The sequence below is a fragment of the Alternaria novae-zelandiae genome (genome assembly GCF_023758075.1).
Source record: "Alternaria novae-zelandiae strain BMP 2774 chromosome Unknown scaffold_35, whole genome shotgun sequence".
NCBI classification, from domain to species: Eukaryota; Fungi; Ascomycota; class Dothideomycetes; order Pleosporales; family Pleosporaceae; genus Alternaria; species Alternaria novae-zelandiae.
In genome coordinates, this window is record NW_026056995.1 from 1 (window position 1) to 134,308 (window position 134,308).

Sequence of the window (134,308 nt, forward strand, 5' to 3'; positions counted from 1 at the left end):
TAAAGTAATTATAAAGTTTCTAATAGTTAAAGAGTAGTGTATATATCTAAAAGAGCTAACCTATTAGAGTCTAGAGGTAGAAAGCCTTTTATATATAGATTAGAAAATCTAACTTTATCTATTAAGTCTATTATAATAGACTCTAGTTCTATAAAAATAGATAAAAAACTAGCTTAACTAGAGTAAGCGCTAAAGAGACTAAGAGGTAGGCTATCTAAATTAGTAGCCTTCTCTTAATAATTAATATAGCTATAAAATTAGCTAATAGCTAAATTCTCTAAAACGCGCTATAGTAGAAGAGTTATAAATAAAGAGCCTAAGTACTCTCTTTTTATAAATGTCTATTAACTATTAAGACGCTCTAAGAGCATAGAAAAGTAGCCTACTTAGCCTAGTAATTAACTAGAGAGTAATAGCGCAAGTAGCGTAAATATAGTAATTATAGACTTAGTTAATAAGTAAGCCTAGATTAACTTTTATAAGACCTACCTCTCTAGTTTTTAAGAAGACTAGAATAATTAAGCTAGCTATAAAACTATAAACTCTATTATTATAGCTACTACGCTTAGTAAGTATAAGCTAAAAGCTACTTACTAATACTATAATAATCTCTAAGAGCTACCTAGATTATAGAAATAACTAATCTAGTATCTAATATATATACTCTTTAAAGATGCCTCTAAGAGAAAGATTAATTAGCTAAGTAAGAAGAGAATCTAGACAGAAATCTATAGGTTAAAAGCCTAAGATTAGCTACTTCTATTAAAATAGGTATAGACTTATAAGTATAATTAGAATAGCTATCTTCTTAAATATAAAGCTTAAATTATAGTTTATAGTAATCTCTAGAAGAAGAACTTAATTAATATAACTTATATAGTAATACTTACTATAAAGTTCTTCTACGCTATAATAGTAATTACTACCTAGAGTAATCTAGAGATTAAATAGTTTAATATTGTAGAAGTGTTTCTTAACGCAAAGATTATAGTAGAGAACTTAGTAATTTATAAGATACTAGATAGCTTTAGAAAGCTAAAATTATATATATAGCTTAACTACGCGCTCTATAGATTATAAGACTCTTTACTATTATAGTATAAGAAGTTCTTAGAAACGCTAAGAGCTATTAGTATAATAGCTTCTTAAGAAGAGCTCTATCTTTTCTTTAATTAAGAATATAAGATTCTTATTCTCTTCTACGTTAATAATATTCTATTACTCTATTATAAGAATATAAAGTAATAAGTAATAGCTATATAGGCCTAAATCTCTAGTAAGTATAAGATTTAAGATTAGAGAGATATAAAGTAGTTTCTAGGTATTTATATAATTAGAGACTAATATCTAAAGATAATTATACTTATTTATAATATATATATAGATAAGATACTTAAGAAGTTTAAGCTTAAGAATAAATCTTTCTCTCTAATACCTCTACTGTTAAAGAAGCTAATTAAGAATACTAGAGAAGTAACTAAGCCTAAGATTAAAAAATACTAGAAAATAGTTAGCTCTATACTTTATATAGTAATTATACTCTAACTAGATATAGCGTATACTATCTTAAAGCTCTTACACTTTCTTATAAACCTAAGTAATAAGTATAAGAAAGTTATAAAGTAAGTAATTATATATCTTTATTATACTTACTATAATATAATCTAGTATAGTAACTATAATAAATCTAATCTAATAATTACTAAAAACGCATTCTTTACTAATAATCTAGAGACTTACTAATTATCTTATAGCTATATTACTATATTATATAGAGGTGTAATCTTTTAGAAAGCTATAAGGTAAAGTATAGTTACTACCTCTACTATAGAAGTAGAGCTACTTACTCTTAAGTATACTACTAAGAAAGCTATAGTACTTAGGCGCTTTCTTAAGAAGCTAGCGCTTAATCTTAGAGAACTCTAGACTATCTAGTGTAATAATTAGTAGATAATTAGGCTAGTTATTAGAAAGAATAAGTATATTAATACTTAGCTTAGGTATATTAATATCTAGAATATATAGCTATAGTAGAAATATACTTAAGAATTATTTAAGGTTAAGTATTTAGAGACTATAATTATGCCTATAGATAGATTAACTAAATTACTTATTTAATAATAGTTTAAGAAGTTTAAATAGCTACTTAACTTATAAGATTTATAATCTTTAATTCTTAAGAAGTAGATAGAGTAGATAGATCTTTATTTAGGCTACTACTATAAAGATTAATTATACCTAAGCTAGATCTTAGTTACTCTAACTAGCGCCTAGTTATAAAGAAGTAATTACTAATAATTAACATAAGTATAAAGTAGATAAATTATAAAACTTTTCTACTAGACTAATTTATATAGCTACTAACTTACTAACTACTATAGCGCTAATTTCTCTAATTATAACTCTTATAGTTATTCTTATTAAAGGTAGACTTACTATTTTAGCTATTCTTAAAGTTCTTAACCTAAGCTTATAGATAAGTAGTCTTAGTAGCTTAAGTCTATATATAAATCTTAAGCTATATCTAATTATACTTAGTACGTAGTAGCGCTTTTACGTACTTAGCCTTAGCTAGCTAACACTAAGTATAGTAATAGAATCTATTACTTGTAATACTAGATATAGAGCTATTAGACTAGTAACTATATAGCTAGAGATTATAATAATAAGAATAATTATTACGTAGCTAAAACTAATAATTACGCTACTAAGACTAGTAGTTATACTACTAAGACTAATAATAACTATACTAATTCTACTACTAATTCTATAGTAGCTAGTTTCTAAATTAAGAAGCCTATATTTAGAAAGTTAGTAGTAGTAGCTACTAGAATAAGCTTTAATAATAATAGTCTAAGTATTATAGTATTAGATTAAAGGCTATAGGTAGATAACTCTAAGTAGAAATTATAGGTAAAGGTATCTAACTACTACCTATATTAATCTCTCTTATTCTCTTACTTAGTATTATAAACTTACTATAAGCACTATATTAATTAGAGTTCTAGAGAGTTATAGGTAAAGTACTCTTTAAGCTCTTCTTACCTAAAAACTTAGAAGTTCTATCTAATAATTTAGCTAGTATCTTAGAACTACTCTTAGCTTCTTTTTTCTACTTCTTATAAGTGTAGAGATCTTAGTAGAGCTACTTATAATACTTAATAGTGTTCTTAAAGCTCTAGCGCTATTATTAAGTTAGTAAAAGATTAAAAGAACTAAAGAAAAGAGAATTATAAACTTACTTTAGAACTATAGTAATCTACTAAGCTTATAAAGTAATTATATAGATCTTAATTAGTAGTATAGTAGTTATAAGAGTTATAGAATAAATAATACATAACCTAATAGAGTTACTTAAAATAATTAGCTTTCTAAATATTATTAAGAAGCTACTAATAAATATAACGCTTATACTTAAAAACTTAAAGAGCGTTATAGTTAGGTAATACTCTAACTTACTTACGCTAATAACTAGTATACGTTAGATATAGATAATCTAGAAGAGTTTTAGACGTAAAAGCCTTACTTTTAGACTTTTTATAAAAGTAACTATAACTATAACTATTACTTAGAGACGCTTACTTCTCTTAATCTTAAGTACCTTAGTTCTTAACGTAGTTAGATTACTAAAGGCCTAAATTCTAAGTCTAGAAAGTATTATTAGTAATAAAGATGCTACTCTTAGAAATAAGCTTAATAGTCTCTTAGACGTTCTAGTTATTAAGATTATTAAACTAAAGAGCCTTATAATCTAAGTAGGTACGCTTAGCGTATAACTTTAATTACTTATAATTCTTATAGAAGTTATTATTACTAAAGCTACTAGTTATCTTAAAGCTCTAACTTAGTTAAGTATTAGAATTTATAAAGCTCTAAGATAGTTAAGTATTAGAAGCCTAATTACTTTAGGTAAAGCTACTAGAGAATAGGCTATTAGCTACTATTATTCTAAAAGAGAAAAGTAGAATTTAAGTAGTAGTGTCTTTAAGTTAAGCGTAGTAGAGAGATTAAGCGCTTAACTATAAAGCGCTATTAAGTAGAGCGCTATTATACTAAGCGCTATTACACTAAGTGCTAGCTTATATATTATAATTACTACTACTAAAGATATTATAATTAGAGTGTAGAACGCTATTATAGTAAAAGCTAGAGCGCTAGCGCTTATAGCTAGAGTTAGAGTTAGAAGTTAGGTTATTAAACTAAATTATAATAGTTAGCTATTAATTTAAGTATAAAAGTAAGAACTTACTATAGTAATAGAGAAGATAGAGAAGTAAGTAGAGTAGAGAAGTAAGTAGAGTAGTATATTAAGTAGAGTAGAGAATTAAGCGCAGAGGCTTAAGAGCGCTAAGACTTAAAAGCTAAGAATCTTAAGTAGATAAGTTAATTAGATAGATAGCTTAATAGCTTATTAGCTTAAGTATCTTAATAATATAGAAGTAAATAATTATAGTAGAGAAGAGAAGAATTAGAAGACTTATTATTATAAAGTTTCTAATTCTAGCCTAAGCGCGCACCTATATAGAAAGCTAGCGTAGCTTATTAAGCTATTAATTATACTATAAACTTTACCTAGAAGAGATTAGAAGCCTAGATCTTACTATTAGAATTATCTCTTACTAGTTAGATACCTAGATTTTTATAGCTATTAGCTATATTCTAGGCTATTATAAAGTAATTTCTAAACTAATAGAGTTAATTTCTAGACTATTAGGCCTTATTTAAATAAGCAAGAGCTTACTACTATTAGTGTTAAGTATAATTAAACGCTTAGTTAGGCTGTAACCTACTACTATACTCTAGATTCTTAAGCCTAGACTCTACTAGAGTATACTAATTATAGTAGATTTAATAGAATTAGTTTTAGTAAAGTAGATTAATACTTTTACTACTTTAGAGAGTATATTAAAGTTAGAGAGTAGTTATAATTACTTAATTATAGACACGTAATTACTTAGCTCTTAGGTATATAGCTAGAGATTTTATTCTAACTTTCTTTTAGAGTAGATTAATTATAATATACTTAATTATCTTTAATTATTAATTGTCTCTAGCTCTAATAATAGCTAATAGAGCGTTTCTTCTAGTTAATAGAGAACTACTTTAGGCTTAGCTCTCTAATAAGTATTATAATACTTAGCTATATCTATTTAATAATAATCTTACTATAATATAATAATCTATAGTTTACGCTCTTATATTTAATATTAAAATAAGTATAGCTACTATTAGTTACTAGGTTTACGTCTTTTTTCTAATCTTAGTAAGCTACTAGAACTCTTAATATATAAATATTATACCTTAGAGCCTTAATTATATAAAAAGAATTAATAATATCTATATTATAGAAAGAGTATTTAAGGTTTCTATATATAATATTCTAGATATAATAAAATTACTTATACGTATCTTAGAAACGTTTTAAAATAAACTAAAATAGTACTATAATCTTTCTAATAAAGTTAAGTTCTATTAGTATATAGTTTCTATTACTTACTTAGACTTATTATTACTTCTTTTAATTTTAGCTAGTAGCTAAATTTCTAAGTTAGCTATCTATTAGTTAGTAGATTATCTTTAGTAGTATATATTCTACTTTTATATTAAAGAGAATCTCTTTAAACTTTTAGTTAGAGACTTTATTTTATATAATACTTTAATAAACTAGTACTATATTATTAAGTATAAGATATAGAAAAGTTACTTAGTAGATACTATAAAGTAAAGACTTATAGTTTATATAGTAAATTAGCACTTTATAATAATATATTAATAGTTATAAGTTACTATAATAGCCTAAACAACTATATATACTAATAAGAAAAGTAGTTAGAAAGGTAACTAATCTAGAGATAATTATTCTAATAAGTTTAAGCTATAACTTAATAATAATAAGAATAATATAACTATAAAAAATACTTAGCTAGTTAAATTTATTTAGTAGTAGAATAAAAAAATAAGAACTACTCTCTACTAGAAATAGAGAGCTTCTAAAAATAATTCTAGTCTTTATAACTATAAAGTCTCTAATTCTAATACTACTAGTTAGAAAATTAATATAAATATAGATATAGATATAAATATAGCTATAGATAGAGATAGAGATAGTAGTTTAGAATTTAGTATCTCTATACACAAAATTTATACTAGACTAAATACTTAATACTATATTTTTTAGAACTTAGTATAACTTTTTAATTAAATTACTATTAATAGTAAAGTTTAGAGATTAGTAGTTAACTTTAGAAGACTATAAAATAAAGATAAAATATATATATATAAAATATATTATATTTCTCTAGATTTATTTACTAATATAAGTATAACTATAATAAAAAACTATAGATATATATTTATATTATCTCTTTTTATTAAATAGAGAACTACTTTAGAAATACTCTAATATAAATTTAATATAAATATTATATAAAAATATATAGTATCTTATAGCTATATTAACTTTATTCTTATAGTAGATCTACGCTTTTCTACTAATAAAAATATTAGTATATTTAGTATTTATTACTAGCTAGTGCTAAATAGTTACTATAAAACTTATAATTTCTATAAAAATAATAGTATAGTAAGTAACTTAAAGTAGTATTTAAGTATTAAGAGAAAGCTTTTTTAGCTTACTAATACCTTTTCTAGCTAACTAAACTTTCTTAGTACTAGACTTCTTAAAAATTTTTAACTTAAAAGTTTTTTCTATATTAAGAATAAAAACTTTTAGTAATACTTTAAAGACGCTTTCTTTAAGCCTAGTATTACTATTTTATTTAAATTCTAGTAAGTAAAATAATATTATAAAAACTTATATAAAAGAATACTAATAGCTATAGCTTAGTATAATATCTAATAGTATTTATTTACTATATTTACTAATTTTTATAAGTATTATAAAAAATATCTAAAACTTTAAGCTTATTTTAATAAATAGTAGTATAATAATATTTTTTAAGTAATAAAGTAAGCTTATAGTTAAATCTTCTAAAGATAGTAGTACTTATAGTAAAAAGCTTTAAGTTCTTCTCTAAAATACTTAACTATATTATAACTACTATAGCTTAGTAAAGTAATACTAATTACTTATTTATAGTATAAGTTATATAAATCTTACTACTTAATTTATAGCTTATATAAGTTATTATAAATTTTATATAGTACACTACTTCTAGAACTTTTTTTATATTAGAACTCTACTTAAAATAATTACTAAAAAGTATAAAAAGTATTAATACTATATTTTATATAACTAATATATTAATAAAAGCTAAAAGTATAATACTTTTAGTAAAGAATATAAAACTTATTAAAAAGAAGGTATATAGTATACTTAATAAAGGTATATTTATTTTAATTATCTATATTAATATAATTAGTAAAATATATATATATAAGCTTATTATAATAATAAGTATAGTAATAGTTATTTAATAACTTTATAATATAAGTATAAGAAATAGAACTTACTTTGTGTTAATTTACTTACTATGTACCTCTATCTTAAGAGATCCTCGGTACTTGTCTTCTGTCTCCTGTTTCCACGGTTGTGTATCAAGCCAGGCCTTGATCATCTCTGGCGACATGGGCTTCGCGTCGTAGATCTCGTAGTTGCTTATCTGGTCCGGCGGTCCAGGTAGATAGTGTATGACCCTGTAGACCCCGTCTTTGCCGATGCAACCAATGCAGTAGCTATCTTCATGGTGTTTCGCTGATTTGAACATGGCGTTGAGCTGTTGTCTGCCAGTCTGAGCTTGCGCAGGTTGAGTAACACTATTACTGCTATTGGGGTTTCCGTCTTGAGTCACATTTTCTAGATGTGGGTGAGCTTGGCTTGGTTCTTCACTCTGAGGTGATCCGCCTTGGGGAAGCGGTAGTTGTGCACTTGGCGAGGACATGATCGTTTCGTTCTCAGTGCCGGAAGGATGCTGCGCCTACTGCTTCTCCGAATGTGCGTCAGTAATCAGTTTGGGTAAGAAGAAGAGCTTCAGATAAATCTCAACAAAAGTTTGTGTTGACAATGGAATTATGTGGTGGTGAGAGCTGTAGGCAGCATCTTATCCGCGTAATAAGCGACGTATGCGGCGTTGACCAATTGGTCCTCACATGACGTAGCATCCAACAAAGACAGCACGGCAGCCTATGCGGATATATATTGCGTTGTATTACATCGGTCTCCTATGAAAGAGTCGCTGGCGCTTTCGCATGTGACACTGTCCAAGTAAGATCAGAGAAGATGGGAACCTTCAGCAGTTTGCAAATGCAACGGGGAGGATGAACACGCGGAGTATAACTGTGTGGAACGGCTTTTATGCGGCCTGCAGCTGATACAAAGACGTAATTTCATCGTAATTGATCATCAAAGCAGACCTAGGTAGACCGTTACTCTCCACGAACCTAAGTGTAAAGCTCCTCAGTAAGCGCATTCAACCCCATACCCTCCTGCGCAATATCCTCTTCCTTCAAGAAAAGCAACGGCATCTCCACCAGATTCCCCTTGATCGTACTCAGCACCTCCTTAACCTCCCGGACACCCTGCTCGCCCTGAGGAAAGTTCTCCGCAACAACGTGACCCCACTTGTACAAACTCGGCTTCTTGTTCTCCTTGGCCTTTTGGTCCTGGCCGAAGAAGCGCGAGTAGTACTCGTCGTATTGCTTCCAGTTCTTGACTTCGTCGCTGGGGACCGGGTGGAAGATTTTGCCGAAGGCTTGCGTGTTGGTGTGGGCGCGCCAGTTCCAGAGGGCCTGGAAGTCGTCGGAGAGGGGGTCGGCGACTTGGAGGTCTTCGGGGGAACCCCAGTCGTATTGGTTGGGGACGCCAATGGGCTGGTAGTTGGCGTCTGGGCGTTCCATGTCTTGGGGCTTGAGGAGACCGAGGTGCTTCCTGAAAAGCTCTCTGCGGAGACTGGCTGCGAACTCGGACGCGCGGTAGGGTCGGCCATCCATGTATGAATCGACGGTCTTGGGGTCTTGGATGATGATTGCAATTTCGGAGTCGTGGTCGCCGAGCTGGGAGCGGTCGTTGAGGTTGGCAGAACCGCAGATGACGATCTGGTCGTCGGCGATGAGAAGCTTGCTGTGGATGTATAGCTCCTCAGATACGAAGGCGTCCATCTCATTTTCAGCAGAGCCCTCCCAAGGTACACGGCGGATGTCCTCTCCACCAAGCATGTAGCACTCGCTGACCGTGTCCCAGCGCCCATCACCAAGACCTTGTCGGCCACCGATCTTGACAGCTTCCTGCTGGTAGCGGTCGTAGTCACCGGGTCTGCCCTGACTCTGGGGGCCACCGTCATACTGCTGGTGTCCAGAGGGAGGACGACCGGAGCCATCCATCTCATAGACCCCATACTCCTGGGTGGGTGGTGGGCGGTAGGCTTCGTAGCCACGCGCGTTGTCATGCGCTGCATCGTAACCTTCTTGAGCCTGGTTGTAAGAGACACCACTACGTTGCTCCGCCTCCTTCATGACCGCGCTGGAGTTGATGCGATCGTAACTACGGAGGTTGTAGAATCGGATGTAATCCATTGGGTTGAATCCAGCCCTAGCGATCTCTTCATAGATGGAGTGACCGCCACGGTTGATGGAGTCGTACTGGACTGTGTGACATCATCGTCAGCATAGCAAATGCGGAAGAGACGAATCAAACTTACACTCCATGATGGCTCGAGTGCCCAATGCCTCGTCTAGCTTCAAGTCTCCAGCAAAGGCAGGCACTGCAGGAATCATAACGATCATCTTGTACTTCTCACCGTTTCGTGCAGCACGAACGATGCGCTCAACCATGGCTGCACCGATCTTGTTCTTGATCGGCTTCTGCTGATCTCCAGTGGCGGTGATGAAGAACTGGTTCTCAATGTAGATGAAGTGCTTGCTGTTTTTGATAATCTCACAGTAAGCATTTTGGATGGAGTGCTAAAGAAGTTGTCAGTTCGTGTTCGCACAATCAGAAGTACTACTGACCTCAGTAGTGACCAGGTTGTGGCTCCATTTGGCAGAACTGCGTGCAATCTGACAATCCACGCCGCCCCTCTGAGAGCTGTGTTCTGCATGCGATTGTTGCTGACCGTACTGTCCGTGCTCTTGGCCGCCATACTGTTCGAATTTGCTCTGCATCTTTTGGCGAAGATGCCCCCCAGCACCGTGTCCGAACAGTCCTCGCTCGCCCTCCTCTTCGCGACCAAATCCGCGTTCGCCCTCTTCTTCGCCTTCCAATCCTCGCTGTTGTATGGAAGGTGCCTGTTGAGCTCCGCTGCCGGTGTCCGGTAACCTGGTGTATCTGGAAGATTTGTGAGAATACTTCTCGTCATAGATGAAGTTCCAACGTTGGGCAAAGTGAGTACGAAGATCCTGTACTACAGGACCGGAGAGACACAGCGCTACATCAGACCATCCCATGCGAGAGCTTTGGGTCCTGTCGAGTTTGTTGTTCTCCCAGTGGGTCACGTCCTGGAAGTCTACTCAGTGTCAGCAAACATCACCGCCTCGTGTAGGAAGAGACCGCCTATCTGCCGTCTGACAGCCCTAGAGTACGACGATGACTTACCTAGCATACGAGCGTTGTTGAAGTCTTGACCTGGGAACACAATTCGGTCGATGTTGCCGGGATGCGCGTCAGCAATTGCGTGCTGGTTAGTGTCCCAACGACCGTAGCAAAGATCCAATCCTCCCATGAATGCGATGTGACCGTCAATCAGGCAAAGCTTCTCGTGATGAGCCCAGTACATGACAGTACCCTCGTGAGCACCATAGATCGCCTTTAAACCGTCTCCAGGAAGCTGGGCAAGTTTTGCAGGTGTGAAGGACATGTTCTTCATCGACGCAAAGAAGGATGACTGCAGTACCGCCGCATCTGGCAAATGGTCGGGGTGTCGGAAGACACCAATGTTGGGGTGGAGGTCCTCCAAGTGGTGTTTGGTATGCGACGAGGAGACTGTAATAGGAGGGGCAATCAGCGGATCTGTCTTTTCCCACTCTTCAAGACTTTTGAATATAACATCTAGGCCGACCCGCGTAAGGCCTTTGGTAAACCTATCCGTCGAACTCGGTAAAAGAGAATGAAGATAGTCTGGTAACGTTGGATTCAAAAACTTACGAGTCAGGGCTTGTGTAACCTCCTTGTACACAATGATGTTGACCTTGACGCCACGTTCTGCTGCCGCATGCAGCAGTCGGTCGACCCGGTACTGCTGGTTCTTGGCGGGCGGTCGGCGAAGATACAGCTCGGGAGAGAGCCACCAGTCGAGGATCCAGATGGACTCTTTAGCGCGCTCCAAAGCTATGGAGACGGCGTACATATAGCTACACATGTCAATTGTATTCGTGTATGATATGTGGAAATGGAAAACTCACCTGCATCCGTCAACATACCACTTGGTCTCGTTGCCATGTCGTTCAGGCGCGAAGCTCAAGAAGCGATGTTGTTGATGGTACTCTTGCCCAGGCTGTGGCTGTCCACCCTGCTGGCCTTGCTGTTGATATGTACCCGGCGGGGGCTTCTGCGCGTTATCATCGCCGGATATGGCATCCTTGAGGTCGGAAACGAAGCCGTGGAGAGGGTCGTGGATCTTCTTGAAGAACGACATACCGCCGCTGCCCTGGTTTGAGGATGAAGAAGCGGGCTGGTTGTTCTGCGGTGCTAAGGTTAGGAATTTGTAGATCCAAGACAAGCTTCTAGATACGCGTCCTGTCCCTGCAGCAAGCTAGGCGGTGTAGAATAGGAACGCAAGATACGCGAAGACAGTGAATGACGAGGCAGCCCGACGCTATGACTGTCGGGTAGTGGGGCAATTCCACTTCCTCAACGACGCGATACACAGGGAGCGTACAATGACAGCATGGCGTTTCAGAGGAATGTACTGACCTCTTTTCTGCCAAAGCCAAAACGCCGACCCATGTCGCCTATAAGGCCGCGATCTCCCTCGTCGCCCTCCTGCCCATGGTAGTCGCCATATGCCAGATCATCGTCTCGGCGAGACATTGTGCCGGATTGAGGCTTCTGGTGGTTTGCCACTCAGCGCGAAGGATGTAAAGTGGACGGGGTGTGCTGGAGCTTCAGAGTTGGAGCTTGAGGCCGAATTGACCCCGCGTCATCATCTCAGCGCGACGGACCACGCACATCCAATGCAGGGAAGCCCGAGCGTGCGAGCTGAGCATGTGAAACAGACACCAATGGAGTGCGCGCACCCTGATTTCCGTCTCTGCTGGCCAGGCGCGTACCGGCGCTAGGATGCAGCATGTAGCCCCTCATAGCCCTGGAGTACCCCACTATGTACGGAGCTTCCCCCTCTTGACAGCTTCGCCATGCTGCGCGACATGTGGTGGGAGCAGTTCAACCACAATATCGCATTGCAAACACCAAAGAGAACTGTAATAGAGCTTTCCTAGATGGTACAAAGCGCCCGCTCAAGAGTCCACACAACTTGTGGGCCGCATGGAGATGCGGCAGATGCACATGGATGACGTACCCTTGTATCATCGGCTGCTTGAGAGCGGTTCGGTAGCTGGAGAGCTCCTCCTCTTATCTGCCCACGTCGTTACACAACATCGTTGACATAGCCGTCTCCTCAATTTGCTATATCTTTCGCAATGGCTTTCTCATCTCGTCTTGCGCTTTCTGCCAGGTTGGCCTCTCGCACATTTGGATCTATACGACCTGCTGTCCCTCTCACAGCTACCCGCTGCTTCCACTCCACGCCTATCGCCATGGCGCAACACCCAATTGCTACTTTGAACGTAAGGAGAGAACGAATGTTTGTCGGGCGACGCTAACAGTCGCATAGGAAGAACTCATCCCTCGTTTGCCTCCCTCCTCCCCGACCCTCTTCGAAGCAAAGAAGAAGAAGAACCTATCTTTCGAAGCCATCGCAAAGCACGTCGGGCGCGATGAAGTAGCAATCGCCGCTCTCTTTTACGGTCAAGCCATGGCATCCGCCGAGGACATCAAGAAGCTGTCTGAAATTCTAGAGATTGACGCTGGGCTGATCGAATCGCTTGGAGGCTTCCCTAACCGAGGCAGCACGCTCGACATGCCACCAAAGGACCCGACCATCTACCGCCTATACGAGATTGTACAGAACTACGGACAGGCTTACAAGGCGGTCATGCACGAGAAGTTTGGTGACGGCATCATGAGTGCCATTTCCTTCAGCACCAAAGTAGAGAAGGAGACGGATGACAAAGGCGAATGGGCCAAGATTACGCTGAGGGGCAAATGGTATGTGATAGTCCATGTATCCTTAACGGCTACTGACAGACTTCTAGGCTCCCATACTCGCGATTCTAGTCGCATCGTAGTAGCAACCAAAGATGTGATCCATGCCAAGTATAGTCTCTTGTAATTGTGATTCTTCGTGTCAATACCTATAGTCATTGCTTCTTGTTCTATTTGAGTGTCGTATCGTGTTTGGAGTGCTGCGATTCTTGCCGTGGGATCCATGCTTGTTGTCCATTGTGGGGTTGTTGTTGATCTATGGTGCAGCTTCCTGGGTGAGAGCGCAAACCCACCGCTCTTGCCCATAATCTCCCTCACCTGCCATGCCTGCCTAACTCATCCTCACTCCGCTAGCTTTCCCCTGGCTACATAAACACCTCGAGCTAGAGGAATCCATCCTGCCAACACCACCATCTTTTCTGCATCCGCTCGGCCACGACCAATTTCTTCCTTCAGCACACAGTCGATCAAGACAAACGGCTCTCACTCCTGGGAAAAACGCTTAGTCAACACCCAATTCCCTACTGGTATCTCGCGGCACGCTGCTCGTCCTGACAGGAGAGAGGCTTTGACGGCTGCGCACATACGTCACCCTTACTGGTACTACTATACACCCAGGGCTGCCCATCAAACCAGCGTGACCAAGGCGACAACCCACATTGTTCGCACGCAGGTGAGCGCAGCTCTAATGCCGCGGTCTTTGATTGCCTTGAGACTAACTCCGCACATAGTAGAAACGAGTTAAGCTCGTACCTCCAAGAACCACCCCCACGAACTCACGAGAGTCGATCATAACCACGAAGCCAAGATGCCAGCAACACTTGAGCCAATCCGACGCGTCAAGTGTACTTACAAAGACTGCAACATGTCTTTCGAGACGGAGAAGATCATGAAGAATCATAAGAAGAACACTGATGAACACGAGTACTGTCACAAGTGTGACGAAGACTTCGATACCTTCGAGGACTACGCCATGCACAAGATCACGCGTCCAGAAGAGCACAACCTGGCATGCCGTGTCTGTGGTGATGAGTTCAAGAGCAAGTCAGGCCTGAAGCGCCACATCGAGCTCAACCACAAAGTCGACCAGAAGCTCACCTGCATCGGCTGCCAGAAGTCGTTCTACCGCGCATGCCTCTTCATCGAGCATCTTGAGTTCGGCCACTGCGACGTCATTCCAGCACAGCAGTTCCAAGGCCATATCGTCCACAAACATCTGATTGCGGATTTGCTGGACGGCGGCGAGCAGTACGTTCGCTTTCTGCAGAAGACATCCAAGTACGAGGCAGCCATCGACCATGATGATCCAACTGGAGTCGACCTCACTGATGATCATTTCGGCGACGAGTATGAGATTGGAGAAGTCAAGTACGAGGCGATCAAGCCGGATAAACCCGAACACGAGGATGTTCCAGTCTTCTACGGCCGGTATCCTCCTCTTCCCTCTCAAGCCAAATCCATTCCGGACGTAGATGCAGCAATCGCACCGATGATGGGCAGCATCTCTCTCAACGGAGCTGCTGATGACGACTCTGATGCTTCGACAGCCGTTGAATCCCCTGTCATAAGTGGCTTCCCACCAAGGTCCAGTTCTCATCCCGGACACTCTCATCAAGGCCAAAGTTGCTCTTCTGCACATGGCGAGTCCGCGGCTCAGAGCTCAAACACCCAGTCCTCCAGTCGCCAGACCAAGGTCTGGGGCTCTCGCAAGGGCAAGACAACGAGCTCAGTACTATTTCCCAACGCCAAGCCCAAGGCCCCTCCCAGCGACTTCTCCATCTCCGCCCACGACGAGATCATGGAAAAGGAACACGGTCGCAACATCTTCAGCTTTCGGTTCTGGGATCCCATGAGCGACGACTGGAATCCCGAACGCTTCTGGGACCCCATCGTCAACAAGTACTACTGTCCCTTCATCTGCGAGTAAGTCCATCATGCTATCCTTAGCCCTCTTCCCTCGCTAACCCTTCCCCAGACAGTCTTTCCCCATATCCAGCGACCTAAACACGCACATCCTCGGTGACCATCGCATAACCCGCATGAAATGCCCAAAGTGCCTCAAATACTTCAAGTCCGCCACCGCGCTAATGGCGCACTGCGAGTCGCGAGGAGCCCGTTGCAACATCAACCAGACGGACAACTTCAACAACTTCCTCGACCGCATGTCTGGCGGCTTCTTGGGTGTCAAGGAGAAGATTCGGCCTGATCACCTTAATACGCGTTCTGTTATGATACAGAACTCGGAGACGGGCCATATGGAGCTGTACAAGCCGCCGGTTGCGAGCTATCTCCAGTATGAGGTTACGACGCCCCCGGATTGGAAGAATCCGGTTAGGCAGGGTGTGACGATTGGGGGCATGGGCGGGGGATCGCGGTGGTGAAGTGAGGTGATGGTGGTGCGGTAGGGATGAGATGGAGTTTATGTGTGTGACTTTGGTGACGAAAACCCTGAGACGAGATTGATTAACTCAGGGACTAGTCGGTATCTGGTGGATTGCACATGGCAATATCACGGTGGCACTAGATTTCATTTCTCCTGATCGGAGTGCTTTTCTGTGCTCTCCCGGGTCGATCAATCATGATGGTATGTAGGGAAAAAAAGGTTACCAACTTAGCAGTGGAAAAATGCACTTCTCCAAAGCACCTCTTACAATAAAGAACCTGAACAGGTCTGGAGCCTACATCGACGCCAGGTCATCTAACTTGTATGCTTTCACGTTAATGTAGGCTGCAGCCCTGTTCAGTATTTCTCTTTGGTTTACGTGAAAGTTGAATACTTTGTATCTAATCTCCCGCTATCCCTGGACGCAAGAGGCCGTTGATGTGTAAACAACACAATTCACACACATCTCATCTTTTATCTCAGCTCCCCACTTCCGCATCTACATGATGCGTCCCACCGCCATCTCCGCCATCATATTGGGCAAATGACTTGGATTCAGACTCCTCTTACTCGGCGCGTCCGTCGTGGTAAGATTGAGGCTTCCCATGTCGCACCATGAGACTCCGTTTGTGGTAATGGGCTGTTCAGATTGTCGTTAGCAAATCATACTTTCTGCCAGATACGATCCAAGATGGGACATGGATAGAATGGGGATAGAACTTACCAAACAGCTCAAATGCTTACACCAACTACACGTATTCCGCCACTCGTAAAAGTTTCTCAACAGTAGAATAAATCCGATGAATACCGCTACCAGCCCGCCCGCACGGACAAGCCACCACGCCCACCAGAGCGGCTTCCTCCCCTTGAAGAAGCCAACGGGCTGTTTCGCAAACGCCGTGATCTTGCTATTGCTAGTCTTTGGTTTACTGCCCTCATCTCCGTCTGCACCGAGCGATGCAGAATGGGCTAGAGGAGCCGTATCCACCGTCGCATACGGGGGTTCACTCTGGCCCGTGCGTGCGCGCAGCGATTCGGGAGAGTGGATGATGCAGATACCCAGTACAATGCCCATGAGGAACCCGCCAATGTGGGAGAAATTGTCCAGGCCGGGGAGTAGACCGATGACGAAAGCGATGGCCATGTCGAGGAGGAGGAAGAGGAGGTCTTTGACGGGGCTGCGGCGTGTAGACCAATTGTACAGTAAATCCAGCATGGTGAGTGCGAGGACGCCGAAGAGGGATCCAGATGCGCCGACGGAGGTAATGCCGTCGGGGGCGTAGTTGCCGCCGAGCACGAAACCGAAGATACCAGCGGAGAAGTATACGAGTGCGAAGCGGAGGGGACCGATTTCCTTTTCCATGTCCCGGCCTAGTGTCCATTGGAGGAGCATATTGAAGCCGATGTGAATGAGTCCTGCGTGTAGGAAGATGGGCGTGATGAAGCGCCACCATTGGTTGGGTTCGTGGCTGCGGTCTTTGAAGTTTGTGACGGAGGTTTGGTCGGGGACGCCGCTGCCCATGCCGCAGAGTTCGGCGAGGGTGCATTTGTTGTCTGTGAGGGTCGTCGTGTTGGGGCAGGGCCAGTCTACGACGGGGCCTGGCTGCGCTTCGATGACGCGCTTGATGTTGTGCATGCAGGGTGTGAAGCGCGCGCCCATGTTGATGAGGACGTAGGGCGAGGGGCCGATCATGATGTTGAAGTTGGGTTTCGTTTGGATGGGGCTGCCTGTTAACATGCCTGGAGGTTGTTAGTCTGTTTCTATACTCTGACAGATGCCAGACGTACCATTCTTGATCAGTTCTCCCACGAATACACCAACTTGCACCGCCGTAAGGATATACACAACCCACGTCACCCTTCCACTAAACATGCCTTTCTTCTTTTTACTCTTTCTCCGCCTCGGTTCTACGCCCATGCCATAGTACTCTGGGTCACCGTTATATCGCGTCGAACTGCTGCCATCCATCTTCGGTTGGTTCTGAAGCGGTATTGCGTTCTGGTCGGCAAACGGGTCTGGCTGCCGCGCGTACGGGTCGTTGATGTGTGCCGTCGAGCTATATTGTGTGGGAGGTTGGTACGAGGTATTGGAATACGATGTATCGATGGGGTAGCCGCCGAGGGCTCCGCTGCTTGCGGTTTGGGTTGGGTAGGGCCGGTCGCCAAAGGGCGTGCTGACGGGCGAGATGGAATGCTGGGTGTGATTGCTGGGTATGGGTGGCAGAGGCCCATCGTTCCTGTCATGCGACTGCCCTTGGGTGTTGCCGTAGTAATCGTTGGCCGCCATGATGGGCAGGCACTTGTGGTGGTATTAGGAAGGCGCAAAGGTGCACAACGTGACGCGCAACAGTAGCAGGTGTACGTCGTGTCGAAGGGCGCAATACAGGTGAGGTCAACTCTGTCGAACAATGAAGTTGTGGGGTAGACGAAGGGTTTGGCCTTGCTTAAGCTGGGGGGCGTGCGACGACTCGTCGTCTCCGGAACAAGCCTCGCGCAAGCCTTGTGTAAGTCCAGGGGTTCCTTCGGCGTCTCGGAAACACGAAAGAGGAACAAGAAGAACACGTTAATCCAGAAACTCAGGCACCCGCTGTTATATGACCAACGCCAGCACACAATGCAGCAACGAAGCGAATGTAGGAAACGAGAGGCTGAGGGTTGCGGTTTGCGTATGCAGAGACCGACTGGGGCTCAGAAAGCGAGTGATGCGCAACTCAGCCCCAGCTGTGGAACCGGTAAAGGATGCTGTACCCTACAACCTAGCGTCTAAGCGGCGATCTGTGGCGTAGACGTGCTAATAATAACTGCCGCACACCTTGGAGTCACTGATATACACGGAATTGACGTAGAAAGTGGCGATGTGAATGTACGATGTATTTAGTTTTAGTTGTCACATTTTGGCGACTGCGCGCTGGCATGGAACCACGTGCAAACCCCTGGAGCTTGTGGCAGTTACCGTTGCGCTGCTGGTGCCACTGCGGAAAGTGGATCTGCCAGACGCACTAAAAGGTATAAGATCCACTTGTTTACGCGGACAGTGAGACATGCGTCACCTACATCATCAGGTATGCATGCTGATCCCAAGATCCTCTCCTGATGGTGCTGATGCAAAATCCGAAGAATATTACTGTATTCAAGCTATCTAGCCTATAACGGCGGTAAGCTCTCCCTACAATTCGGACACATAAGTCGATACCGCATCCACCCTTCCAGACACCCAGTGTGGAATATGTGCCGACAAGGCGTAACCATGTACTGCCTTCGCTGCAGAATCATACTCGTCCCGCCCATGCCAGCCACGCTGCTCTCATCAGCGCCTGCGGGTATGACGGGAACTTCGATGTCATTGGCGCAGATGCTGCAGTCGAAGACCTTTTTGCCTTTGGATTTGGATTCGCCGGAGGCTTTGGAAGATTCACCTTCAGGGGCAGAGGCGTCGATTGTGGTGGGTGAGTCTGTGGAGGTGGTGATGTTGAGAGGCATCGTTGCGCCTTCTTCGTCTTCGCGTAGAATGGGGTGGTAGTCGTATGCGGGGGGTGCCCATCCGTCTCTGATGAAGAAGCGTGGACCTAACATCTCCTGGCTCACCAACACTACCACTTGGAACCACACCCACCCGGCCAGGAAACCCATTGCTCTCCAGTCTGTTCTTGAAAACAGTACGTTGTCTTCTTTCATGTAAAAGTACGCTACAGGTGCGATGCGGGCCACGCTCGTTCCTACAACGTAGTCCCAGCGCAGTGCTCGCCGGCAGTTGCGCATGATGTTCCGGTAGATCTGCGGTGCCCAGAACGAGAGGTAGATGAAGGTGATGACGTCGAAGTAAATCGCGCGATACGTCGTGCGAGCCGTCCCGAAGTGTATAGTTACAAAGAACAGAACGATGAGCATAAGGCAAAAGCGGCTGTACAGTGCACCAAGCTCGGCCCGGGGATTCGCATTCGTTGTCGTAGCCCCGGCTGGAGTGGGCGTATTGTTTGGACTCGGAGTGAGGTCTTCGTCGGGGTCGTCCTGGTCTGGTGCGATGATGATGGGAGTAGGTGGACGTGGCGGTCGAGCGGCAGTAGCTGGCAAAGGTAAACCACCATCGGTGGGCGGTGTTGGAGCTGCAGGCTCAGGAGCCGGAGTTGGGGTCGCAGTAGTAGTTGCAGGACTTCGTTGTCGCTCTTGACGGGCTCTCTCCGCTGCTTGCACAGACCAGATATCCATCAAGAAGCGAAGATGGGTCAGTACAGAGAAAAGCGCTATGAACGCGATGCTGTACAGCGCCAACTGTGCCGTACCAAGAAAGAAGTACATGAAGATGAGAATCAAGAATGTGAAGCCATCTCCAAGGGCCATCATAGCAATTGTATAGAAGCTGACCCGGCTGCGCATGGACGGCGTTGCGGTCTCTTTCATCTGCTTAAGAGTGAAGGAAAGTTGGAACGCAAGACTGATGGCAAAAGCGAGGATGCCGTGTCTCGCGCGCACATTGAAATCTTCTGTCTTGGATCCAACCAGGTGCATGGCTTCTGATGGGGGGAAATCTGGAGGACCCTTTGACTCAATCACGAAACCACAATCTGGAGAGAAGCCCACCATGGACATGGCGTGAGGGATATCGTGTGGGATAGGAGCGCCAGTAGGAAAGCGGAGCTCGTGCTCAAGCCAGTCCATGTCGACGTTGGATTGACTTGGAAACTCTTGAAGATACAAGACGAACTCGCAGTGGTGCCCTTGGAACATGCCTTCATTGTTGCCCTCCGCAGCGGATGTCCAGGGGTTCCAGTTCGGGAAAGCTCTCTTCTCTTGCCGTTCTATAGCTTCGTGTATCGTCCAATTGAGGAACTCCTGGGACGTCGAGTAGAAGTATGGTGTAATTTGCAAATGAGGCAAAGCGAAGATGCCCGCGAACCGATCACTCGTAGTAGTCAGAACAGCAGTTCCACTCTTCATAAAGTGAACGCCGTGTGCCACAAACTCCCACCAGTTCCCCCCAAAGCTGTCTTTGTCTCCGATGACCACTTTCGCGCTGATCTCAGATATCGTCTTGTTCGCATTCCTCCGCATCCTGTCTTCCAGCTCTGTGACGTGTATCCGCAACGGTCCACCTGCACCAGTCAGGTTCCTGTCGTATACCGCCATGTTTCCAAAGGGATCGTCGGGTATGGCTGAGGCGTTGCCCATATCGCTGGGATGCCGTATGCGGCTCAGAGGCGAGCGCGTCCATTCTCCCTGCACGTAACCAGACAGGTTCTTGTATACCGGCATGCCAGCTTCCCCCTCCTGCAGCGGTCCATCCAGCATGCCCTTCCACCCATCTCCCAGTAGTCGCTCAGACTGCGCCTTTGCCTTCTGCCTCACTGGGTCCAGTAAGTCCCACGCAAAGCCATCCTCATCCCGCAGCCCAGTGACGTTGAGCCACCTGTCCTTCCTTGGGTTGAAATCGCCGTATCGCGTCCGATTTAGGATATCGAGTTGGTAGTATTCGCGCTCGATGAGCTCTCGGTAACGGGTGCGCGCATTGAAGGTTGGCTGTTGCTGTTCGGGCGAGTTGATGAGCAGCAGCAGGATTATAAAGAAGAGAAAGGATCGGGGGTCTCTTCTAGTTTCCATCAGGGCGGCTTCGGTCGTGCATGAGCCGCCATGGAGCGGGTGGATGCAGGCAGGCGGGAATGCAACGGTAGGTAGCGTTGGACGGATGACGTGCGCAGATCCGAGGTCTCGACTCACGCGTGTCTGCTATCAACGTACAGGGTCCACGCACGACAGCTTGGCAAAAGGTAGCTCTCATAATTATCATCATTTCACATGTTCAGAGTTTGGATGTATCTATCTATCGATTTCGGCCAAAGGGCAAGAGGGGTATTGGGTCAATTCTATGTACACCGAGAAAGCGGGCAAGATTACTTCATCATGGCCTATCCTAAACACCTGCAAACGCCTCCATGCTGAACCTTTTCGTCGTACGCGTAAGCCGTGACTCTTTCAAATAGCATAAGGACATAACATCTACTGCATCGGGCTGCTAATCGCTGGTGGCGCGGCCTCCAGGTCAACACGCTGGACCGTCTGGCGCAGGTCGTTGCTGCTGCGGACGAGGTTGCCGAAGTACTTGCGAGCGATTTCGGTTTCCGCCTTGAGCTTCGTTGTCTCCTCCTTCTGCAACTGGAGCTTCTCGACGTTCCTCTGCAGACCGATGCGGACATCGTTAGCAGGGCCCTTGAGTGCGCGGCGAACCTCGGAGCTGATGCGAAGGGCGTTGGAGTGTGTGTAGTCAATCGCCGAGAGCTGTTGAGATAGCTTTGCGCTGAGACGGTGGGGTAGCGACTTGGGCACGGAAGCCAGGACGTATGATACTCCGAGAGCAACTAGAGACGTTAGTATAGATCAGATAACAGCGAAGGGATGTGCTTACCACCAGCGATGAGACCGGGAATGATCAGTCTCCTCATGTTGCTCGTACCCATGACCTTTGCAGCACCAAGGGCACCGTCTAGCCAGCCGACGCCGCCGACTAACCTGCCACCTACTACACCGGCAACAGTCATGGCCATACCGGCACCGGCAGCCTTTTCTTGTCGTTCCCATAGGCTGGCAACGTCGAAGAAGTCCCATAGGTCGATGTCGATGTCCACTTGGCGTGCGAGAGCGTGCACTGACTTCCTAAACATCCTCTCTGGGCGGAACATGACATCGGCATACAGGTTGTTACCAAGATGTAAAACACCCAAGTTCTTAATGCCATTGTAGCCTTGTACCGCTTGGGTTCGTGCATGTTCTTCGCACAAGCGAACCGCTTCGGTGATCTCGTGGAGCATGGAGTCTCTAATATCCTCGGCGTACTGGTAGGCTGAGAAGAGGCCAGGGTATTCGATGCCAAGATCCTGCTCTGCCACCCTAGCGATAGAGTTGTTGAGCGTGTCCCGGGTGTGGCCATAGACGTCGGATGTTGTGTCTTCAACCATACGATCAACTGCCTCTCCGGCTTCTGTCCGCGACTTCTTTGACTCTTCGAACTCGGGCTCGAGCGCCTGGATCTCCTTGGTGACACGATCCAGTTCGCTCTGAGAGACATCTCGGTTGACAGTGGCAAGGTTGTTCATGTCTCCTAGCACGTTGAGGAGATAGGTCTTGGCGGGTGCCAGCTTGGATCGCGCCCTCTTCTCCAATACGAAACGTCGCAACGAGGCCTCGAGATCAGCAAAGTCGCGCTGCTTCTCTGCTTCCTTGCCCTTTCCTTTGTCAGAGGGGTCATCGTCGCCGTCGTCATCCGGGGGGCTCCCTCCTCCACCCATGGGAATGGCGTTACTGGAGACGAAATGCACCAGTTCGCTGGACTCCTTGAATGTGGCGGGACTGAGATTGGCGACTTGCTTCAGGATCATTTCCTGGCAACGGTTCTGATCGCGGATGGTGTCGAAGCCGTTGACCACCATGAACATGTATGCCTTCTCTCGCGCAGCGGTGAAGATGAAGTTCTTGGCGGACTCGGTGAAGTGGTTGGCGGCAGAAACGACGAAGACGACAACGTCAATCTCTTCTTGGCGAGCGAAAACGGCGGTTGTCTTCAGAGAGTCGGCGTTCAGACCCGGGGCGTCAATGAGAGCGATGTCGACGACTCCGTTGTTGAGGAGAGACTCATCCACGTCCCGGATGTCCTTGACGTAGATCTTGCATTGTGAGAAGTGGTCATTGTCGATGACGATCTTCTCAAGGTCCTTCAAGTCGAATACAACATAGGTGCTCTCGTCGTTGCGGTTGTATGTCGAGCCGATGGGAATCGCGTGGACCTCTTCTACTCCGCCGTTCTCTCTGAAGTCAAGCACCTCACAGAATATGCTTGTGCAGGGCTGCTGGTCTTCGGGAAGGACCTTGCGTCGGAGTAGGGCGTTGCAGAAGGTTGACTTTCCGGCGTTGAGATCTCCGGTGACCAGGACCTTGCTCGATGTGTCCTCGATACGCTCTTTGAGAGAGAAGAGGTGGCGTATGCTCTGCTGGATCTGTCCGTCGAGGAGAGAGGCAACCGAGTTCTTCTCGAGCGAGTGTACCAGGTCTGTCTGGTTCCGGCCTCCCATGCGCAGTTCCAACTTCAGGACGGAGAAGTCGTGGGCCAGCTGTGGCGTGACCAGTCTGGGCTCCTCCTTGCGTTTCTGTTCGGCGGCTGAGCTCGATTCGCCGAAGTCGTCTCCAATCGTCGTGCCCGCTCGGCGGGGTCCTCGCGGTCGTTCGGGGGAGCGCATGTCGGGGTCGAAGTTGCCCATGGCCGACTGTGTGTGCTGCAGGCCGGGCCGTGATTCGTTGCGGAGATGTGCTTTTTGCTTTTCAGCCACCTGGACCGAGGGGTAGTGGGCCGGCCATTTCAGGTTCATCTCTTGGAAACTCTTCAGCGTCTCGATGGTGCCAGCAATGGCGCGGCCGAGGGCGTTCTTGTTCTGGTTGTAGCGCAGTTGCAGGACGTGGCTGCGCTGGCGTTCGTGTTCGGCGTTCCCTGAGCCGGCAGACAGCATCGGTGATGGCCTGTCTTCGCCAATGTTAGACCGCCAATTCATGCCGCTGCCTTCGCCGTCTTGCATACTTCCGCCGTAGCCAGAGTCCTCGTCGAGCATCGAGACGAGGCGGGCGGCGGCGTCGCTCGTGGTGCTGCCGCCGCCGACCGTCATGTATCCGGGTCCAGCATTCCGGCGCGGGACGAAGTCGTCGGATTGGCCACGGCGGCCGCTGCTGGAGGACTCGCCGGGCGAGGAGGGGCGGCCGTTGCGTCGGTCGGGATTCATCGAGGTGGTTCGGGTGGTTGCGCTATGAGGAGGGGCGCATGTCGTGATAGATGCGGAGGGGCGGGTGTGAAGTTGTGGAGAGAGGCGGTGTCGAGAAAGAATATGCTGAGACAACGTCAGAGTTGGTGTGCACACGCCACCTTGCACCCAAGCAGGGATTGGCTGTCGTGACAGCTACACGCCCACCAGGGCACTGCCGCGGCATACACGTGTGCAGCTATTTCACGTCCGCCTTTGCACGTCTGGCTGGGCGCTGTGTAATGCGTGAATCATTTGAGTGAATTGGTGTACTAGAATTGCGCTTGCTCAAAGGCGGGCAAGTGGTAGATAATTCCCTCGAGGCTCGGCATCACCATACCTGCGTCTGCGTATCTTGCCCTCCACGCCTCAACCCGGCCGAACATCAAATGACATAATCGGGCAAGGCAGCCACTTTTGCAACTTGACGTCCCTGACCTCTTCCTGCACAAACACTCGCCTGTTCAGAGCTGGTCTCTTCCTCTAGTCTTGTAATCTGAACGAAGTGGTCGGTCGTATCGCGCTGCCCGCCGCGCCCACATCTCCAAGTCTACCCCAGGATCCTCCACAAACCTCGCACAGTCCAGTCGCAGCCATGAACGTATGCATACCTGCTCTTATACATAGCCCATGCTGATAGACCTGCAAGATCGTAGAATGGGCCTTCGGAAAGCGCATGACGCCGGCGGAACGGTTGCGGAAACACCAGCGCGCACTCGAGAAGACGCAGCGAGAGCTAGACCGCGAGCGCGTGAAGCTTGAGAACCAGGAGAAGAAGCTAGTCGCAGATATCAAGAAGAGCGCAAAGAATGGGCAGATGGGGCCTCTGCGCATCCAGGCAAAGGACCTGGTGCGCACACGGCGGTATGCTGAGTCGCTGTCGCATTGCCGATAGGACATGGCTAACGTACGCAAGATACATCCAGAAGTTCTACCAGATGCGCACACAACTGCAGGCGATTTCGCTCAGGATACAGGTATGGCGTATGGCTACTAGGAACGGACATGGCTAATGCGAGCAGACCGTACGCAGTAACGAGCAGATGATGCAGTCTATGAAGGGCGCGACAAGTGAGTACATCTACAACTTTTCGCTAGACTAGTCTAACATGCGCAGCACTGCTCGGAAGCATGAACAGGCAGATGAACCTGCCCGCGCTCCAACGCATTGCCATGGAGTTTGAGAAGGAGAACGACATCATGGACCAGCGGCAGGAGATGATGGACGACGCTATCGATGATGCCACTGGCATGGAAGATGAAGAAGAGAGCGAAGACGTCGTCAACCAGGTCTTGGATGAGATAGGCATCGATCTTGGCCAGGCTGTGAGTACTCTCTCACTATCAAGACCGCAATCGCTAACGTCGCATAGCTTGGCGAGACGCCCAGCGGACTGCAGAAGAACGCAGTACCTGAAGCTAGGGTGGCGCAGGCTGTTGGCGGCGGCGGAGCTGACCCTGATGACGACGACCTCCAGGCACGCTTGGACAGCCTGAGAAGGTGAGGTGAAGGGCTAGTACCAGAAGCAACTTCGCCATGCCCGCGCAGCATTCTTGGCTCGGTGTCAGCATGCATAGACATCAGGCCGACGGCTTGAATAGAGATTCTTTCTTGATCACGTCAAGAGACAGTGCAATATGCGTATGAAGATCTGAAGATCTCAAATTTCCGCTGTTCATGTTGCGGGATAGTCATGGCCGGCGGTTGTACATAGACATGTTAGTCAGTTCAAGCCGGCTCCACAGTACGCGCTGGTCTGCATGCGCGCGAGCCTAGATCGTGCTGATCCGCAGCCCAAAACCCTGGATTTGCTTTGGGTATGCTAGCCCTGGTTGATATAGCAGAGTCACAGGACCGTGTATTTGGCCTGCGCCGTTGCCTCCATTCACACCCGCGCAGTACCTAGCGGGGTCGCTTTCGTGAGTCGAGTACCTGCGCAATTGATCCCCGCACTTCCACAACAAGCAGTCGGGTTCCCATTGCTCGCGCTGTCTGCCACTCACTACCTATCCGCCCACGCTATCTCGACGATCGTCCAATCTCAACCCTGGAACGTGCCCGCGCCTTGTCATCTTTTCGCAGTGTCAAGCCTTCTCTTGCGCCAATTGATATTTCCGGCTGCTCGCCCCGCCATACACCCTCGACGTCATTACACCTAGCACCGACGACTCCCACGACTCCTCCCATTGCATCCGTCTACATCTTTCCTACATTCTTGTCCCTCGAGCCCCGCTTATCTCATCCGCGAATCCGCCGCCGCCTCGGCCGCCCCATCTGCATCGCCGCCACTACCCAGTCACCAAACGCCAGCGCCATCCTCCAAGCTGGCAGGTAACAGGCGTCGGAGCGCCCAGGGAGGCTTGCTCTCGAAAATGTTTGGCAATGCAAAGGACGACGAGAGTCCCGCCGTCGACACCCCTGCCAACCATGACGCGCCCAAACCCGCAGCCCCAGTGGCGGACAACGCAGCTGCTGCACCGACAAACACAACCAGCAACGGCTCCGCTTCCATAGATCGCAAGCCCAGTGACGCTTCCGCCCCCACCGAGAGAAAACGACGGAGTAGTGGCGTATCGCGTGCCCGCGACATGTTCTCGAGCGCGAAACAGTCGCTGCACCTGGGCGGCTCTTCTCCCACCAACACCACGAACAACACCATGACCGAAAAGGCCGCCCCCCAGACGCCCATGCAGAAGCTCGGCAAGTCGGATGCTGCCCTCAGTGTCCCCCAGGGCTCCCTCAACAACTCGGCTGGCGAGTCGGCGCCCGGCCCACGATCTACCTTCCGCGTCGGTGTCACAGAGGATAAGAACAAGAAGTGCAGACGAACGATGGAGGATACCCACGCATACCTGTACAACTTCCTGAGCACCCCAGCGCCCTCGTATGCCGCCGACAAGGCCCGCGCCATCTCCGACGCCAGCTCCACTCAGTCGGACCCTCTGTCGCAAGCCGTAGTTGAGACGGACAACGGATACTTCGCCATCTTCGACGGACACGCCGGAACCTTCGCTGCCGACTGGTGTGGAAAGAAGCTTCACCTGATCCTGGAAGAGACAATCCGGAAGAACCCCAACACCCCGATACCCGAGCTGCTCGACCAGACCTTCACCGTCGTCGACCAGCAGTTGGAGAAGCTTCCTCTGAAGAACAGTGGTTGTACCGCAGTCATTGCAGTTCTGAGGTGGGAGGACCGAGTACCTAACGCGCAATCGTCCACCGGCTCAGTGCTCTTCGCACCCGCGGCTGTATCGGCTATCAAGCATGCAGGCGAAGGCGGCGAGGCTACCGATTCCGCTGTGGAGCCCGCAGCTGAACAGCAAGTCGAGGCGAGATTACGCAACGAGGCCAGCCGACAGCGCGTGCTGTACACCGCCAACGTAGGTGATGCGCGTATTGTCCTCTGCCGCAATGGCCGAGCGCTGCGCCTCTCCTACGACCACAAGGGCAGCGACGAGAACGAGGGACGCCGTGTTGCTAGTGCCGGCGGCTTGATTCTCAACAACCGCGTTAACGGCGTCCTTGCTGTCACACGAGCACTGGGCGATGCCTATATGAAGGACTTGGTCACCGGACACCCGTACACTACCGAGACTGTGATTCAGGCCGAGCAGGACGAGTTTCTCATTCTCGCTTGCGATGGTGTAAGTAGTGCAGTCACAAATTCATGACATTTGCTAACAGCTGTAGCTCTGGGATGTCTGTTCCGACCAGGAAGCCGTCGACCTAGTCCGCCAAGTTCACGATCCGCAAGAAGCATCCAAGAAGCTCGTCGACTACGCCCTCGCACGCTTTTCGACCGACAACCTCTCCTGTATGGTCGTTCGCTTCGACAATAAGGCTCTTCGGCAGCGCAAGAACGACGCCGCGATGGGTGTGGACGGGGACCAGTCGACCATGAAGGGCGGAATCACCGAGGCAGACGCCATCGTAGCACAAGCGAAGAAGTCAATTGGCGAGCCTGAGATACCGGTCGAAGCAGCGGCACAGGAAATTATTATGGAGGAGGCCGAGGCTGAGCCCGGTCCTGAGCTCAACTTGGACGCCGCAAAGGCAGCCAGGAAACACGACGCATAGTGTGGATGGGTCACGACTTGGCATATGGATACTATGAATGGGGGAATATCTTGGAAGGGCAGGCGGCGTGCAATGTTCATGGACAGATGGCGGCAGTGTATGATTTCTAGCGTACCTGAGGATCCTTTGGGACCAGGTTTCTTTCGGGTGCATTCCCTAAGGTTAGCCGTATCTCAGAGCTGAGCGCTTCAATGTAATCAAAGCAAAGCAAGTAAAGATGAGCTTGTCACACGTGTATGTTTGCTGTCTGTTGTATGCTACGCATGTTTGCCCCGCGTGTTTGCGCATTGACATTCCAGGTCCACGATGCGCTAATGACGATCGTGGGGCCTCTACCTGCACCGACTTTCACCGCATTCAAGAAATCCTGCGTCTACTAGCCCCCATTCCCGCTGCATCTACCCCCGAAGCTTGGATCACTGGAGTCACGCTCATGCGGCTCCGAGGAGCAACGCGATAATCATGTCGGGCGTCGACACGGCAGACTCTACGACCAACGCCCTCCCGAGCGATGCGCGACCCGCCTTTGTGACGCCGAGGGACCTGCTCCAACAGTCCCGCGCGCCTTTACCCCCGAAAGAGCAGCCGCGCCAACTTTCAGCTGTTGACCGCGAGCAACTGGACGGCCTGGTATGAAGTCTGGATCGCGGACAGTCGCTGCGGTAGCTGACAAGAGCTAGAGAACCATCAGAGCTTTCCTCAAGGCCAGAACGAGCTACGATGTTCTTCCTATAAGCTATCGCCTAATCGTCTTCGACACGGCGCTGCTCGTGAAGAAGAGTCTGAACATACTGAACCAGAATGGTGAGCTTGGACATGGTGTATGGAAGCACGAGCTGACGCTGTATGTAGGAATCGTCTCAGCGCCGCTATGGGATTCCAAGTCATCTACCTTTGCCGGACTCCTCACGACATCGGACTATATAAACGTCATCCAGTACTACTGGCAAAACCCAGACGCTTTGGCGCGGGTCGACCAGTTCCGCCTGAACAGTCTGCGAGGTAAGCGCTCGGCTTCGCATACCGGACGCAAGCTCACACAGACAGACATCGAGAGATCTCTGGGCGTCAAACCCATAGAGACCATATCCATCCACCCCGACCGACCCGTATACGAAGCATGCCGCAAGATGCTCGAGTCGCGCGCCCGGCGTATACCCATTGTCGACAGCGATGACGAGACACGTAGAACCATGGTCGTTAGCGTCATCACCCAATACCGCATATTGAAGTTCATCGCCGTGAACGTCAAAGAGACGCAGAAGCTGCGGAAGCCGCTGAAGGAGCTGAATGTCGGTACATACGAGGATCTCGCGACTGCATCGATGGACACACCGGTCATGGACGTCATTCACATGCTTGTTAAGAAGAGCATATCAAGTGTGCCCATTTTGGACAGAGCCGGTAGGTGGCAGTGTTGGATTATGATGCGCTTGGCTAATATCAACAGGTACCGTGCTCAACGTCTTCGAAGCCGTCGACGTCATTGCACTTATCAAGGGCGGTGTATACGACGACCTGAACCTTACAGTCGGCGACGCGCTACTAAAGCGCTCAGACGTACGTCTCCATATCCTCATTATTTACACTCTTCTAACAACATCCAGGACTTTCCCGGCATCTTCACCTGTTCGCTCAACGACAACATGTCCACCCTATACGACACGATCCGCAGATCGCGCGTCCACCGTTTCGTCGTCATCGACGAAAACAGCAAGCTCAAGGGCATGGTGACGCTAAGCGACGTTCTCGAGCATACGCTACTAGAAGGCATGGAGGACGAGTAGAACGACGCTATCCTAGACCACTTGTCAGCGAGCCATGTTAAGAGTCTTAGACTGCATGAGCAGAGAATGAGGAGGTGCGATGATTGAGATGAGTGAACGTCTTGATGGGAGGGCTGAGAGTATGTTTTGGGAATGATTCAAGATATCATATAAGGCGTCCTGGGAGGAAACAAGTTCGCGAATTCGAGTCATGAAGGAGGTCTAGCGAGTCAATATTAACATATTATAAATTCTTTTCGAGTCTCTTAAGTATCTTCGCGTCCAGCGCCCACTTTCTAATGGTATCTTGAATAGCATAAACGCCGGGTATTCCCAAAACAACAAAAAACTAACTCTCCCCAGCCATACGCCTCGAATCAATCACAATACCTCGACTCTACACGCTCTCTTCCTCATTTTCTTCCCCATCCTCATCCCCATCCCCCACCCAACTAGTACTCGCCCCAACCAACTCCAATATCTGACACTTCCTGGTCTTACTAACCTCGCCCCTCTCCACCGCCCCTTGCACAAACGCCTCAAACTCCTCTTTCCCCATGACATCCTGCCCCTCCTCCGGAAACAGCTGCGCAGACACCTTTTCCGCAATGTCGGCTGGGATGCGACCCGCGGCACTTTGCACGGCGAGACCGAGGACGAGGCGCGCGGTCCGGATTAGGTGCGTGTCTGTTTGGCTGGTGGAGGTTGAGGTCGAGAGGGCGCGGTGGAGGAGCAGGATTGTTGTGCGGGAGTCGGGGGAGGAGGGCGGACTGGTGGTGGTGCTGGGGAGGTAGGAGTGCGTGGAAAGGGGGAAGTCGTCGATATTTGAAAGGGGGTTCTCGATTTCTGTTGTTGGTGTGGATAGGGGTGATGGGGAATGGCGGATGACGGTTGTTGTAGGCGAAGGTTGGGGTGTGATATCTGAAAGCGGGTTTTCGATCTCAGTCACCGGTGTGGATAGAGGCGATGGTGATGGGGAAGGCCGTGAGTGCGAACTTCGGATGAAGAGAGTGGGTGTCGGTGTATCCGCGAGTGGGTCTCCAATCTCAGTTACTGGAGTGGATAAAGGTGATGGTGATGGAGTAGTCTGAATAGCGGTGCCAGGTCTTGAAAGAGGTTGCCGGATGTGGATAGTAGTTGGCGAGGCCTGCAGCATTGCTACAGCGGTGGCGGGGATATTCTCGCCGATGACTGAGGTGCTGGGTGTGATTTCGGAGCTTCTTGGAGATATGTATCTCGTGAAGCCGGTGAAGCCGGATGGGACGCGGGCACGGGATGGTGTTGCTGGACTGGTTGGGCGGGACGGTCGGTAGTAGGGGATGGGAAGGGAGTAGTTTATTGGACTTGTTGACGGTGAGGGGCTCGCTGGGGTGTCTTGGGGGAGTGGCGTGGATTCGAAGAGGGATGGAGAGAAGGAGAAGCTGGAATGAGAGCTGGGTGTCGATGTTGATGCGCTGTCACTGCCGGTGTCAAGAGGATGAGGTCGGGTGGTGGAGATGGGGATGAAAGCGATTGGCTGTAGCAGAGATATGTCAGTGATACTGTAAGTTAAAAGGGAAGGTGTAGCAAGACTTACGTCAATCTGCGGTGCTTCATCCGAGATATCCAACGGTGAGGGTGCTCGCTCCGCCCAGTCTTCTTCCTGAACTGACATATGCTTATCACTACATTCTTCACATCCAAAATCTCTGCAATGGAAACCCGATGTTAGCAATCCGCCATCAATGTAGGGGAGTATAGCTTCGGGTAAATCGCACCTCTTGCACCGTCCGTGGTGGAACTTGTGACTGCAGCTCGTCCTCATCGAGGTCCTCGGGGTAGAGGCAGAAGACGAGGACTTGAGATCTAGGTGGAGAAGGTCGAGCAGAAATGTCTTGATGCGGCAATAACGACCGTGTGCTATGCAGTCTTGTAGTTCTAGGGGCGTCAGGGTGCAGTGAGATGCTGTCGCGTATGCCGGATGTGAAGCCTTGATTGGTGAAGGAGGGAGAGACGGTGAGTATAGGTCTAGGAAAGATTGCGAAGGCGATGTAGGGGTTGGCGGCTCCGAAGGTATCGAGCATAGTGTGTGTGCGCTTGCGACTGTGAAGACGCTGCTTCGATCCCGTCTATGTCGAGCATGTTTGCGGCGTGCGTCTTCTTTTGGCTCGAAGCCGTTGCCGAATCTGAAGTCGTATCGTAACTCGCCCTTCCTATGGTGTGGCCGGTATTTGGATTCTGGTGTAGTTGAGCCAGAAATTGTGCGACGAGGCCTCGTGGGTGTTGTGTTGATATGGTAGTTGTGATTCATAAAACTGTCTGAGCGTCGGAGTCGTTGTATGTCAACGTCAGACATACTCCGGATCTTAGGCTGCCGGCGATGGTAGTTAGTCTCTGAGGTAGGCAGGGGAATGAGGTGAGGATATGTTGACAGCTGGTGGGTTGTGGCCTCCATGACTGCGGGGGTAGAGGGTTCTGAGGTGGAAAGTAGCGTTAAGCTGGGAGTGTAGAGTGTAAGTACCTTTGTTCGCCCGAGATCGCAATTCTGGACTGAACTGATAGATGAATGAAGGCTCAGATGCCTTGTTTTGGTCCGGTTGCACATCTGCTGACCCAAAATTACGGTAGAAAGGGTCCGAAAGAGGTCGAGACATTCACTGCCTTCATCCTGCTCCAAAGAGCACACATTGTTACCCTCACTAGCGTGTGAAAGATGTCCGCGTCCTAAGAAAATCATTTCAAAGTCGCTACCGTCGATTGTCGTTGTGAGCATGATGTCAAAGCAATAGCGTCTTTGTTGAGATACATCGCCTAGCCCATGGCGGCGGGACAATGACTTTATGAAGCGTACGTCGTTATTAAACTCGGTTCTGTCTTACTACGGGAGCAGAATCTAAGGTTCGCGTCATTTTGCTGAAACCTGTCATCCTAAGAAGATTGATTGCGATCGTAACTTAGTTTGGGAGTAAGCTGAAGAGGCCGTGTTACAACACATTGCGCAGAGCCTTGAGTAAAGTTTACCGTTTGTTTCACCTCGTTCTGGAAGGCGGATGGAATCGGCGGCAAAGTTTGAACGTCGATGAAGCGATCGATTGCACCATTATGTGACGATAACCGTTGCTGTCACTGTCAAACTCAAGTGCTCGTTACTTCCTTGATGACCGGTTGGGTGGCTGGGTGGTTGAAACCCGACTGCCGCCTGCCGCCGGCAAACTGCCCGCCTCACTTCTCGAACACCCAACCACCGCTCCTCAAGCTTCACACGCTCAACCCTTATGTATACCTTGTATGTATACGCGTACAGTTCCCATCTTCTCTCATAGGCGAGATAAAAATGGAGATGGAGGGCGCGTTCTTTAGTGAGTGACGCCGCCCTTCGATGTGCGCGCGCCCTTCGCCTAGCAACTTCAACTCCTCACAGCCAACAATACCGACGGTGAATTTGCGCGAGCGGGATTGCTACGGTCAGTATCTAAAGTTCTTCGGGAAATTCTTGCTTCGAAACACACTACAATTCGTCGGCTTGTACTGCTCATCGATTAAACTTTACCGGTCGACACGTCGACAGCGCACGACAGCCACTAGACACACGCTTGGACGTCTTTTCACCACCTGTCCGCCCTCCTCATCGCGACGCTTCGAAACACCAACACCGCCTCACCAAAATGAACGAACAAAACGAATCCCTCCTCTTCCGTCTCCCGCGGGAGTTGCGCGATGAGGTCTACCACTACTATGTTCTTGAGGAAGACGGTTACCACCACGATGCCACGTCTGACAAGCTTCGACAGGCTAGCGGACGTCCGATCAATTTAAGTTTGCAGTACACTTGCAAGAAGACTGCGACCGAGATGGAGGGTCTGGCTCTGCAGGTGAACAGGGTTACATTCCGTACAAAGCTCGAAGTACCCGAACCTGACAGCGAATGCTCGAACGCGCTTTTATGGAATCATCTTCTCTGTGAACGAGAACGACCTCTCCGACGTATGTTCGAGTGGTCCTATACTCTGGTTACGCTCGAAGCTATACAACGCCTACGAGAGCTGCACCCGGATAGTACCGCGGCGGAGCAGATCGAGAAAGCGTTCATCAGGATGGGCGACAGGATTCACTGGCTCAGCCCCGGGACACTGTTTAATGAAGGCGTAGTTTGGAGTATAGACTATACAGCGCACACAACTCTACTACAAGACTTGTTGCAAATCCTATCCACCCACCCAGAGTTCTGGCGGTTGACTTCCAAAGAGTATACCAGAGAGTCTGAAGAAAACGACAGTAGGCATGCTTCGGCTAGTCAAATTGAGCTGTTCTCTGACTTTGCACAGACGGTAGGATTGTACACGAAGATTTGGAGTACCCAAATCAGACGATTCAGGCGTTGATGCTTGCATGGCGCCCGGACCCATGGCGAATGCCGGATCGAGCTGAGTTTGACACGATCTTCGAATTTCTTCCACGGCCTCCTGCAATAGTAGAGGACCTTGACCGAGGGTGGTATCTGGATGACACGTACTATTCGGCTACCGCGGTGACTATTCGATTCTTAGAGCGCTTGCCACCAGCCACTCGGACGCATCTACGCAATATTACCATCCAGGAAAACGAAATAAGCGAGGCACATAGGCAAACTCACGCTAGAGGCCTTATTCCTTTCTGCTGCGAAAACCTCAAGCTTCGGATTGAGAGGAGAGTAGACGTATTTCACCAGCACTTCTTGTCCGAGCGCATGGGTTTAGAAGACGGAATCGAGGAAATTGCGCCCTGGTTCGTTGAAACCAAGTTCCTCAAGAGGCTTGGGATGCCACCCGATTCCTTTCGCTTGGTTCTTCACGGGCCCACACCTCGAGCGAGCCAACGGCTGAGCGACCTTCTCATCAAGCTTGCCATTTGGGACGAGGGCTGCACTGTACTCGAGCATAGATTAGGTCCCAGCTCCGATTATGTCGTCTACCCGATGCGTAGAGGCTTTGCGGATGGTGTTAAGAAGATGGTTACAGGTGAGCTTCCTGCAAGAATTGAGGCCGATATGGGACATGTGTGGGATATCAACCAGCTCCTGGACGACCATGTTGGCGAATGGCCTGCACTCAGCGAAGACGTATATGTGAAGACTGCGACTAGGCATGCTGGACACGAATTGTCACTTGAAGAGGAGGACTAGACAGTACGAATGAAAGGCTGCAGTCTTTTCACCACAGATCCCTCTGCGACTAAAAAAACTCGGCTTTCGTCATACCGCTCTTGGGGTTCGTGGTACCATGGTACACCTCCGCCGTTGCGCCCTCGGTCGCGCCCTTGACAGCGCCCTTGACGAGTCTGACTAGTGCCGAATTTCGCGTTTCCCCATGTAAAAGGTCTTGGTTTCCCGGACCATCGCATTCTAATACCCATCCAAAACCTTTGCGACGCCGCTTCTGTGTCTTCTCTTTAAAGTCACATCACAATCGCTTAATCCAGAGAAAGCCCTCTCAGCCATGGCAATGGACCCGACACCACAGAACGCGTTGGATCTGCACCAGTCTCTCCTCTTCCGTCTTCCACGAGAGCTGCGAGATGAAATCTACTACTACTATTCCCAAGCGAACGGCTACTACTACGACTCCACTTCTGGGACACTTCGAATGCACGGCGGCGAGTGCATTGATCTCAGCCTCCAATATACCTGTAAAAGGACAGCGGCGGAGATGCAGGGTATTGCCTTGGGGATCAACACAATAACCTTCCGTACTATGCTCGATCTCCCCAGGCCTTCCGACCAACTCATGAAATCCCAAATCTTCGGTTATTACATCGATGAAGGAAGGGGTGCCATACTTAGTCGCATGCTCGAATGGACATACCCTCTAGTCACAGCCGAGACCATGCGTAAGTTGTGCGAACGCCATCCAGCGAACCTGGCAGTCAAGAAGATGAGGGAATTGCATCGAGAGGGAGACAGTGATGGACCCCTAGCGCGTGGACACCTATGGGGTGAGCTTGAAGATGTCGATACAGTCGATTATAACGAGTTCTCAGCGCAAACATTCGAAATCATCCGAGACTTGCTGGATATCATATCCACGGAGCCTGAATTCTGGCACATGACTGCAAGCGACTTCGATGTTAACGCGAGGAGGGCATTTTTCGTGGCAACTAATCACTGGGCCACCCGTTGGGAGGCATTCGAGGATTATCTTATGAAGAATGTTCCCGTATACACTTCCAAGGCAGAACAGCAGCGAGTACTACAGTGGCGACCTGACAGCTGGTCTATCCCCACAAATGATGACCTTGAGGCAGTGGCAGAGTTCCTACCTCACGACGATGATTCTGATCCTTTTGATATGGTACACATACGGGGAGGAAGGCGATCCTACTTCTCTGCAGCCGCCGTCGCAGTTCAATTCCTCTCACGCCTCAGCGAATCCGCACGTAGCCATCTCCGCCAGGTCACTATACTGGAAGACGAGCAAAGCGACCCCGAATCCTCCAGTCATGCAAGAGGCCTACTTCCGTTTTGTATCTCCAACACTCAATTGAAGATTGAGAGAAGAGTAGACATATGGCGTACCTCACTCATACGTACTTCGAGAGCGACCCATGATGCAGGGACCCAACTTATAATGAAGGAGATTGGGATGTGGATTAGTGAGACAAAAGCACTGTTTGTCTTGGGGATGCTGCCCGGCTCTTACAATCTGGTCTTACACGGCCCATCACCTCTTGCGAGCCAACAAATCTGCGATGCCACTGTCAGGGTAGCAATCTGGGAGGAAGGGTGTACATCGATCGCAAAAGCCGACACTTTCCAAGGGCACTACTTTGTTCACTTTCTTGGTGAAGGCTTCGTGGAGGCGATCAAGGGGGTTGTCGAAGGGAGCATTCCAGCTCGATTCGACGCAGACATGGGGAAGATATGGGATATCGACCAGCTGATGAAGGAAAAGGATGGCGATTGGCCTTCGGACCTGGAGGATGTTTTCGAAATTCGCGACCTCGAAGAGCCAGCGGAAGGCTGGTGCGCTGCACATGAAGAGCGATTTGGGGTGTGGGAGCACAGTGACTATATTCAAGTAGACTGGACAGAATACATGGAGGGGGTTGAGATGCTTTTTGAAGCAGAATGAGGTCAATGAATCCGACTAGGTAGAGAGGACGAATGGGTAGAATACACCAACATTGTCGGCGATGGCTTAACAACCTCATGGAAGGGGAAGTTGAGTGATCAGGAAGCTGTTTGGGCTGATGAATTCAGGACATCTCATCTTCGTTGTCCAGTTATCACACTCCACAATACTGTGTATCATCCATCTGAACTATATCATCTTCTTCTTCCAGATCTTCCTTGTGCAATTAAATCAGCCACCGAGGTACTGTTGACTCTTAGACTTAAATGTATTCATATTCGCTGCACCGCTTCTGTGTTCCAGATAATTCTGGTACGCCATCGCCCTTGCGCCCTTGGCAGCGCCCTTTCGCTACCATGGGAGACACACTCTCAGCTTAATGTCAAAAGCTTCGCGCGACACATTTCTCCAACATACACAAACTTTCTTGCGCCAAGATGCAGTCGAAAAAACCCATGATCATGGACCAGCATCAGTCGATATTCTTTCGTCTTCCTCGAGAACTACGCGACAAGGTCTATCATCATTACGTCTTGGAAGAAGGCGGATACATCCATGATGCTGCTTCGGCATTGCTTCGACCGAATGACGGGGGCCATGTCAATATCAGTCTGCAATACACATGCAAGCGAGTATCGAAAGAGATAAACGGGGTGGCACTAGCAACAAATATCGTCGGATTCCGCACGGCTTTCGCACCGTCACGTGCTGTAGGTCAGCCGTCGAACGCGTCCTTGTTTGAGCAGCTTCTCAGATACCATCGAAATCGGCTGCGACACATGTTGGAGTGGGCGTATACAACCGTGTCGGTCGAAGTAATGCTTACCCTAAAGTCATTATACCCGAACAGCCTTGCGGTAAAGAAGATGATGGAGGTGGTCCAAGAGGAGGGCAACACGGTTTTGCAAGATGGCTTCTTATTCACAGTGTGGTCACTGGATTACTACAACAGCGGATACATCTTGGCAGACCTTTCTAAAATCATGGCGACCCAACCCGATTTCTACTACCTCACATCGAAAGAGTACGACCTCGAATTACGAAGGGCGACGGAAAGCGACGATGATGACGACAGTTATGGTGACGACAGCAATGACGATGAGGCATTCAGTGATGACAGCGGTAACATGGTTTCTTCCTTGGATTCATCCACCTTTATCATGCCGCCTTCCTATTCGAAAGACACGCAAACAAAAATATTACAATGGAGGCCCCGGCTGTGGTCGATACCCAATCATGCCGAGCTCGAAGCGATATCGGAGTTTCTACCTCCATGGCCAACAGCGATTGCTAATCCAGTTCCTGATCACGAATACGCACCCAATATGTACTTTTCTGCTGCAGCAGTCGCAATCCGCTTTCTCGAAGAGCTTGCTCCAAAACCCCGGGAGCAGCTTCGCAAGATCGTAATCCAGGAAGACCATCCAAGTGTAGCATCTTCGAAAACACACGCGCAGGGCCTGATATCGTTCTGCCAGGCGAACCCAAAAGTCCGAATAGAGCGTAGGGTCAATGTGTGGCCTACCGAGTTCGTGTACCGGAGCAACTATTTCGCCCATCATACGAAAGTGATAGTAAAGATGATTGCGACTTGGATCAATGAGGTCAAGATCTTATATCAAATGGGTATGCCTGCCGGCTGCTTCACACTGGTTCTCCACGGTCCATCCGAAGAGGCAAGTCAGCAGCTCAGCGATGCCATCACTAGAGCAGCGATATGGCTAGAGGGCACTGTTGAACTTGCTCGGCGAGAGCAGCGTCAGTTCCACCCCTTTCAAGGTATAACCGAAGACTTCGTGGACGTGATCAAGGAGATGTTGCGCGGGGAGATACCAGCGAGGTTCGATGCAGAGATGGATGAGGTATGGGATATTGAGAAGATTCTAAGCGAGCATGTGGGAGACTGGCCCAGCAAGGTCAGCGATGTCTTTCATCTTCAGGATTTCGAGGAGCCGGAGGGTGGTTGGCACGCGGCGCGCGAAGCGTACAAGGAGAGGGAGGTTTAAGCGGACAGGATAAACGGGTGGAGACATTTGGGCGGGGAGGAGTCGCTGTAGTGTGGAACTACTGATGACGAATATACTGTGCCGTCATAGACACTACAGCCATTATGTAGACTGAGTAATGCAGTAATGTTGCAACTTTTGGTACGTCTGTTACTAAAAACCTGGCAACCTAGCAATAATCCGCCGGTTACAAGTTCGGCTATTAAACCAAACGAGCCAATGACCTGGTACACGAGTCGTGCTGTGCATACTCAACGGGATCATGCTACGCCGCCCTTGCATCCTCCGCGGCGCCCTTGATGGGCCTGACACGTACCAACTTCCGCGTGTCCTCACACCAGAAACAACCCCATTCTCCCAAACGATAGCGTTTTAACATGATCCGGAAGCCTTTGCGATATCGTTCGCTTGCCTTTATGCTCTCGACGCAGACTCCCAATATCGCAGACCCTCTTCGTCATGGTGACGGACCCAGCATGAACAATCAACATCAGTCTCTCCTCTTCCGGCTGCCACGAGAGCTGCGGGATAAAATCTATGAGTACTACACGCATCAAGAGCAAGGGTATACCTACGATCCATCGGCTCAAAAGTTTCGGCTACATAATGGACAAAAGATTGATGTCGCGTTGATCTACACCTGCAAAAGAGCGGCACAAGAGATAGACGGTTTGGCGTTTGAATCGAACACGCTCCGATTTAGCGTCCTTCCGCAGATTCCTGGCACTGAGACTTCAAGCTTTGCAGCCTTTTTCTACCGCAGTCTCCTGGAAGGTCGCAACATGTGTCTCCGGATTATGTTGTCATATGCATATCCCCTTGTCACACGAGAAGCCTTGAGAGAGCTGCGCTCGAGATATCCAGGTAACACGGCAGTGGAAGAGCTAGAGAAAACGATTATCAGGGAGGGTAGAGCGGGCTTGAAGGAAGGCCGCCTTTACCATGTGTGTAGATTGGATTATCTCATCAAAGACGCTATACTTCAGGATCTCATTCAGATCATTTCGAGGCATCCAGCGTTCGAGCGCCTCGTTTTGGGAGAGTACGATCCATCCGCCAAGACGAGTGCTCCATTGGACTATGACCCGGTTACGGATGACGAGGACGAATCCGAGGACGAGGATAATGACAACGACCAGGGCAGAAGTCGCTCTCGGCCATCGGTATACACGAGAGACACCCTATATCAGATTATCGAGTGGAGGCCCACGTATTGGTGGATTCCGGAGAAAAAGGACCTTGATAAGGTCGCGAAATATGTTCCACCAGCACCAGAACTCGGGACTCGCCATAATGGTCGCGTCAAGAGATTCAAAAGGTACTTCTCGGCAGCGGCAGCTGCCATCCAATTCCTTGAGCGCCTTACACCCAAAAAGCGCGCCCAAGTGCGCAAAATTGTTATTCAGGAAGATTACGCGAGCTTAGGAATCTCCCAGAACCACGCGAGCCACACGAACTTAGGACTCTCCCAGACCCACGCACGCGGGCTTGTTCCATATTTGCTCGAGAATCCTAGACTTCGGATAGAGCGACGCGTCGACATCTGGGGGACTGTGCTTATCCCTAATCGCGAGCGTTCCTACGGTGTCGAGCGCTGTCTCTGGGATGTTGCAACGTGGATACACGAAGCAAGTATGCCATGGATTATGGACCTGCCAACGGGTTCTTTCTCCTTGGTCTTACATGGCCCTGACGAGAGAGCCAGTGAGCTTCTCTGCAATGCCATGCGGCAGGCTGCAATGTGGCAGGACGGCGCTGAAGAACTGACACGCCGGGGGACCATGCAGAGGATGACTCCTATATCCGATGACTTCGTCGACGTTATAAAGGCGGTGGTGCGCGGCGATGTTCCGGTGCGTTTCGAGGCAGGTGTGCCCGAGCTATGGGATACAGACAAGATCTTGCGCGAGCAATCCGACCAGTGGCCATACGCAGTTGATAGGTTGAGATGCGTTACTGTTTTCCATTTCGGTATGCATGATGGAGGCTGGGACTCGGTTCGCTCAGAGCAGATGGAGGAGATTGAGTGGACGGATGGAATGGTCGTTCGGGGTCTATTTGAAACGGAAGATTAGCAGGACAGCACTACAATGGGGGCAAGATTGCGATGTCGGCTGGCAGTTCGTCTATTCGTGCTGAAATGTGTGGGCCTCAATGTGAAAATGTCGAAACTCTTGCGTAGAGAGTTGCATGCGAAGGGCGCCGGCCATGGTCGCGGCACACACGAAAACGCGCCAAGACCTACGTTTGACATGTTTGCAGTCAGCTATGACGTCAACCCAGCCGCGTCGCTTTCAACCAGCGCGGCCGAGACTCGAGCTTCCAGCATGGGCAGCAAGCTGATCACAATTACGAAGCCCAAGAACTAGGGAGGTACGCCTTGATCTAAATCCAGATACCCGCACATGCCAGCCATTGAAAGCGCCTGGACGCTGCTCCGGGCCGCTGTGGTGCATGAGATTGATTGGTATGCTGGCGGCATTGTCGAGCTTAATTGAGGTTAAATCAAGGTATACGCTTGAAATGAGCCCCACATCGTCACTCGTTGTAGATTACCCCGTTGGTGTTGATGTTGGCTGTGGCTTAATCCTGGGTAGAACAGGGACAAACGCAGGCACGGCAGGAACCTACGTCACTGCCCGCGTGCCTGCCTTCATAACGCGCCAACACGGACTCTTTGACTCCGCGCATACTCACGATACCCAGTTTCCCCCACTTCATTCTCTCTACTCTTACAATTGACCTTTGTAAACCACAGTCAGAATGGAGACCATCACCAACCTCGCAAGCAATGCTGCTGGCGCAGCCTCCAAGCTCATCTACGGCGACCAGACCAAGGCGGACGACGCAGTCGACCAGACCAAGAACAACGAAACTGCCGGCAAGGAGCCTGTCTCCGGTGAGCAGGGTCAAGGCACTGTCACTCAGCCCTACGATCAGGGCAATCTTGGTGAGCCTCCACTAACCCGCGCATTGGACGATATATGCTGACCCCGCTTCGTAGCAACCCCTCTAGCGACTGCTGATAAGGGAACTTTCCTCGACTACTCGAACAACGAGACTGCGGGCAAGAAGCCCGTATCGGGAGAGCTGGGCAAGGGTACTGTGACAGAACCCTTCGACCAAGGCAACGATGGTGAGTGTTCCGCGATTGGTGCGTAGTAGAACAACGTACTGATGTATCGCACAGCCAAGGCGACCGAGAAGGCAGCCGAAAAGACCTCTGGCACAGATGAGTTCCTGAAGCTCGACCCTACCACCAAGGGACCGACCGAGACCATGACCGAAACATCGACCGACCCCAAGATCTACTCGGATAGCAAGGACCCGTCCTACATTGGCATGCCCATCGTCCCCCTCAACCCCGACGCTGCTACGTCAAACACTGGCGCTACCTCCTCTACAACTCAGGCCACTGGCATCACGGACAAGGCTGGAGTAACGGATAAGCTTTGGAAGGACACTCCACTTGACGACATCAGCCGTTCAGGTGCGCCAGGTGCTGGTCCTACTGGTCCCAGCGATGTTACTCCTGCGGCTCCTGATTCCACGGCAACCACAACTACCAGCCCTGATCCCGCCATCAAGACCACTGCTCCCGACTCTGTAACCGGTGCTTCAAGCACATACGCGGGTGGCGCTGGTATCGACACTAAGACTGATGCCGAGAAGGCCTCTGCGAACCGCGATACTCCAGAGTGGACATCAACAGGCGTTCCTTCTGACAGCAGCAACTTCGAAGCGGCTGCTGCCAAACAGAACGCTGCCTCTGGTTTGTGGACACGGGAACCCGGACAAAGTCGGGGTAGTACTGACGGTGCCGCAGGTATGACTGGAGAGCACTCAGGTCGCAAGTCCGAGTCTGCCGATTTGACTACATCCCCAAGCGGCGAGGAGAAGGGTGGAAAGATGTCGCACTTGAAGGAGAAGATGAAGAACAAGCTTCACATCGGCTCCAAGGACAAATAGGGGCAAGGCGGAGGAATGGGTGATCTTAATGGATGATGGATGAGATATGATACCACGGCAATGATATGCCACCACGTACGAGGACAATACTCGTAGTGTACCCTTCGGATAGAAATCTACAGCGTTGAGCTCAAGTTTATCTTCCATTTTGTCCAATCATGTGCCTGGTTCGGCCTCGTGGCACTAACTAAAGTTAGCGTCGCGCCTGCCGTTCGCGATCTGACGTGCATGACAGCGTACAACAGCGATCTTATCACACGCCTCACTTCCAACATAATAGCATCACGTTGGCATTGCTTAGACAACATATTGGCTTTTGAAACCGTCACAAGACCGATTTTGACGAGCCGCTTCCTCTTGCAGCCTGGACAAGATCCCAAGGTACGTGAACGGCTATCCGCGCTTAAAGGTACTGTGCCACCCAGTCTACCTTTTCTATAGTGGCCTTCTCGCCAACAAAAACACCTCTTCCAAACTTTCTCCCTATCCTCTCTCTAGTACTATCAGTTTGCAGCCAGCATCATACACTCTGCAGCACGATCTTCGCATTGCCACTAGCGCGGCAACCACATTGTACTTTCATTGTCGGAACAACGTTGCGCTGGAACTCTATTGGCAGCCTTGCTTGTGAAGATAGCCGTGGCTACTCCAAATCGCTTCATTCTTGGTCCCGTTCATCCTTCCTAAATACAATCGTCTTATGATTCTTGATCGCACACCATCAACATGGGAAACATTGGCAACGAGAATGCAGTTCGTAAGGCTGACATCGCGATTGATAGAACAACGCCTGAGAGACACACTCGAATTTCGAAAGACCTGTCTACTTCGCCGCACAATCACGGCTACATGGATGAGGCGAACATGATACGGAGGGCGGCGGGCAAGATACCGCATGTTTGCGTTGTGGGCGCTGGTGTCGCTGGACTAAGATGTGCGGATTTGTTGCTGAAGCAGGGCGTTAAGGTGACAATACTGGAAGGCCGGAATCGGGTTGGTGGGAGGGTACGTCCAATCAGCTGTGTAAGTTTTGACGCACACTAACTAGCTGTCAGCTATGCCAAAGCGATGAGCTCGGCCACAGGGTTGACCTGTAAGTTCGCAATTCTTGATGTAGCTTGTATGAACTGACCGTGCTGGCAGTGGGCCAAACTGGATACACGGGACTGACGACAACCCTATACTGGATTTGGCCAAAGAGACCAAAACTACTACCATGAACTGGGATGGTCGTCAATCAGTCTTCGACAGTCAGGGGAACCACATGTCGGATAAAGACGCGGCAAAGAACACCGAGCGCGTGTGGGCCATCATCGAGCAAGCGATGAAGCTATCGAACGAGACTTCGGCGACGATACCAGCGGAGAGAAGCTTGTATGACTACTTTCAAGAACAGGTCGTAGAAATGTTCCCCAAGAAGAATGATGAAGCAAAGAAGCAGCAGCAAACAATCCTCCAAATGGCGGAGATGTGGGGCGCCTTCGTTGGATCGCCTATTCAGAGGCAAAGCCTAAAGTTCTTCTGGCTTGAAGAGTGCATTGATGGCGAGAATCTTTTCGTCGCATCTACGTACGACAAGGTACTGAAGAAGATCGCTGAGCCGGCGCTGAAGGACGCAACGACGCTGTTTGAGCATAAAGTGCAGCGGATCATATCAGGAGAGAAGACCGAGGATGCACGCGTCACCGTCGAAGTTGAAGGTCGACAAAGCATGACCTTTGACGAGGTCATCATGACAGCTCCACTGGGCTGGTTAAAGCGTAATCTCGGGGCTTTCGTTCCAGAATTACCGAAACGACTGACAGAGGCTGTTGAAAGTCTAGGGTACGGGCATCTAGACAAGGTGTACATCAGCTTCCCAAAAGCCTTCTGGAATGAGCCCATCACCAATGACTCAACTTCGCCATCCGCGTCCCGCGATCTCAGCAAACCAAACGTAACAGCAACGACGGCGCCCATCCACCAAGCCACAGACTCACCAGTCAACCCAGCGCACTACCCAGGCTTCACACACTGGACACATCCAACCTATGCATCTGAAACAAACCCCGAATCCTGGGACCAAGAAGCCGTCAACCTGGCCGCCTTACCAGAAGGCTCAGCACACCCAACCCTCCTCTTCTACACCTTTGGCCCGACCAGCCTGCACATCGCGCAACTCCTCGCCTCTAATCCCCAAACAAAGCACACCACCCTCCTAGACTCCTTCTTCGCACCCTACTACACCAAACTCCCCAACTACAATCCCAAAGACCCCTCCTGCACCCCTACAGCCATCCTAGCAACAGCCTGGGCAAATGACGAACTCGCCGGGTACGGCTCCTACTGCAATTTCCAGGTAGGGCTTGAGAAGGGTGACGAAGATGTGGAGACGTTACGAAGAGGCATGCCTGAACGCGGTGTTTGGTTGGCGGGAGAACATTGCGCGCCGTTTGTTGCATTGGGGACGGTGACGGGGGCGTATTGGAGTGGGGAGGGCGTCGCGAAACGCGTATTGCAAGCTTATGGGCTTGGTGGGAATTGAGATGGCAATCGATGGGGTTGCGTCAGGGTACTGTAGCCTCATTTTCTCGACCTGCCTGCGATGGACGTACTGGACCGTTTTTGTCTTTACTCGAGGCTATCACAACTTTCCTGCATACCAGATCTCTGTACATCTCCAACGATCAGCGCAAACCAAGATCAGACTCAGATCTGAGTTTAAGGCGTACTCTTTCCTTCAATAATACGACGACCTCACCCAAAGTGCAAAGATTTCCCCGACCAAGAATTATGCCGGTGGGTCATCTGCACGAGTCGTCGCAAACCTCGCGCATCGCGCAACAACCCAACGCATCACCAAAGATCCTGATGATTAACTTCCGCTTCCGCGGACAGTTCTATCCCCACTATTCCTCACCAGCTATTTCTCCATCCAGACAGACCTGCATATCCCCACTCTCGCATTCTGCAAATGTACGCAAGCTAAACCGCGTTGTGGTCCTCGCACCGAATCCGAACTACAGACGGGGTAGGCCGTTGGCGCGCCATGCTCCGCGTTTCAGAATTGCTCGGCTTGAGGTGCTGGCCCTGGCCCCATCTGCATGTCCGTCTTTGCTTTTTCGTTCGCGTGGAGGCGGAAAGGCGCGAAATACGGTTTCTAGCGGGTGATGCCGTTGGCGCGTTGGATGGATGTCGCGGTCGCGATTGGGTGGGTTGCTGACCCGAGGGTTGGAATAGAGTTTAAGGTTCAGAGAAATTTTGGTGCTGGTGGGTTGTAGATTGGTATCGCGACACGATAGGTGAGGATCGGCGCGGTCTGGGAGAGGCGATCAACCAAACTTGATGGCGAGTTGGGCTGAAGGTTTGGGTAGGTACTTGAGTATATATTCTGGGTTTGCGCTGTCAAGTTGAGGGAGTATCATCAAGTCATTCCTTCTTATACCACCCTCCTTACTGCTGGACATACAGAGTCGTCTTTCCTTTTTTTGACCGTTTCAAATACATACGTACGAATATACATACGTACGAATATACACACGCGCATACTTAGTCGCCACACACAAGATGGAACGCACATCATCTCACGGTTCATCAACCTTCGGCTCATCGGCCTTCTCATCAACATCGTCAAACAAGTCACGAATCTCGATAAGAGAACGCATGGGCAAGCCAAGCAAGGTATGTGAACTCGAAAATACGATGGTGATAGGGTACTGACATTGAGCAGTATCTGTGGCAGACATTGCTGCAGTGCAAGATCCTATGATGGTTTGGCTGGACTGAACCGTGGGAATATTGCACGTATAAAGCTGAAGTGCGAGAGGGATGCGATGGAGGAGAAAGAATGTACATAACAGCTGCTGGGCGGTCGGGCTATCAGCAGGCTGCTAGCCAAAACAGAACAAGTCCTGTCGTTACAGGAAGAACCAAAGGCTGTAAAATCCTTTGCCACTCTACCCACATTATCGTCTTGATCTCTTTACTCTACTTCCATGACCACATCACCCGTCGCAAACCTCCATCCACTGAACGGGCTATCGGCGTAAGCATACAACTCTTCCTTCGTCACTTCATCACCATACTTCCCCCAAACACCCTTCCATATTCCCTTCGCTTGGACTTTGTACTTCGCCGGCTTACGCTCAGGCATCCACGGCTTGTCAAATACAACCTCGACCTCTTCTTCCGTCCCAGGCGCAATCGTAACAAGTGACCCCTGCGGCGGCGGCATCTTGCGATTAACCTGCAAAACAGTCTGCTCCACCTCCTCACCACTAACCGAATCGGTAACCGTGAAAACGCCAGTGTTGAGTGCGGAGGCGTCAAGTGGTGTATTCCATTTCAAGATCGTGTACGGAGTATCTGGACTGATGTTTTTGAGCGTAACGAGCAGCGTAGGCGGAGATCGGGATATTTGGCTTAGTGTAAACTCCAACCCGGGTATGCTGTTGACAGTGGAACTTGGATGCGGCATGCTGAAGTTGAGTGGGGTGGGAGACTGGTAGATGTAGAAGGCGCCGAGGAGGGATATGACAAGGCCGGTTAGAAGAACTGTACGGGTTGTCCAGATGTTTGCCATGTTAGCTTCTCATGTGGCTGGTTTGAGCAACGCGACACCAGTAAGGGGGGTTGGATGTATAAGGTTGCTGTCGCAGGGACAGATAACCGCAAGTCTGCACCCGCGACATCGCATTATGTTTACAGGCTGTCGCGTGACGACTGTGTTACGAGCGAATCATCTTGCCAGAGACAATATAAAGTGCTATCAGCCTTTGTACCTCCTTGCTCGGTACCTGCCCTGCTGGGGAGCGGGGTGCGCGGCGCTATACCCAATCTAGCTATGTGCCGGCGAGAACTCAATATATACTTCATTGCGTATCCGGGGTGAGACCGCCTATCGCTCAGAAGGATATCTTCATGTTATATCGTAGAACGATGGAGGTTACTTGCAGCTTGATGACTTTCACGTCTCTCTGGTGGGTACTGTGCTGTTAGTGCCTTGGCGCGAGGGTGCGGCTTCCAGGTGGGTGGGCCATGAGACTTGATTAGTATTCTATCACGACACTCACGAACAAGAACTTGTACGCCCGTCCTCATCTGCTAGGTAGGAACAGACTCTGTATTTATAGACTTCGGTACATGTCTTCATACAACCGAGCATCCTCACTCTATGGTGAACGCATGGTTGCAGATGCCGCTGCCGCCGGCCCTGCAACTCTACCAACCAACCCTATGACACACTCACCCAAGTACTGCAACGACTCGATAATGGAGACACACCGTTAGCTATTCGGCGCTCTTATGAAGCACAGTTGTTTTCGTTGGTAGAGATCTGGCCCCCAAATGCGGGCGCTGCGCCTTGCGCAAATCCCCGGACTGGCAGGACGCCTGAAAATACGCCCGATCTGCAAGTCGTCTCAGATAAGGCTGATGTCGCCGCGTCCGCTCGTGATTTGTTTCCTTGGTATGCATCGCGCACTGCTTCGCTTCAGGGATGAAATCTACGACGCAATTTTCCGCCGTTCGCCAGGACGCTGATGACGATGCACGAAGGAGCGCCGAAATGCTCGCAATGACCGACCACCACAGCGACGCCAAGTCCGAATCGCCCCACGAATGGCCTCAAAAAGATCCCAGGACGACATTCTTCGAGAAGTGGTCACCTTTCCCTTGGCGAGTAACTATGATCTTGTTTGCACTCCCTCTTGCGCTCGCCTGCATTGTCGGCCTCGCTGCGGCGGCGGAAACGGTTTCGCAGGGCTACATCATGGGACGAGACTGTTACCCGAACGGCCTTTGGAAAGAAGCCACCGGGGCAACATGGCGCATCATGGATTCTTCCTACTTCTTTACACCCAACCTGAGCTTCGGTGCTCTCACATTTACGCAGGTAAAGGTGATCGATGTCGCATGGGACCTGATCATTGGAAGAGGCGGACAACTCTTGTTGGCATGGGTGAACTACCGCGTCTTCAACGAGTGGCTGGTATATCACATGGAGATGCATCACACGTCCTACAAACTTTACGCCGCTGTAGCCTTCGAGACAACAACAATGGCTACGCTCGGTGTTCTAGGGAAGGAATTCCTGGCTTACGGAGCGTGCACCTGGAAGCGCTTGTTTCGTTGGCTAGCAATCTTCTCGATGCTGCTTTCTACCCTCTATGTGATCGCGTTCCCAACGCTGATGGCGGCCATGACTGGTTATATCACGACCTATCAGCCCTATATCGAGGATTTCGATGGCAATCTCATGGAGTGGAGCAAAGCTAAGGACGTGGTATACATCATCGAGGACGCGGATAGGGTGGGTTTGGAAGCACCGCTTATTGTCACAGCGGATGATCAGCCGCTTATTGATGCTGTTCACCATCGTAAGTATGCTAGGAGTATGTCCAGATCTCAACTGACGTGTCTTAGACATGGGGCAGTTCAGCAATTGGGGTTACACATTCCTCTTTGTAGGAGATTTAGACACTAAAGTACCATCTGTTGAGATTAAATTCCCCGGCGGTTTCAATATGACCAATGGAATTCGGAACCCCAATATCACGGCTGACTGGGTGTTCGACGGCAACGCGACATCGACGTTTCGCAGCCTCCGCATCGCAAGCTTCTCCACCGATGATTATGGATTAGACTCCGTCAAAAGTCTCAACAAAGATCCCAGACTTCAATACGCTTTTGAGAAACGGCCAGATGCCAATCACTCCTACACCGGGTATTACCTGCTGGACCACGGATCTTGCAAACCGAGCGAGACGTACCAATGGGGTTTCTCGTACATATTCCTCTTCATGGTATCGATATTCAACTTCGTCTGGGTCTGTATCATGGTCGGTATGTGGCTCGATACACGACGCGGATCTATGATGTATAGAAATGGAAGGAGACCGGGGCTTTTGCGCAGCATTATGGATTACTCGGCTGCGATTCGGGAGGAGTTGGGTGCGGAGGCGAATTACCTAGAGGAGGATGAGCTGAGGAAACGGTTGACGCAGAGTAGGGGCGCGCTCGTTGTGGAGAAGAGGGAGCTTAGGGTGACCAGGACGAGTACGGGGGAGATGACCAAGAGAGGTTGGAAGCGCGGTTTGACTAGTGGGAGCACGTTTTGAGAAGCGAATATAATAAGATTGCTATGAAGGCTTCGTGGTATCATAAGAGATGTAACTAACTAACCCTCCATCTGCGGCGTTGCTCAGCCCCATTGATATCTCTCCTCGTCAATCATGGTGCTCTCTTTCCAGCACTTTTCAACCCAGGCGACGCCAACGATTCTGGCAAGTCCTGTGATTTTGTTCCTCGCGTCCCTCGTCGGAGATTGCTCATCCAGCACAACGACATGTGTGACGCCTTCCGCGTTTATGTCGTCAGTTACCACGCCGCCCCCGAATTGGATGTAGTTCTTCGCCAGCTGTACTCTCAGCATACCATCTGGTCGTTCCTGATCGTTTCGGACGGCCGCTTTCACCGTACCAAACATATGTGTCTTAAGATGCGCAAACGACTCCCCATGATCTTCCAGTTGACCCAGAAACCCCTCTCGTTCAAATGCCGCGTCATCCTCCGGCACCGAAACACCCTCCAGCAACTTCCTCATCTCATCCGCATCCGCTACATCACGCGCATACGAATCTCCATGCTCATCAACATTATTCTCATAATCCAGTTGATCGTCGTCATGGAGATAAAACATGTGCCTGTTCGGTTCAAACGGAAGCAGGTATGGCATGGGAGTAGCGTCTAACTCGTTCTGCCTGATGCAATCCTGGACCCAGACGGGCTTGACGATGTTGTTCGTTGCGCGTTTCTCCAGCGAGGCCACTTTAATTAGTCGCTTGTCTGCGACGATGATGAGGTTCTTGTCCATGGAATCGCGCTGCACGATTTTGCCGCCGTTGGCTTTGACTAGGGCTTCGAGATCTGCTTTTGACTTTTTTGTTGGGGAGATTTGCTCGGTCATGATGAAGAAGCTGAGGCCTTCGAAGACTTTGGATGCTGGGCCTGCGTATGGTGTTGTGACGGTATCGTTGCCGACGACAGTCAGTGGCTTCTTTGTTGTCCTGACTTTCTTCCTTCGTGATTGCTCGATCTTGAACTCTTTTTCCTTCTCATTCACCTCTGTCTCTGCTCGGCTCTTTACTTCCAACCACTCTTGTGTTGAGAGCGCCTGGTCCCATCGCTTATCTTTCTTGAGTTTTTGGAAGCGGGGAAAGCGAAGCGTGTATCCCATGCGGAATTTGTCACTATTCTCGACACTTGCTGCTTTGCACCCCAGGACGACAGAATCGCAAGGGTGGATAAATTCATCTGGCCGCTCGTGTTGCTTATAGTCGTAGCCGCCCAGTTCGATGAATGGAGGCGGTTGTCGACGATCCCATTTATGCCACTTACCTTCCGTGCGCCTCCTTATTTCAGCGTACTCGTCCTTAGTGAAACCACCACCGACCTTGAAAAAGGATTTACACAGTGGATGCTTCGCCACTATCTTGTCCTTCTCTAGCAATGCACAAAGGAAGGATGAGTGGGCGCCACCGCGATGCCCAGTGCCAAAGTATCCGCCAACAACAATGCAGTCGAGCGACTCGCCGTACTCTGACATGTATTCGGGCTTCACTTTCATCCAGTCGTTGTTCCGTTGATTGAGACGGTACATGGAGCGCGGATTCTTTAGCACCAGACCCTCGGATGACTCTGCAACGACCTTCCGTAACTCCGGTTCAATCTCGGTATGCGAGCGCGCCTCAATGTAAGGATGGATCTCCAGACGACGTTTTATGCCCTTGACGGCACTCTCAAGGGCGCGACGTCGATCGCGTAGCGTGTACTGTGTGAGTGATTTGTCGTTCAGATAGACGCAATCAAACACCCTAAACAGTGGCCGCTGACCAGTATCCTTGTCGGTTTTATTCTCTTTCTCAGATATAGCTGCCGTCTTGAGTGTACCGAAGTCCACGATGTGGTCCCTCGCCATATCCCAGGTAATCATTTCCCCATCAAGGATAATGTTCCGTACATTCTTTCCGAAGGCGTCCTCGATAAAACGTGTGAGTGCACCGGCCTCGTCGCCTTCGAAGTGTCTGCCGTAGAGGTATGCGTAGTCTTTGGCTTTACGTGACCAGAACCCAAAGGTCCTTCCGCCGGGTGCATCGGGATCTTCAATCATATGGAGCTGCATGCGCTCCCCGTCGAGCTTCTCTTCAATCCAAAACGTGTCATCGTCCGCATTAGTTTGGAAACGACTCACCAGTTTCTCAAAGTTGCCTACTTTGTCCTGAAACTGAGCTAGCTGTGGCTGGAAGCATTGCATCAAGCTCAGCTCAGTGCTCTCGCCCTCCAAACGAATCTCCGGGTCGAAGAGCTCCCAGCACACTCGCCGCAGGTTTGACGAGATATTGAACAGTGTCTCCGCGTCCGGATGCCAGATGTCGAGGAGTGTCTTCTCGGTAGCGCCGATCTTCATCTGACGGAGGATCATACGGATGAGCCAGGTCATTTCTTCCGCATTCATCCTTCGGTAGAACCGTTTGAAGATCTTGACTTGCTCCTCTTCGGCGCCAACCTGCGACAGCTTATCCAGAGCATTGTTGACTTCGGCGATGCTCATGTCGCTGTACTCGGTCTTCATCTGCCGCATTGACAAGACATCGTAACATCGTCCAGGAAAGTCGCCCGCAGATGCATTCGAAGCTGAGCTGAGCTGACTAGGTAGCTTCCACTCCGTTATGTGGTCGGCATCAATAGATTTGGGCTTCATGCTGGTGCACTTGATCAAGATCTTGGCAATTGCTTTCTCTTTCAGACCGTACATGGCTCGATCTCTGTCTTTTTCGGGAATCATGAGACGCATTGCGGGGTAGAAGTCGTTACCAACTTCATTTCGCCAATTTGCAATATATCTTTCGATGATGTTGCGTTTCGCTTCATGGGGTGACAGGTTGGAGTGTCCGTGAGGCCCGACTCTTCGACGAGCTCCCACAGGCTGCTTCCTCTTCTGTGTTTCCACGAGTGGGTTGAAAAGGTCCGTGAACAGGGTATGGAAGCGGGGCGTCTTGTGGAGGTTCAGCGGCCGGGTAGGGTACTTGTCGTCGAGCTCATCGTCATGACCATACATGAGCGTGTTCTCCCTAACCGCCTGCTCATCCGGCATTGGTATATCTTCAGCCATTTTGGGTGCATTGGAGGAGTGAGATTGATGGGTGTAGCGGTTGTTTGTATATGGAGGCAGAGTCGTGGTTGCCTGGAAGCGGTGACACGCGTGATCACGTGGCTGTCAGGCTGCAACGAGCTAGCGCATCTCCCAAGGCGTCACCCATGCCAGTGGGTACCTACGCCGTGATTCACAAGGCTGACGATACTAATCTTGGAAACTGGGGGAATTGCGACTCCACAACACTCGTTTTCCCTTTAGTCCTTCGTTTCTTTGCTTTCATGTCGCGCCAAAACACCTTTTCCAACCGCACTACTGTCCCCTAATTGTCCGTCTACGTCATTATTACCTACCATCCAATGGACCGTAAATGAGCGCTGCACGTAAGCAGGGCTGGGTCCCGCAGTCGACCGGCGATACCCAACACAACGTACGAGATGCTGCGCTACAAGGTGCCGCTCGAGCTTTCTCCAAACCTCCCGCGAAACCGAAGCCTTTGGTGAACACGTATACTGGAGGAGACAATGGGGCTTTGCTCGCTGCAACCAAAGTCGGCACAGGCAATCCGGCATCCTTGCGGAGGGACCATACCGGTGGTTCCGTAGGCGTCGGTAGGCCGAACCTATCCCATTCGAACAGCACGACGTCGCTGAGCGTGCCTGACGATCACCCCGACCGCGTCTCGTCGCCTTCGAATATCGCGGCACGGCTTGCGGCAGCTCGACACAGCCCTCTGAGGCCTATACCCCAGGCCAAGGCCGTTGTTCCGCCCGCCATGAGCGAACAGCAGCCACACGAGCGGGATGCACTGCCTCCCTCGGGCAGCGTAGGGAATGTGCTTGCGAGACTCGAGTCTCAGAAGCCCACGCAACAGTCGCGGAAGAGGAGAGACAGCCTAGAGTCACCTGCAGCGGCGCGCAATGCCCGACGACCAGAGCCACAACACAAGGCTACTGACGAGACGCCCATACCGCCAACAAACTCGCTCGTGAAGATGTTCGAGCAGGCGCGACCCAGCACACCCACGAAGCAGCCTTCCGCACCGATACGCGTTGCGCAGAATTCACCACCCCCTGTGAAATCGCCCAAGCCACAACGTGCGTTCAAACTGCCTCCCGAGCCGAAAGATGATGCACCGCTGCAGAGAGTCAGAACGCAGACACCGCCGCCCGTCAAGCCGAAACCGAAGCACAAGATCCAGCTGCCCCCACAATATGCTGATGGCAGCAGCGATCAGGCATACTTCAATACACCCAAGAAAGACCCTCTGAAGTCTCCCCCAATCAAACAGAAGCCGGTGCAGTTGGCAGCAATCAACACATCCACGTCCCCACCCTCAAAGCCGCAGCGGAGAGGTTCGCGGCAAACACGGCCCAAGTCGGAGGACACAACGCAGTCATCGTCCTTACAGCGCCGCAGAGTGTCTGCATCTGTAGAAAGCTATCAGTCACCGTCGACTCCCACATCTTTCAAGTCAGCCAAAGAAGACCAGGAGGAGGAAGAGAAGCCTCGACCTGCTTTACCTCCGCCGCGACGATCGACCGCACGGAAAACCGACCCTGCGCCGCCTGCGAACAAACTCCAACCTTCAGCCCCGATACAAATCAAGCCTCGCACCCAGAGCCAGAACCCAGCCTCGATGGCTCCACTACAGAAGCTCTCGCCTCCGCGTCGACCAATGTCAGCTAACAGAACTGGGTCGCCTTCAGTGTACCATAACAACTACCAGCGAGAATCTGTCAAGCAGATCACGCAGCACATGACTGGCGAGTCTCTGTCGAGCGCCATAATGGGCGCCGCCCTAGCCTCCCATTCTCGCAACGTCTCGCCGGCCCCTCGACCTATGTCAGTCGAGCCCCTTTTCCCGCCGCGCAAACAGCATCATCACCACTCGCCCTTCCACCGATCGCCCTCGCCGCCCAAACAATCCCCTCCGAAGAGCGCCGGCAAGCTGCGAACTACAATGCGCAAAGAACCGTCATCCTCCGACGAGGAAGACAACAAGGTCGACAAGTACAAGAAGAAGGGCACACGCATTATGGGCATCAAGGGGCGGAAACACCCGAACAAGCATCATGAGGGGACACGAAAGCGATGGCGCGACCAGATAACCGAACGGGAGCGGAAACGATATGAAGGTGTATGGGCTGCCAACAAGGGTCGTCACATACCCTCACCGGACAACGCACCAGCTGACGACGACCCGTCAGCCGATGTGTTGAATCTCCTTGTCAAAGAGATCTGGACGAGAAGTCGACTACCCACACACGTGTTGGAAGAAGTCTGGGACCTGGTAGACAGTAGAGGTGTCGGAAGACTGAGCAGATACGAGTTCGTCGTGGGCCTGTGGTTGATAGACCAGAGACTCAAAGGACGGAAGTTGCCCGTCAAGGTTAGCGACAGTGTATGGCAGAGCGCCAGGGGCGTAGGGATTAAAGTCAAGATCAAGCATTGACAGTAGACAAAGATGAGATTTAGAGAAGCATCGGCATGGCGTTGGACTTGATTGTCACTGTAGATCCTAGAGATACCCCTAATCGTAGTACAGTTTGTTTCTTTTGTTGATATACACACTATGATCATCTCTCGTCTTGTCCCTGTACTGCAGTTTTGTCTCCCATGCTCAGTAGCCCGGCGCTCCGAACGAAATTCGCAGTACTCCAAAACCCGCCGCTGAAGTCGAGATCGTACCAGTAGTTTACTGCGCAACAGATCCCTTCTTCGTTGCAGCTCTGGCTTACTTTGTGGTACCATAGTGCAGGTAGGTATAGCATGTCGCCTTCTTCGAGCGTTACGATGAGCGGCTGCGAGTATTGGGAATAAGGTGTAGTGTTCGTGGTAGGCTGATCCGGATCCCATGTCGCGAAAGGAACATATTCTTCTGGCTCATCGACCTTGATAATCAGATCGCCCTTCTCTAGCGCACTAGAAGCTGAACCATCCTCATGTTTCGGAGTATAAGTCGCAGCTAACACGCTCTTCTCATTAACACAACCCGCCTCTACAGGCGGCAAGAGAACAAAATGCTTCCGCCCCAGTATCTGCACGTAAATGTTCTCATAATTATCTTTGTGCAGAGCAGTCGCGGAATACGAGTTTCCGAGCCAGAAATTGATGGCGTCCGGTTCTTGCTCAAGGGCTATACGCGCGAACGGTATGCTCTTGGGTACATCGGCGAAGAGCGTGGAGTATTCGTTGCGTAGATTGTCGTTTTGGGTTTGCGCGTAGCGTGTTGGACCGGTGTAGTCGTTTTCTTGCTCTTGGCGTTGGATCTTGTTGAGGACGTCTTCAAAGGGCTCTTCGGTCTCATACGGTTTGACGAATATCGCGCCATCTGACGGGAGGGAGACGACTGAGTCGGCGTTTCCGTGCGGGGTGATTGCTACGTTGACGTTTTGGCCTTGCATCACGGTTTTTAGGTACGAGGCATTCCATGCTTTTCTGGCTTTGAAGTCTTTGGCTCCGTTTCGTATTACGAAGGGTCGGTTGCGGGCGACGTGGCGCATGAATTGTAGGGGTGAGGGTTCAGTGGTGAGGATGTCGATTGTTGAGGGGTTGAGATCGTGGTAGGATGTTATCAGGTCTGATTGAGATGAGTATTAGTGGCGATGCAAGATCGTAAGATACATCGAAACGCTCCATGTTCAGTATGACGTCTGTGGCATATGATATGAGAATGAGAAATCGCCAGAGGAACTAGCCGCGCGATTTGCATCGTGCTTTTAAGCACTCAGACAATAGAATGATATGGGGTTGATAGTATGAAGAGGAAAAGGAAGCACCTCTTACAGCATCTTGCAATGTTCCTTCCGCATCGAGACCAGTTGGTGCAGGCCTTCACACACGATCAGTAAGAGAGAGCACAATGATCTCATCCATGACACACTCACCGCAAAGCAGCCTGCTCTGGACTATTCAGTCCCATCACTTCATCTCCAGTCTGACCCATGTTTGCGCGTTCACAAAGTCGCGCAAAGTTCGTGAAGTGGGATGCGTTATCGGGGTTAAGGTCTTACTAGCAACGGACCTTGCTCTTTTGGGACTAGCTTTTGTGTTGTACTCAGATCTTGGTGTTTTGCACAAAGTGCGCGCTTTTGGAGTATAATTTACGTACTATAAAGTTATACGATAAGAATAGGATAATATTTTCGCACCGCGGTTGACGATGTGGCCGAGTTGAGGCACTCAAAAACTTGGAGAAGAGGTACTTAGTTCCCAACCGCCTGTGGATTCCAAAATACCTCATTTGGATCTACCACTTTCTTAATCGCACTTAGCTTTCCATAAGTCGCATCACCATAGTACAATCGATGCGCCTCCGCTGGTGTCAGCTCTGGATCCAGATAATTCGGGTATGCCAAAAAGTCGCCATCGGGCTGTGCGTCTGTCAAAGCGGTATTGAGGCCTTGCACGAACGCTATGATACCATACTCAAAAGGCGGAAGCATATTGGCCGAGGAACCGATATTCTATCAATAACCGATATTAGCTAGCTGCTTAGAGGATACTGACCAATAAGTGTTGTCTGAAGGGAGGGGAGAGGAGTTTACCTGAAAGACCCAAAGCGAATCGCGATGCGAATACGCCGCACTATCAGGCGATGGAACATTGATCTGGCTATCCCTCCCGCCATACAGCGAGATATACGTCTCCCACGGGGATTCTGCGCTCAATCCCTTACTAATGACATACCCAGCAAAGCTCTCCAGTGCGCGCCGTGTAAGTGGCTTTGCCTCTCTCGTAACAATGGACTTGGTGTAGAAGGTCTGGTGGTTGTTATAGCCAGTTAAAGGCTCAACAAGAGGCTCGCCTTCTGCGATATCCTGCAGCGCATCTAGCCAGTTTCTGGTCACGATCGTTGTATTGTCGGCCTTGGGCAAACCCTCAAGCATGGCGGGGAGTACGGCGCTGGAGAAGTGTGTGCGGTCGCCAAAGTACCAGCCTCGGACTTCGAAGGTACCGAATATGTTCATGTAGATCTCAAGGGTGATATTACGGTCCATGAGAGGAGAAGATTGGGCGAACTTCTGCAACTGGAGAAGGACGTCGGCGACGGAAGATGAAGACTTCAGCGCGGAAGTGAAGTTCACGGAGTAGCTGACGATCTGTGCCGGGGCGGGCTGGGTCTGCAGGTAGAAGGTAGTCACGATACCGATGCTATCTGCAGCTCCACGCAGAGCGTAGTAGAGTTCGGGATGGGTAGTGCGTGTGACGTGAAGCTGAGTTCCATCGGCCAGTACGACGTCCATTGCCACGATCGTGTCGAGTGCAAGCCCTAAACAACATCACGGTCAGCTAGAGTCGTTACATATATTTGCAAAACAGCGGTACTTACCCCAGCGACGAGAAGAGTATCCGAAGCCTCCATGCGTATAGTGCCCTCCGATGCCAACGCCCGGGTATGTGCCATGAGGCAGTGCGGCCTGACCTTGTTTGTATACACCCAGTCCGAGGTTTCCGAGACGCACGCCGCCTCCCGCTCGAACGATACCACTACCTTGTGATCTGTTAGTAAAGATCATGAAGAAACGAGTAAGCTACCTGCCTTTGTCCAGAGATACCTCATTAAACTTCTGTAGATCGATCGTCAAGCTACCATTCGTGCCGCCGAGAGAGTAGCTCCCGTACGAATGTCCTCCAGACCGGGGCTGAACTCTGATGCCAGCTGCAGCTGCGCATGTTATTGAATCGGAAACTTGCTGCGGAGTCTCTGGTATTGTCACGGCCACTGGGGTGTACTGGAGACGCAGGTTGAATGCAGTGGTGAGAGAAGTCCAATCTGAGGAGGAATTGAGAGTAGTAGGGACGGCTTTTGCATGGAGGCAGTCCTGCAAGGCTTGGTGTTGTCGATTGACCAGATGGTCTCGCGGATCAACGAAATCAGCGATGGCGTTCGATACGAACAGAAATAGTAGAGATGCTGAAACCATTTTTTCAGTCAGTTGCTCTTTTGCGACTAACCCTCCTGCTTCCTTGCATTGCATTTTATACAACCACTCCGCCAGCACTACATGCCAAGTCTACCGAACTCCGGAAACATAATATTATACCAATACTACTCGGTCCTCATACTTGCGAAGCAACCGAGCAAGCAATTGCCCGTACCAATCTCGTGATGATTTCCGGATGGAGCTCTTTGCTAGGTTTGGTCAAGTCATGAACTTCTAACGAGAGCTGGCTAGAGCAATACGTAAGACGATCGGTGAAATGCAGTGGCTTTGCCTGGGGCATTGCGACGCAAAATCCCTGTTATGACGCGGAATCGGTACTGACGATGAAGGGATGTCGGCTGATACGACCTCCAGCCGATGCCAAGTCCTCCGACGGGAACTTCCGAAAACCCGATAGCTCTTTCCCATGCAAGAAGGCCACCACAAGTCAGCATTTTTGACCTCGATGATGGTCTAACAACAACACCGCGCCAGCATTGTGGACCGCCGCGGGCACGCCATCACAGACAAAAGATGCTAGAGCGATAGTAAAGCTCAGGATCCGATTGTAATGCCGCCACCATGGAGCACCCTCAACCGCTCCGGCTTTGTCCAAACCCTAGGCCGCAAGTATTTGCAAAACTATGCTCCGAATCGATTTGCTAATACACCAATAGGTAGCGCGCTCACCGTCGCAAAAGGCTTTGTCTTCCTCCACGTATGCTCTTCCTACATTGGCGGCATATCCTCCACCAGCGGCATCTCTATGGTGCCTACGATCCCCCATCATTATAAGGGCCACCCATGGATACTATACTCGTCGCTTCATCGTCGCGGTCGCAACCTCCGCGTTGGTGACATCATAACCTATAATCATCCCATATTCCCCAAACAGAGCGGGTGTAAGCGCATCATTGGGATGCCGGGCGACTTTGTCAGTATTGTCACGCCGGGGCGCGGGGAAGATGATGTACACGCGGTGGATCATGAGGGAAAATGGGCGAGCGTAAGGGAGGAGGTCATAAGAGTTCCAGAAGGACATTGTTGGGTACAAGGCGATAATCTGGAATGGAGTAGGGATAGTAGACTGTTTGGACCGCTGCCGTTGGCGTTGGTCAAGGCGAAGGTATTGGCTGTTGTGCGGCCGTTCGGGGAGGCGAAGTGGATTAAAAACGAACGCGATGTCGCGGATGTGAAGGAGGGGGAAAGAGAGTGGGTGTTGAAGTAGAAGGGAGTATCACGGGAGGAACAAAACAATACTGGGGGGTAGTATACAAGGGAAAGAGTTATTCAGTCGAGGCAAGCTATATACCCAAGGATCCATATAAAGAGCAAAAGAAAACCGACAACGCATCAATACGTCGAACAAGCCACCTCATCAATTATTGTCATTGGCTTGCCTTCCAGGCCAAAACAAGTTTCGAATCTCATCATCCTGTTCATTCATCATTTCCACAGTGGCCAGCTCAGCAGCAGCTTGAGCGCGAACGCGCAATTGCGCCAGGTTCGACATGCGTGCAAAAGTGGGTTCATCGTGCAGCTGAGCCAGACCAGGAAAGCCATAATACTCGGCGATCTCTTCTTCTGGGACATCGTCGCCACGACCGGCCAGCAATGCGACGCGGCGGGCTCGTGCTAATCTACTCGGCGCGATATCGCGTGTTGGGGCGATAGGTTCGGTGGTGTTTCGCGGCGGATCCGGGTATATGGTTCTCCCATTTGAGAGACCTCGAGCCGCAGACTGCGTAGGTTGTGGAGGAATGTTGTTGGTTGCTGAGGATTCTGGCGTCTGGCTGGTGTGTCCCCTTGAGGCTCCATCTAGCAGTGTCTGGATGTCTTGCTCTATTCGTGCTGTCCTCGCTCTGCTTAAATCCAAATCCGCAGCGGCACCAGCAAGTCGGCTGCTGAGGTTCGAATTATGTGGAGATCTGGCTTCTTCAGCGGCTCGTAGGTTCGCCATAGTTTCAATGCGTGTCATCCTGATACTGGGGACATCTGACGAGCTGTCTTCTCCAGTAGCCTGTCTAGCTGACATGCGTCGGCGTCGGCGTGTCTCGATACTAGAACTCGAATCATCTGAGGAACTGTCTTCTCCGGCAGCCCGTCTAGCTGCCATGCGTCGGCGTTGGCGTGTCCAGATACTGGGACTTGAATCATCTGACGAGCTGTCTTCTCCAGCAGCCCGTCTAGCTGCCATGCGTCGGCGTTGGCGTGTCCTGATACTAGGAATCGAATTATCTGACGAGCTGCGTTGGCGTCTACGTGTCCTGGTACTGGGAATCGGATCATCTGACGAACGGTCTTCCTCTGCGGCTCGTCTATCAAACTGTTGAAGTTGCTGTATGCTGTCGCGCCTGATTCGATTCAGATCTGCCAAGTTTCGCTCGAGTGCTACTGCTTCGACACTGTCGTGTAGGAGCCCATCTTGAAGACGCGCTGCTTCCAGTTGTCTCATTTCAGCCACCGCTAAGTCATGCGTGGATTGCAGTGTAGCCCTTGCTTCTGCTCTTGCCGATGCCGTTGTCTGATCGGCAGAGTTGGCTACACCCGCACCACCTAAGGCGTGGTAAGCCGGTTGCCTACGAATTAGCTCTTCGATTTCTGGGGCTTCTCCATCCGCAACCATCTGTGACATTCTTTGCATAGTGTTCCTCCTATTTTCTGTGGGACGCTCAGGGTCCCCATCTTCAAGTGCCTCCTCCATACTACTTCTCCAGGTTGGTGTGCCCACAGACCGGAATAACATACGATCTGCACCGGGCGGAAGCCTATCAAACGCTGCGCGGACCTCTTCATCCTCCCATTCCTGCTCTCGCTCCTGAGCAGTCTGTCTCAGCCTTCGCATGAGTTCCCTATCTTCCGGAGTCATCTGTCTAGACATCTCAGCTTGGGTTCGCCTTGCCCATCCCCTGATGGACTCTGGTGTATTTGCAGAACGGATGTTGCGACGATCGAAGTTTACCGGTTCCGTATGAACCGATGTGCGGGTCGCGGCAGTCTGTCGTCCCAAAGCGAGCTGAGCCAATCTTAGGTCACCTTCCTCAACTCTTCCTGCACGCCTGAAGGCCTGGCGTTCTGCCTGCATTCTCCGCTCCATGATACCTTCTCGGGTGCGAGCATAGCTCGATGGTGCTGGAGCTGGCGCCGCATATAGCTCACAGCGGCAGTTAGGACAAGTGCGGTTTCGTCGTCCATCGCCTTGGAGCCAGGTGAGAAGGCAGACAGCGTGAAACATGTGGCCACATGGGCGAGCTATTTGTACCACATCCTCGGCGAGGTGTTCGGCGCAGATTGAGCAGTCTGACTCTTCGGGCTGGGGACCTGCTGGTACGATGCCGGTCATGAAGAACTCTCCTTGGCTGCGGAGAGCGGGCATGTTGGACGGCGGTGTGGTGTTGGTCTGTGGGACAGCACGCTCGTTAGAAGACGATGATGTGTCGCTAGGCTCGGGAATTCTACGCCCGACGTAGGAGTCCATGTTCACGGCTGTGCTGGTAGAAACTATCGGGTGGGACTGGAGAGTCGAGTGTGGGTTGAGGAGATTATCTGTTCAAACCCGGCGGGGATCACACAATATAGGTTCCTCTTTGTTAGACTGTGAACAGCATTGGACTGTGGCTGTACAACAGTGTGGCGAGATGGATATTCACAACGTAAGATCCTATGGGCAAGATCTATGACCTACTACTTTCATTACTTCTCCTGTGGTCTTGGGTGAAATACCTGTCACAATGATCTGGGCTTTCGCGTCCTCAGGCCTTCACTCCCGACGTTAATGGGGAACCGGGGCTGACAAACAAGACATTTGATCAATGATTTCTATTGTATTTGTTCGATGTCTATATCAAACCGTTGATGGCCCCGTTGAGGTAAGCCCAACATTGATAGCCGACGACCCATCATTAACACTAGCTGCATCATGAACGTTCTCTTTTCACCCCACTCCAAAGCTCAAGGGGTCTTATGCATTGTCTCTTCGAACGCGCTCAAGCTTCAATCGTACCCAAATCGCCCAAACCGCGCTCATCATTCTCCTCTTTCTATCATGCCTGATATCTCAACGTAAAAAGTCTAGCTTGATGCCTCGGGGACATCGGTGCTATTGTCATCTTCTTGGGGCGATTCAGACCGTGCTTCACGAGAACGAAAGCGCTGTGTATCTGATGCAGCGGCCTCTTGTGCTCGCTGAAGAATAGAGGATGGCCTAGGACGCCCCGGGGGATGTTGCCTGAACGCAGTAGGATCTGTTGATGCGGCCCTGAAGGGTAGTGAGTCATCATGCATGTGTCTCACGACGGTGCTAGATACGCGACGTGGATGTTGTACTGACCTTGTGTCTTCCGCGGCTGCATTCTGGTTACCTTCAGAAGCAGGCTGAGCAGCGGCTACGGTATCAGAGCGCGGAATCAAAGCGGGCAACTCAGGCAACGTAAATCGTTCATCGTTGAAGTTTCCTCCGTGAACCATGTTGCTGTTCGTGGCGGTGCGGGGACCGTCTGGAGAGAAAGGAAAGAGTGGGCTATGGACTCTTGAGACGTCGCGGTGGAAACCTGGAGGGGAAGGATATACATAATCTGATGACCCTAACGATCCATCCGAAGCCGGATAGCGGTTGAGTATATACCGCATATCTGACGGTGGCGGATAGTCCGTCGACCATATAGAACTATCCGTCGACCATACAGTATTTCCTGTGCCTATAGCTCTTGGATCAGGAGGCTCGCGAGATGACCGTAGGTCAGTAACCGATGGGTCGGCAAGTCGAGGAATCGCGATTGGCGGTGGCCGATGCGCAGTGTTATCCTGCGGCCCAGGCGCCGGCCCACCGTATAGATGTGCAGTTTGTGGGTTATTCCAGCCCATCGCTCGTATCTGTTCCCTTCGCTCAGCGGCGTTCATTGCACGCTCTCCAGATGCTTCTAGATTTCGGCCTATCTGTGTTTGTACCGCACGGAGACGATCCAACAACATGACCTGCTCGTCTCGGAGTTGATCAGTAGTGCGCGTAGCTAGATCAAGCCCTGACCCTGGTAACTCGCGGATTCTGACAAGTCGTGCAGCCTCTTGTGGCGAAAGAGGTGGGATAGCTGCAAATCCGGTGTTGAGGCCTGGTACTTCTGACAGGGGGCGACGTTCCGCGATAGCACGTGCTGCTAGATCGGCTCGAGACTCGCGTGGTTGATCCGAGAGTCCGTTAGATTGAAATGTTGATGTTGGAGGTCGTTCCGGGATGAATGTTGGAAAGGGAATATCATCGGCATCAGAATCTTCGTCCGGCTCCGCTACATCTGACGGTCTATGTCCAGTTTCTGGTTCTCTAGCGGATGTAGTAGGCCGGCGCAATGCATCAGTCATTGCTATACTGGCCGCTGAACGACCAAGTGTTTGGAATCGCGAGTTGTTGGATGCATTCTGTCGCTGTTGATTTAACATCTGCTGATATTCAAGCATTTGGTTCTGACTAATTGGCTGCCGACTACCATATGCCGCGTTAGGAAAGTTAGGGTAATCTCGTTCCATCGTACCGCCTCGGGGGCTCTCCGATGACTCAATGCGATGAGGCGCGTATCCAGGTAAGTGAGATCCGGGAGCGACATGAGGTACTCGAGTGACGCTTACAAACCTTCGATCTAGAGCTGGGGCTGGAGCATTGCCAGCCTGCTGCTCTTGCTGGTCATGCGCCCTCACACGTTCTCGGTGATCAGCCACGAACTGCGCGAGACGGGATTCACGTTCGGAACTAACAGGAAGTCGGGGAGCATCCGTCGGTGGAGTCACTCCAGTGCGAGGTAGCGCCGGATGCATCACATCCACTACGTCCCCTGTAGTAAGACGTAGTGGCGCAGGCATATGTGGATGCGCCGGCTCTGCACGAGGAGTTCGCTGCGCATGTGAACGTCGAAATTGCGGATCTGGCTCGTACAACTCATGTCGACAGTTCGGGCAAGTACCTCGCTTCCCACCCGTACGCGGAGCGCTCTGATCGAACCAGCTCTGTACACAGACGGTATGAAACATGTGGCCGCAAGCGTGGAACTTGACCACGTCGTCTGAGAGAGGTTCAAGACAAATCGTACATTCCGCGTTGTCGGGGAGAGGCTCTGCGGTAGTGTCGACGGCTATGACTCCGGTCATGTAGAACTCTGGTTGAGACCGCAGAGTGGGCATATGGCTTTTAGGCCGGGGAGTCTCAGCTGGCTCAGGGTTCAATATGTTCTGAATACGACCGACTGACGCTAGACGCGATTCCAAGGTTGGGTCTGACCATCTAGTTCGCTCTGTGGCAGGTCGATTCTGAGGAACGTGTAGCTCATTGGCGTCCTCGGTTTGACCTACCGGCCTGTATCGTGGGGCAGGTCGAGGTGAATCTGGGCGCGGTGTAGTGGCGGCTCCTTGACCCTCTGCTTCAGTGACGGTCGGATTACTGGGAGCGACGCGCGCAGTCTGACTACCGAGAGCACGGCGAGCCTCGTAAGCGTCCCTTGCACGGATCAGGCGCGAGCTATTCCGAAGCCTAGTATCTTGTTGTGATCGTTGCTGTATCTCGCCGGCATCTGCTTCCGAAAGCGACAATTCCCCACGACGGTCAAGACCAGCCATAGCAGGCTGCAGATGTAGAGGTACGAAGTCAGTATATGTCTCACATGCACTTCGTACAGTCAGAACTTACCATTCTAGCCCGAAGGTCCTCCCTTATCCGATCGTTTCGCTCCTCCTCGGTTTCATCTCGCGAATCACCCTGATCTTGCGGTGGAGTTGGCGACGCCATAGTCGCGGTGCAGTCAAGTCGAGTTGAACCGTGATAACGATAGTTTTTGGTGCGTTCGTTCGCTCGTCAGTATTTAGTGGTAGAACTCTCTGCCAAAGAGGGTAAAGAGTAGATAGTGATGTGGTCGTTTGTCAATATTTTGTGGGGAGGTAAACAATCAAAGATCGACGAAGGTGGTGCAAGAGCAAGTGAGATACAGCCTAGCGCCTTGTAGCACAAACCGCCAAGCCACGAATGAAAGAGGGAGAAGGTGGGAGAGAGGTCGGCTGGAGCGTTTGTCGAAGTGCGCGCTACTTCCTGAACTGGCGATACTTCTCATTTGATGGAGCTGACCGCACGGGTTGAAGTACGCGCTGCTTCCAGGGTTCTATGCAGAAGTGTCAGCTACGCAAGGGGGGCGGATTGTAAGGCACGAAAAGCAACACGTACCATAGCGCAATCGCGCAGTCCCACAATCTCAAGATCCAATATTCGCCACGAGCCATACTACCAATACAGATACTCCACGGTATGCAGCACTTATAAATTCGTAGAAAGGAGGTTACTTTACTCACAAAATTCCCAAGATGAAACCCATTCCCCATAACCTAAACGCCATTGGATGCATCCTGCCCTCTATCAACCCCCCAAACCCTCATCTAATCCCAACTCTTCTTCTCCACAGACGGCGTCCCCAACACACCCACACCATCACCCCTCCTCCTCCTCTTCCCCATAACCTCACTCGCCCAATCAAACATCTGCCACGCCCAACTCCCCGCAACCATAACACCACTGACAACATTCACCAGCCTAACAATCAGCCTCCAGAAGCCACCCCACTCCTCCACCACTGCCAGCAGAATAGGCTCGATATCGAACTTGACGAAGATACCCGGTACGTAGGTTTCAGCGACCTTGTGGGACTGCGATGTAACGGCGTATTGGTTGGTCTTGATTGCGTGGGTGGTGTGGAACATGTTTGAGAAGGGCGTGTCTTCTTCGGATGTGCTGGATGTGAGGTAGGGGATCATGGATGCGTCGTCGGTGTAGATGGTGGGGACGATGGAGACGTAGTATTGGAATTTGTAGAATTTGTCTTGGGGTGTGGGTGTTACGGCGATGGTGTTGTCGAGCGGGTTCACGAGGGATGGGTAGTATGGGCCGAAGGACATTTCGCGGATGATGTGCGAGAAGTTGAATGCTGGTGGATGTTAGCAGATGTTATCTTCGTGGTTCTTGATTCTTTGGACTTACTGGAATGGTCCAGATGCTCTCCAAACTCCATGTATCCGTGGCCCCTAGCCGTGATGTGGAAGTCGCCCTGTACCTTGTTTCCAATGATACTGCCGTAGATACGGCAGCTGTCAGTCTGTCCGCGCACGCGCGGTGTCTTGCTGAACTTGCTCTTCCGCGCCTTCCCCAACTGCTCATGTACGTCCTCGATATCGTCCCATCCGGCTTTTTTATCTTTGCCCAGTTCGTGTGTCCCACTCTCGGCGTTCTTGCCGGTCCATTGCGCCCATGATGTTGGGTCTTTGCGCAGAAGTTCGCCAGCTAGGGTGCGGTCACCGGCAGCATCTTGCATGTTGACGTGAAGATCGGCGCAGCGCATAGCAACTATCAGGTCGAGGTTTATCCGCATGCCGTGGGCCACGCCCTTCTCGACGGCGAACGATTGTGTGGTTGTGCCGGCGAACCAGCGCGCGATCTCGGACCAGGCGAGATAGATGCATGTTATGATGAGCGTCACTGTCCACGCGGAGGAGTTGCGGCCTTGTACGAGATACGTCTTCTTAGTTTTAGCTGTGGATATCCGTTAGCATTGGGTTCATCTTGGATCGATCGCGGTGTCGCATGTGGCTGGGAAGTCGCATCACGACATGTATTGACCAGTCGAGACCTTGAAACTGCCTACTACTCCTCCCTCCATCTCGACACCCGCGCAAAGACAACACTTACGAAAAGCATCGAAACTGGACACAATGCCGCCCTTGGCTGGACCAAATGGATCCTCGTCGTGCCCGTTATCCCCGTAGCCGTTCATGGTGGGCAGTCAAACGAACAATCGGGGTGCTGCAGACCCAATTTCGATTCGGTCAACGGTTAGGTGAAAGAAAGAAGCGTGGGTGGGATAATGAGCGACATTGATAGTTGAGGTTCATGCCGCGTCGCGAAAGGCCACCTTGAACTGCTGCAACGGCCCGCGTCCGTGCCCGCGGAAGAGGCCCGATTCGGATGGCCCCGCCACGTGCTGCTTTCACCCCTCGAGTTTGTCGCTTTCATGATAAGAACATCGATAACAGCTTGCAGGTCATTATTTGTTTCATTCATTAGGCTCGTTACTCTACGGTATAATTATATCGCCATGCATCATCAACACTTAAGCGTTGGTATCACCCAGGTTGCTGAACTTGGAGTCGCCGCCTTGAGCCAGGTCCCTGTTCTCAACCGCAGCACTCGCCGCAGCCTGCTTCGCCAACTTAAGCTCCGCTTGCCTAGAAGGGTCATCCTTTGTACCGATCTCTCCAAACTTGGTGTTACCGCTCATGTTAGGGTCTTCTGTCAAGTTGGCACCCTTGGGCTGGAGAACGCTGGGGTCAATGTTCTTTCCAGCAGCAACACCGGTAGGTGCTGTGCCAGCGCTGGCAGCGCCTCCTGATGAAGCACCGCCACCAGCAACTGCGTATGTAGGACCGACACCGGCCTCCTTACCCAGACCCTTGCCTGAGTTCATGATCTTCTCCTCGTTCCATCCTTCTTGCGCGTCGCGTGCCTCGGCGTTGACGGCGGCATCGAGCTTGGTGGCGTTTGATGTGTCGTGGGTGTTTGTGGTGGTTGATGCTGATGGCTGCTTGCTTGCTGCCGCCTTGGGGTTGCCCTCGCCGAATGAACCGTTGCCCTTCAGGGACTCGCCTGCTAGAGAGTCTGATGTGACGGTGCCGACACCCTCGTGGACGGGGATCTTAGACGCGGGGTCCGTGGTTACCTATGAGTAGTAAGTTAGTGAGTGTTTCTGCGATTCCGTCATGACGAATGAGGTCATGATTCAGCGATAAAGAATGAAGTATGAGAGCTCCAGACGGAAAACATACCTTCTGTCCGTGTGAAGCCGACATGTTGTTGTTAGGTATAGTTCTTTTGTGTTGTGATTTTCGAGATTTGGAGTAAATCGATTGATTGGATTTGAAAAGTTGTGGTAGTTCAAGTGGTATGAGTACCTAAAGTCAAGTGCAAACTTGACCTATGTATACCGTCAGACTTCAAGCCCCGATGTACTTGCGTCATGACGTCGTCACATTGAGACATCCCACCTTACTTCAGCCTTACCTAGGTGCTCAAAACAACCCCGCCTTTAGTCGAACGGCCGTAGCAGTGGTAGCTCGGAAAGCGGCAATGGGCCCACCCATACATATGCTAGAGTCGGGCATACGTGCATACTGCGGCTGACATGGCGTCAGGAACGGGCCATCCGGGCAGGTGCTGTTGGTGCGGCTGTCGCATGCGCAGTTTAGTCCGAAACGCGTGAGGCGTTGGCACGAAGTCTAGCATGGGGCAATGGGATTCATTCATACATCATCGTCTTCATCACGACATCACAATTCGACAGGGAGATGACATATTTGCTTGTTCATTCATTTCATTCATTGATCATCGTAAGACTGCTCTTGCAGTCTGCTACTAAGCGCAGTGATAGTAGCCATAATCATACAATCCCATGATGCTTCGGGTATCTCATTATTCTTCCTCCTGCAGTACTCTACTGCTTGGCGCCCGAGCTGGGGTCGTTCTTCTGTGGGTATCCGTAGTCCTTGTTGGTGGTGTCGGCAAGACCAGCCTTGTCCTTAGCCTCGCGCGAGACAGCGTCGTTGGGGATGCCACCAAGGCCATCCTTGGCCTCACGTCCGGAAACGCCGCCAGCGCCGACAGCGGGTTCGCGGATGGCACCACCACCGGAGGCGAAAGAGGCTTCTTGGCGACCGGAGCCAACGTTTACGGTGCTGGCATCGGCAGAGTTGAAGTCGGAGGCGACAGGGGGCTGCTCGGGGAGAGGAAGGTTGGACTGAACCTCGTTGACAGCTTGGGGGTTACCCTTCATGTCCACGGTGGTGGGAGCGTAGCCTTGCTGAGAAGAAACCATTTTGAATGTATTTGTGCTGAGGATATGTTAGCAACATGAACAGACGCGTGCTTGTGGATGGCATGGGAACGTCGCGCCAGGAACGGCAAACTTAACCCGTCCACCACACCACCTCTTGGAATGAAACTTACGTTGTGGGTATAGGATGAAAGATAAAGTTTTCGAGAATGTGAATTTGGTCGTGAAGATGTAATTGAAGTTGTGGTTGTGATACTGAAAAGAAAAGAGTGTCCAGGCGCGTCGTGGTTTTATTATGGCAGTGGGGAGCGGTTGCCCCACCGGTGACGTCGACCTGATGTAATTCCCCATCGAAGATTGCCATCAAACTCTGACAAGACCCTTCCTCACATCATCGCAGATCGGGTATGCTTCTGCAGAAATAGTTAGCGTTAATTGTGCTTCGCAACGAGCGAGCCGCTACGTGTCGCGTGCGGTGTTGGCAGTGGAGGCGTTCCAGGTAGTGTCTCAGGCGTAAGCGACACAACCTTGATCAAAACTTCACAGCTGCCAAACCTTTGTAAAATTGCAACGACTTGGGGATTGCAGACTTGATAACATTACGAATATAATTGCATTGTAAGCTGCAAGAGCATCCCATCGTCAACGCCTCGGAGCTTTATTGCGACCCACAGACCTTAGTTCAACCGCCAACTCGATATTAGTACATAGAAGCAGTCTGAGAACGAGATCGAATCAGTATGTAAGTGGAGAAGACGGAGCATGGAGCCCCATGAAATGTTGTCAAAATCCTAGGAACCGAACCCTTGTGCACGATCCAAGTATGACCAGTCCCGTGCGGATATTCTTCGGTCCCAGAAGTATCGTCATAGTACCGGATGATACTCCACAATGATATTGGTTCACGGTATCGAGGCCCAGTTGCGCAGGAACCAGTCTTGGAAACGAGTGACCTGCACGTCTGGGTAGACTGAGTTAAGGTAGGCGGGTACCGCAAAATCATAGCGCCCCTCCGCTGTCGCGAGGAGCGGTGCGAGCCGCCTCTGTCCGGCTGTGTCTCCTCCTAGTTGAGCCATCGTCATTTGGTACTCGAGATCTGCGTAGTCGGTCAGCCACTGCATGGATGGTGTAGAGGATACCTGCATACTGGCGGGGGCTTGGTAATCAATGCTAGCCCATGGTCGGTCTAAGGACATGTTAGCAAAGCTCATTCATCAGACAAACGATGATGATACTTACTTCGGCACGCCCTGATAGCCTCGACCAAGGCGTGGACAGTCATACGCTCACCACACATGCTCATCTCGGAAGGCCAAGTTGGCATGTCGAGGGCACGAACGACGAACTGTGCCACGTCGTATGCGGATGTCAGGCAGATACAGGAGAGGTTTTGGTTTGCGTCGTAAATCGGTGCCATCGAAGTCATCTGCCGTGGGTCGGCGATGAAGTCTCCCTCGTTGCCATAGCCGCTATGAGTCCCAAGACGATGAGACATCATCCCGTTCACCGAGAAGCGCTCATAAAGTATGCCACAAACAAAGACCGTATACTGTATATTGGCACGGTAGTGGTGCAGTAAGGCCAACGCAGAGTTGCGACCACGATCGAGCAGCGCGTTTTGGCCTCGCTGAATTGGCAGACCTTCAAATTCTGCAGGTGCAAAGCGACGAACCCGGCACTGTACGGCAGCTTCTATTAGACGGAGTTGGGGATTGCCCAGTACAGTCGAGATGACAGTATCGACACCCATCAATGCATGCTGCAGAGATGTGGGGCTGTTGTAGTCAACGACTTGACAGTTGTAACCAGAAGCGATCAGGCTCGTTTGATGCTGGTGATCGTTAGTTCATCACTTGGTACTCGGTAGATGAACGATGTTCTCCCAAGGGGTACTTACGGTTCGCGAAAGAATGATCAGCTGGTGGCTCGTCGAGTTGTTGATCTCTTGTGCTATTAGAAGCGCTAGACCAGAAGTGCCTAACAGTGTAAGAAGGTTGCCCGAGCGTAGTTTGCTTGGCCCTTGATGGCTGCCTTACCTGCTATTGCGACGCGCATGTTGCCAGACATTGCTTTGCTTGAGCTTGTTAAGTTAAAAGAGGATGCTGGGGCGTATGAACTTATAAGTTCAATCCTGTGTCTTGTGTAGCACAAAGCCGGACGTGAGTTGGGCTTTAAGACTGCCTCCGTCAACACCATCACATCGCTATGAAGGCCCGTGACTCACAAGGGTGGCACTGTATCGGTGAAAAGGGTGAATGTAACGCACAGGTTATCGTGGTCGGCCTGAAATATTGCAGCAACAGGGGAAAGCTGCACATATGGGAACATCGCTTACAGTACAGAGTTATGTGGAAGTGACGCTGCCAATGAGATTGACTTGTAGCGTAAAGAAACACAAACAAAGCCTGTTACATCAAGGAATTCATAAAGCCCGGTCTAGTGCTAGGACGGAGGTAGAACGACTGCCACCGTCTTCTGCAACGTGCATGGGTGTTCGGAGGTTGGCGTGACAAGATATGATGAAGGGCTAACGGCGGACCTCTTCGCCTCTTGGGTACAGTTGCCTGCTTTCGACGCCTTTCCCGCTGGGTCAAATGTTCCCTAGTCAACAATCAGGGGCCGATTCGCTGGAGTGTTGTCCACGACAGCTCCCGTGACTCTTGGCTCAACATGTGATACAGTGGAAGGGATAGCACACTTGTTGCGGACGGCGGACAGAGACCGGGAAGAGAGGAATAGAGGCCTAAGCCCTGCATCCGACCAGAGGACTAGAGATGAAATCAACGGAAGAAACACCTGGCCCTGGCGAATCAAAGCTGAACGAGCATCGAGACCGTGCATAGTCATGTCCTGCGACAATAGCACTAGCCAGTGAGCTCCAACCAATTGAAGTGCTAGCTGAACGTTCAGTCACGGTCCGCGTTCCACTGGTAGAGTGGCGGTTATATCGTGCGAGAGGATCTCAGACTCCAGAATCTTCGCGGCGGAAGCGGAGTCTGCGTACGAAAGTGGACCCATAGGGCTAGCCCTATACCACGATGCGACCGTATCTCTGACCGAAGTGTAGATTCTCGGGTGTGAAACCCTCATCCGAGGCTCGATGCAGTAGCTCGCCTACGCGAACAGGAACCTAGCGGGCGGGTTTTCTTGTTTCGTAGGGCTGTCAGAACAGCACACCGTTGGTAGCTGTGATTTGGGCAAGGGTTCCATCCGCCAATCATCCATCGTAATGGCTGGTTAGGAGGTAACTGGTGATGACGAGATAGGAAAATGGGGCCAAAACCGGTGAGGCTCAAGGATTGCACGAACGCTAAAAAGCCACAGGCACTCGGTTGTGATCTCGACGGCCAATACGCGAGTGTTGAAACTCCAGAAGTGCCGCATGCAGCACGTGGTTGCGGGATAGTAAGCTGTCTTACGAATATCTTCTGTCGGCTTCGGTCCGAGCAGTGCAACTCTCCTTAGCTCCTGAACAGACATCGTCAGAGTGTACTGTACAAGGCAGAAAGACACCGATCAGTCTTGACGCGAAAGATCTGTATAACCAGGCCACGGAACCCTCCGACTCTTGCTCCAAAACCTTCTGCCTTGTATGGTTGTCTTCACCGGTGGATGTGGGGTAGGAAGGGATGGAACAATGAGACCGCGACTAGACCATAGTGCATGCAAAAGGTCAGATGCTAAGGAGGACAAGTGAGTATGCGCATCTGCGGGAACAGAGATGGAATGGTGGTTGAGCATCGTGCAAGCCCATCTGACGGTGAGAGTTACCGCCAAGAGAGTTAGACTGCAGGCCGGACTGGATAGTCGTTGAGTAGCGTGTCGCTGCCTAGATTGCAGTCGCAATGATGCGTACAGGCAGGGTAGGTCATCGGAGGATACCGATGGTAGAGAGTTTGTGTCAGAACGTTGTGATGAGCAGAACCGTGCATTGTTTGACTCGTGTTTCGCGGATGTGGCGGGGTGATTGGAAGGGTTAGCGCGTCACGTGCGGACGTGTTTCACCACTATCCTTTTTGAGTACTAGCTTTGTCAGTGCTACGCGTGTGGAAACAGAAGCATGGTTTTCGTCGCGACTCCTACGCGTCTTGATCCCGCGTGGAAGCAGATGATGTCGAGAGAGGGGCGGTAATATACAGAGGGCCAATGCTGTTGGACGAATCTGCTGTGCAATGGGCTCTGCTCACGCGCGTTCTTGGACGTGTTCCGAAATAGGGCTGAGAACCTTGGAAAAGCAAAACAGATAATTGTCGTCCCGCGTTCGCGTAGTTCCTTGCAAGACGCCGAGATGAACCACGAAAGGCTATCGAAGTGATGGGATGCACGCGTTTTCGTCAGCGATGCTTAGATTGGGCGTGATAGAATGTGACAATTTCTCAGCCTCATCATGCTCGTGCATGCGTGACCGTCTGCCGCATGGATAATACAGGATATGAGGCTGGAGTGGTCGTGTGCACGGGCGGCAAGTTCAGTCAAGTGGTATGCACGACATAGGCAAGCGCTCGGCTCGGACCAATCTGATACGTACGCGACTGAAGACGCGCCTCGCACACTACTTTCCTGCCACCATATTGAACGCGTTATTCTTTCTACTATAACACTCTTCCATGGTAGCTCTTCTCTGATCACACCAAGTCCAATTACCAACATTCGTTGTTGTCATCCCATCATGTCCGCCTCATCGCCCTTGCCGTCGTTTTCCTCGCCTGCGTCATCGCGTCTTCCCACCGTCAGACGCGCCAGTTTTAGTGGTCAATTGGCCTTCCTCGTGCACTCGCAGGAAACTGTCGCAAACCACATGCCACCGGATGTCGACAACAAAGCTCTTGCTCGCCAGAAGAGAAGACGCACCAGGTATGCTCCCATTCCATCCAAGTTCTGCCTTTCCATCTCGACCGTGTCGACCCATGTTCAACGCGTTGGTTCGTGCGCAACCTACCATCGGGAGCTACTTCGGCCTACCCCGCGGGCACGACTCTCCATCACCCCATCAGCGCTGACCACGACATCTTGCAGCAAGGAAGACGAAGACGTGTTGAAGTCGGAATATCTCAAGAACCCGAAGCCAGACAAGGCTGCACGACTAGAGATCGTCCGCAAAGTCGCGCTTGGCGAGAAGGAAGTTCAGGTAAGCGCCAATTTCTCCACGTCACGAGTGTGCGCGCCTTGCTAACATCGCGTCCTAGATTTGGTTTCAAAGTAAGTCAATCCATCTGTTGTGCGCGTCGCTGGTGCTTGCTTTTCAATCGACCCGATTGAATCGCTCCGAAGTGTTGCGCGTGGCTTGGTTGTGCGCATGATTTTCGAAACACGTCCTGATCACGCTCTGCTTTAGATAAACGCCAAAACGACCGCCGTCGCTCACGGCCTCTCGAACCATCTTCCACGGCATCGCTGATGTCTTCTTCTTCCACCATGTCGGACCCGCCCACCGAGGACGAGACGGTAGCCATTCCGCGCAATATCGATAACGCGCCGGGGCCGAAAGACGCGGACGAGTGTCCGAGGTCTGACCCACCCGAGCAGCCCGCAACGCCAGAACTCACTTCCGACGAAACGATCCCAGAGCCACGCACCATCGACACTGCCTTTTCTGCCAACGAACCAGAAAACGCGAATGAAGTTGTCGCAGAGCCATCTACCGAAACTCAAAATACCGAAAATGCCTCCGCTGAAATAAGCAACTCGCAGCAGGCTGCACCATCTTCACAGGGCGCCGCGCAACAACGCACATCATGGATCTCCAACCGTCGCAGCGCGTCGTTCGTCCGCTATCTCGACGATTACACGCCCGAAGTCATCACCTTTCCGAACGCCCCTCCGAAGCCTTCAGTATCACCTGACCGTGCAACCAAGACCCCTTCCCGGCCACTGAAGCGCAAGCACTCTTTCGTGCGGATAGCGACCAATGAGGACGGCACTGCGCGTATCGTCACCGACCTCGACAAGACGCCATCACCGCCAAAGTCGAAGAAGACTCCATCTTCCTTCTCCCGTGCCGCTGCTGGCCTGCGACGAAGCTACAGTGCAGCTGGCTTGAACGACCGCCTAGCCGCCGCCGCGCGAGGCGAGCCCAGCCCCAAGGTACCAAGGACAACATCGAATATCGGAAGGAGCAGGGATTCGCGTGCATGGGAGTTCTGGTGTGATCCCGAGAGCCGATCAACAACCAGCCTGACAACGCGTGCCGAACAAGAGGAGAGTGGCAGTGCAGCTGACGCGATTGGCATACTACGCGCGAACCGAAGGATATTAGCACAGAACCAGGCCCGCCAAAACAGCAGCCCGCTGATGGCACGCCACAGCTCACACAAAGTACAAAGCAGTCCACTCAAGAAGGCTCGCGGCTCCATGCAACGCGCGTCCACCATCAGCGGCCGCTTCTCCAGCAAGGACTATGCCGACTACAAGAAGGGCGGTGAAAGCACCGAGTCGGACGAGTTCCCGCAAACGGAGAGCGATAAGGAGAACTGGGAGCCTAACGCGTCCAAGTCTGTACGAAGAGACCGCCAAGTCGCCGCTACGCCTCCTGCTTCACGAGCAGCTCGCAAGATACTGGGAGAGAACACAGATCTGATGTCGCAGACGTCAAGTCTCGGTGCCATGCTGGCCAAGGACAAGCGGAAAGCTGGCAAGGGTGTTGTCGACCCCGAGCAAGACGATGAGCTGCGACAGTTCATGCACGGTGACGACGCGAGTGGTCGCTCGAGTATAAACTCAGCAGAAGAGGCTGGGTGCGTAGAGGGCCTGCTCAAGCTGAGCCAGGGTCAGTGGAAATGATCTTCCAAGCGCTGCATACATTCTTAACGTATTCTGACGACGGGTTGGCGCAATTTTGGTTCCTGGCTCTTCATCTTCATCGTTGCATTCTAGCGCTACGGCGTTTGTATTTGGTGTGGTTTAGATTAGGGAAGGCCTGCAATATGGCTAGAGGTGTTGGTGTAAGGGTCATCTAGTGTTGCATGTCAACGCTTCAGTACTTTTTAGTCAAGCTTCCGCAAGGTTAAGCGACTTGTTTCAATAGAAGTCATATCATTCTTCAGCTCTTGTCTCGATTTAGTGATGCTTCAGTGAGCGTTGACTAGAGTTTGAACGGGTTTGAGGGTTGAACAGTCTATTGAGTATGGAAATCTATGAGCGGAAAACACAGTCTATGACATGAAGGAAATAAAGCAGACGACTACAATAGTAGCAACAGAACGCAGCAGTACATGTGAAATGGGAAAGACATAACAACGATCTAAGGAAACGCGACCGATCAGCAGACAAAAGTAAAGAAGGGAAATCCACCAAAGAGGGGAAGATGAAGGAAAAGAGACATTGAACGAAAGTGCCGTAACAAACCTTTGCGCAGCCAGGCTCCGGAGACAAGCCCGGCGCATCCCCCGTGAGCCACGATCTCACATCCAGTACATCGTCTTCAAGAGCTGATTCCGCTTCTGTTGATCGTAGTGCCGATCGTTGACATCGTCACGGAACGACGCTACCGCCTTATCGAAGACGTATTTCTTGAGCGCCTCTTCCACTGCCTCTTTCTTCTTGTTCAGCTCCTCTCGCTCCTTCGTCCGCTCCGCTCGCGTCTTGTTCTTCTCAACTTCTTTGTCGTATTTCTTAGGAGTCAGGAGACCGCGGACCCGCTCTTCTCGCTTGCGGCGATCATCGATGTCTTTACGATCCTCTTCGGAGGGGACGAGGAACTCGCGGATGTAGCAGCGGGCTCGTTCGCATAGTCTGTCTGCGTAGTAGGCTGGTGCGGCGTAGGAGACTCCCATGGTAGCGCGGACGTAGGTGTGGCAGAGGTTGTGGGTCTGGGTTGTTCATGTTAGCGCTGTCTTTGTTCCGAAGGTGTGTAGTCAAAAGGGTCACTCTCTCTTACCAGATACTGGAGGTCCATGCTGTTCATCTTCATGTCGTTCTGCAACAGCCAGTAGTGTGCTGGTTTTGCGGTACCTTTGATGCCGTTGTGTGACTGCAAGTAGAAGTCGGCGAAGTAGGGTGAGGTAACACCACGCTCTACAAGTGTTCCCGGCTTGCAGTTGTGGTTGTCGTCTTGTCTGTCTTTGGCATCTTGCGGGTAAAAGCGTGTATGGTGCCGCTTGGTGACGACTAACGCAGTGATCTTCACCTTCGGAGGGTCAACTGCCTTGCCTTTGCCTTTACCCTGGTCCTTGAACTGCTTGACGAAGGCGTTGAAGCCCTTGACTATGCAGGGCACCTCTTCATCCTTGACGGTCTTGAATTGAGAGTCCGAGACTCCATCGCGATAGTAGAGAATGTTCTTGGGGTAGGTGTTCTGGTTCTCGTAGTACCAGTCGGATACTCTCTCGGCTACCATATCTGCGAGCTTCTCAGGGTCGATCATCTGTCCTCGTTAGCAACATTCTAGCGACGTCGTCCTTCGGTACTCACTTCCTTATTTGCCTCTCCCTGTAGCCTGATGGATCCGAGGAATTTGCCTCCTGTACTCTCAACAGAGCCCACGACCGCAGCAATTGAAGGGCATCCTGGTAAAGCTCCGCCACTCGGATGGGTGACATCTGCACCTAGGACCAGGGTGTCCTTCAAAGTTTTGGTGATGTTGCCGAAGTTCGGACTGCTGGACTCCACGGTATGGTTGATGCCCTCAAACTTGAGGTTGGCCTTCATCATAATGTTCCCAACATACTGGTCGAGACCCGACTCGTTCCAATGGCCCTTCCTGAAGTTGCTCTTCTCAACGAAAACCATCGTATGAAACCCGAAGATTCTGTCGGCCAGGTACTTGAAGGAGGAGTAGACGTCCTGATCTCGATTTTGAAGGATGAGAATGACTAGATCAGCATGGATTTTTCTGGATTCATTAAGCTCTTGTCGCAAAATGTCTGGAACGCGGGCCTTGTTCCTGAGATCGATCGCGCCTGTCCACAGGTTCTGAGCTTGGCCGACATTTCTTCCGCTCATTTGTTCCTCGAAGTTGTTCTTGATTTGTGTAACCCTGTCGACGGGCACCCACTGTTCGTGTATGATCACATACTTTCTGATGACGGGCTTTTTCGCGGAGGAACTCGTGTGAAGAAACTCTTTGCCCGCAAGGTCCCACTGAGCAGAAGCGTCCATGATGAAGCTTTGGTTACTGCCGTAATTGATCTTCGGGTTCTTCAGTGTGGTCGATGGTACAACGAACATCTTCGAGCTGACCGTGATGGGTATTGATTGAAGCTGGTTCGAATGGTTAGTAGAACACTCCGAAAAGATAGTATAAACTCACCTCAGGCGGTACCGGGCTAGCATTGATCTGCAGCTTACTCATGCCTTCGCCTTCGATCAGTCCACGATTGATCTCCGGCATCCTACAAGCAACTGCATGCATGCCTCCCATCAGGTTCCCTGGTACTGTGCGCGAGTAAATCTGGTATGGCATGACAACCAACTTCTCGGGTGCAAACCAGGTCTCCCTTTGGCGACTACCTAGGTTGACCGCGGGCAACTCTGGGTATTCTAAGTCCATACCGTATCCTAAAATCCGTTAGAAAGCTTTACGAAGCTGCAGGCAAGCACTCACTGTCATCCAGATATTTTGCGACATCTGTCTCCTCCTCCCTCTCGACTTGGCCCTCGGCATCTCTGATCTTGCGATTGAATTTTTGCTCGTTGCAAGGCTTACCCAATCCACATATCTTCTTTATCCTCGACTCATCCTTGTTCATGTCGGAATTCTGGGCTTTCTTAGTATCGCCGCGGGTGTAGTCGATGTAAACACGGAGCCCAGTAAGGAAACTAGGGTAGTCTTTCCCAAACAGCTTCTGGTTTGTTGTGCTCATGAGTACATCGAGGGTTACAGGCTGCAAAAAAGCACTCGTACAGGCGTTGACATTCAGAAGGATATGACCCATGCCAGGGCGTATGGAGTAGAAGTAACCGCGGATAGTGGAAAGAGGACTACCGACCAAAGGCTCATTACCAGCTTCGATGAAGAACTTGTTTGCGCCCAACCGAAAAACGCCACCTTCAAAGCACTTGGAGATGACGATGTTGAGAGCGTTGATGACAGTGTCTTTGTTGGGGCTGTTGTCGTCTGCTTGTTGATTCCAAGTAAGGGGGTTCCAGCCATCATCGCCTGTATCTGATTTGACGTATCGCTCTAGCGTTCCGGTATCCACGACGCGTATGTGCTTGAGGTAGAGCGACAGCATATGGTATTCACCATCTTTGATATCGACAAGGTGCCATCCGCTGTGTTTCTTACTCCACTTGGTTCCTTCGTTGAGTTCTGTCCGAAGGTCCTTCCAAGTAATGATGGTTTTGTTGTAATCCGTTGCGAAGTAGTCCTTGTTGTTCTGGAGTATGGTTGACTTGTCGATTGCTGTATCGACGTAGAACTTCTTCATTCTACGCGATACTCCGGAAGGCATACCGACGATCTCGAACTCATGGAGGACTACTTTGGGCTTAATGTCGACACGGAAGCGGTTTGTGAATACGTTTGGTCCACGCGGTTGAAAATCTGATCGAATGGGAAATGGAGTTTCCTTATCGCTTTCGGTGAGCTCCTGGAACTTGACCACCATGTCCCAATCGTCGACAGCCCAGTTTGCGCCTTCACTGTTCAGTGTTTCAGCTGCGCTCGCATCCGGCATTCGTCGATCAGTGTTGACTTTGATAACGAGGCTTTGAGCATTGGTTCTATCTGATGCAATCTCTTCGTCAGAGTCTTCGGTCTCGGAAGCATTTCCTCCGTCGCCAGTAGATATGATAGGACCATGGGGGGCGGCTGCTACATTAGTTCCAGATACAGGTAGAGAAGCACTGGGACCTCCGGTCGTAGCAGCTGGTCCGCTCGCTCCAGCAGACGCCGCTCTAGTGGAATCATTAGGGTCACCGGGATAGTCGACGCTACGGATCAACTCCTCGTAGAGTTTATTAGCAGCTGGTTTCTTGGGTTCAGCTAATGTGGCCCAGTGCTTGGTCTTCGAAGACGGGTCTTTGACGAACTCCGCCATGCTGTTCTTGATCTTCTGTATCTCTTTGTTGCTGAGCGCTTGGTCCGCGACTTTGCCTTTCTTCTTGCCGGCCATGCTGAGATAACTTGTCGTTCTTGTTGATGCGAGAGTAGAATGTAAGTTTCCAAGGTTCGATGGAAGATGAGGAAGCTTGTGTGTGTGCTGCGTAGTCTAGAGACTGATCCTGTTTTGTCTCCAAGAGTCAGACAGCTGGTGCCGATTCTAATGCTGTTCTCCAGCATCTTCATATACCCATCTTTGTGTATGTCTTATCGCTTGCTACCGTCGTGAGACAAGCCACCACAATCATGTTTGGGTGGCAGTTTTCGAACAACAAAGAGCGCCCCTAACCAATCTACAAAGTCTCATCGTGTCGCAAACCTACTAATTCAATGTTAGACGTTAGTAAAGCGACTTCAGAATGGTCACGGTAAGACAGTTCCGATGCACAAGCTCATTGCCGGGTATCTCAATCTCACAATTAGTTCTTGCTCAATGACGAACGTTCGGCTTGTCGAGAACTTGACTCACCTCGATGCAAGCAATGCATGAAGGCTTGCTTGTGTAGTGTGCTCCAACGCGCACACATTCCGTTGAGTGCAGCAAGCGCCGGTGATCGCGAAGGAACTCGAGTGAGCTGTGATCGTAACGTGTAAATGCTAAAGGCGTATGTCAGAGAAGGAAAAGTAGTGAGGTTGAGAGATCCATAGTTGAAGAGGGCTGGGAAAGGAAGTCGCAAAGACGAATCCGGAAGGAGCCTCAGAGAAGGTAGTTGCGGCCAACCTAGATATTAGACGTCAAAAAACCCCACATCACCATCCACATCACCATCTACACCACCACCTCAAAACACACAGAGAGATAATATCAGTATCGCTTGCTTATAGACAGCCCAACCAGCCAACCAACCAGTCAGCCCAGCCAGGCACCCATCTTCGGACCACAACAGGAAAAAGATCTACACACAAGACAAAGAAAGATTTGTACATATCTAATGTACAAGTCCCAATTAAGAAGATTACAAGACGATAAGAGTAAGTGCGACATTAAGTAAAGAGGACAAAACCGGGTATATGCAGGGAAGAGCATGCAAGTCGTTCAGGTATCGCGGACAGTGTGTGAGAGAGGGACGGGGATGCGCGGATCGCGGTAGGTGGGAAGACGTCTATTTGGCGCCGGGTGGTAGCTTGACGTTGTTGGAGAGCCAGGCCTGTGGAGGTGTTAGTTGATGAAGGCGCAAATGGTTTATGCTGGGGATATCTCGACGTACCAGTCCCTCAAAGATACCCTCTCCTGTTGTCGCGCAGCTGGGCTCCACCTTCCATACGTGGTCTTTGGCGATCTTGTCTAATTGCAGACGGTCCGAGACTTCCTTTGGTCGCATAGCTATATCGTGTCAGCCCAATATCCCTCACATTGTACATTATTGTCTACGCACCTCCGCTGAGATCCTGCTTGTTCGCAAACACCAGCAACAGCGCATCCTTCATTTCTCGATCCTGGATAATCCTTGTGAGTTCCTGCTTGGCCTCGTCGATGCGGGTGCGGTCGTTGGAGTCGATGACGAAGATGAGACCTTGGGTGCCTGCGATTGCGATTAGCCACGTCGTTCAATGGATGGATATCATAGGAGGCCGGGCAAGGTAGGAGCCATGCGCATGCAGTCGCGTGCATGTCGACTCGCCTACCCGGAACCGTGCCTCCGCGGCCCAACATACCAGAAAAGTAGTGTCTCCAGAGGGGACGGATCTTGTCCTGGCCGCCGACGTCCCAGACGTTGAATTTGGTGTTCTTGTATGTGACAGTCTCGACGTTGAAGCCGACGGTGGGGATGGTGGTGACGTCCTGGTCGAGCTTGAGCTTGTAGAGAATGGCTGGGGGAGTTAGCGATAGCATATGTGGTGTGATGGTGGTGCGTACTGGTCTTTCCGGCGGCGTCGAGGCCCAGCATCAGCAGGCGCATCTCCTTGGAGCCGAAGACCTTGGCCATCATCTTGGATATTGAGCCCCCCATGGTGCTGATTTACGCGTTATGGACTTGGTGGTGGTGTCGAGTGGGCGGTATATCGGCGAAAGCGAGCTATAGCTAGTGCGCGCGACGGAGGACGGTAGACGGCAGGCGGTCGGGCGTGATAAGGCGCGGAGGTGAGATTCAATGGCGGTCGTGTGTGGGAGAAGACGTCAAGATGTAGACGGCACAGGAGATGCAAATGTGTAGCGACTCGGGACAGGGTCTCGCGTGGGCGCTGGCGCTGTTCATGAAATGAGGTTTCACGCTGCTCAGGAGTGAAACCGCAGCAGGCGCGTTGCAGATCGCAGCTGCCAAACGTCTGTGCTCCGCCCAACGGCTTGATCGTGACGGGTTCATCCTACACGCCAACCACACACCTCCATCACCGCCTCTCCTGCTTTTGCCTCAGTCGGCGAAAAGGGGCTCACAGCTCGACGACGCCCTTTGATTGCGAATCTTGGCTAAGATGAAGCAAAGGGTCTCCGCATGCGTTACTCGCTGCATCTGCATGCGCGTTGGCTGCACGATAGCTGCAGCTAGCCATATAGTTTCCAGCAGCCTTTCCTGCCGTGTGACTTTGCCGCCGCCGTTCGATTCACCGAATGCCGGCAAACGCAGGTACGCGGCGCTACACCTGAGATTGATGAAGCCGTGGGGTCTGCGCCGTTCGCGTGGGAACTGGCAGCAGTTCACTCACTGCATCTTGCCTGTACACACGGCGTTACCGTGACGTATTCCGATCTTCCCGTTTGGCTAGCCCTCCTTCGGGATTTAGTCTCTGCTATAGCCGGCTCAAATATCGTCGAGGCCTGATATCTCGGGCGAAATAAGCCGATGCAAGAAGTTTTCTGCGACTGGTTGCTCGAATCGTCCCTCCAACTGCCCGAGCATGACTGCTACAGTCAAATGTTGGTCCGCGTTACGAATAGTTCTTCACAAGGCCTGTACATTGGCCATGCAGGGTTAGTACCGTCCACCATGACGTGGTACACCGTGCGGACCATGTGTTGAAAGAAGCATAACTACCGAGCTTGAGGGATTACTGAATCGGGGAGGAACCCTGGCGCCAAGCCTAAAGGAAACTTGAAAAACATCGTGTAGAAAGCCGTGCTACCGAAAAGGAAGGTGTTCGCAAGCAATAGGTGAGCCGCTCAATAATCAGAACGCAGTCTTCATTGGATGGAATGTATTCTTCCTTCATGGCTGCCAAATACTTTTTATGCAGGGCATTATTCTCCCTACCCCACCACTATGCAACGCCTCCAGGGCTTCTCGTAAGATGCTCGCCCAATCTCTCGTACTACTCTACACCTCTACGCCGACCACTATGCAACAACCCCACGGAATCGTGAGAGCTTAAAATCCATCATCAATCCCCCTACTCTTCTCCTCTTTCCTCCTCTCATTATTAACATCCCACCACCACTGATGCGTCTCCCACGTTGACTTCCCATCTTCCTCTTCCCAAGGCTTCGGACTAAGAATATAGTGTATATTCTTGACATTCTCGTCCCTCCAGATCACATCATGCACGCCCTTATTCCTCAGCGTCTTGAGCGCATTGTAGGTGTACGGCAGCGTGACCCAGCGGCCGTTGAACAAATCGCCCAGCAGCGATTGGTCAGCGAAGTCGTAGTCGCCGGATGCCTCGTTGGAGAGCTGCTCAAGAATCAGGTTGTAGGTCGCGAGCGAGGGGTTTACGACTTGGAGGCCGCCGTTGGGCATGCGGAGGCCGGCGGTTGAGGGGGCGCCTGTGTGTTGGGCGGTGGTGGGGTCGGCGTGTTGGGTTGTGAAGGCGCAGTTCTCTGGTATCCTGGAGTTGTGTTAGTCTATGTATCATATGTCTGTATAAGGGAAGAGACATACCAGTCCTTGGGGTAGTGCGGCTTCTTGAGCGGATTGCACACGCACGCGTGGCTTGCTGCAAACACTCTATTACCCTTGCCACCTGTACTCGGTGCATCCAGCTCCAAGTCCATGAGCTCGTCCATGTTCTGCAAGACCAACATGTCGCTGTCTAGCTGTACCACCCTGTCATACTCCTCGAGCGAGAAGGGCGTAAGCTTGCTCCAGCAATCGTAGAAGCGCGGGTCCGCGGTGAAGTCCTTGGACTTGATTGGCAGCAGGTATTTGACATGCTGCTTCGGTATGCCGCGCTCATCGAGCGCCTTGTGGCCTTCTTCGGGGAAGGTATCCGTGTACAAAGCGATGAGCGGGTACTTTGTGCCGTGCTTCTTGAGCGAGTAGTCGAGCGTGAGGAGACCGGTGAGGTATGCCGTGTTGGTGATGAGAGTCGTCCATACTGCGCCGATGTCAGTATCTGGGTCTTCCAAACGCGCCCCGCCAAACATCCCACATACCTTTCTTCGACTCTACACCCGCAGCGGGCGCTGTAGTCGCACTCGTAGTCGCCGACATGGTTACCTAGAACACGTGTATCGAATGCGCGCGCGCCAGCAAAGTTATCAGAAGGTATACAGAGTAGTTAGTGAAAGCAACGTTAGTAGTTGATTAGCAACAGAAAGATCAAACCGCGCCATCCTCGGTCGCACACGATCGCAAGTGCATGTGGAGGGGCAGCCGCTAACCTTGGAAGTCTATGAAGGAACCATCGTACCAATCTGGCAAGCCAATCTCAAGGGTCCAGCCCTGGAGAGACAGCCTTGGAAGGCACTAAAACGCGACTTTCGGGGGTCCGAACACCGATCTCTCGGCCCTGTCGACATCGTCACCACATCGCGGGCGCTTGTACGTTTCCGATATGCGGAACCTGTAAGTTGCCTACTGTACTGACCGCTGCTGACAATTCCACCGAGAATAATGGGTTGAGTTGTTCGACGGCCCTGCTTCTCCCTACCTTCGCTTCTTCGTGATATTTTTGACGTGTTGGGTGCCTTTTGTGCTTTTTCTTGGAAGGGAGGCATGATTCCGATATTGTACCGGAGAACAGCGACGCGACAATGGCTACCTCAGCCCTGAACCTGAAAACTAGCGACTCACAGCCGGCGGCCACCGCGCTGATAGCTACGTCTGATGAGCCGAAGAAGTCGCCCAAGCACTACCGCGGCTTTGTCGCTGGGGTGTTCAGTGGGATTGCGAAGTTGTCTGGTAAATTATTCCTTCCAGGCACATGCGTTGACATTGCTAACAAGACACAGTGGGCCACCCCTTCGACACGGTGAAAGTACGCCTCCAGACGACCGAGAAAAGCCATTTCCGTGGCCCGGTAGATTGTCTGATGCAAACACTCCGCAAAGAAGGGTTCGCGGGGTTGTACAAGGGCGCTACACCACCGCTTGTAGGATGGATGTTCATGGACTCCATGTACGCAGACACATACCCCCAAACAACTCAACATACTAACACCACAAAGTATGCTAGGCTCCCTAAGCGTCTACCGCCGCGTCCTCAACGACCGCGTCTTCAACCCCCCCTCACACCTCCAATTCGGCGAACAACAGCGTAAACTGCCCGTATACGGCCACGCGTTAGCAGGCACAATGGCAGGATGGTCAGTCTCATTCATCGCCGCGCCGGTGGAACACATCAAGGCACGTCTGCAAGTACAATACGCCGCGGATAAGAAGTCGCGACTGTACTCCGGGCCGATCGACTGCCTCAAGAAGATATACACCGGTCATGGAATGAGGGGTGTGTACCATGGTCTCAGCGCTACACTGCTCTTCCGCACATTCTTCTGCTTCTGGTGGGGAACGTACGACCTTTTTACGCGTCAATTGCAACAACGTACTTCGCTGTCTGCTCCCGCTGTCAATTTCTGGGCGGGAGGTTTGTCGGCGCAGGTTTTTTGGTTGACGAGCTATCCGAGCGATGTGATTAAGCAGCGTATCATGACGGATCCGCTGGCACAAAGAAAGTTTCCGAGGTGGAGAGATGCCGCGAAAGCGGTGTACAGGGAGCAAGGTTGGAAAGGGTACTGGCGGGGTTTTGTGCCATGCTTCCTGAGGGCGTTCCCGGCGAATGCCATGGCATTGGTAGCGTTTGAGGGTGTCATGAGGAGTTTGCCGGAGTAAGGCGACACTTCACTCCCCTTGTTGTTCTAGACTTAGCGACTCATAGCATTGTGATACCACTCATAGATGATAGATGTATTATGTAGCCAAATACAATATAGCAAGAAGACGTTTCTCTTGTCGTCATATCATCAAGTCGTTGTCGTACCTTTTTGTTCATATCTCATGTCTTATAGCTTGCCTTTGCCGTCTTCGAGCTCGCAGAATGCCTTGAATGTTACCAGGCCCTCTGCGCCCTCCTCGTCCTCGGCATCAACATCGCTCTTGATGACGACCTCAGCAGTGGCACCAACGAAGTAGACGTAGCCCTCCTTGATCTCCTCCTCCTTTGGTCCCACGCTAATCGTTCCCTTGCCCTTGGTGCACAGGATGATGCTTGGTCCATCAATTGGATCGAATGTCGCCTTTCCACCTACCCGGTTAAGAGCGGTCCTTACTACGGCGAATTCGGGGATCGGTGGGTTGTACAGCTTGTTGCTGCTGTTGGAGCTATACGCCGGTGCATTCAGTCTGACCTGTGAGTAGTCTCTGGGCTCCATCTTCTGCTCGCTAATCGGCGCATAGCTGTACGTCAACATTTTCGTCAGGTTGTCCACGTCCTTGAACTTGGGTGTGAAGCCTGCGCGGACAACGTTGTCAGAGCTCGCCATGCACTCGATGATGTCGCCGGAGAGGTAGGCGTGAATGTCATCAGCCTTGAGGAACATGGCTTCCCCAATGTCGAGCTTGACGTAGTTGAGGAAGAACTGGACGAAGAGACCGATGTCACCAGGGAATTGGGAGTTGAGGCGAACAACGAGGTCAGCGAGCTCTTTGCCGTCGTTGGAGGGTGGACCGCCGTCCGCGAACTTGTCGCCCTCAGACTCCGCTGCCTTGACAAGCTCTTCACTGGCAGATGATAGCGCGTCCTTGTCCGTGTTCATGAGCTTTGTAAAGGCAGATTGCAGAGCTTTTTTGTTCTCCTGCATATCCTCTTCCTTGTCCGATGTCTGCTTGCCACTGATGGTGTCTTCAAACTTCTTTGCCTCTTCTTCGCCTACTAAATTTCGCAATGAAGGAACGGTCTTGAGGAAATGGGCGATTTCGGCGAGGGGTCGGAAGCCGCAGAGGCCGTCGAAGGGGGTGACCGCAATGGTCATTTCGGGCTTGTGGTTGTCATCTAGTGAGGTCAGTATTTCTGTTGGAAATTTCCGTAATTATGCTGACCTGGGTAGTTCTTAGGGTCGCTTGCATGCAACTGTTCGGCAAGCTTCTTGTTCGGGTGTGCCTGGATGCTCAGGGCCTTGTTGATGGAGAGGACCTTGAACAGGAAGGGAAGCTTGTTCTCATAGCGCTCGGCAATATCTGTTGATAACAGGGCTTGGTTCTCTTCGAAGAGGTCGAGAAGCGTTCGCTGGGTTTCCTTGTCTTTGGAAGGGAGCGACGGGTGTGTGCCCATCCATAGCTAACCGTGTCAACGACGCGTCAATCGCAAGCTGGAATTTCATACCTCGGCATATGGCTTCTCCTCTTCAATCGAGAAGTCTGAAGCGTTTGCAGCGTGGAACTTGGCGGCTGCAGACTCTTTGCCGACTTTGCCTGGGTTGGTTCAGCATACTGCTGGGGCGAAGGTGAGTGATGACGCGGGGCACGCACCCCAGTCGTAGCTGTTCACACCTGGAAATAGTTAGACAATGCTGGCTCAAATCAATTTCACCATCTTGACCTACCGCATTCTAGTCTGATAAGAGGGTTCCGCATCTTGAATATGGGTTCGGTCGAGTGTGGAGGTTGCGTATGTATTGCGATGCCGCGAATTGGCGGAGGAGCTCTGGGCGGGGTCCACTTGTTTGGTCCCGCACAATCGTCACCCTGCCGTTGGTTTAGGCTCGTCCCCTCTCCCATGACTAGCGTACCCTACCCTGCATCCCGCCGACTACATGCCCCGACGTTGATCATCTGCAGCTACTTCCCTTCCTCCACCTCAGTCTGTCGCTTCCACACCACCACATGAACTACCTGCAGCGCCTTAGGTAACACGAAAAGAGCTGGGGAGTTGACGGGCCACAACTTCCTCAACATGGCAGCCCGCAGCAGGCCCCGTGGTCAGTTGAAGGAGGAGTTCGACGAGGAAAGAGCCCTCTGGAACTCGATCAAAGCTGACGGACGTCGCGTTGATCAACTCATGGTACGAATATACTTTCTCCATTAACACCAGCATTACGATCTGCATCTCTATATCTATCGCCAGCATCCCTTACCATGAGCGAAATACCGCGTGATCTTCGCGATTCTGACGGCTACTTGGGCCATAGACGAAATGACTATGGACGTGGAACTCAAGAAGAGCGAGACCTCTGGAAACAGATCAAGACAGATGCCAGACGCGTCGACAAATGCATGGTATTACACAGACCGTGCCTTGTCGCATGCATCATTTCAATCATCTACACATGAATCCGCTCCCTTACTGACATGCCGCAGAAAGAGTCGGATGCCTTGCAAGAGAAAATCACCGCCCTCGTCGCAGAACAGTCTGCTCGTCAGCGTTCGTTGCCCAACTGACTACTACATATTCGTCCCACTGTGCTAACCCGGCTAGACCGCGGCGAGGAAACCTCAGCCCGTATTGATGACGAGCTTGAAGACCTTCTGCGCGAAAACATACGTAATCTAAACGAGGCACAGACCCTTCTCCAGCAGGTCGAAGGCGGCAACGATGTCTCCACTCAGATAGAACTCCTGGCTGCCCTCCGTCAGTCGGAAGAGGCCCCGCCCTCAGCATCACGAGCCACCAGCGTTGGGCACGGAAAGTCTGGACGCGACCGCCAAGGCAAGCGAAAGCATAACGACAACATCGACGACCGCGACAGCATGGCTGCGGACAGTCCTGGAGGTCCCAGTCCGAAGGTCGTTATCAGCAGTCAGAAAGATCGACTGGTAGCCAAGTCGGGCAGTAGCAGAGCAGGATCGGTACCTGTTGCGAGAGAGGGCAGTGTGAAGATGGACGAAGACGACTCGGGTAAGGGTAAGATGGTTCTTCCTCCTTCCAAAACCAAGCCCACAATCAAGTACAAGACCAAGCGTTGAGCTGTACTTTGCTATCGGCGTTCACCTTAGACGGCAGACGATACCCACTGGCATTTTTCCTTTCGGCTTGTTCGAGGTTTGTAGTCGGATAGGCAAGCTCATAATCTCACCTCATCTGATCTCATACTTCTTTTCATGTGCTCATGCCACCATGTACCATCTCTTCTATCACAGCGCCATTTTTACACATCGTCCCATGTCTCTTCAGACACCACGTCAGCTGACGACATTACTACAGAAATCCGACCACGTCTTTCGCCACAGACCGAGGTCCTCTACCGAAATAACGCGAAGAATCGCTCTTCGGCGTCCTCCATGTCGTTCGAGGGCGAGGGCATCTTATGCCGCGTGACATCCGTTATCGGCGAAGGAAAGCAACGTCGGTACGAAATCATTGATGCTGATCCGGACCCACCGACACCATCAGTTCCATACCGTGCTTCCGTCAATCACCTCATACCCATCCCACCACCCTCATCAAACACCACATTACCAGACCTAAGCAAAGGAAAGAACGTACTTGCTCTCTACCCAGGCACCACTACTTTCTACAAAGCGGAAGTGGTGGCTGTCTGGAAGCAAAGTGATGGCAAGGTCAAGAAAGAAGACGGTGGCAAAGAAGGAGATGGTGTGGACAATCTCGTTAGGTTGAGGTTTGAAGGTGAAGATGAGGCAGATCGTGAGATGAGTGTAGAAAGGAGGTATGTGCTGCCTGATAGATGAGCGGGTAGCACTTCAGCTCCCCAGGGAGAGATGGACTTTGGGCCATAGTAGGCTCGCATCGAGTCTCATTGTGGAGTGTTGGATACCATTGGGGGAGGTCGTTCTTTGGCATGGGTTGGCTGCGGATACCTCTTGTGGTGTATTTTTGCTTCTTACCCTCGCATACTCTAGTCACGCTTTCTTTACTTAGTACTATCGATACCTTATCACTAAAAAGTCATACTCATCTGCAATGGTTCGCTGTCTACCTAGGTAGTCAACCTTGGAAGCCATAGAGTGTGGCCAAGCCGCTAGCACCAAAGCAAGCAAGCGCCATCTGGACACGTCCCAGAGCGCATCGCCAACAAGCCTCAAGACTCCGCAACGCGAACCAACCTGACCCCGCACAAGACGCAGAAAAGCATTCTATACCCCGATCTAGTGTCGCGTCACTGAGAAGATCTTGGTAGGCGCCTACGATCCCACCATCAGACTTCCAATCCAATCACAAGCCCGACTACCGAAGCCATCAAGCCCGCGCCGCACGCCAACTCCACCAATATCCGCAGCTACCTAATCTCCACCACCCACCCACACTATTGTCGCCATGAACAACTTCTCTTTCCTCGAGTCCTCCCAACAACAACAAGCCCAGCAACAGCACAATCAAAATCGCCCTCCGCCCTCTCCCTCACATTCACAAGCCGGCAGCATTGCAGGATCGCAAGTTAACGGCGGCGGCCAAAACGGCGTTCCAATGGTTAATGGCCTACCCAGCGGCGGCCAGCAGACGGACATGAACCATCTGTGGGCGGTGGTGCAGCAGCTGAGTCAATTGCTAGAGGAGAACAAGGCGCAAACGAGGGGCATAGTTGAGGGTGTCGCTGCGATACAAGGGAGGGCTGCACAAGAAGAGGGAGGCGAGGTCGGTGGGCTCAATCCGAGAAGTGCGAGTGGTATGGGCATGAGGGAGGTTAATGGAGAGATCAATGGTATGTTAAGTCTGCATTGAGAGGGTCTGGACGGCGACAACCGTCTGGACTCGGATGAACACATACTAACACACATTACAGCAGCGACAGTAGCACATCTACAATCACAGCTCTCGAGCGCGCAAACAACCATCGCATCCCTAACCTCAACCAATACATCGCTCTCCGCCCTCCTCACCGACTACGAATCCGCTTTGACCCTTCTCCTCGATAAACTTCGTCCGTACGCTTATTCGCAAACCTCGGCCATGCTCGCTCTGCACAAACACTACCAAGGGCTTCTTGACCAAGAACGCTCGACATCTATGGCGCTGCGGCTTGAACACGCAGACTGGCAGGCTGGGCTGAGTCGCGTCGCGGAGAACGCAAGGAGCGCATTAAGATGCCAGAGCGAAGTCGAACAAGGATTGAGGGGCAGATGTAAAGAGTTGGGTGAGGAGAATCGCGTGTTGAGACGGATGGTGGGGTGGGAAGAGAGGGAAAGCAGCGATGATGAGGCCGAGGACAAGGCATAGTTGGGCTCCTGTGAGATGTCATAGGAGGTCCATCTTTCACGCATTTTTGTTATGCATAGCGTTGGCGTTTGGGGATATCACAAGTCGGTCACGCTTTAGGAGGCGCATACCCACGGCTGGCGTATTCTTTCACCAATGGACGACACTGGAAGACAAAAACGTCAAAACATACTCAATTCCAAGCTTCCACGTCACTTTGAAGCAAACAAAACCCTGGATACATTTCCACACGAAAGTTGTAACATTCGCCGGATCTTTCATTCGAAGCCGCTCCCCATATCGTGCACAGGAAGTTTAACTATACAGGACGCAGCACCCGTCCCCTGGAGCCACCAACATCTCCACCATTCTCTCCATAACGATAGAAAATCGCAATCCACCCCACGACATGATACGCATCCGCATCCCTCACAACTCCCAAAAAATCTCCTTCAAAACCATGCACGTCATAAGTACCATCGTCTTGATACACAACCGAGGCTACGTTGTGCATCTCGCAAAGGATGGTGTGGCCCTCTGATCGAAGCCAGGAGCGCGTGTCGGCCACGTCTTGTTGCGAGACTGTGGGATGGGCGGGAGGTAGGTCGGCTAGTGAGGCGGGTGAGGGGAGGGGAAAGAGGGAGTCTGTTGATGGAGATGGTGAAGGTGGAGATGGTGAAGATGGGGATGGAGATTGGGAGCGCGAATGACGGCGCTGTACTTCTCCATAGGGTAATATTTCAGCGCTCCTGAAATCGTGTAATTCGTGCAAGGCTCCTACGACAATCTCTGCGTTTAGTTCTTCCCGGAAACGTTGATGGATAGCATCGTTGCGTGCTATGATGGCTTGCTCGATTGTACCGCTGTTCATTGGACTTGGTTCAGGATCGGAAAGTTCGAAGCTTTCGGGATGGGGAAGTTCAGAGGGGTCTTGACTGGTTGCGTCCTCGAGGATTTCGCCTTCCTCTAAACCCTCCTCGTCCTCTTGGGAATGGCCAGATGCCCATCGCTCGTGAGTTTCTGAATCTTCGTCAGGCTGACGGTCGTCGTCGTGTTGCTCTTGCTGGTGATCCTCATTGTCCTCTGCATTCTCCGCCGCCCTCGCTTCGAATTCTTGCATATTCTGCGGGACCCAGACCTCGCCAATGAAGTTGGAACCCCTAATCATCCAGTTCACACAGTTCACTAGCCCACTGCGTCTCGTCTCAAGCTCTTGGCTTTTCCTAGAGCCAGCAAGACCGTCCTCGCTGAGCCTGTTCCGGATATGATTCGCTACGATAAGCTCAAGCCAGTTGTCCCCGATCTCTTCATGCCAGTCGCATATGAACTCGTGCGCTTGGGGATGATGTTCACGATGCCAATGCCTCCTCACTTCGCATACAATGTACACAAAATCCAGGTCATCATTCCGGATTTCTGCATCGTACCATGAGTCAGCGTAAGCCATAAGCCAGTAGAAAGCCTCGCGGTTGTATACACCCTCGTTGTGCTCTTCTTCGTTATCGCGTATTTGTTCGGGTGCCAGAGCATTAAGGAGACAGAAGACCGTCCGGCACATGGGACAGGCGTTGCGGTTCTCACTGGCTGATTTCATCCAGTGGAGACAACATTTATTGTGGAAGATGTGGCCGCATGGAAGGCGCACTGCAACGCCATTGTCCCAGTTGAAGTCTTCCCAGCATATACTGCAGGAGTCGGGAAGCTGCTCGGAGTACTGAACGGATCCGTCCATGGTAGCTATGAATTGCCCCATTCCGGGCAAGTCTGGCATGACACCATCTTGCTGGTCAGGAACTGGAGCGGTAGTTTGCATCGACATGGTTGAGTTGAGTTAGGGGTGTTGCTTGCTTGACAGTTGGGAGCAAACGAGTGGCAGCTTATATACAGACTCCTTGGGGTTCATCGGGTCTTTCCCACAGGGAAAGCGATGCTCAGTACAGCTTGCGGGTAGGGTATTTCACTTCGCGCATCGCCACGACTATATACCCCACATATACTGCTACCTATAGCCATTCACTATGAAGGCAATCACATGGCCATACATGAAAAACCAGAAGCGGAATTACCCACCGCTGCAATCCACACTAAGAGCACACTCGCACCACACACTCAACCAGCTCACACACCCTCCGCTGACATGGCGTCCAACAACCTCCCCAGCCTCGAGCACTTCCTCGGCGAGCGAATTCATCAACAAGCCCAAGACTTCGGGACCATCCGCGACTCGAACTGCGCGATATGTCTGGAGCTCCTGCAGGTAGACTCCCAAGAACCGAGTACCCGCCTCGCTCAACTCCCCTGTCAACATACACTGCACCTCCACTGTCTACGAAACATGACAGAAGGTTACACCGAGAACCGCAACAAGTGCCCGAGCTGTCGACAAGAGCTCTTCGAGCTAAACTTGCTACCACCAGCAAGAGAAGCGCTGGCGCGGAAAGAAAAGGAAACGTATTACGACCGTGATGCGTCTTTTGACACCAAGCGCTATACCGAGCTATTGACGATCACCGACAACCTTTTCGACGAGCAACGCAGACTCCATGGAACTGGTGCGGAATGCTATGTCGGGATTCCAAAACGTGTATGCGCATCGCGGATCCAGGCAGGGCTTCAATGGGTTATGATATGTGAGATGCATGCTGCGGCTGAATCCGCATGGTTGGAGCTTGAGGTTGCTCGGCGTGTGGAGGACCAACTTAGACATGCTAATATGTTGGAGAGTTGGTCCGGCCGTATCTTCATGGGTGCGTTGGAGGTCATGCAGGATATGTTCGATGAACAGTTCCAGTGTTCGGATGATGAACGCGAGCCTGAGGACCGTGTTTCGGTAATGGACGAGGATGAGGAGGAGGAGGAGGACGATGAAGGAAGTGAAGAGGAACGTGAACGACCGAACCCGCAGCCCTTAAGAGGATCTATGAACGAGATTTTCGGCGGAGCTCTTGCAGCGCCGTGGACTCCTACATCTCGAGATTATCGTCCGACCGAACAGTCTCCAAGCCCTCCGAGGGTTACACCACGGCGGTGGTCAACCCAGAGTCTCCCACTACCAAGCCCGGACACGACATTGATGGTTGAAGACTGGCGCAGAGAGACGCAGTCAGCACCGTCAGCTGCAAGTTCACCTACGTTTTCACATACATCATCAGACGACGTATTTGCAGCCCACGTATTGAATAACGTCGGCCAACAAAACCAAAGCGCTCAGCAGCGGTTCCTCCAAACCCGCGAGAGACTTCGGCGAGATCGAGTCATTGTCCTTGAGCTACGTAATATGGCCTCGGCGGAAATATATGGTGACCGGGCGCGACGGATCAAAATGCTTTCTGGAGTTGAGATTGGGGTTGTGAGGGATGTTGACGGATATGACGTCGTGGGTAGTATGGCCATATTTTGGCGTTGGCAAGCACAGGGTTGATGTGATTCGAGTGCGTTTGGACGTCAGACTGCCGGGTGATAGGTTGGTTTGCAGGCTACAAACGCTGTTGGTGTGTTCGAGTGGAGGGATATCGATTGGTTTGTTGGCTACGATCGTTTGAGGTTCGTGGCGCCTGACCTTCGCGCTACCTCGTCGGGACGACATGGTGTTTTGATAGAGGTGATGGCGTCATGACGAACGGCGTTCACGCCGACGTCGCATGTTGGACTTCACGCTGATGAAGAGTTCGTCTCATGTACTCGCCCTTTAGCGCCATCTCAGATGTATAAGTACCTCTCCAATTCCCCCAACTTCTTCTTTCCTCATCACTCAGACATGGTCTGACCAAAAATGACTACCCTCACATGGGATGTCTGTCCAAAAACACGATTCCTACCCTGTCATGGGTTTTGCTGGAGTTGAGAAGAAGATTGCGATGTCGATCGATATGACTTGAGATGGTCTGTTGACATGGCGCACTAAATTTTGATTTGAGCTGTAACTCTGAACATGACTTTCAGAACAGTTTTTGGTACCTAAGCATAAAAGACGACATGAATAAAAATAGGAGTTTTTTGAATAAGCAATGATTAGAATAACGGACGAATAATCGCAGCTCGCAACTCGCATGCCCAGACGTCCGCTCGCTAACCCCCGTCCTTACCCCAGACTTCTACCTCGGCACAACTAGCAATCCCCCGCTTATCGCACCTCAGCACTTTCACTTCCGTCCCCCGTCTGAGCCCACTTCTAACGCAATCGAGCTACCCGACGTGCTGTCTTAGACTAGTTGCCCCGTTTATGCAGCGGCGTCAGCAGAGATGCCTCGGGGCAGAGTAGAACCGGTGGATGGGTGCGCTGGGTTACACCATGCATGTATCGCGACTTCCCACCTCGAAAAGTGTCGCTGTTATATTTCAGACATTTGGATCACTAAGCAGAGGGAGGAATCGGTAGAACGTAAGTTACTATTCCTGTGTGTACGTGTACTTGATTGAGTGGTTGCTGATAGATGCCGAGTAGGATTTCGCTGACGTCTATATCGCCGGGCGTCTGACTCTGCAAGCCATCAACAAGGGCTACGGCACGGAGCACATCGTGGATACCAATAGTGGGCCAAGAACCAAGAGTGATAAGAGTGGACCCCGTCATTACAAGTTGATTCTCCTCCTCGACATCTTTGCGACGTTTCCTCAGCTAGCACATTGAACCGCCACCATGGTGATCAAATCCCAGTACTCGGTCCCTATACCCCAGGTCTCACTACCAACGTATATCTTCGACTCGCCTACTGTGGAACTACCGAAAGAACCGTTTTATCTTTCTGCAAGCGAACCTGAAAAGTACAACATCTCCTTACACGATCTTCGTCTCTATGCGAAACGTTTCGCTTCCGGTCTGCGGCGCGCAGGCCTACAGCCCGGAGACCGCGTGTTGCTCTACTCAGGAAACACGCTTTTCTTCCCAGCAGTAGTGATGGGTATCGTCATGGCAGAGGGTGTCTTTACTGGCGCAAATCCTACCTACATTGCCCGAGAGCTAGCGTACCAATTGAAAGACAGCGGAGCGCGCTTCATGGTATGCGCAGAGGGCAGTTTGGACACAGGAATCGCAGCTGCGAAAGAGATTGGCATGGGTCCTGAGCGCATCTTTGTCTTCGACGATGGTGTTGCGACGTTCGAGGGTCGTAAAGTGGAGAAGAAGACGGAACTCGGAAATGTGCGCCACTGGACTGAACTCCTCGATACGCCAGAATGCGGCGACGCATATTCATGGCCCGACTTGAAGACCCCAGAAGAGCTCGATCGCATAGTTGCTCTCAACTATTCCTCGGGTACAACTGGTGTCGCAAAGGGTGTCATGATAACGCACAGGAACTATGTCGCAAACTGCAGCCAACAGATCCACATCCAGACCACCAGCCCCGACTACCATGAGAAGCTAAAGACGAAGAAGTATCTCTGCTTCCTACCCATGTACCACGCTATGGCGCAAGCTATCTTCTGTTTCGGCGCAGTAAAACAACGCGTCCCGGTTTACATGATGCCCAAGTTCGACTTTGTCGAGATGCTACAGAACGTATCAAAGTACCGCATTACGGACATGGTTCTGGTACCTCCGGTCATCGTGGCCATGGCAAAGCACCCTGCGACGAAGAAATTCGATTTGAGCTCTGTAACGGGCGTCTCTTCCGGTGCTGCCCCACTCGGTCGGGAAGTCATTGAGGAATTCGAGCGACTGTGGCCGAACGGCCAAGTCAACGTCAAGCAAGGCTACGGCATGACGGAAGTCACCTGCGCAGCAACGACGTTCCCACCTTCAGCCTACTCGTCCAGCTTCTCTGTCGGCGAAGTCCTAGCAAACTGCGAAGCCAAGATCGTAACAGATGATGATGGCAAGGTCGAAGCGCCGCAAGGCGAGAGAGGCGAGATCTGGGTTCGCGGACCCAACATCATGAAGGGGTACTGGAACAAGCCCGACGCGACCAAGGAGACTCTCACAGAAGATGGATGGTTGAAGACGGGAGATGTGGCATATGTGGATGAACAGAACCACTTCTTCATAGTTGATAGGAAGAAGGAATTGATTAAGGTCAAGGGTTTACAGGTTGCACCGGCGGAGTTGGAGGCGCTGCTGCTGGACCACCCAGATGTGCAGGACGCTGCTGTTATTGGCGTCAAAGCGTAAGTTTGCCCGCATTCTCTACTATCTGTATCACCTGCTAACCTTTGTCAGTAATGGCGATGAATTGCCTCGAGCGTACATTATGCCTCAGTCGCCCGACAAGGCGACGCCTGAGACGGCTGAGAATATCAAGAAGTGGCTGGCTGAGCGTGTGTCTAGACATAAGCGCTTGGAAGGTGGTGTGCATTTCATTGACGCGATTCCGAAGAATCCTTCTGGCAAGATTCTGAGGAAGGAGTTGAGGGAGAAGGCTGCGCTGGAAGATACCAAGGCGAGGTTGTAGATTTGATAGAGGCGTTTATAGAGAGGTAGATCTTTTAGTAAGACAGCGATTAAGCGTTCCGAGTAAGTCATCGTCTGATCGGGTACGGGATCTAAATCAAAGTCGAGGTTCCTCGCTTCAACGCCTTTCGTCCAGAATGTCAATTGGCCCCGAAACATGGATTTGATGTCTTCGTGATTCTTGCTGCTTTGATATATACATGCAGCATGCTCCGCCTGTGACCGTCCTGGATCATACCCGCATTCTGACTCTAGTTGCTTCGCTGTCCGTTCTTGGCCGCCCTCAGCTCGTCCATCTTCTTGACCCGCTCCTTGAACTCGTCGTACTGGCACTTTTCATATGAATGCCTCTCGTTCTAGAATTCCTGTCAGCCGCCCGCTCTGGCCCTTCTTCATCCATGCTCGCGTACCTCGCACTTCCATGGTAGGTAGTACTCCTCGTACCGACACCGGTTCAAGGGGATAAGAAGATGTGCGCATGAGTCTCGGTAGGGGAGCGGTAGTTTGGCGGCGCTCATTTCCTCGCGGGTAGCCTCTGCGGTCCCGTCAGTTTCTATTACTTGAATGCGTAGGATGCGTGGGCCGGCGTACTCCTCGGCTCGCCGTCAAGGCCGACGGCATGCTTGATGGTTTCTGTGACAGTCATACTGGCGGCCCGGGGTGTTGTTTATCGTCAATGGCGCGCGGGGGGCTGGTGGGCGGAGGGTCGTCGGCGGGCGAGCTTGGTGAGGTTCACTCGGTGTCGGCAAAGGCAGCTGATGACCCCGACGCTTGGCAGGGCAGTCGCGAACGCGGACTCCAACGCGCCTTCCCCCAGGTCTGACGCGAACCGCAGACACGCCTTCACGAAATCACTTGACACGCCCCGAGACACCTTCTACAGCTAATCGAATGGTGAAGATGCCCCCCGCGCCCGATGGCAAGATTTACTCGGCAACATACAGTAATGTGCGCACTCCCCGCTGCTTGCGACACCTCACCTTTGCGACGATGCACTGACAAAGCCCGCCTGCAGGTCCCCGTCTACGAGTGCAATGTCAACGGCAACCATGTCATGCGCCGCCGCGCCGACGACTGGATCAACGCGACCCACATCCTCAAGGTAGCCGACTACGACAAGCCTGCGCGAACCCGCATCCTCGAGCGCGAAGTCCAGAAGGGCGTGCATGAAAAGGTCCAGGGTGGTTATGGCAAATACCAGGGCACATGGATACCGCTGGAGGAGGGACGCCATCTGGCAGAGCGCAACGGCGTCCTTGACAAGATGCGCGCCATCTTCGACTATGTCCCTGGCGACCGCAGCCCTCCTCCTGCGCCCAAGCATGCGACTGCTGCGTCGAATCGCATGAAGCCGCCCAAGCAAACTGCGGCTGCGGCTGCTCGGAATGGTAAAAACGTCTATTCGCTTGAGTCTATGCAGTGTAGGAGGTCACTCTCATTGGTCGTTGTCAGGCATGGATACGGGAGATTGGGCTGACTGATATCGCAGCATTCGTAACCACCAGCGCGCAGTCGCAAGTTAGCGAAGAGCCGTACGAGGCCTCTCAGATCAGGTCGCAGATCTTCCGCGAGGAGACACCGGACAACGAGACTGTCATTTCAGAGTCGATGCTGGGCGACGCAGACATGCTGGATTCATACTCGACGGGCGGCAACAGGAAGCGCAAGAGGGGGATGGATCAAATGTCCCTGCTCGACCAGCAACACCAAATATGGGCAGATCAGCTGCTGGACTACTTCATGCTGTTAGACCACGAATCTGCCGTCTCATGGCCTGAACCACCGCAGAGCATAAATCTGGACCGCCCGATCGACGAGAAGGGACATGCGGCCATGCATTGGGCGGCGGCAATGGGCGACGTAGGGGTTGTGAAGGAGTTGATACATCGGGGAGCGCGTATTGATTGTCTGTCAAACAACCTAGAGACACCCCTCATGCGCGCCGTCATGTTCACCAACAACTTTGACAAGGAGACTATGCCCAGCATGGTCAAGATTTTTCAGCAGACAGTTCACCGGACAGATTGGTTTGGAAGCACTGTGTTCCACCACATCGCAGCGACAACGAGCAGCTCAAACAAGTACGTTTGCGCGAGGTGGTATCTCGACTGCATCATCAACAAGCTGTCGGAAACATGGATACCAGACGAGGTCACACGGTTACTGAACGCAGTAGACCAGAATGGCGACACGGCGATCATGATTGCTGCGCGGAACGGGGCGAGGAAATGCGTGCGAAGTTTGCTAGGACGTAATGTCTCCGTAGACATAATGAACAAAAAGGGCGAAACGGCAGACGACCTGATCAGGGAGCTCAACAGTCGACGACGAACGCATGGACGCCCACGGCAAGCTTCATCGTCACCTTTCGCGCCACCACCAGAACACCGACTCAACGGACACGTCCCACATCTAGATGGCGGACCGCTAATCCCGGTGCCATTCCCCAGCATGGCTGTCCGAGAACCTATTCAGTACCGCTCACAGACCGCTTCGAATCTCATGAACAAAGTCGCGCCAACGCTGCTGGAAAAGTGCAAAGAGCTAGCCGAGGCATACGAATCCGAACTGCAAGAGAAGGAGGCGGAATCATTCGACGCAGAACGTGTAGTCAAGCGACGCCAAGCCGAACTGGAAGCCGTACGAAAACAAGTCGCCGAGCTCCAGCTCATGTCGAATGGCATACACATCGACCTCAACGACGACGAAGCAGATCGGCAGCAAGAAGAAGAACTGCGGTTACTTGTGGAAGAAGCCGAGTCCCTACTTGAAATTGAACAAAAAGCCGAGCTCCGTCGACTATGCAGTAGCATGCCACAGCAAAACGCCGACACATCGCCTGTGGACGTTACAGAGAAGATGCGACTAGCCCTCCTCCTACACCGCGCGCAACTCGAGCGGCGGGAACTTGTCCGAGAAGTCGTGAGTAATCTCAGTGTGGCAGGCATGAGTGAGAAGCAAGGCACGTATAAGAAGCTCATCGCGAAAGCGCTGGGCGAGCGCGAGGAAGACGTCGAGTCCATGTTACCGGAGATTCTGCAGGAGTTGGAGGAGGCGGAGACACAGGAACGGGCTGAGGGGTTGGATGGGAGTCCGTTGTAGGGCTTTTTGGGGTGAAGTTTTGGACTGGGTTGGTTTGGTGGATTAACGAGTATTTATGATCAAGATAGCGAGACATCTATCTCTTAATGTATACATGTATTCAAGTCTGGTCTACTGTTTGGCGATATGTCTTTCTCGTAAGCTACTCGCCTCCATCAACATTGCCAAGAGGATGTCGTGCGCCAAGTTGGATCAACTTTCACGTGTCGCAAGCATGCCATGTGGGTACGCACCTGTCGGGGTGCATACGGCGGGAGTATTAAGACGTTTCCAAGTTTTATAACGCAACTTGTACAAGGAAGGAACTAAACAGATGCGCTGAAGTTTACAATGGTACAACAAACAGGTCTGTAGTTATCCGAAGACGATATAGACAAAGGCGGGCTGGACTGTAAGAGCATCACTCATGTCTTATCTCTACAAGTCTTGTGCGCCTTCTATTCTTTTAGTTTTCAAGGCGCAACCACCACGTCTCTCCCCTCGACCAACGACGGCGCCCAGTTTCCAACCCAAAGTACCTAGGTTACCGCGTGTATCTCGAAAACATCCGGCCGCGCTCATGGTTCGTGAGTGTGCCGCTAATGCGAGACACATGCTGGCACATGGGTGCCCAGGTGGTGTGCGTGGGGTTATTATCTCTCACATGACCCTAGATGCAAGGCGGCTCGCTCTCACGCATGAGGCTAAGCTATGACGTGCTCAGGCGGAACTGCGGTCGACACCCAACCTTGGTGACGGACGTGATGGAGCTGCAGAGGGTGTTTTTGGAGGATGGAGATGAAAGGGGGAGCGTCTAAGTTTGTGGGCATGCTGGGACGCGTGGGCACGGAGGTAGCTGGCGCGCGATTGGACACTGGGCTCTTGGAGCGGAGTTCTCGCGGAGGTTACGGCACCTGGGGATGCAGGGGCCGCATCGCATTGTGAACACCTGGATATCGCCAGCTGCTTACCACGATCCAAGACAGCATAGTGTCCTGCCGCCCAAGACTATCACACGCGTGCAGCGGTCCCACTCACCTACCATCCGGTACTGTCATTCGCTTGCGCCTCCACTCGCCTTATGCCTGCTGAGTCCATTCCGCTGAGGAAGAAGCCTCCGCCGCATCCTCGCAAGACCCTCGTCCACACCCTCTCCGAGGACTTCACCCTCGAGCCCCCAAATAGAAGTACCTCGCCCGTCGTCGCTTCCGGGTCGAGTTCGCGCCAACTCTCTCGCACACGCTCTTCGTCGCGCCAACATCGCAAAGCCAACGGCAAGTCAGCGCTCCGAGAACCAGATAGCCCTGGCAATTCAGAACTCGAGTTCGACGACTGGGATGAACACGACGCGGCCATGCCGTCAGATCTGAGACCCTCATTGGACCACGCCGAGTATGGGCGCGCGAATGCGCCCCTGCTCGGGCGCAAGACGGAGGACGACAACATGGACGACGGGTTGTTGGGAAGGAGCACACATCACTTCCACGAGCGGGACCCCGAGATGCAGGCCAAGCACGAGACGCGGAAGAAGTACACGTACGCCGCCTTTCTGCTTGCGCTGAGTCTGGTGAGCTTCACAGTCCAGACCGAGACGGCGGTATACATCCAGCATCAGTTGAAATGGGAGAAGCCGTACTGCATGCTGTACATGACGCACGGCTCGTGGATAGTACTCTGGCCCGCAACCCTCTTCCTGCTGCGACTCCAGCACTGGAACGAGCCGTGGCCGACCTTCTGGCGGCGCCACGTCCAGCTGCTGCGCCAAACCGCCCTCATGGTCCAGCACCAGAACCTACACCCCACGCCGCGCCAATCCCAAGTCTCGCCCGTCCGCTACATGCTCAAGATGACATCCTTCATCACATGCGCTCTCACGCTCGCCGGAGGAAGTTGGTACGTAGCCGTCAACCAGACGACAGCCAGCGACTTGACCGCCATCTACAACTGCTCCGCCTTCTTCGCCTACGCCTTCAGCATCCCCATCCTCCACGAGAAAGTACGCGCGAGCAAGGTTGTTGCCGTCGCCATCGCCATTGTGGGCGTCTTCGTCGTCGCATACGGCGACCAGTCCCCCGCGAAACACGGCTCTAAATCCGGGGGCGGGGCCGGCGGCGACAAGGCGCCCCCGTCGCACGAAGCTGAGAACCGCGCTTTTGGCAACCTCGTCATTGGCATTGGCAGTGTGTTGTATGGCCTGTACGAAGTGCTGTACAAGAGGCTGGCGTGCCCACCAGAAGGCGCAGCACCGAACAAAGGTGTTATTTTCGCGAACTTGTTTGGTAGTTTGATTGGCGCATTTACGCTGAGCGTGCTATGGATTCCACTGCCGTTTTTGCATTACATGGGGTGGGAATTGTTTGAGCTGCCGCATGGAGAGCAGGCGTGGATGATGGCAATCAGTGTTTTGGCCAATGCTAGTATGTTCATCCCTTCGCTCCTTCCCCAAAACACCGTCATACTAACGTTCTACGCAGCCTTCTCAGGAGCCTTCCTCGCACTCATCTCCCTCACCTCGCCCGTCCTCTCCTCCGTCGCCGCCCTCCTCACCATCTTCATCGTTGCGCTCGTCGACCAGCTTTTCCCCCCGCCGCTCAATTCGCCGCTTACACCCGCGGCTATTGTTGGAGGACTGCTCATCATCGGCGCGTTTAGTCTGCTGTCTTGGGCAAGTTACAAGGAGATGGATGAGGAGAGGAGACACAAGCTTGAAGAGGCGCCTAGTGAATTGGATGATTAGATGGGCGCGTCCAACCAACGACGATCCCGATTTCAAGCCTGTTTTCCAAGCCAAACGTACTACTGGAATTCCTCAATCTTTCTTGAAGGAAGTTGAAAAGCCAGTCGACGAAGAGGCTGCAAAGGGCATCATGTTGAACGCCGACGGAGAGTATGTTCAGGTCATGGCATGCTGGTGTTTTGTCGGCTTCGGCTGGGTAGAACTTCTTTTGTTCTTCTTTCTGGGAGAGTGCTTCGCACTTGCATATTTTGGGTGGTTCATCTGGGATGATACATTTCGGACTTCGTTACGCGCCGCAGATGAGGCATCAATATTGGGTTAGAATCTTTGGCATTGCCTGTCGTACTTTGGTTTGGCCATATTAGTATAGCATGCATAGATGGGCGTTTAGTTAGGCGTTGCAGAGGGTAGACTATGTCGTCACCCCGGATGTTAGAATGGAATTTTGGTTCAGTTTACTACGTTTGTTCTGTGGTGTTCACTTGTTTGTCCGAAGGAAACGGCATGACGGGTGCACTGTTTGGGTCGGAAGGGAATGATATCAGTATTATTACGAGTAGAAAGATGAAGAAGTAAAGGTGATGCAATGATAAGGGTGTCGTTGTAATATCGCTATTGGGATGTTGGGTGCGGCATTGGTTGACCCTTGACGTGAACCTAGGTAGTGGAGACTGGATGAGGAGAAAGGGTCTCTTTGGATAAGGACTTACGAGGGCAGAAGATGGTATATCAGTAAGTGTTCAGCCACTTTCTTGTCTTTTGAAAGCATTTTTTTGATATTTCAGCCAGTCCGTTGTGGTGGCCTGCGCTTACACCGTCGATTGCTGTTTCTTGTAAAGACGAGGCATGCGTCGTCCCTGAATTCCAAGGTTACGTGAACTTTTGTGATCACGGACCGCCACTGTCGGACGCATTGAGATGACTCAAAAGACTGCTTTCACATGCAAATGCATAGCATGGTCGACCCTGAGTCTCAACAGTACCAAATACATCAACACTGGAAACGCAGAGCTGCTAACCCTCCGGAGCTCAAAGACGATGCGATAGAGCATACACCTGCATCATGACTTGCTCGCCATTACAGCACGAGAACACCCTGGAGTATGTAAGCAACTCAGTACAAGAGGGCCGGTGGACCTAGTACCTCAATTCCCCAAGATTCTCCTCTTTTGCCAGTTACCCAGACGATTTTTTTGTCAACGACTCTCTCAACATCTTCTCTCCTCCATTTGCGTGCGTTCAGCGACTTGATACCCATCTCCTCGTTCTAGCCATGCCGCTTCTACAGTCAGTACCAGATGCGAAGGATGTCGACGTACCCAGGCCGTTGCGTATCGACAGGTCAAGGTCAAGACGTTCGCCTCCTTCTTCGCCGTTGCCGGCGGCTCAGCAGCAGTCTCGTCGGTTTGGGACGTATATCCCGCTGGGTGTTCCCCTTTCTCCATCACCACTGCCTCGTCCAGTATCAGAAGTTTTTGGCTCGCCGAGAGTAGCTCACAGTCCATCGCCACGAGTCCAGCCAGTGCCAGATCGCTCGCCGCCGCCTTCTTCGATTCCGTCGCCGGTGGCTCAGCAGCAGCACCGCCGGGTAGAAGGCTCTGGCTCGCTGAGAATTTCTCACACTCCATCATCGCGGGCTTCGTCTTCTTCGAGTCAGCAGCAGCATCGTCTTGTCGAAGACCCAGCTTCGCTGAGAGCTCGTCAATATCCGTCACCACAAGCTCAGCGGGTGCCAGTCCGTCAAGATGGTGAAGTACAGAACCGGTTGCTTGTGACCAACTCTGCAGTTACTACGCCTTTGTCATCACCAGCTCCGCAACAACCTCGCCGATTAGAGCTATCTACTCCGATACCCTCTCGCACAAACTCAACACCGTCACCACTTCTACAGGCAGTAGATACTCCTCATCGTGACTCCGACATGAAGACTCCACTGTAAGTCCCCCTATACATCCTCCTCTTTCCCCACTACTGCTTTTCTCTTCCGCCTTGACTCTAACAACATTACTCCCCAGCAACACCCTAAACATCAGACGCAGACTCACAAGTCTCTCATTCAACGACCCAACCACGCCCTCCACACCCCTAGGAAACTCCGTACCAGTACCCACCGTCGACACACCCAAACCCTCCACCTCAGCCTCCACCTCATCCACCTCAACAGCCCAATCCGCCTTTCCACCCGACAGCAAACAGCCCCCATCACCAGCAACACCAACAATAACCCTCACCCTCCCCGCCCCCCTAACAACCACACTCGCCAGCCCCCAAACCAGCACGCCCATCCCCCCCGACACCACCACCCCACCACCCGGACCCGGACCCAAACCGCGGCACCGCACCCCCCTCCAACTAACCCGCTCCCTAACGACCAAGCTAAAAAAACCGCTCGCCGCCCTCTCCCTCCTCACCGCCCGCCGCTCCCCACCGGGTACCACAACCGTAAGCCGCGTAGCAGCCGCCACACAAAACTGGCTGTGCACCGCAACGGCCATGTCGCGGACTGGCGGCGGGTTTGGCATACAGTTTGAGAGTAGTACGAGGAGTGCGTTGGGGGAGGTGTTGGAGGAGAATGGGTATGTGGGACGGAGGGTGGAGAGTCCGGTTGGGGATAGAGTTGGGGAGGATGGTGGGGAGGAGGAGGAGGAGGGGGAGGATGAGGAGACGGTTGTGCAGAGGGCGGTGCTGTTGGAGAGGTTTGCGCTGTTGAATTTGGAGGCGGGGACGAGGAGGAGGAGGGCTGCGACGGTTAGTCGGGTGGAATGATAGGCGTGGGGTGATAGGGTAGAGATGGTGGATGGTGGGGGTGGGATTGTTGGGGGAGTCTTGGATGGTATCTTTGGTTTGGGTTGGAGGTGTCGATTTGTTGATTGTTAGACTACCTAGGTATACCCGACACCAGCAATGGAGTCTTATACCCATTTCTTCTTCTCGGATCTATAGTTTCTTAATGGAGTCTTTTCTTTTCTTTTTCTTTTAAAAACACCCATCTACACCCTTCATGGTCTTTTTAAGTCTTAATCAAAAGGTACCCTCCTCAACCCCCTCGCACCACCTTTCCTCGCCTCCCCCTCCGCGCCAACCGCAGCCGGCACGCGAATACCACAGCAATCACCCCAACCCGCACTCGCATGCACATGTCTCTTCCCCGTCTCATCGTCAAACACCTTGACCTCCCCACCCTCTTCCTCTTCTTCCTCCTTCTCGACACCCGCCTCTTCTTCCGTGCTCATACCCTCAACAGGGGGGACCAAGCTGCCAAAAAGGAAATGTTGCATAACGGGTAGCTTCTCCAGAATCTCCTTGCGGAACATTTTCCGCATTCCAGATTCGATCTTCGCCCAGGACTTTGCAGAGGATATATCGTCGAGCATGGGTGAATGCCAACGCAGACCCTCGACGTTCTTGACGGAGTTGACGAAAGATATTTGGTCGAGGTAGAGATATTCCTTGCTCTCCTCTTCCAGTACCAACGCGTTGTGTATGCTCTTCGGTGTGATGTAGGGGTGATGAAGCAATTGCGCTGCGCCGAACAGGAAGGGCAGGAACTGGTAGTCGTCCAATCCCCACACACCATGTGAACCCGCTGGCTCGAGGTAGTATGACTCCTGGACGCGACGCATGAGGCGGAGGTATGCGGGGAGGACGACGAGGGCGAGCGCAGGGAAGGTAGTGTCGGGGAGTATGCCGATGCGATTCAGACAGAGTAGCCAGAGGAAGAAGTTGAGTTCGTGGCCAGATCCGTAGTCTATTCTTCGCTTGTTGCCGAAGGAGTTGTGGAGGTATGTCGCTATCTCATCCACCTGCGCCTTGTCGCTCAACCCGAGCTTCTCGTGCCAAAGCGGTAACACGGCTTCAACTTCATCGAGGAAGGTGCGGAAGACTGGGTTGCCGAAGCGCGAGCCTGTGTCTTCTGGTGGACATCTATCTAGCACTTTCTCCGCTTCTGCTAGTATCTGCACGACGGTCTTGACTGTGTCTGTGACTTCTTCATCTTTGATGCTCGAGATGCTGCGGTCGCGTACAGAGTCGGCGATGCCGAACACGAATGCTTCGACTAGCGTGCATGTCTTGCTCTTGAGGAATAACTGGTGATCCTCTGGGCTCAATATGCGCCTCGAGGGTCGCGTGTACGTATGTCTCTCTAGATTCGGCGGCGCGGGTAACGAGGGCGTCGGTGGGGGAGGGGCAGACGGCGGTTCTCGCGATGTGGGGGCGCGTTTGCGGGGGATGAGCTTGGGGAGTTTGGCGCTGAGGTCTGGCGGAGGCGACGGGATGGCTGGCGGTTGCGTCTGTGTCATCATGTTGTGTACTTTATGTGTTGGTTGTTTAGGTGTGGATTGTTAGGGTGCTCAGCGTCCGAGGCGCATGGAAAGTGGAGGAACGGGCCGCGGCTCCGTGAACGTCATTCGCGGCTTTCGTCGAATATGTTCGTTACACCAGACTAATCTATCGAAGCTTCTGTTGCATTCAAAGAACGGGAGATCAGACAGGATGAGATGACATCGCTGTATCACTACACACCCTCGCCATTTTCTCTGTTCAGATGAGATGCATATGCAGCCTTGTGAAGACCATGGATCTCACATCTTGAATCCGTCTCTACAGCACACAAGACGTCACTCATTACACAAAGTCTCGCACAAACGTCGTTACATGCGTCTTCGGAAGCAAGGGAACGCCTCCGTCGTACCAGCCTCATCGGCAGGGTGCAGCATGATGTCAGGTCGTTGCAATCGACTCCATTGTGCAAAATATACGATGCACGTCTCGGCTTGATTGAGCATTATACAGGCTGCAGTGAGCATGCTCTCATCATCATCGGGAGCACTTCTAGTTTTAAAGCGAAAGACGATGTCATGTGGGGCTTACATGTCTGAGTTCAAATGAGCTTGAAGTCCTTGCTAGGATTTCTCGGTGCGTTCGATCGCGCCGTCTCTTTCTTTAATCGAAGTGAATCTCTGTCACTTCACAGCAGCCTTTTGATTACATCATCCGTTCCTGATGATGCTACTGTGTCTTTCTGTTTCCTTGGAGAAGTCCGCACGGCTTTTGTGTCTACATGGTGGATCTCTTTCTTATACAAAGGAGGTTCAATCGGTGAGAAGGCATGCGCAAGGGAACGCGGTATCGAAGCAGGGTGGACTGTACTCGTATCAATTCGCGATATCCAAATATATACCTTCTATATACATCGAAATTGTGCCTATCCAAACTCATCCCATCATCCAATCCACGGGTATCAAACGTCTTTTGAAGGTCTCTTCAGTCCTCCGTGTCACCCTCTGCAACCCACACAAGAGTAGATCAATGACAGCCTTACATAACCGTACAGCACCCAAGCTTCTTGAGCAACCTAGACAAGCCCTTCTTGGCCATCTGCTCAATCTCATCGTTCTGACCCTGCTGTTGTCCATGATGCTGCTGGCCACCATGTTGTTGACCACCATGCTGCTGGTGACCTCCATGTTGCTGGCCGCCATGTTGACCACCGTGCTGACCACCATGTTGTCCGCCATGTTGTCCAGGATATCCTCCATAGCTCGGAGCCTGAGGAGGCGGCGGCATCTCATGCACATCACCACCCTGCAGATTCACAAAGATCCTACCCTCGTTCTCCTCAGTGCGATACTGCAATCCCAATTCACGGCACACCTGCTCGACTCGCGGCTTGATCTTCTGGACATGGTTCCTGCTGTGGTTGCCCTTGCCCACAATAACGTGTAGATGGCCTTCTCCTCTCTGTCTCGCAACTCTGATCCTCTCTTCCAGAACATCCTCGGCCTCTTCGACGAACAAGCCGTGGAGATCGATGGTGTCGCCTGCGACTCTGCCCTCGGCGTTGTTCTCCCGGAAGATGTAGTCGCGCGCTTGACGGTTGTATTGGTCCATCTTCGCGGCGTGGGCTTTGCCTTCTTCAGAAAGCTCGTGGGCGCGCGCTCCATCGCCGGATTCGTACGCTTGGTGGGCTTTGTCGAAGCAGGAGGAGCGTTTTGCGGCTTCTTGGCGCGCGAGGTCGCGGAGACGGTCGTACTCGGCTTCTGTATCGGCGGACGCGTGGTTTAGTGCTGGAGATTGGTGTCAGGCAATGCGCATTGTAGGTTGTGAGCGGTAGTGATTGTCCGTCACGGCGTGTCAGGCTTCGAGTACGTACAGCGCGCGCCCAATGAGTGCATTTCCATGGCGGCCATCTTGTCGCGACACCAATTATAACAATATAAATCGCGTGAGAAGCGTGGGTGGTGCTGTGTTATGTTGTTGTCGAGCGACAGCACACATTAAGATGAAGCTCGGAGCCGCTAAGCGGGTACATGCAGATGCGCAGGGTCCAGATTTGACGTGGCTCAGCCGTGAAGATCGGGCAGCCCCATCGTGGAGTATCCAAGATTGAACCATCTGAACGGTAACAATGCGCTGTACTGTATGTAGAGCGGTGTAAATGTGGACTGAATTGAATGGGTATACTATCGTACGATGCTGTTTGTGATGCTGACAGTCGAGCAGAGCTTGCGCCGTGATTCTGCCAACATATTCTAACCCCTGCAATGCGTATACGACTGTTCAAGGCTGATGGCTGCGACATGGATGGGCAGGATCGAGAGTCGCCCTAGAAACGAATCTTCGGCCCAACGAAGACGATCAGGAAGGCGATCACCCATAGCCCAGCGATCATGCCGTACAGCTTGATCCTGTCCCACCAACCCTTGCCTTCAGTCATCCGCCGCAGGGCACCCATTCTCCTGCTAGCAGCATCCATGTTCAACGTGTTCTTGTCTAGCCCTGCAAGTGCGCGATCCACCACGCCTTTGTCCCCTTCGAGCGTGTTTCCAAAGTGTATTGACTGCTCTTTCAACTGTCTTGCCATATCTAGCAAGTCCGTCGTGAGCTCTTCTTGTTCGTTGCGTTCGTGGGAGAGGAGCGCCTCTGTTTTTGCGAGCGAAGGGTCGGCTGTATTTGAGGTAGATTTGGACGGAAACAAAGAATTGCCGGATGCAGATTGAGTCCCTGCTGCGTTCGCCTCCGGCTTGCCTCGTCGGCGCAGCTCTGACGCGATGCCTTGTGCTGCATTCTGAAATGCTTCGTTGCCTTCTGTAGATGTCGACACATCGCGCCCGGCTTCCGTCTTCACTCTCGGTGCATACGAGGGGAACTGATCCGCGTCTTCTTCATCGGAGTCTACCGATCCCTCTGACTCCGTGTCATCTAGCTGATTAAGCTCGTATATCCGTTGGTTGAGTTGCTTTATGAGTTCTCGTTTCTGTTGTAGGTCGTTTTGTAGTTCGGCTTTCTTCGACTTGGAGGGTATCGTAGAGGCAGAGTGTTCGAGGCTGAGGAGTAGGGTGCGGGCATGTTCAATGTTCTATGATACCATCAGTGTATGCAATAGAATGTATAACTGTGTGAAGCTTACCGCGCTCACACGTGCGCGCTCGTAGGTGGACTTTCGCAACTGCGGTGACGGGTCGACCAGTACTAAACGGTCTAATCTGGACAACAAGCGATTTAGGTTGATGCTCGTGGTGTCGCCGAAGCCCGGAGAGCGAGTTCTTGTAGTCATCGTAAGGGTTGTGGTGGTGCGCTTCTAGGTGGATGCGGTTGAAAGCAGGCAAGAGTAATGAAGAGGTGACGTTGGCGGGGTAGGAACTGATACACGTTGTTTCTTAGGTCAAGGCGTGTGTATACAGCTTGTGTTTCTTCGAGGTTCTTGTTTCGTCACGATAGTGTAGACTGGTAGCGCGTAATTGGCGAAAGGTCGGGTTGTTCATGTGAATTTACGTGTTCTCTCCGACGTCACCGACGCGAACACCAATCGTGACATGGTGGGTCACCCCCACACAAGCCTAAGCTTTTGCTAAGACAACATCACAACATCTGGTACAAGTCTCATGAGAACAATTGTTCATAATATGATACATCCTCTTGGTATAGTACAAGTCATGTGGTCGTCTAAAAACTGACCAATTCCATCGCTACGCTGTTTTTGCGCAAATGCGGCAATGCATGCTTCATCAAACTCCAGTCATCGCTATAACATGCTGAATGGATACACTTAAAGAAACAACAGAATGCTAATCAAGCTACTTCTGAGAAGGAGTAATGGGACCACGAGTGAAGCTACAAATTGTTAGCAAGGTGTCATGGTTCATGGGAAAAGAGGCATGACGTACTTGTTCCAGAGAGTTCCAAGGAAACCTGGCTTTCCGTATGCGTCGTGGAATGACTGCCTGCGAGCCATGCTCTCTTCATCTTGACGACGCTTGAGGGCCTCTAGGTTGCCAAATCGCTGAGCTGCGGAAGACTGAGAGATGTTAGCAACTGTTGATATAATAATCCTGAGTATGAACCCATAGAGAATAACATACCCTACGACGGCCATCGTAGTATGAAGAGCCAACTGAAGACTCTGAAGAACGACGGTCGGCCTCCTGCTTGGGTGCTTCGGGCATGGCTGGGGTGGTGTTGTCGCCAAAGACCTTGTGGTTCTGGGAAGAGTACTTCTGCTGGAATGGGGAAGGCATTATGTGGTATAATTGGATTGACTGAAGTTTTTGAGAAGGTTGGAGCTGGTTTAATTTGTTGATTGAGGCTGAGTGTATGTTTGAGTTGTAATACCATCTTCTTAACGGACAGCAGCAGCTTCATATAGCCGTTGTTCAGCTGAATGCCTTCGAAGGTACGATCGCTCGTGGCCTGACCATTACGCAGACGATATGTGATCGTACCAATCAGACGATGGTGGACTTCCCCCGCATTCCAAACGTGCAGCTTGGACCCTGATTTCTGTAACAATGACATGGAAAGAGCAGTTGCTGAACGCCAACCTGCTTACGAGCTCACTGATCAGAGCAAAGGGTCCTTATCCAGCGAATCAGGTCTTGATGATTCATACGCGTCATGTACGGCTCGGGGCTTCATGGGATGAACCCCCGCTATCATGTCCTCCACAACGTGACTTCGATCCAGGCTGACAGTCGTGGTCTCGAAGATAGTCTGGGAGATTCCAGAACCGGTTGGATTGTCGGCGGACCCTTGGGGGGGCTGAGTCACGTGCTAGTACCATTCATAGTATATCGATCGCGCTAGCCTTTGGAAGTAGATCGGTCTTGTCCCGATCACTGCTTGATCCCGGGGTAAACTGGAACCATGACGGCGTGGTGGACGGTGTGTTTGAGAACAAGACCTAAAGCAGCCACGCGCGTTGCCCTGCTTCACATCGAGCTCGACCAGCTCGACCAGACGGCTAACTCCGTTCAGCTGCAGAGCGCTGAAGCTGCCAAACCCTTATCGCCAGGTGGTACCTTGACATCTTGTGCATACTCCGGAGTACCCCATCGACCAGGTCATCGTTGTTTCTTTTTCTGCGAACGCTGTTGATGTCGTCAGAGGACGTTGCTCGAACTACTCACCTTGCTTTGTGTTGCGTTCCACGGACCCTGTAAATCGTCCAGTTCACGGTCAACGGGCAGACGCGATCAAATCTCGCGGGCAGAGTCACGTGTATGACGTCAATGGCTTACTTGATGGCTGACTAAACACGACGCGTTACCCGATTCGATAAGCGAAGCTGGAAGAAAATGTCTTCCGCTCTTGCACTGCAGAACTTCTCCTCACCTACCAAGGTCACTCGCCTCTCCGATGCAGGCATCCACCAATCTTTTCGCGACACCGATGGCGACCGGCGCATCTTGAGTCAAAGAAACCGAGGTAGAAGCGACACGCGTCCTGAGCCGTGTCTTTAGAGTTTGAGGCTCCCCGCCGTTGGGTATCAGACTGGTTCTTACAGGTGAAGATTGGCAGGTACTGATGCAGATCTCTCGGCCACAGAAGAGCCGGGCCGATGAGAGAAAATCTCCCTCGTATCCAAGCTGTCCGAGTTTTGTCGCACAACACTCTCCTTTTCAATGCAGCCGCACACACATACACTCACACATGGCGCAAACTCAGTGCGTGTCATCGACTGCACTGCCTTGCCTCGACGTCCGCCTTGCCGTCGCCGGCCGAGGACCCTGACAACTGACAGGTCCACGAGGACGCCACCATGTACCTAGGTACCAAAGGTATGTTACATTCGCTCGTTCGCCTCCCCCTTTCCTGATGATACCACAATTTTCAAAGCATAGTTCATCTTAGTCTTCGGACAATGAGGAACGAAATCAGCAATGTCTTTCGCTCCTATCTGACACAAAAAACCCACAATTATTCACGTCTACCTTCTGGTCGAACACTTTCTAACAATGAATAGACTTTGCAGTATTCCCGCATCGCAGTGAGCATGCGCCACCAAGTAGGCCACGACCTGAGGCGCCTGCCAGACACCCGTCACCGGGTAAGCGATGTGTCGCCTGGTAACGTCTCAAGGCTAAATGCTGTGCGTGGTTTCTCAAAGCAGCCGCCGACGATGCCTGTGCCACAGCGCACGCTTGATAAGGCAATCTCAGTGGGTTGTATCACTGTGATGTATGCAGGTGCCGCCATGTCTGTCGTGAAGCCATGTCAGATCCGATTCAGAAGTCCGATTCAGAAGCAGCTCCCATCGCCGCATGTGTGCGCGCGCGCATCTCCTTCTCCTATGAATAAATAAGATTTCAAGGGGACAGTCAGTGCGGAACGTTGCGGGTGAGCCGGCTGAAGGGAGGGAGGGACACCGTTGTCCCATACACCACATGTTATCAATCAAACGCTATTGCTATTGCGCGTTCGCCGGGAGGTGCGCAACGCTCAGCCTCTCCATTTGCATTGTTGCCATGATTTGAGAGGATTATCCCCGGGGTAAAGTTTATTCATGTTGATCGCGGGACTACACGAGAATCACAACGATCTTGTGTACCTCCGGTGCAACAGGCCCTGATTTTGCAGGTTTGGCGGCGTTATCGAGCCGCCATCCGGCCTCGCGGTTGGTGGTTGGCAGCGGCGATCGCTTCCCACTATGCAAGCCCGGCAATCCCCCGGCAACAATTCAGTTTAGATTCCCACAATTCGTACCCATGAGCGACATCGATATTTCGCCGACTCGGAACGCTGTCCTTCCAATGTAAGTCGCGAGACGTGCAGGATAACTGGAGAACCGAGCGCCGTCTCTGTGACGTTAGCGTTTGACACAAATTGATAAGAAAGCCGCCTTCCCAGCCCGACCGCCGAAGGATTTTGGCCCATTGGTTTTTGTACCGCCGAAGCACCGCAACAAGATTTTACTCGTGGGATATGCTTGTGGGGCTGTCTCCTATGCGTTGGCACTCGAACTAAGCCACCAACCGGTCAGCACGCACGCCCTCCCACACATTATTGTCCCGCTCGTTTCCTCCCTCTCTTCTCAACTCAACATCACACACCTACCTACACACGACATCAGCAATCGCCTCTGCAAACCAGCACATTCGAGCGATTTTTCTGGCATAATTTGCTAGCAACGACCATCAAAGACGACACTCTCAAACAAGAGCCCTTGCTCAGGATGACAATTCGGAGCCCAGACGGAGCCCTATCCAGGTACTTACTGCCCAACGGTTTCCCCCCAACTCATGTTCTGCTTTACGCGTTTCTTACCTTTGACTACGACATCCTGTGTTGCTAGACTCATGTATTTCTTTCCTACTGTTTGTTTTTGTTTGCCGCCATTACAGCCCGCATGGATGCCCAAAGGATGCCACAGGATACCTTCCACTGGATGTGCCGCCCTGGTACAGGATCTCCACTTGGCCACTTTTCTTCAGTAAACCAATGCCGGATGCTTCCCAGGACAGCCTTGGATTCGAGAGACGTAGCGCACTGCCCTTGCAGTGTTTGTAGACACGACAATCACGAGGCCTCGCTGCCCCGACTTCAAAGCTATCATGCAGAGCTCTTGAATCGGCGGTCAACAGTCACGAGTGGATCCTCGCGCTAGTCACATGCGCTACGACGCACTATCTGGAAGATGACCAACAACAACGGTATGCAACCCTGCACCGCCCCCAGGACAACGTAGGCAACTCTCAGCAATGTCGTTCATTTATGTTATGTTCGACTGCGCTCAGCGACACACGACTGGTAGTATCAATGTACGCAATCCACACCTATGGAGCCCACAAGGATGAAGCCATCATGGACCTGCCTTCAGCACCTCAAGCCACATGGACTTCTCATGGACCCTGCCACGGTTCTCCACTGGACGCTAACGAGGACCACCATGGTCATGGACTGATTTGGAAACATTTGGAGATACGAAGTACGTACAGTAGGCTGAAGCTTCAGCCTATCCACATCGACCTATTGATCCGAGACTAACTTGACTGTTGTTGAAGGAACATAAGATGTTCTGGATGATTTGCTCCGCAATCATCTTTCCTGGCCTCATTGGACATTACTGGATCTAACTGGATTATACACTGGATCGCCAACTTCTCGCCAAAGGACTCGTGGATGTTTCAGCTTACCCACAATGCCGTCCCTCCCTCCCCAGGAACCAGGTCGCTACCTCGCAGACAATCCCAATCTTACTGGCTTCCTAAGGTGCGTGCTAACCACTGACGCCTATGCGCTGCTCTGACTGACTCCTCTATAGGCATCCTCGGATATACTAACATGGCGTTTTCCTTTGTACATCTTCACGAACATGTTAGGTTTGCGCGTTTGGATACTAACTTTGGTGTCCAGCGACTCTTTCTTCGACTCACCACCGGAGAGTGCTTTCTACATCTCAAACATCACTGAGTGGAGGAAGGAAATCCCAGCCCCGGTCGTTTCCGCACCGGACTTTCCTTTCTCTTCAGACTTCCAGGACATGCACACAGCAGAATTCTTTGAAATCAAGGATACTGCTTCGGAGTGCAGCATGGACAGCGCATACCAGAGCCAGAGCGGCGCCAGCCGGCGCGGAGCCCAGAAGCCGGAGCTACACCACCAGGATAGCCGGATCAGCAGCCAGTTTGTTGGCAGCGACATCTACTCGCCGACAATGAGCTCGGAGAACTACAGCACATTCCCGGAGACCCTGGACATGAGCCACATGCAACCAGCCACATCCGGATCATGGAATGCCACAGAGGGACCCCTCACATATGCTAATTACTCTACAGCTCAGGACTACACACACTACTCGCCAGCGAACATGCCTCGCTTCGCACCTTCCACCATCGCCGACTCTCCACAGTGGGCTACATCCGAGACCACCTTCCAGAACAACCCTTTCACCTTCACATCATGGCCGACAAACAACACCATGTTCAACTCGCCTCAGCGATGGCACAGCGCCTCCTACGACGCCTCAGAGCGTCCCGCCACCCTACGCAACTCATCGTCATACTCTCTCCAAGAGGAGTCACGGCGAGCTTCAGCACAAGATGCTGGCTTCGGCGCTTTCGTCGGCACCCCGACCAGCACCGCCAGTGTTCACTTCCCTCAGACAGTCAATGTTCTCGAGGACACCAAGCCCGCATCTGTCGCCCACTCAGTGGAAGACAACGAAGACAGCCTCTCCCAGTCTGAGGCAGCTGAGACCAAGCTCGAAGAAGAGCGCACCAAGGTCGCCCGCAGCCACCCTCTCTACCAGCAGACACCAGACAAGGATGGAAAGTACCACTGCCCTGAGGAGGGCAAGGCCGGATGCACCCACAAGCCCACCGCTTTGAAGTGCAACTACGAGTATGTATCATTCTTACACAACCCAACATGCACTGACACCTACAACAGCAAGTACGTTGACTCTCACCTAAAGCCTTTCCGGTGCAACAAGAAGACCTGCGTCGGTGTGCAGTTCTCCTCTACTGCATGCCTCCTCCGTCACGAACGTGAGGCGCACGGTATGCACGGTCACGGCGCGAGGCCGCACCTTTGCCACTTCCGCGACTGTGAGCGCGCTGTGCCAGGTCACGGCTTCCCTCGTCGCTACAACCTCTTCGACCACATGAAGAGAGTGCACCAATACGATGGGCCCACTACTGAGCCATCCCCGCCTGTCCAAGGACAGGCTTCTCGCAAGTCGGCGTCTCGCAAGCGCAAGGCGTCGGCTGAGGAGACTGGTGAGAAGCGCGTCAAGGTTGTCAAGCTCACTGCCGAGCAACAACGCCAGCAGCGACGAGAGGCTCTCACGAAGGAGTTCTTGAGCAAGAAGCAGCACATCATTGATGTTCTGACCAATCTCAGTGCCCCCAACGAGCTCGGCGACGACATCCAGTTGACGAAGGAGGTCGTTGGCCTCCACGACATCTGCACTCAGTACCGAGATGTCTTCGGCGGCTGAATGAAGCACACGTCTGGTAGACTCCGTCTGCAGAGACAACCGCCAGCAGGTTTGTCATCACAAAGCCGGACCCCTACCCTTGTTTTTTCAATGCATACACATCGCGTTTGATTTTCTGCGTTCTCCGAAAGCCGGATGGATTCCCGCATGCCTCGCGGATGAAGGACCATGACTTCCCACAAGTCTCGGATGGATGCCACTTGCCCTGGATGGCCACAAATCTCCGGAGAAAACCCAGGATACAGAGCCAAGGACATGTCCCAGCCGTGGACTCGGATGCCAAAGGATAGCTAGTCAGCTCTTGGAGCGACAGCAACCCCGCTGAGGGGGAGAAGGACTGAGGTCTACTCATTGCACTATGCATGGCATGAGTTGGTTGATGTATCAGATTGATCTAATGTTAACGGAGGAGTGTAATTAGTACAGTTGTATTTCTTTGGCTAGTTGTCAGTATTCGGAAGGATGACCATGGAGAAGAGGTCGGTCTTGTATAGCCATCATTACCCGCCGCGCGGACGTTGGTGGCTGGAGGAGAGATTGTTCTTGCTTTTGTACGTAGTTTTGCTATTCATACTGTTGTTGTTTTATCAAAATCACTCTTCATGTGCATGTGTGACCTTTGGTGTCGTTGATGGCAATAGAGGGTGCCTGAGCTGCTACGTCGTGGGCGCCCTCCCCAACTCCGGCATACTTCGGCAGCCCCTCATGCTTCCAAATACCTTCTATTCATCTAAAGAAGCCGATCGCGTGAAGTCCCAAATGTAGCAAGCAATCACCGAAGTCGTCAACGGCGCCCCACCGCCAGGTGCATTTTCGTCCGTAGTACGCAGTGGGTGGGACAAGCCGAGGTTGTGTCTGACCTGTCAGGCCCGATGGCCAGAGCCAAAGATCGGGTCTCCATCAGGGTCTTATTGCGTAAGCCCAAACCGCCAGTCAAACAGTCGTGCCTGGCTAGACCGAATCTTCGAGTAAGCAAAACACGGTCAACGGAGTTCCGCGTTTGCGTAGGATTATTAGGATTACGATTACGATCACATGCCATGATTCGATTGGGAGGGGCGACAAGCCGCACAGCCCCGCGTATCGCGACGAACTTCAGACCTGTTTTGCGACACGACTTAAAGCTCCGAAGCCTTACCACCACTTTTGCACCTCTTGCTTCGAAGACTTCTACACGCTCCTATATACCTGTTTTCGAGAAGAAGGCTGTTTACGTAAAGAAAGAAGTACCAGGACGAACGGCACACTACACAACCATGGCCTCCGCAACGAGCTTCTTCGACTTCAAGCCCAAGGACAGTACGTCACACCTCTCTTTCCTCTCCCTCTCGCCCATCTCTCTTCGCAACAGCAACTAACACCCCCACACAGAAAAGGGCACCCCCTACGACCTCTCCAAGCTCAACGGCAAAGTCGTCCTCGTCGTAAACACAGCCTCAAAATGCGGCTTCACCCCCCAGTTCGAGGGCCTCGAGAAGCTGTACAAGGACGTCAAGGCCAAACACCCCAACGACTTTGAAATCATCGGCTTCCCGTGCAATCAGTTCGGTGGCCAGGACCCAGGCTCCAACGACGAGATTCAGGAGTTTTGCCAGTTGAACTATGGTGTCAGCTTCCCCGTGCTGGGAAAGATTGATGTAAGCAACGAAACGAAACCAAACCACGGCTTTTGCGATACAATGAACACATGCTAATTACTTTTCTTTTTGTTGCGCATAGGTCAACGGCTCCTCCGCAGACCCCGCCTTCGAATGGCTCAAGAACGAGAAGCCGGGCCTTATGGGCCTCAAGCGTGTCAAGTGGAACTTTGAGAAGTTCCTTGTTGGCAAGGATGGAAAGGTCAAGGGCAGGTGGGCGAGCACTAAGAAGCCTGAGGACCTCAAGGCGGATATCGAGAAGGAGTTGGCTGGTAAATAAACGGGCGTGGGTGTGATGCACGACAGGCATAACTAGGGGGAGGGCTGAAGGATATATGATGGAGTATTGATACCACTTGCATTGAATGGAATTGATCGCACTATGAACGGAGTGGCTATACGTGATTTGGGCCAGGCGGGTACCATGGTGATGGGTGTTAACATCCTGCTCAATAGCCAGGGCTGAAGTATACACCGAGTGTACTTCTTGCGCCCTCGTCGCGTCGCCGGAAAGGGCGTACCGAGCGCCGGTAAAGTACAAAAAGCGCGTCTTACAAGGCTATGGTAAACCCCAGAGACCCCACTACACAAGTTGCCCTTCAGTCTTCCAAATTACACGTCAACAAGCGCATGTGATTCACTTATCTGCTCTCCAGACTTCGCTAGCGGATCTCGGATGCAGGTATAAAACCTGGCCGACTGACTTCTTCACTCCTTCCTCCATACCCTTCCACCAAAAATTGTTTTTACCAAATCGCACGATACAAGGATTCATGTGGGCTCCTCCCTCTGGTTTCTTGATCGCTGCACCAAAATCCGCGGCTCAAGACGACATGTCTGCGTCTATGGCAAAGAAGCCGTTACCAAAAAAAAAATAACAGGCCACAAGACATGTGTCGCCTCGGTCTCGTCTGCATGTATGCCTTCGAAGATTCCCAAAACCGTGATTCTGCAATCTTATGAGTAGAGTGCCAGCGGACGGCACTTTCCAAAACAAAACCATGATATCATCATACATGTGAGATCCAAAAGTACAGACATTGATCTGATGTCCTCGCTGTCCTTCCTCCTTTCCGATGCACTCATCTGCGCAAACTAGACTACTAGTAGTTTATGTTTGGTCGTTGCCTAGGGAACTGGATAATATATAAGTAGTGTCTTCTATACCTTTATTTCGTCTTCTATGTCTTTCGAACACGTATTGGCTTTGTGGTTTGAATTGGAAATGTATTTCTTCGAGGAAATCGGCAATGCTACAGCTGGTGGCCCAGGCGCCTGGTGGGAGCCAGGCAAATGGTGATAGGCCAAGTCCACCTCATAGCGCACTACCGCTGTGCTGCATGCGAACTGTGGTCGAGTTGCTTTGCAATCGTATGGTTACATAGCTTATTGTTTGTATTGGGTCGTGATCCGAGGAGCTAGATGGTGTATAAATGATGTCTCCTACACCTTCATTCCTTCTTCTATAATCCCGACGCCTTTTCAAAAGATCTATTATCAAAGAGTGCACCTCGAACAGTTTATGGGTGTGAGCACCCTCCGCTCGCACGAGAGAACACTAAAACATGATACCTGCTATATGCATGATCAGACTGGCGACTCTCTGTCTTATCAAAATAGAACACATTCCTATCTATGACTTCGGTTGTTTCAAAAAGTCGCGGCCAGACTCTTCTATGAGTTGTTCCTCGGTCCTGCACTTAGCGAAAGCATGCTTTCTACGAAGTCGAAAAATCCGCGTTCTGGATACCAATGCTTTTACGAAACAACGTAAACCACTGGTCATGGAAGCAAGACTTTCGGCACTTCGCTACCCTTATATACTAGAAAGGGTTCCGCAAAGGTGCTTATGTGTCTTTAGCTGCATCTCGCTCACTATAAAAGATGTGCGACTTCCCGCTCAGTTTCCTCTTTCTTCCTCCACAACACTCTTGTTCTTGTATTACTAAAAAAGAAAACAAAACACTCGATGGACTTGTTGTTGCGTTGGTCTCTCCAAAACTCTTTTCACGCTTTCTCATGCAACAAGAAAGAAGCCCCTTCAATTCCTTCCAGGATGTTAATGTCAAATCGCCAAATTCCTAAGACATTAATACTAAGAACTATGTTGTGGGCGTTCTCTGAGTACAAAACAAGATGCGGATTCCTTATGAAGCGGGTGCACTGGCAGCCAAAGCGCATACCTTCAGTATCATGTGTCCACCGAGGACCACCACGACTGCGCGAAAATCATTCGCCCAAATCAACGCCAGCCTCTATATTTACCTTCACGTCTTGCCCGGTTTCTGTGATGTACCGTTATTGCTCTTGGGAGGAAAACTGAAAACCAAAGGCTCAGAACATATGTGTGGTGGGCTGGTCTACTGTTACGATTACTGGGCCGGGGGCGCGATCGACACCTTTCGAAAAATTACCCGATTAGGAAAGTGCTCACCCACTAAAATACAGAGAGTCACGGTGGATGAAAGCTGTTCTGGAGCACATGAAATGTAATAGACCAGAGAAGGGTGGGTTGAAAATTGCAATGATCGCTTATATGTGATCTTTCCCACTGCCTGGCACTATAAAACTATCACAACCTGCTGTGTCCTCCCCTTAAATGTACACCTACCATTAATTTTTCCAAAATACCGTATCCCCTTATTATGTGGCGACTGCGGTCCTTCACAGTGCTTTATCTCTACAAATCACATCCCCCACGTTCCATGTCTGCCCCGTTCTTCGAGAGCAACAAAAACGTACGTCAGAACACGGCATGTGTCTCTGTGACTACAACAAATATGGATTCACGGCCGTGATGTCTTCCTCGCCCCCAAGACCGTATAAATACCCGCTTCCCTCCTCCTGTTCTCTTGCTTATTAACTAAAACATACCTTTGGTTCCTTGATTCTAAAAAGATGGTAAAGAGCTCCCTATGTTGCCAACGCCTTTCTACGATACCTAACAAAACGAAAATGCCTGCAATCAGCTACGTATAAAGATTTAGGGCAACTGCGTCCGTCTCTGTCACTAAAAAGTTGTAACTACGCAAGAAAACTTTTACAACAGAGTTAATAGACAGCGTATGTCTCTGTCTTAGATTGCAGGCTACATTAAAAGCTGTATTATTCTGTTGCATGCTTTGTGTATAGTGACTTCCTTAACTAGGGTATTAGAGATTCAAAAGTGCTTCTTCTTGTCCTATGTTTTATGCGTTCTTTTCTTTGGTCAAAACATTATAAGTGCTACCATAGGTCAGGGTAGACACTTTTATAGCTTGTCCGAGTCGTCTTTTTCATATGCCGCATTTCTACTCTTTCAAAATGCGTTCAAAGATATACATGAGCATCGAACGCGATTGACTTCGAGTGGATCGGGGTACCATAAAACTCTTCTTCCCAGAACATTCTTCCATTCTTCTATATCCACTGTTCCTCGCTTTTTATCAAAACGAAGGATAAAACTGCTAATGTGCTCTCCGCTCCTCTCCTTCGTTTTACCAAAAAGCCCATCGAACTCCAGGATGGCTCGAGAGCTCCTTGCCCTAATCCATCGCAATACCATCTGTTTTCCGAAATCACCAAAGCAGTTGGCCATGAGTAGCAGTAACTGCACTCGCGCAATAAGCTTAGCGCCAAATGAAGTCTACATAAAGACTGGGAATCTGGCCTTCTCATCACTATCCCTCACTCGAGAGCTTTTCTAACGAAAATGTTCTTTGACAAGATTATGGGCGCTGGAGGTTGGTGTTGCGCGCTGTACATCCATCAAAAACATAGCGTTGACGCAACATGAGCAGTGTTGAGCGAAGTGCGGGACGCGTGAGAAGACTGTGGCGAGGAATGGTGGTGATGACAATCATCATCACCAGAATATACGTGACAACAGATCTTGACGTACGGGTTGTGGGACAGGATCAGGGCGAGACATGCGAGCAGAATAAAGCAAATGTGTTATATTTCTCTAACAACGACTGTAGTATGGTTTTCTCCCTTTTCTTTCTCAACTGTAATAAGCCTGTTCGGCACAAGAGAGTGTGTAGAATCGAATGCTACCTTCTGGGATAGCCCAGCAAGTTCTTCCCGCTGCAACTGATGTCATCACCCTGCGTTGCATCTTCTTCACACCTGTGCAGGGCCGATGTTGAAGTGCAGTGTCTCGTCACCACACATTACAGGATACGACCGCGTGCTGACACGGACGTATGCAGTGTGGCGCCTGAAGGATGGTGCCAAGTTGAGCTGCAGTACGGACTGGACCCAATATCGATATCTGTGCTAACGCACTGGCAGTCGCCTTCTCTGGTCCTGCCGACGGAGCGCACTGTGGGTCGGACGACCCCCTGTGAAGCATCTTGCCCCGTTGGGTGGAAGAGAGGCTCGCAGCCAAGACGTGGTACGTAACCAGTAGGAATGATCCCTACGGTATCATAAGACAAGAGATCAGTCGTATCCGTTGTTGCCAGTGCCTATCTGGCTGGCGAAAGCCGTGGAAACGCTACGAGCATCGTCATCCTCAAAGCCACCAAGTCCACTGCGCAGACCGCGACCAGCACCGAAGCCAGTACCAACGTTGGGACCCTGGCGGGTAGTCTCTACATAGCGGTTGAGACGGTCAGACTGACTGAGGGAGGTCGGCTTGTTATAGTCGTTCAAGCTCAGGCCAGACAGGCTGATACCGCCCGGTGCATCGCTGCGAGTATCGGTAAGCTCGCTAGCGGCGACCGACTCACCAGCAACGCTTGCAGGCGCGCCGTTCTTGCCCTTACCGTTGGGGCGACCAGGAAGAGGCCATGACTCCTGGAAGTTGGAGAACATGGGAGGGTAGTTGGAGGGAACACCGACACCACCAAGAGCAGAAGAGTGGACCGAAGAGACGTCATCTGGGATGTAGCCGACAATTGAGCCATTGTCGTTGTACTCCTGGCGGGGCTTGTTGCCGTTGAAGCCAGCCTGACGACCGGAAGTCATAGCATTGGCGTGCTGGTAGGCCATCTGGTAGCGCTGGGGACCACGGTAAGTCTGCTTCGGGCGGCTGAACTGCAGAAGCGAAACCTGCAAGTTGGTCAAAGGACCCTCAACAAGGCAGTTGCGCTCCTTAAAGTGGAGAAGGAGGTAGTGCCATAGCGGATGCTTAGACAGGACCTTTGGGTTACCCAGAATGACGAGACCGTACTTGGCTCGGGTCAAGGCGACGTTGAGACGACGAGGATCGCTCAAGAAACCAATACCCTGGTGGTCGTTGGAACGGACACAAGATAAGATGATGAAGTCCTTCTCACGACCCTGGAAAGCGTCGACGGAGGCAACTTCGACTTCCTTGTAGTTTTCCTTCTTAAAGCTGCCTGTTGCCTGCATGGAGCTGACAACATAACTACGTTGACCTTCGTATGGAGTGATGATACCGATATCGCCAGGTTGTACACCAGCCTTGAAGAAGCGGGTGACAATCTTTTCGACGTTCTGAGCCTCGGTACGGTTGAGGTAGGATGTTCCAGAGGCTGAGATTTCTTCGGCACCAAGGTTGGACCAGAACATCATGGGGCTGTCGACGACTGGCCAGGGGAAGTCGACATCGCGACGGATGCGCTCCTGCATGGTGACACCGTTCTGAAGAGAACCCTCGTAGAACATGTTCGAAGGGAACTCAGACAGACAAGGATGCATACGGTACTGAACCTGAAGGCGAATAGGAGAGCATCCCAGAATGACGAGACGCTCGAAGAGAGACTGGTTGAGACCAGCTGTTGCGGCCTTCTTGTTCATGATGACGGGTCCGAGTTGCTGGTGATCACCAACAAGCACGACCTGCTTACATCCTAGTACCAAGGGAATCATGCACTCTGGCTCGGCTGACTGTGTCGACTCGTCAATGAGGACGGTGCGGAACTTCATCTTGGAGAGACGAGGATCACCAGCACCGACGCAAGTGCAGCAGATGACATCGGCGGCGTTCAGAATCTCGCGCTCCGCTGCTCGGGTAAGCTGCTTGAACTTTTTCTCATCTTGGCTTGACAGTTCACCGACATCGCTCTTCAACTGGTTCAACTTGTTGAGCTCGACGTTGGTGTCGTTCATGCGGACTTGCTCGTGGAGGGAGAGGAAGCCGACAGGAGATTCGACATCCTCCCTAGACTTAGCGGTGACGCGGACAGTCTTCAGCCCAGTAAGATGAATACGTTCGCACAGCTGGTCAACAGCGACGTTGGAAGGTGCGCAAACCAGGACTTGGCTACCGCTGATTTTGCAGAGATGGTAGATGATGGTGGCTGAGGTGACAGTCTTTCCAGTACCAGGAGGACCTTGGATCAAGCTAAGTGGCTTTTGAAGAACACTCTTGACGGCGTTGATTTGACTGGCGTTCAATTCAGGAAGACCAGGAACGCTGAACTTGCGGGGAATCTGGATCTTCATGGGCGCCGAAGCAACCTCGTGGCCGAGAAGACGATGGAAGATGTAGCCTGAAACACTCATCTCGTCGATGGCAAAGGTCTTCATGGCATGTTGCATGCGGTCGAACGAAGTGGCCTTCCAGACGTAGTCGGCGCTGAAGTTGTGGGTGCACTCGGTAGGGACGGACTTGTGGTCGCCCTTGGTGCGCAGCTCAATCGTCACCTCATCGGACTGGTTGTTTGGGATCTTGATGACATATCCAACGCCTTCCCAGTGTGGACGGAGTTCTCCTGTATAACGCAAGCGCATCTCGTCGCCGACTGCGAGCTTGACGTCGCCCAGCTCGAGCTTGGGGAGGATGAAGCTAGCCGTGTGCTTGTTGTTCAGGGCCATGTCCCAGCGAACGACGAGGTTATCCTGCGACTGCGACTCCTTCAGCTTGCGATCATAGTCGGCCTCGATCTTGACTAGGGGACCAAAGACGTTCTGGTATTGGAAGGCGTCATCGTAGCGCAGCAGGACCTTCGCGATAACCTCCTCTTGACCAGCGCCCTTCTCAAGATCGGCAATTGTAGCATTTGCGTTGTCCTTCCAGAGCTCTTCGAGTTTCGCGATCGTCTGGGGGCTGAGGTGGCGGGCGCGGAGCTGCTCCTGGTCGCTCGGGGCAGGTACGAGCCAAGGGAGGAAGGAGCGGTCCTCAATGAGCGGCTGCCAACGCGACACGTCCCAGTTCATGTCCTTTTGCGAGGGCATGGAGGCGCATGGCTGGCGACATAGGAGGACGACGACGGTGTCTGATTTGGCGGGGATGAAACCGAGAAGGAAGACGTTCTTGGTACCGCAGTTGTAGCATTCGAGCGTCGTGTCGCCGAGCGAGGAGGCAGGGTGGAGCTGGACTTCCTTGTGACGGGCCCGGACGAGATGGTTGATGATATGCGAGGACGACGAGTTGCCACGGGCGCTGCAGAACCACTTGCTGCAGGCGAGACACTTAACGACGCTGCCGGCGTTGTGAATACCACAGTATGCGCCTAGTCGGGACATTAGTATGCCTCGCATTCCCTCCCAAACCATAATTACCTACAAGCGTGTGCTGGTAGCTCCACCTCGGCGTCTTCCGCTCGCATAGCAGACTGGCCGTTGCGTCCGCCGACTGGCATGCTGGCCATGCTCTCCAGGTCGTCTTCATCGTACTCTTCGTCGTCATCTGCGCGTCGCCTACGCGAAAGACCACCGCGTGCAAGATCGCCGTCGAGAATGCCCTCGTCTACGTCACCGGCGTTGATGGTGGCAGCCGAGTCGGACACCAGGTGGTTGCCCATGTGCGTAAAGGCGCCCTCCATGATGAAGGTTCGCGTCCAAGGCTCCTGCTTTATTCGAAATTTGTGGGGTCGGGATCAGAGGGTCGGGGGCAGTTGCGGCCGGAGGTGTTGTGGGTAGAGTATGAACAGGTCGACTGCTCACACCATTTCCAGCGGGAGGTTGTGTGGTAGCGCTTGGCGTGTTTGCGCGCGCAAGTGGTGGTGGCGGCGAAAGATTGTGTCTCAAGGTTGCAGCAATTCAGCGGGGTCGGAATGTCGGAGCACAAGGCTTAGCGCGTTTCTTACCTGAGGCATCGCTCTTTCCTCCACAAGACACTCACTCCGCCATTAAACACCATAGCTCGAGTCTCATCTCTTTTCTTTCTCCTTTGTCTGCCCAATACCGCCAATCTATATACCTCGTCAGTTCAGACCCGCGTCTGTGGCAGTGGCGCTCTGCTAGGTTTCACAACGGCTTTTGATCGTCAGTGAAATGACCTGCAGCAGAGCCGCATTAATGGACCCTTTATTCTAGTGCCAACGTCTTTTCTACGGATGTGTCGAAACCATACGCCCTCATGCACGCCATGTTTGGGGTCTTTACTTACAAGGTCCGATACAGTGCGAGTTGAGGAGTCCGTGATTGCTACTCGACTATGCCTACCAAAACCGTCCACGGCTTCCACCGATTCTTCACATTACAGAGGATATCGCTCGGGTTTATCGCGTACTTTTCTTGTATGACGTCAAACGCAGCGGTTGGTATGGTTTTCTTCAATGGCACTTTGCCCAAATGCCAACCCGGAGGTCTCAACAGTCACCATTTCTCGCTTTCACCATGACCGAGTAAGGGCGCGCGGCTTACGTTATCCGAACACTCTATACAACTCGCAAAGATAGATCTTCGCGGCTTGCAGAACATTTCACAAGAGCGAACGGACAGGGACGCCATCAACGGCGTTTGCCAGCTCCGGAGCAGCACTAGGGTGGCTAGAATTTGTGTCGCAATTCACAAGCAACATGTAAGACACAGTCTTGCATACTACCTACTTGCTAAGATACGACAGTGTGTATGCAGCGACTTGGAAATGCGACACAAATTCTGGCCACCCCTACTCACAGCTATTCTACGAAGCGAGCATTTCCTGACCCCCACGTCTGTGTAACGGTACAACGTCAATGTACTGATACATGACGATATATTCGCTCTCTTTACATCGATGCTGCGTACTGCCGACGCAATACGATGCCAACCCGCCGAGCACTATCGCCGGAGAGCATCCGAGTGCCCCACACCTACTCATTGGAAGTGGCGGCAGCCGCAGTATCCACACGGGTAGGCTCGTTGGTTCCAGGAGACAAGGCAACAACGTGCCGCACGGGACTGGCCGAATGATCGATCACCGCTTCTTTACCTCATGCGGGGTGCAGTCTTGCGGCACGACTTGCATGCGTTTCTACCACTGGCATTGCCTCCAAGCCACATGCGCACACTGTATCAGCCAGCCTGCGATATAGTTTTAGCAGGGGTGACGTTGCCTCCAAGCTGCAAGCCACTACTCATGACTTTGGCTGCATGGGCTCAGAGAGCATCGCGAGGTACGTCGGTCCATGTGTATCGCAAATTCACAATATCTAGCGACAATGGCGTGCGACCCGAAATACGTAAACAGCGCATGTTACGACTTGGCTGAGGCATGAAACTTCTCCGTATGATGCCGCGAGGCTACATGTACAAGTTTTGGTCCACGCGCAGCTTACTCCGTCGCTTCGCTGAAGGATAAGGCCCCGGACTATTCGATATTACGGCGGGCTGAAGGAACAGGAGTGAAGCAACATGATCGACTGTACCGCGCCAATGATACCTGACGCATTGAAAACCACGCCATATGCAGCCGGCTAGAACAGTCGTGTCATAGATAACCGCATCAGCATTATCGAATGAGCTTCGTACTCAGAATGCTGATCGACACTTGGGCCATCAGAATCAATCACTCTATGTTGATTGATCACCTTCTCGCGGCACTTGCGGCTTCAAGAGGTGACCAAATATACCGGCTACCTGGATATATGTTAGTAAGCAGTCTCGTTTCTGACCTACAATGCCTGTTGAGACATGAACATCCCTACACCCGTACTGCAAAATAATCCGAAGTAGGTCATCTCGTCATTATCGCAATGATAATGTCATGCATCTGCAAGCCTCCTGCTAGTCAGCAGCTTATGCACAACGCTCATCTTTCAATCCGACATTCCCGACAATGCAAAGCGAGAGACGGCACCATTGAGGTTCATGTTTGATTCCACATGCATATACGATCTTACATCGACTTCATCAGGCGACGACTTCCTGCGCCTTCATCATGCAGGACGCCTCATTCACAAGATCAACAGCCCACCGGAAGATTTCACACCTGACGGGCTATCAGTTCATGCGCAGTCCCCACATGAAGTACCACGTTGTTCAGCGCCTGGTTCGCATATCCACTGTGGGACCCTGCTTGGTGAAGACTCTGATGAAGAAATCTTGAGTAACCGCGGCTTGCGCCTGCACAAGTCGCCTGCACAAGTTGATCGGCGAATGCAAAAGGCGCGGGAAGGACATTCCAGCCTCAAGTCAATGGCTTGACGTTTGATCGGAGTACGGCGCCACGTGCGGTAAACACCACACTGCAAGCCTCGCAGTCAAGGAACAGAGTGGATACCCAGCACCTACCACCGAGTCGAGCGCGCTTATCTCACAAATTGCGGAGTTTACCAATTTCGCAGAGTCCTTACATAGAACAGTTACGCCCCGCAGAAGCGAGGTACCCATACCAAACGCCCCGAGGCTCGTGCGAACTCAGAACTCAGCTTAATGCTTACGAGAGAATCGGAGCATCATCTTCACCGATCAGAAATCACGGTGACACAAATCCGATATGCCTCACCTTTTCGAATCTTCTTTTTTCGGTGCAGCGAACATCCACTCTCAGCCTCGTGCATGCTGCAACCTCCGCAATAGATAGTGTAATCGGTCCTACTCCACGGTCATACAGCATCGTAAACGCAAGGCACAACACCCACCTGCCTTTCCCGCTGCTACATACCCATCACACAGCATACTCGTGACATGTAAAACACATCGGATCACCATCCGAGCAAATAGACTTTCGAACAAATCACGCATGGCAGTTCTCAGCTCCGCATCCACCCGCCTCGCAGGGCAGTCGTACATGAACACGTACATGAAAGCTCGGCCCCGCAATCCTTTCCAAGATTTTATCACTCAAGCGACAGTCGTATTCGTGATAGCTCTTGCCAGGCGAGCCATTCACGTACTGAGGGAGTGACATCCACATCGTAAATGTCTCGCATATGTTCTGCATGCTTTCGCATCCACCATCTCCGATGCCCAATGTGTGCCTCAAGCCCAAGATCTACTTCGAGAGGTTGCGAGCAGAGCGCCAGCAGCGGGAAACCGAAACTCTACTTACCTAACCAACACGTGCCCTTGTCTACCTACCCGCGACATGCGTGCCCTGCGTGCGTGCGTACGTGCAGCGAGACTTAGCAACACCTCACACCGAAGGAACGCTGCGTTGCGCTCGGACACTACGTATTGCGTGCATGCTGTGTAACATACTATACATATATACACATGGCTCATGACTCGGTACATGATCCAAGCCCATCTGCATGCTGCACACTGCTCCGTAGTAATCCACGGCCATAGGTCAGAAACGGGAAGGAACGAAACGAAGGAAGGTGGACGAATGCGCAGAGGAGAGCGCACGCACAGCCGCAAAAGACCAGAGTTCGCGTCACACAGGCACAGCCGCAGGCAGGCAGCAAGACTATTGAATTTTGACTCGTCTGCGTATACCTGACTTGACTTGACTTGGTTGAATACGCCATGGAGGTTGTGTAACGTTACCGCGGTGATCGGATCGTGCCGTACTGGTTCCGCCCTTGGATTTTGCTTTTTCGCGTGTCCCCAACGCACGCGCAGGTTGCCAGCCTCGAACGGTTCCTTCCATACTTTCGGTACGGAGGCATCATCACATCATCAGTACAGTAAACACCATCGCGCATCTCCATCCTTTCGCGCAAGCTCTGGTCCACGCTCCACAAACCCAATCTCCTCTTACCTCACCACTTGCCTCACTTCCTGCCTTACCTCTCTCCAAAGAAAAGGACCAGTCCAGCCTCTGCGCCCAAACCACATCCGCAACACCCGCAAGACCGGATAGTGGCTTTTGCGTTCCCGTGCTCTGCGGGGAACTCTGAACCCACACTTCCGTCCGTCGCGTGTTGGACCTACGAACCAGCAGCGGGCAGCTTTTCGGGCGTGCGCAAGGTTTACCTTTGCTAAGTGCTTCTGACCTACCCGTGCGCCACAGCAGCGGTCCAGATCGACGCCCGGCTTTTTGCTCCTTTTCAGATTACTTTTTGTCAACGGACCTAGCTACCTGTTGGTGCTAAGCTTGTGGTTTTCTCCGCACGTTAGCTAGAGCGGTACTGTACGGTACTGTTGGTTGCAGATGCAAGTGCATAGTGTTGTCATGATGTAGTGAAAACGGGGGAGTGCGGAGTAAAACGTGTTTAGTGCTGCATGTGGAGAGCGAGTGTGGGGTGTGTTGGCAAACAGAAGTCATTCATTCATTTTCGCGAAGAAGCTACTGCAATAGTAAAGCGCAGCTGTAGTATTGTGCGTGCGGATGGTTAAAAGCTTGGAAGAGAACACGAGGTTAGGACGGAAGCTAGCCACGTCAACCACGGCCGTGGTGGCAGGCGGAGGTTAGCTGGAGATGTCATTGTTCAAATTACCATGTCTGCCGTGCGCATGCGTTGCGGCGGCCTTATGCGGCTCCGAGGAAGTGGTTGAGAGGGAGCGTAGCTCGTGCTCTCGAGACGAAGATCGTGAACGGCTGCGTCGATCGGGCTGCAAGGCCAGCCCGCTCCCAACCCCATCGCCCCTTTCCGCCAGTTCCAGTCCAGCCAGTCTCCTGAGCGACGGGAAAAATATTTTCTGTGGTCATCATTCACGGTGGTCAGAGCATGGAAGCATCGAGAAGGAGGGTTGTGTGGAAATTTGACTTCCAAATCTGCGCAATCGTGGCGCTGAAGCCGTGTGGTATCATTTCTAAATGTTTGTTGAGTGGTATCTTCCTGATGATTAACCTTATCCCACGCCAATGCCATGCCCATTACCCACAACAAGCCAAAGGGCCAAAGAGTGAACATGCGCCAATGCCCACCCCCTCTTCCTTGCAAGACTAGCATGCAAGACCGGGCCGGCCCACGTATAGAAGTGAAGAGAAAAAGATTGCACCAAACCATGTCCTGCATCGAAGCGAAATTGATCGTCCTCTATCGGAAGGAGGAGACGAAAGAAAGAAAACAACCCGAAAAGTCAACAGCCGACCGTCCATGCGAAAACCCCGCACCGCAGGCTCGGCAATTGGAAACAATGCTATGCAAAGCAGTTTTGATGTTGTCGTAGCGTCGTTAAGAGTCTGCTAACAAAGGAAATAAGAGAGAACAGTAGAAGCTTTGTACAGGTAATGATCGAGCGATGAAGCTCAAGAAGCAAGTCTATGGGATATCGCCAAGATGCAGTAACTAAGGTCAAAGTTTGCTCGCCGGCAAACTATCCTTGTTGGTCCCCCATGGTTGAGTGTTGCGCCGATGACCGATGTGAAAACAAAGTATTGGTTGTAGAAACGGGTATATGCTAGAAGCGAAGAGTGGGACGAGGCGATCAGTGTCCAAGAGGACACATGATCAACGATAACTTTTGAGTGCCGAGGCCAAGTTGCGGTTCGATGGAGTTTTGATAGCCGTCGGAAGCGGGCCTGCCAACACAATGCGGTTGCGCCAGGACGCGGTATTTGGATTGAGGATGGGTCGGAATTGTTTGCCGTGACCCTTGTCGTGGCGCCAGGCACCAATGGAAGATGCCGAACCGGAACGCCTTGGGATAACAGAGTAGAGGTCGGTACAGATGAGATGTATGATACAAGTCGGATCGACGCGTGGCGCGTCGTCAGCTGCAAGCAGTGGCGTCATGCTACGCTATCGCTCGAACGTGCTCGAGCGACTGATGGAGTCTAGGTCGGATTCGC

General features: G+C 51.4%; 45 protein-coding genes across 45 annotated transcripts in view; 22 read left to right on the top strand and 23 right to left on the bottom strand.

The window, feature by feature from the left end:
* Window positions 1-8,400: 8,400 nt before the first annotated feature.
* J4E88_010515 (uncharacterized protein) lies at window positions 8,401-11,983 on the bottom strand (the record flags this gene model as incomplete). Its single annotated transcript, XM_049404106.1, has 6 exons — window positions 8,401-9,602; window positions 9,657-9,918; window positions 9,967-10,460; window positions 10,550-11,304; window positions 11,356-11,633; window positions 11,867-11,983. 6 exons carry the CDS (start codon window positions 11,981-11,983, stop codon window positions 8,401-8,403), a joined length of 3,108 nt encoding a protein of 1,035 aa, XP_049250071.1.
* A 725-nt stretch (window positions 11,984-12,708) lies between these two features.
* On the top strand, window positions 12,709-13,288 carry CYN1 (Cyanate hydratase; the record flags this gene model as incomplete). Its single annotated transcript, XM_049404107.1, has 3 exons — window positions 12,709-12,738; window positions 12,786-13,219; window positions 13,267-13,288. The coding sequence occupies 3 exons, from the start codon at window positions 12,709-12,711 to the stop codon at window positions 13,286-13,288; spliced, it is 486 nt and encodes a 161-aa protein (XP_049250072.1).
* Window positions 13,289-14,024: 736 nt separating this feature from the next.
* Window positions 14,025-15,597, top strand: J4E88_010517 (uncharacterized protein; the record flags this gene model as incomplete). The annotated part of the gene is made up of 2 exons (XM_049404108.1): window positions 14,025-15,139; window positions 15,192-15,597. The coding sequence occupies 2 exons, from the start codon at window positions 14,025-14,027 to the stop codon at window positions 15,595-15,597; spliced, it is 1,521 nt and encodes a 506-aa protein (XP_049250073.1).
* A 568-nt stretch (window positions 15,598-16,165) lies between these two features.
* J4E88_010518 (uncharacterized protein) lies at window positions 16,166-17,886 on the bottom strand (the record flags this gene model as incomplete). Its single annotated transcript, XM_049404109.1, has 3 exons — window positions 16,166-16,239; window positions 16,344-17,339; window positions 17,388-17,886. The coding sequence occupies 3 exons, from the start codon at window positions 17,884-17,886 to the stop codon at window positions 16,166-16,168; spliced, it is 1,569 nt and encodes a 522-aa protein (XP_049250074.1).
* An 857-nt stretch (window positions 17,887-18,743) lies between these two features.
* J4E88_010519 (uncharacterized protein) lies at window positions 18,744-24,355 on the bottom strand (the record flags this gene model as incomplete). The annotated part of the gene is made up of 3 exons (XM_049404110.1): window positions 18,744-21,183; window positions 21,595-21,949; window positions 21,997-24,355. The coding sequence occupies 3 exons, from the start codon at window positions 24,353-24,355 to the stop codon at window positions 18,744-18,746; spliced, it is 5,154 nt and encodes a 1,717-aa protein (XP_049250075.1).
* A 613-nt stretch (window positions 24,356-24,968) lies between these two features.
* On the top strand, window positions 24,969-28,451 carry J4E88_010520 (uncharacterized protein; the record flags this gene model as incomplete). The annotated part of the gene is made up of 8 exons (XM_049404111.1): window positions 24,969-24,974; window positions 25,014-25,237; window positions 25,290-25,350; window positions 25,396-25,444; window positions 25,491-25,699; window positions 25,747-25,874; window positions 26,713-28,018; window positions 28,065-28,451. The coding sequence occupies 8 exons, from the start codon at window positions 24,969-24,971 to the stop codon at window positions 28,449-28,451; spliced, it is 2,370 nt and encodes a 789-aa protein (XP_049250076.1).
* A 462-nt stretch (window positions 28,452-28,913) lies between these two features.
* Window positions 28,914-30,238, top strand: J4E88_010521 (uncharacterized protein; the record flags this gene model as incomplete). Its single annotated transcript, XM_049404112.1, has 6 exons — window positions 28,914-29,081; window positions 29,132-29,255; window positions 29,304-29,453; window positions 29,499-29,855; window positions 29,902-30,011; window positions 30,059-30,238. The coding sequence occupies 6 exons, from the start codon at window positions 28,914-28,916 to the stop codon at window positions 30,236-30,238; spliced, it is 1,089 nt and encodes a 362-aa protein (XP_049250077.1).
* A 376-nt stretch (window positions 30,239-30,614) lies between these two features.
* On the bottom strand, window positions 30,615-31,373 carry J4E88_010522 (uncharacterized protein; the record flags this gene model as incomplete). The annotated part of the gene is made up of 1 exon (XM_049404113.1): window positions 30,615-31,373. One exon carries the CDS (start codon window positions 31,371-31,373, stop codon window positions 30,615-30,617), a length of 759 nt encoding a protein of 252 aa, XP_049250078.1.
* A 2,488-nt stretch (window positions 31,374-33,861) lies between these two features.
* J4E88_010523 (uncharacterized protein) lies at window positions 33,862-35,357 on the top strand (the record flags this gene model as incomplete). Its single annotated transcript, XM_049404114.1, has 2 exons — window positions 33,862-34,471; window positions 34,522-35,357. 2 exons carry the CDS (start codon window positions 33,862-33,864, stop codon window positions 35,355-35,357), a joined length of 1,446 nt encoding a protein of 481 aa, XP_049250079.1.
* Window positions 35,358-35,670: 313 nt separating this feature from the next.
* J4E88_010524 (uncharacterized protein) lies at window positions 35,671-37,302 on the top strand (the record flags this gene model as incomplete). The annotated part of the gene is made up of 1 exon (XM_049404115.1): window positions 35,671-37,302. One exon carries the CDS (start codon window positions 35,671-35,673, stop codon window positions 37,300-37,302), a length of 1,632 nt encoding a protein of 543 aa, XP_049250080.1.
* A 779-nt stretch (window positions 37,303-38,081) lies between these two features.
* J4E88_010525 (uncharacterized protein) lies at window positions 38,082-39,308 on the top strand (the record flags this gene model as incomplete). Its single annotated transcript, XM_049404116.1, has 1 exon — window positions 38,082-39,308. One exon carries the CDS (start codon window positions 38,082-38,084, stop codon window positions 39,306-39,308), a length of 1,227 nt encoding a protein of 408 aa, XP_049250081.1.
* Window positions 39,309-40,250: 942 nt separating this feature from the next.
* On the top strand, window positions 40,251-41,383 carry J4E88_010526 (uncharacterized protein; the record flags this gene model as incomplete). The annotated part of the gene is made up of 2 exons (XM_049404117.1): window positions 40,251-40,256; window positions 40,295-41,383. The coding sequence occupies 2 exons, from the start codon at window positions 40,251-40,253 to the stop codon at window positions 41,381-41,383; spliced, it is 1,095 nt and encodes a 364-aa protein (XP_049250082.1).
* Window positions 41,384-42,071: 688 nt separating this feature from the next.
* On the top strand, window positions 42,072-43,277 carry J4E88_010527 (uncharacterized protein; the record flags this gene model as incomplete). Its single annotated transcript, XM_049404118.1, has 3 exons — window positions 42,072-42,258; window positions 42,325-42,444; window positions 42,499-43,277. 3 exons carry the CDS (start codon window positions 42,072-42,074, stop codon window positions 43,275-43,277), a joined length of 1,086 nt encoding a protein of 361 aa, XP_049250083.1.
* Window positions 43,278-44,126: 849 nt separating this feature from the next.
* On the top strand, window positions 44,127-45,801 carry J4E88_010528 (uncharacterized protein; the record flags this gene model as incomplete). Its single annotated transcript, XM_049404119.1, has 3 exons — window positions 44,127-44,282; window positions 44,333-44,370; window positions 44,421-45,801. The coding sequence occupies 3 exons, from the start codon at window positions 44,127-44,129 to the stop codon at window positions 45,799-45,801; spliced, it is 1,575 nt and encodes a 524-aa protein (XP_049250084.1).
* A 1,437-nt stretch (window positions 45,802-47,238) lies between these two features.
* On the bottom strand, window positions 47,239-47,838 carry J4E88_010529 (uncharacterized protein; the record flags this gene model as incomplete). The annotated part of the gene is made up of 1 exon (XM_049404120.1): window positions 47,239-47,838. One exon carries the CDS (start codon window positions 47,836-47,838, stop codon window positions 47,239-47,241), a length of 600 nt encoding a protein of 199 aa, XP_049250085.1.
* Window positions 47,839-48,831: 993 nt separating this feature from the next.
* On the top strand, window positions 48,832-50,374 carry J4E88_010530 (uncharacterized protein; the record flags this gene model as incomplete). The annotated part of the gene is made up of 2 exons (XM_049404121.1): window positions 48,832-49,633; window positions 49,734-50,374. The coding sequence occupies 2 exons, from the start codon at window positions 48,832-48,834 to the stop codon at window positions 50,372-50,374; spliced, it is 1,443 nt and encodes a 480-aa protein (XP_049250086.1).
* Window positions 50,375-50,457: 83 nt separating this feature from the next.
* On the bottom strand, window positions 50,458-53,427 carry LIG4 (DNA ligase (ATP); the record flags this gene model as incomplete). The annotated part of the gene is made up of 1 exon (XM_049404122.1): window positions 50,458-53,427. The coding sequence occupies one exon, from the start codon at window positions 53,425-53,427 to the stop codon at window positions 50,458-50,460; it is 2,970 nt and encodes a 989-aa protein (XP_049250087.1).
* Window positions 53,428-53,779: 352 nt separating this feature from the next.
* Window positions 53,780-55,864, top strand: J4E88_010532 (uncharacterized protein; the record flags this gene model as incomplete). The annotated part of the gene is made up of 1 exon (XM_049404123.1): window positions 53,780-55,864. The coding sequence occupies one exon, from the start codon at window positions 53,780-53,782 to the stop codon at window positions 55,862-55,864; it is 2,085 nt and encodes a 694-aa protein (XP_049250088.1).
* Window positions 55,865-55,988: 124 nt separating this feature from the next.
* Window positions 55,989-58,658, bottom strand: J4E88_010533 (uncharacterized protein; the record flags this gene model as incomplete). Its single annotated transcript, XM_049404124.1, has 4 exons — window positions 55,989-56,992; window positions 57,192-57,244; window positions 57,300-57,349; window positions 57,960-58,658. The coding sequence occupies 4 exons, from the start codon at window positions 58,656-58,658 to the stop codon at window positions 55,989-55,991; spliced, it is 1,806 nt and encodes a 601-aa protein (XP_049250089.1).
* Window positions 58,659-60,717: 2,059 nt separating this feature from the next.
* On the bottom strand, window positions 60,718-62,715 carry J4E88_010534 (uncharacterized protein; the record flags this gene model as incomplete). Its single annotated transcript, XM_049404125.1, has 1 exon — window positions 60,718-62,715. The coding sequence occupies one exon, from the start codon at window positions 62,713-62,715 to the stop codon at window positions 60,718-60,720; it is 1,998 nt and encodes a 665-aa protein (XP_049250090.1).
* Window positions 62,716-66,746: 4,031 nt separating this feature from the next.
* Window positions 66,747-68,134, bottom strand: J4E88_010535 (uncharacterized protein; the record flags this gene model as incomplete). The annotated part of the gene is made up of 3 exons (XM_049404126.1): window positions 66,747-67,291; window positions 67,345-67,893; window positions 68,050-68,134. The coding sequence occupies 3 exons, from the start codon at window positions 68,132-68,134 to the stop codon at window positions 66,747-66,749; spliced, it is 1,179 nt and encodes a 392-aa protein (XP_049250091.1).
* Window positions 68,135-68,470: 336 nt separating this feature from the next.
* J4E88_010536 (uncharacterized protein) lies at window positions 68,471-69,206 on the bottom strand (the record flags this gene model as incomplete). Its single annotated transcript, XM_049404127.1, has 2 exons — window positions 68,471-69,076; window positions 69,183-69,206. 2 exons carry the CDS (start codon window positions 69,204-69,206, stop codon window positions 68,471-68,473), a joined length of 630 nt encoding a protein of 209 aa, XP_049250092.1.
* A 641-nt stretch (window positions 69,207-69,847) lies between these two features.
* Window positions 69,848-70,228, bottom strand: J4E88_010537 (uncharacterized protein; the record flags this gene model as incomplete). The annotated part of the gene is made up of 1 exon (XM_049404128.1): window positions 69,848-70,228. One exon carries the CDS (start codon window positions 70,226-70,228, stop codon window positions 69,848-69,850), a length of 381 nt encoding a protein of 126 aa, XP_049250093.1.
* Window positions 70,229-71,088: 860 nt separating this feature from the next.
* Window positions 71,089-72,253, bottom strand: J4E88_010538 (uncharacterized protein; the record flags this gene model as incomplete). The annotated part of the gene is made up of 5 exons (XM_049404129.1): window positions 71,089-71,282; window positions 71,334-71,372; window positions 71,426-72,017; window positions 72,084-72,163; window positions 72,223-72,253. 5 exons carry the CDS (start codon window positions 72,251-72,253, stop codon window positions 71,089-71,091), a joined length of 936 nt encoding a protein of 311 aa, XP_049250094.1.
* Window positions 72,254-74,984: 2,731 nt separating this feature from the next.
* Window positions 74,985-76,966, top strand: J4E88_010539 (uncharacterized protein; the record flags this gene model as incomplete). Its single annotated transcript, XM_049404130.1, has 4 exons — window positions 74,985-75,040; window positions 75,203-75,314; window positions 75,373-75,385; window positions 75,522-76,966. The coding sequence occupies 4 exons, from the start codon at window positions 74,985-74,987 to the stop codon at window positions 76,964-76,966; spliced, it is 1,626 nt and encodes a 541-aa protein (XP_049250095.1).
* A 620-nt stretch (window positions 76,967-77,586) lies between these two features.
* On the bottom strand, window positions 77,587-81,240 carry J4E88_010540 (uncharacterized protein; the record flags this gene model as incomplete). Its single annotated transcript, XM_049404131.1, has 5 exons — window positions 77,587-77,994; window positions 78,063-78,548; window positions 78,596-79,384; window positions 79,434-79,681; window positions 79,728-81,240. The coding sequence occupies 5 exons, from the start codon at window positions 81,238-81,240 to the stop codon at window positions 77,587-77,589; spliced, it is 3,444 nt and encodes a 1,147-aa protein (XP_049250096.1).
* Window positions 81,241-82,330: 1,090 nt separating this feature from the next.
* On the bottom strand, window positions 82,331-83,179 carry ARF6 (ADP-ribosylation factor, Arf Arf6; the record flags this gene model as incomplete). The annotated part of the gene is made up of 5 exons (XM_049404132.1): window positions 82,331-82,375; window positions 82,436-82,551; window positions 82,604-82,750; window positions 82,854-83,039; window positions 83,086-83,179. 5 exons carry the CDS (start codon window positions 83,177-83,179, stop codon window positions 82,331-82,333), a joined length of 588 nt encoding a protein of 195 aa, XP_049250097.1.
* A 1,353-nt stretch (window positions 83,180-84,532) lies between these two features.
* Window positions 84,533-85,594, bottom strand: J4E88_010542 (uncharacterized protein; the record flags this gene model as incomplete). The annotated part of the gene is made up of 3 exons (XM_049404133.1): window positions 84,533-84,989; window positions 85,043-85,478; window positions 85,537-85,594. The coding sequence occupies 3 exons, from the start codon at window positions 85,592-85,594 to the stop codon at window positions 84,533-84,535; spliced, it is 951 nt and encodes a 316-aa protein (XP_049250098.1).
* A 542-nt stretch (window positions 85,595-86,136) lies between these two features.
* Window positions 86,137-87,210, top strand: J4E88_010543 (uncharacterized protein; the record flags this gene model as incomplete). Its single annotated transcript, XM_049404134.1, has 3 exons — window positions 86,137-86,284; window positions 86,335-86,500; window positions 86,550-87,210. 3 exons carry the CDS (start codon window positions 86,137-86,139, stop codon window positions 87,208-87,210), a joined length of 975 nt encoding a protein of 324 aa, XP_049250099.1.
* A 170-nt stretch (window positions 87,211-87,380) lies between these two features.
* On the bottom strand, window positions 87,381-88,950 carry J4E88_010544 (uncharacterized protein; the record flags this gene model as incomplete). The annotated part of the gene is made up of 5 exons (XM_049404135.1): window positions 87,381-88,369; window positions 88,417-88,654; window positions 88,700-88,788; window positions 88,846-88,866; window positions 88,920-88,950. The coding sequence occupies 5 exons, from the start codon at window positions 88,948-88,950 to the stop codon at window positions 87,381-87,383; spliced, it is 1,368 nt and encodes a 455-aa protein (XP_049250100.1).
* A 319-nt stretch (window positions 88,951-89,269) lies between these two features.
* J4E88_010545 (uncharacterized protein) lies at window positions 89,270-91,002 on the top strand (the record flags this gene model as incomplete). Its single annotated transcript, XM_049404136.1, has 4 exons — window positions 89,270-89,377; window positions 89,674-89,737; window positions 89,792-90,217; window positions 90,518-91,002. The coding sequence occupies 4 exons, from the start codon at window positions 89,270-89,272 to the stop codon at window positions 91,000-91,002; spliced, it is 1,083 nt and encodes a 360-aa protein (XP_049250101.1).
* A 586-nt stretch (window positions 91,003-91,588) lies between these two features.
* J4E88_010546 (uncharacterized protein) lies at window positions 91,589-92,488 on the top strand (the record flags this gene model as incomplete). Its single annotated transcript, XM_049404137.1, has 2 exons — window positions 91,589-91,973; window positions 92,055-92,488. The coding sequence occupies 2 exons, from the start codon at window positions 91,589-91,591 to the stop codon at window positions 92,486-92,488; spliced, it is 819 nt and encodes a 272-aa protein (XP_049250102.1).
* Window positions 92,489-92,968: 480 nt separating this feature from the next.
* J4E88_010547 (uncharacterized protein) lies at window positions 92,969-94,286 on the bottom strand (the record flags this gene model as incomplete). Its single annotated transcript, XM_049404138.1, has 2 exons — window positions 92,969-93,076; window positions 93,189-94,286. 2 exons carry the CDS (start codon window positions 94,284-94,286, stop codon window positions 92,969-92,971), a joined length of 1,206 nt encoding a protein of 401 aa, XP_049250103.1.
* Window positions 94,287-97,106: 2,820 nt separating this feature from the next.
* On the top strand, window positions 97,107-98,856 carry J4E88_010548 (uncharacterized protein; the record flags this gene model as incomplete). The annotated part of the gene is made up of 2 exons (XM_049404139.1): window positions 97,107-98,572; window positions 98,625-98,856. 2 exons carry the CDS (start codon window positions 97,107-97,109, stop codon window positions 98,854-98,856), a joined length of 1,698 nt encoding a protein of 565 aa, XP_049250104.1.
* A 250-nt stretch (window positions 98,857-99,106) lies between these two features.
* J4E88_010549 (uncharacterized protein) lies at window positions 99,107-99,501 on the bottom strand (the record flags this gene model as incomplete). Its single annotated transcript, XM_049404140.1, has 3 exons — window positions 99,107-99,211; window positions 99,266-99,390; window positions 99,447-99,501. 3 exons carry the CDS (start codon window positions 99,499-99,501, stop codon window positions 99,107-99,109), a joined length of 285 nt encoding a protein of 94 aa, XP_049250105.1.
* Window positions 99,502-99,746: 245 nt separating this feature from the next.
* Window positions 99,747-101,957, top strand: J4E88_010550 (uncharacterized protein; the record flags this gene model as incomplete). Its single annotated transcript, XM_049404141.1, has 3 exons — window positions 99,747-99,803; window positions 99,871-100,276; window positions 100,345-101,957. 3 exons carry the CDS (start codon window positions 99,747-99,749, stop codon window positions 101,955-101,957), a joined length of 2,076 nt encoding a protein of 691 aa, XP_049250106.1.
* A 1,060-nt stretch (window positions 101,958-103,017) lies between these two features.
* Window positions 103,018-104,673, top strand: J4E88_010551 (uncharacterized protein; the record flags this gene model as incomplete). Its single annotated transcript, XM_049404142.1, has 1 exon — window positions 103,018-104,673. One exon carries the CDS (start codon window positions 103,018-103,020, stop codon window positions 104,671-104,673), a length of 1,656 nt encoding a protein of 551 aa, XP_049250107.1.
* Window positions 104,674-106,594: 1,921 nt separating this feature from the next.
* J4E88_010552 (uncharacterized protein) lies at window positions 106,595-107,439 on the top strand (the record flags this gene model as incomplete). Its single annotated transcript, XM_049404143.1, has 2 exons — window positions 106,595-106,608; window positions 107,121-107,439. 2 exons carry the CDS (start codon window positions 106,595-106,597, stop codon window positions 107,437-107,439), a joined length of 333 nt encoding a protein of 110 aa, XP_049250108.1.
* Window positions 107,440-107,690: 251 nt separating this feature from the next.
* J4E88_010553 (uncharacterized protein) lies at window positions 107,691-108,977 on the bottom strand (the record flags this gene model as incomplete). Its single annotated transcript, XM_049404144.1, has 1 exon — window positions 107,691-108,977. The coding sequence occupies one exon, from the start codon at window positions 108,975-108,977 to the stop codon at window positions 107,691-107,693; it is 1,287 nt and encodes a 428-aa protein (XP_049250109.1).
* A 1,015-nt stretch (window positions 108,978-109,992) lies between these two features.
* Window positions 109,993-110,864, bottom strand: J4E88_010554 (uncharacterized protein; the record flags this gene model as incomplete). The annotated part of the gene is made up of 2 exons (XM_049404145.1): window positions 109,993-110,741; window positions 110,828-110,864. The coding sequence occupies 2 exons, from the start codon at window positions 110,862-110,864 to the stop codon at window positions 109,993-109,995; spliced, it is 786 nt and encodes a 261-aa protein (XP_049250110.1).
* Window positions 110,865-111,280: 416 nt separating this feature from the next.
* On the bottom strand, window positions 111,281-112,231 carry J4E88_010555 (uncharacterized protein; the record flags this gene model as incomplete). The annotated part of the gene is made up of 2 exons (XM_049404146.1): window positions 111,281-112,033; window positions 112,085-112,231. The coding sequence occupies 2 exons, from the start codon at window positions 112,229-112,231 to the stop codon at window positions 111,281-111,283; spliced, it is 900 nt and encodes a 299-aa protein (XP_049250111.1).
* A 520-nt stretch (window positions 112,232-112,751) lies between these two features.
* On the bottom strand, window positions 112,752-113,192 carry J4E88_010556 (uncharacterized protein; the record flags this gene model as incomplete). The annotated part of the gene is made up of 3 exons (XM_049404147.1): window positions 112,752-112,788; window positions 112,842-112,972; window positions 113,037-113,192. The coding sequence occupies 3 exons, from the start codon at window positions 113,190-113,192 to the stop codon at window positions 112,752-112,754; spliced, it is 324 nt and encodes a 107-aa protein (XP_049250112.1).
* A 3,899-nt stretch (window positions 113,193-117,091) lies between these two features.
* J4E88_010557 (uncharacterized protein) lies at window positions 117,092-118,891 on the top strand (the record flags this gene model as incomplete). Its single annotated transcript, XM_049404148.1, has 3 exons — window positions 117,092-117,162; window positions 117,307-118,293; window positions 118,342-118,891. The coding sequence occupies 3 exons, from the start codon at window positions 117,092-117,094 to the stop codon at window positions 118,889-118,891; spliced, it is 1,608 nt and encodes a 535-aa protein (XP_049250113.1).
* A 1,256-nt stretch (window positions 118,892-120,147) lies between these two features.
* On the top strand, window positions 120,148-120,808 carry GPX1 (glutathione peroxidase gpx1; the record flags this gene model as incomplete). Its single annotated transcript, XM_049404149.1, has 3 exons — window positions 120,148-120,190; window positions 120,263-120,528; window positions 120,611-120,808. The coding sequence occupies 3 exons, from the start codon at window positions 120,148-120,150 to the stop codon at window positions 120,806-120,808; spliced, it is 507 nt and encodes a 168-aa protein (XP_049250114.1).
* A 13,450-nt stretch (window positions 120,809-134,258) lies between these two features.
* Window positions 134,259-134,308, bottom strand: part of J4E88_010559 (uncharacterized protein) — a gene marked incomplete at both ends in the record, with an annotated part of 3,357 nt that continues 3,307 nt past the window's right edge. The window contains one exon of the mRNA XM_049404150.1: window positions 134,259-134,308. This exon is cut by the window's right edge and continues 3,307 nt beyond it. Within this exon, the coding sequence (XP_049250115.1) occupies window positions 134,259-134,308 (50 nt within the window).